Consider the following 144,179-nt stretch of genomic DNA (forward strand, 5'->3'; position numbering starts at 1 on the left):
TTGCAGTAACAGTACGTTGCTGACAGTTTAACAATAGAAGCAGGCCACTCTTAGACCTGGATTCGTGGCCTAATTTTATTAGTAAAGAAATCATACATCCTCCTGAGGTACGTGGGGCCACAACGTAAATAGACCCCGATATCCTGAAAAGTGGTAATGGGGTACTCAACGACGTCAGGCAGGAGTCCTTCCTGTGTAGTCCAGCAATGTAGCGTGTTTATGAGCGCTGTCCTGTTGTAAAATGTAAAGGGGTACTGTCGGTCATTGGAGAATAACAGGTGAGTAAGGAGCATGTCTGTAACTACTCCCGTGTAGTCAGAGTTTTATGATTGACTAACAGAGGTGTCCAGATGGTTGACCACATCATGATAAGTGCAACACCAAAATGACTCGCCAAAATATTCATAGGCTTAGTCTATTCCCTTGAGCGCCACCATACTCGCAGACGATGGCCATCCAATTTCTTGCAGAAGCGAGGTTCATCGCCGGAAATGGTGCAATGCTACTGGCGAGCAGTCCTTGCTTAACAGCTACGGCACCTCTCAGCATTCTGGATTCTGCCACTCTCCATCAAGTCGCTTGGGATGACACTGGCTGTTTACGGGATCCTATTACTTGTATCCAGGTCGCAGGTGCGTATATGTAAGGGTTGCAATCCTCCCTTGTTGTGATCAGCTTTGTTCGACCAGAACTTTGGGGACTCGTGTGGTTTCCGTCGAATATCGGGCCACTAGCGCATTCAAATGACTACCCCACATGGACGGATATAGCACAGTGCAGTTAGCCAACCACAGTCGCAGTGATGCCGCTTTCAGACTCTGCAGTGTGCTGGTGCTCACTAACGATCTGATGGAGTGCACAAGCATTGTCTGCCCTGCCAGTCGTCATAATATGTTTGTGAGGTGACTACACTTCCACAATCTGGTGGCCTTTGTATCCTATATAGCTCATTTGCAACTGTAAGCATTTCGTTAGCTGCTGAAGGTACATACGCGTACTGATTTGCGTCCACATTGGACCATTCCCTCCAGTTATTACCTTTCTTGCCATAATATGAAATTATGTTTAATGTACCAAAACGTATCCCAGTGCTAGATTACCAGATTTTAAATTTGGAAAACAAATGAGTGACAGTTCTTGTTCAAAATGTTCAAATGTGTGTGAAATCTCATGGGACTTAACTGCTAAGGTCATCAGTCCCTAAGCTTACACACTACTGAACCTAAATTATCCTAAGGACAAACACACACACACACACACACACACACACACACACACACACACACACACACACACACACACATGCCCGAGGGAGGACTCGAACCTCCGCCAGGATCAGCCGCACAGTCCATGACTGCAGCGCCTTAGACCGCTCGGCTAATCCCACGCGGCGACAGTTCTTGGTTATTCGTGAATGGCGACGAGACTGAGTGAACGGAAATTTCCAATAAAAGAAGAAGTGTCACATTACGCTCTAGTGAAGTAATGAAACGCAGCCTGAGAACAGATTTAACATCTCAATGCGGAAATCCTAGTTGTGCTGCAGGAATGCGACTGTATGGACTGCGCAGACTAACTCATACATCGACTGCTGGACTGAACATGTTCAAACAAGAATCGTTTCAGCGGTCCCTAGACGTGATTACAAATAACGCAATGCATTCTGTTCTTTACTTGTTCTATGAAACTGGTAAAATCGACAGACTACATTACAATTCAGTAAACAGTGTATAATAGCTATTTCAGCGAATTTTCAATTAATCTTCCCTGGCATATTTTGTGATGGATTTTGTCTAGCTGTTTGTGCAGGAGCATTTTATCACATTCATGAGTGTTGTTGATGTAATCCCCATCATATTGTTCACACGGTGAGTAAGATTTCAGTTTCACGAAGATACGTGTGGTACCCCGAAAAACTGTTCGTTTTTGAAGATAGGGGCAAAAAACTTCATGCTTATACAATGCGTCGTTTACTTCCAATAAAGAACGGAACTAATGACGGAATTTAGTACAATCACGGTTGTGTTATTAAAGAACAGCCTTAAAATTAATACACATACGAGAATTAATACAAACCTGTATTAATAACGTTATCGAGTGACTCCATTCACTGATTTTTTCGGGGACAATAGGCAACAGCAAAAGCTTGTCCGATCTCTAAGTCCCCTGCAAGATTTTCGGGAGGTTTTGCCCTGGGTCTAATGCCGGAAATTATAATTCTTGTCATTCATACAAAACTGTGGACCAGTCTGCACCATTACCACCGCACACACTATCTGCCTGAAAAGAGCCGAGAGTGTATAATTAGCCTCCTCTTCCCTCTTGGAGCAGAGCGAAACTTGGCAGTAAGTCACCTTCGTAAAGTTAATCAACGTTTAATCCCTTTTTTATGTATTGTTAAGGTCTTTTACGCAGATGTAAGACCTAAGCATATTGTCTGTCGGGTTTTGTCTCGAGATCTTGCGCCGACGTTTGTTTAACGATTTTTCTGATATTTTCCCATCGCCAGTGGCGGCCAGTGCCAAAGATTCACTCTGCATTGCTGATGATACCGTAAATCTTTGACAATTCCAGCCACTCGTGATGGGGAAACTTCTGAAAAATCATCAGACAGACTTCAGCCCAAGATCCCGAGACGAAGGCCAACACCAAATGCATCAACCCCAAGTGGCCAGTAAAACCTAAACAACTTTTTATTAACACCTGCTCTTCAGTTATGTATATAATACAATGCTATACGTTAAATTATACTACGTCACGACGTATAAAATCTTTTCCTTGCAGTTTCAGGTAATAAACAAACAACTACTGTCTTCCAAAGACAATATGTAACAACATATGAATCTCATTCCTATGTAAGGAGTACTTTCTACAAGTAATGTGCATGCTGCTTCTGTCTTTCTTGGTTCCAAAGTTGCAAGTGCTGGTACTTCTATATGGTCTTCACTAGCTGAATAATAATCTTCATATTCTGTTTACGGTAGATGATGACTAACGGTGGTTTGGAAAACTTATAAACAGAAGATATAGTTCGAAGTTAAAGTTTCGACAGCTTCAATTTCTGTCACCATCACAGCATATTGAACGGTAGAGTCATTTTCAATGCTTGGTTACGCCGTTTTCTAAGGCAATAATCAATTAAAAGGGTTTAGTAAAATTTAGGAATAACCTTGTCTCATAATGTCACCATAGGTCCTCTCGAATAACAGTGAGGCGACCAGCGGCCTGAATCGTCATTAACAACGTCACAGGATCACGTTCTAAAATACTGTACGAAAACGTCTGTGTATGAGCCTATGTCACTGGCACAGAGGTTGATGTAAAGTATTGTTTATTTTATTTTTGACAATATCACTTGTTTATGCTACAAGCATAACCGATTTCGTCATTTAAGGGCTATCTCCATACGCTATGGGTACCATTTGATGAACAAGTGTTCGTGCGTTGACAACTGTGTTGCCGCCCATATCATTTGAAGATGGTCTCTGACAGCCGAAACCGCTTATGATTGTACCATTAAAACGATTGTCTCAAAAATAAGTAATAATACTTTACAATAAGTCAGTCACCGACTCCGCAAACGGACTGTCATCTTTTCGAGAAACAGAGTTTGATGGTCAGCTAGTATATTCTTTGGAGTCAAATATCGGCCTCTATCACTAGATCGCAAACCTCCGATTCAAGCAGTGCTATGCTATCGTGCCGCAGGAAGCTCAGCGGGCGAAGATTCTATTTATGCGTATTGTTTAGCAGAAATAATGAAAGAATTTGTATTTAATTCTTCAAGATGAATGGTATGCCATTATTGATTTGGTTGTTAACAGATACAGAGCGTTAGGCATAATACCGAGTTACGTTTAGGACGAAAAAGCGTTTACTCGTGATGGAGCGCATTGTACTCCGCAAAAGTTACTGTGTGGTGCACAATGTCTTCATTAGGGATCATAGGGCCCCACTGTTTTGAAGATGACCTTGGTAATTACGTAACAGTGACTTCGCAGAGATACGCAGACATGTTGGGAAACTTTTTTCCTCCACAACTTGCACACTACGAAGTGAACGATGAGACGTTTCTCCAGAAGTCCAGAAGGACGGAGCAACCTCCCAAATTGCTCGAGTAAACATCAATACTATCAATCGTTTGTTTGCAAATCACGTGGTCTCCCGAACTGGGGATATTGCATGGCCCTCTCGTTCACCCGGCCTCACCACAAGTAACTTTTTCTTGTGGGATTATCTGAAAAGCAAAGTTTATCAAGATAATCCTCCTCGAACAATTGAAGCCCTGAAAGAGCGGATCCGACAGGAAGTTGTTCAAATCCCACCGGCAATGCTACGCACTGTGATGAGTCAATGCAAGGTTCGGCTGGATAAATATGTGCGTCTAAACGGACGCCTTCTTACCGGAGTTATCTTAAAAAAATAACCGATATTTTACTATTGCAGAAATTGATTTTTCAACTATTTTCAGATTATGAAATAAAAATTTTGTAACAAAATGTTTTTACTTAACAGCCTTTTAAAAATCGCTCTTAATTTTGCCTCACCCTGTAGTTGGGGAAATAGACGTTCCAGGCGGGAGCTTCCATATTTTCGAAAACCGACACACGACACCATTTCAAATTCAACTGACTATAACTTAATTAACTTAACAACATTTCCCTCCGTTACTTACATCCCAAAGCTACTTTCCACTGTAGAGGATTATTGAGATAAGCGCAGAAGTAGTATCTGGTAATTACATCATTGGAGTGTAATGTGACTTTGCTTTGCTTTGCTTTGCCTGAGCCTCAAGTATACAGAGGTAGCAGTTATGTGAAGCAATTTTTCGAGAAACGAATATGCAGTAATAAGTAATGACAAGTTAAATTGAAAATATTATAGCTCAGAAAAAAGAAAAGTCTTCTTGCACGGAAGTGCTTCGTAACTACAGAAGTGACATGACCACAGTAAACTCGAAATGGGGTCCCATTAGCGCGCTTGCTTCAGGCTCACGCAAGGATGATTAGTAGGTGTCACGGTCATTAGTGTTTAGCAATTTACATTTTCGGGCGGACCATACCTGTCGGCACTCGGCTTCTTGAAGCCTCTCAGTGAGGATTACAGAGATGGATTTGTTGTTTGATTTCCCATCCAGCGAGGTTTTACGACTGGTCTCCTCTACGTATGCGTGAGTCATCTTCTGTGTGAGAAGTGGAAAGTTTTCAGAATGCCAAAGGCTCTTTCGTGTCCTCGAGCGTACTCGCAGAAAGCTTTCAACGACTATGCGTGATGAACCTTATGAAGAACACTTATCCACTAAAATGTAACCTATATTAAAAACGCAAAAATTGTCTCATCTATAGACAAAGGTATTTTATTTTTCTATTGTGCGCTAAAACTGCGAAAATTAACTCTTTTAAAAAATGAAAATAAACGCGAACTTTATACAAAGACGTTATGATGTCAGCGTGTAATAGAAATATTTATAAATAAAGAGGTCACATTACATGCAAGGTGGCCAGAAACTGTCTGAAAAGCTTGTAAGGCTATTTCAGGGTACGTTGTGGTGAGGAATAACTTCTAAGAAAGAAACTCGGTGCCGGTCGGGGTGGCCGTGCGGTTCTAGGCGCTACAGTCTGGAGTCGAGAGACCGCTACGGTCGTAGGCTCGAATCCTGCCTCGGGCATGGATGCGTGTGATGTCCTTAGGTTAGTCAGGTTTAATTAGTTCTAGGCGACTGATGACCTCAGAAGTTAAGTCGCATGGTGCTCAGAGCCATTTGAACCATTTTGAACCAAAGAAATTCGGTACACCTTTTCCGTGTTAGCTAGAAATGAATTTGGTAATTAGGCAGTTGCGCGCCCAAATTCAAGCGACACGCCAAAGATGGTTTCGCCAAACGTGTACTTCGTTTGGTTTCATAAAACACAAAAGAGCGATACAGAAATTAGACAAGAGTAGAACCCCAGCCAAATGCTGAGCAGTCTAGTGCGCTGCTATTTATGCAACGGGTTCCCAAATCGTGTTTCGCGGAACATGCTGTTCCGCAGGAAGTGAAGGAGTGTTCTGCGAAAAACTGTTATTAAACAGGGCACTTTCCGAAGTTTTTCTTATTTGTTTAAAACTTTATTATAAGCTCTGTGCTGGCAGCTGTAATTTGAAACTGAAGTAATCTATGCATAAAACACGTTTTCTCATTAAAAAAAAACCTGTATTACTTGTATTATATATTCAAATTAAAGAAAGTGTTCCATCAAAGTACCAGTCTTCTCAAAGTGCTTTGTCGGGTGGAAAGTTTTGGAAATCCTGAACTACGCTATGAAAAGGACTGACTCTAATTGTTCTGGTGGGCCGCTTGAACCGGTGCGCGTAACGACCTGGCTGGCTAATTTCAGTGATCATTAACTGGGGAAAAAGGTCAACGTATCAAATTTTTTTCTAAACACTTATTTCTCAGCAAACAATACTATTACAAGCTTTCCAGACTTTTTCTGACCACCCTGTATGCTATAAAAGAGCTTGTTTTTGGTTGAAATTACCCTGTGAAATTTCTCTGCAAATTACTGCGAAGTACATACAGTTATCAGCAATAGAATTAGAAATAGTAGATGTGTTGGAAAGGGAGAACCTCCATTGCCATAGTGAATTGAGTAAGTTTTTGGATGTGCCACCTGACCGACATATCATTGCTCCTTCAATCAGCCTTCGGCGTGAAATTTGAACGCATTGTGGTCAGGGAATGTGATTCAGCGCATTTGATTGCAGCTATATTGTGGTGCATGGTGCATGTGATATTCCACTTCAAGGGTCAAGTAGCTACATGGTATTGGCGCACTTTATCACAACCAGACCGTGGTGCCTGATGCATGTTGCATTCCACTTCCAGTGTCGTCCAGCTGCATGGTATTGGAGCTTTGATCTGGGCCACATCGTCAGTGCATGACACGTGTGGCATTCCACTTCAACGGTCGTGCAGCCACTGCGCTTTTTATGAGGCACAATATCAGAGTTGTGCCACGAGTGTCTCGATTCTGAGACATCTTCTGAGGCCAACAACGTATTGACGACTGGAGTTATCACCACTTATGTCGGATCCTGAGTGCGGATAGGTATCCCACGGCACCTCAAGTCACATATCAAACCAGTGATGTACAGTATTAGTGAGTAGCCATTCCAACCGGACCAACTTCCTCATTACAGTGTACAGAAACCATTGCCTGCGCGTGTTGCAGTATACGTCAGCATACGCTGGTGGAATATTACGGATACCAGGATAAACACTTGACGTGATTCATCACAACATACGGGCAGGTGGTGGAACTATTCTTATTTTCGGAATGTGTAAGGGGCACTCAAAAAGTTTTGGTTCCAAGATCGTACCGCCCAGAATGAGGAAAAATCGAAGTGAGCATTGTGACAGTCATCCCACCGATGCACCAGATTGAAGACAACCGTTTAGTAAAACACCGTATTCTGCTGCGTAAAGAAGTTCGTTACTGTGCACATCCTCACCCGACAGGAATCGTCAGCCTTTCAAGGCTTTTTTTAAGGGACGAAGGCATGACAATCGTTGGGGGAAGATTATGACAATAGGACGCGTGCTCAGTTGTCTCCCACTTTCTTCTTTTTTGAGTCATCAGTCTCCTGACTAGTTTGATACGGTTCGCTACGAATTCCTCTCCTGTCCCAACTTTTTCATCCCGGTTTAAAACTTACAAACTACGTTCTCAGTTATTTACTGAATGTATTCCAGTCTCTGTCTTCCTCTACAGTTTTTGCCGTCTGCAGCTCCCTCTAGTACCATGGAAGTCATTCCCTCCTGTCTTAGCAGATGCCCAATCATCCTGTCCCTTCTCCTTATCAGTGTTTTCCACATATTCCTTTCCACTCCGATTCTGCGCAGAACCTCCTCATTCCTTACCTTATCAGTCCACCCAATTATTAAAATTTGTCTGTAGCACCACATCTCAAATGCTGCGATTCTTTTCTGTTCCTATTTTCCCACAGTCCATGTTTGACTACCATACAGTGCTGTGCTCCATACGTACATTCTCAGAAATTTCTTCCTTAAATTAAGGGCTATGTTTGAAACCAATACATTTCTCATTGACAGGAATGCCCTTCTTGCCTGTGCTAGTTTGCTTTTGATGTCCTTTTTACTCCGTCCGTCACTGGCTATTTTGCTGCCTCGGTAGTAGAATTCCTTAGCTTCAGCTACTTCGTTACTATCAAACCTGATGTTAAGATTCTGCTGTTCACATATCTGCAACTTCTCAATACTTTCTTCTATTTACTCTCAACTCATATTCTGTATTCATTAGTCTGTTCATTCCATTCAGCAGATGACGTAATTATTCATCACTTTCACTAAGGATACCACTATCATCAGCGAATCTTGTCACTGATATTCTTTCACCTCGAATTTTAATTCCACTCCTGAACCTTTTTCTATTTCCATCATTACTTCTTCGATGAACAGACTGAACAGTAGGGGCGAAAGACTGCTTCTCCGTCTTACACCTTTTTAATCCGACCACTTCGTTCTTGGTCATCCACTGTTTTTATTCCCTTTTGGCTGTTGTTCGTACTGTATCTTATCCGTCTCTTCCTACAGCTTACCTCTAGGTTGACCTGAATGTGAATATCTTGCACCATTTCATATTGTCCAACGCTTTTTCCTGGTCGACAAATCCAGTGAACTTGTCTTTATTTTTCTTTATCCTTGGTTTCATTATCAAGAGTAACGTCAGAATTGCCTCTCTGGTGACATTACCTTTCTTAAAGTCAAACTGGTCGTCATCTAGCACATCCTCAATTTTCTTTTCCATTCTTCTGTATATTATTTTTGTCAGCAACTTGGATGCATGATCGATAACGAGATGATTGTGTGCTAATTCTGGTAATTGTCAGCTTTTGCAGCGTTCGTAATTGTGTGGATGATATATTTTTCCGCAAGTCATATAGTATGTCGCCAGACTCATACATTCTACACACTATCGTCAATAGTCGTTTTGTTGCCGTATCCCCCAATAATTTTAGAAATTCTGATGGAATGTTATCTACCCCTCCTCCCTTATTTGACCTTAAATCCTCGAAACATCTCTTAAATCCTGATTCTAATACTGGGTACCTATCTATTCTAAATTGGCTCCTGTTTCTTTTTCTATCACGTCAGACAAATCTTTCCTCTCAAAGAGGCCTTCAATGTATTCTTTCCACCTATACGCTCTCTCCTCTGCATTTCACAGTGGAATTCCCGTTGGACTCTGAATGTCACCACCTTTGCTTTTGATTTCAGCGACGGTTGTTTTGACTTTTCTATATGCTGAGTCAGTCCTTTCCATTGTAGTTGGCGTAATTTCTGCGTTAGGACATTTGTGATATGGGGACGTCCGTTTTCATGAAGCAACAGCACCCCTTAGCTCACCATTCCACAGTGTTGCTTTTCAATAGACACGCTGTCCATACACATTCTTCATTCTCCGACGGATATCTGCCGGTGTTTGTCCTTCGGCAACTAAGAAAGGACTATCAGCACGTTTGTTCTGTTTGGACGCATTGTAATAGCGTCGCCATAGTTCACGTTTCCATATTTATCGCACTCACGTCGAGAAAGCACGAATGTCATACTATCTCTTGCCTACATGTCAGTACTTATATACCCGCACCGATGTTGCGTTAGGTTGCATATAAGCTGCAACATCACTCTCATATGGAAAATCTTTGATTGCTATTCAAAAAAGAAGGAACAGATTTCTAACATTTATTACTTCCAAACTACAAAATACAGAAACACAATTTCAACGTACCAAGAGAGAGAAAAGTTCAAATTTTTTGCATTGAGTGTGAGCACCGTGTGTTACACGATAAATATCGAAATGGTGGCTCATTTCCTGACACACACGAAGCAACTGGTCTCTGCCGGCCGGAGTGGCCGTGCGGTTCTAGGCGCTACAGTCTGGAAGCGCGCGACCGCTACGGACGCAGATTCGAATCCTGCCTCGGGCATGGATGTGTGTGATGCCCTTAGGTTAGTTAGGTTTAAGTAATTCTAAGATCTAGGGGACTGATGACCTCAGCAATTAAGTCCCATAGTGCTCAGAGCCATTTGAGCCAACTGGTCTCTCGTTATCGAATACAGAGCGCCAAGAGTGTGATTTCGTAGGCTTTCAAGATCGTCAGGAATAGGAGGAATAAAACGCGGTCTTTTATGTAAGAACACAGCTAAAAACCACATTCCGTGAGGTCAGGAGACCAGGGAGGCCACTGGCGATGAAGTTCATTTTCTCCTCCTCTTCTTACAATTCAAAGTCCTGGAATGGTATCATTCAGAGAAGCTGTGCGCAAATTAGTTTTGTTTCGTCCCTTTCTTTATACCGCCCTATTCTCCCTCAAATAGTAACTTGATATAAATCCTTCTGAGCACATCTGGGAGGTTATATGCACCTTGAGTCGAGCCCCAATCCGCCGATAACGGTTCAGTGCTCATGTATTTCCACTACAACCTGCATTTCGGTTTTTTAATTCCTTAATCTACATAGCCGATTAAGGGATCTTCTGAATTATCTTATCCAAGAGGGTGCAGAGGATACCCGCCAGGGTAGCCGAGGGGGCTAATGCACTGCTTCCTGGACTTGGATAGGCGCCCTGGCCCTGTATCGACGAATGCTGTTATGCCGGGCAGCCTGGATCTGGTTTTTAGGCTGTTTTCCACATTCCGCTAGGTGAATATCGGGCTGGTCCCCACGTTCCGTCTCTGTTGCACGACTTGAAGACATTTGAAAAATGTTCACACTCTTTCATGGCTTACACTAGATGCATACAGCTGGGGTACACTAATTCCATCCTGGGGGGTTTTGGGGTGGCTACAGGAAGGGCATCCGGCCACCCTCTGACACTAACATTGCCAAATCCATGGTAACAAGGTCCTGCATCGAAGCTGGACAAAGGCCCAAAGCAAATGGTGAATGAAGAGGGTACATAGGATACTATCATCTTTAAGCCATCGAGCTGTATGACCTTTGGAAATTTAACGGCTGCTGTTTGCCCCTTGATTTCACCTAGCCACAGCATCCACATAGCAAGGCCACATTGGCTAATGTTACAAAGACAGATCAGTTATCCTGACCGGTGCCCCTGCAACTACAGGAAACGTTGCTGCCTCTCTTCAGGAACCACATGTTGTTCTGGACTCCGCACAATTCATCTACGGTACCCGTCTATGTCATGGCATACAAACCATTGCGTCAAGGCCGTATGCTCGTCGGGAGAGTGGGTGAATAATTATGCCATAAATAGAACAAGGCATTCAGAGTAACAGAAAAGGGAAATGTAAAGGGATTCCTTGGGTCAGGCAGAAGATTCTTGCGAAGGAAGCTGTCTGAGTAGGGTAAATTTAAATATAAATCTACCTCACATGAAATTTTATATCAACACCATTGTAAATTTCATACGATAGGAAGAGTGGAACTTCTGAAGAAATTAAAAGCTAGTTATTAGGATGCAATTGAAGACAAGAAGACACGGAAACTTTGGTTTCATAAAAACAACTGCTACAGAAGATGCATATTCGGCTACAAGACGAATAATAATGGTGATTATGTTTTGGTTCATTAGTGTAGATCTTCGTGCTTTCATTTAGGGTGATTACATGGACGGCGCGAAATTATTCATATGAAAGAAACAATAAAATGTTTTAATAAAGTGCGGAAGGCCGTAGGCACCCTCACGTATAATGACTGATGAAATAACGTGTATGAGTGTATCTCAGGTTAGTGGCTTATCCCATCATCTAATGAATTAACAAAAAATGGTTCAAATGGCTCTGAGCACTAAGGGACTTAACGTCTGAGGTAATCAGGCCCCTAGAACTTAGGACTACTTAAACCTAACTAACCTAAGGACATCACAATGAATTAACACTCATGTAGATGCAATCAAGGGTTCCCAAAGGGCAGAGTGGTATCCCGATACCCACTTGATTTCAATCTGTAGCTTGCATATGCCGGAGCTCACTGTCTAATTAATATGTATGCTATTGGTTCGATCCACCCCATCTGTGCCGTTAGGCAAACTGAAGCTCGTAATTACGCAAACGGACACATCAGTGTGGTACAGTAAATAAATACCTCTATCCAATTTAATCATTTCTTATGACTTGTCACACTGCGCTCAGAACACGTGCATAGCTAAAAACATTCTTTAAACTAGCTGATCTCAATTTACCAACTATTTAGAAGCTTACAGTATTCCTAAACGAAATTCTAGCAAAGAATTTGATGTTAAATAATTGATTTTATTTTCAGTTCTGTCTTTTCACTTCTTCTACTTGAAGTGTTGTATACATCCCTTCTAGCACAATCGTCCTGTTTCTTTTTTTTCTTTCATCAGCTTCTTTCCGCTGTGCAGATGAGTGGAAGTACTAGAGTTTTAATGTAAGCAAATGTTACCTTGAACGAATGTGCATTCATTACTAGCGTCAAAGTACGTATTACAGTGCTGTCATTGTCATCTTTCACATCCTCTTACGCTGAATTTAATGGTTTTGAGAAAGACTGATTAAGTTTTTGACCGCTACGTAACCTTTATTTTATAGTACATGTATATCAGTTAACATACGTAAAAATGCAGTTCCAATAAGAAATCGCTTTATTAATAGTGTTGACCTACTGGACTGGTTACTACCTTATTTGCAGTTTACCTAAATTTTCCCACCTAGGCCTACCTCTAAGCACCATCTAATTCCCTTTATTGCAATGTTTCGTCACGATCCCAATTTTAATTTCTTCAATAATTACTTTGATTATTGCCACCATTAGAATCTCTTAAAGTAAGATGAAAAGAGAAGATCAGAAACAAACTATAAGACTTTTAAAAAAACTACTGAGTATGCATAGCACATAGCACTTTACCAGTATATCTTTGGATACGTTGTATCAAGTCAGATGGACAGATGTCAGATGTACGCTACTGCTTACACTAATTGTGATGGAACCAGTTTCCAGTGTGTTAAGTTTGTAAAATGCTTTTACAGTGTAGTCTGCACTAAGCAGCATAATGGAATCATATTATGCCACAAGGAAAATGGCAGATATCTTCCATTACGATCAATAAAATTTTTCTGGGTTTTTGACCACATTGTCAATATGTAGAACTCTCACTGTTGTAAGAAACCTTCTTCAGGGTGTTTTTGTAAAAAAATTAAAGAAAACATCCTGAAGGAGTTCATTTGCAACAGTGACCGAAAAGTGGATAGTTTTACATACTGACAATATGTCCAAAAACCCAGAAAAAATTTATTGACTGTGACAATGGCCGCGGAAGCCTGTGTTTATATCTTGCATTATGATCTGACAAATGAATGCAACCATCAAGCACGTGTCCTGCAAGTTGTGAAATATCCAGAACGCAGGGTACCATCTCCGCAATTGTTCAGCCGTTTTTTTTTCCAGCGACTAGAAGACTGCATTCTGTAGGTGGTTTGCGACAGTGCACAGCTTGTGTTAGACGAGATGTGTTTCACATTAGCGAAGCTGAATAAGTGCTCATAGCTCTTAAGTTGCGGAAGTTTAGAACCCAAAGTTTTTCGACTATTTTTTCTTGTTTTAGTCCATACTACCACCTCCCAAATTATGAAATGCTTTTTGTAGCTCGCTGCGCTCTATAGACTGTCTTATTTCCTATACCTGACAGTTTTCTTCTTTTTTTGGATAAAATGAAACGACGAATGGGTGAATTCATATGCTTCGAATATGTGTTTCAAGTAGGCCAGCTGGAAGTGTAACAGCTAAAGCTCTTTGACAGTTGTCGAGAGGAGTATGTCTGTTGGTAACACTATACGGAACACTTGTGGTGTGCTTTATCGCCGTGAGCGCAGTCGAAAGGAAGAGATAGCGAGATCGCAGCAGGTGGCAGCCGTCTTAACGGATGTGGGAAAAGAAATTCCTGGTCTCGATAACGAACCGGCACTGGCACAATTTCACTACATCCTCCTCTGGTTTCATATGCAGCATGACTGGAGTAAGGTGCGCGATTTTTTTTCCGCCTTGTTTTCCGTGCGGTAGCAGGCGCTCCGCAGCATCCCTGCTTAAATTGGGTGCGGTTTGTAATTAGCGCGCTGGGGAGTGTTCCTTTTGTTGTGGGCGTGCGCACAGAAACAGTGGGTCGAATGGCACAATGGAGAGCGCCCTCCCCAATATGCTAATCCGGCCGGCCGTGCCGTCCCATCCCGGCCTCCTCTGTTGCGGCGTGTCGTGTTTTATGCTCTCCTGCAATTAATGCTGCGGTCTTGCGACGAGGGATTTGCACAAACTGTGTAAGACGGTACGTACTCATTATAATGTCGGTGTTCTATGTCTTTGGTACCTTGAACCTTAGTACAGTGTAATAAGTTGTCGTGCTTGGTTCAACAAAAGATACAAGCCGACCAAACGACTGCTGGCTGTTAAAGAATTTGCATCAGTATGTGCGTTACAGAATAATGAAAAGAAATTGGTAGAAGCTGAACATGGGGATGATCAGTTAGCGTCCCAGAAAAATTTAGGAACATATAAGGCAGTACTGATCCTGCGGTATATCTTAGAAAATGCGTCAAAGAAAGGCAAACCTACGTTTGTAGCATGTGCAGATTTGGAAGTTTATAGGGTTTGTATATTTAGACTATGTTGACTGGAATAAATTCTTACATTTCTGTAGGTAGCAGGGTAAAATACAGCCAGTGAAAGGTTCCTGAATGTATACAGAAACCAGACGCCAGTCGAAGGACATGAAGAGTAACCACTACTTGAAGAGAGAGTACGACGGTGTTGTGGCTTGTCCGCAATATCATACGCTCTGAGCATTAACGAAGTAGTAAATGATTCGAAAGAAAAGTTTGGAAGAAGAATAGTTCAGAGAGAAGAAAAAAAAAAACTTTGAGGTTAGCCGATGACATTGAAATTCTGTAAGAGACAGCAGAGGACTTGGAAGAGCAGTTGAATTGAATGGACAGTGTCTTGAAAGGCGGATATAAGATGAACATAGAAAAAGCTAAACAAGGTAATGGCATGCAGCCGAATGAAATCAGGCGACGCTGAGGGAACTTGATTAGGAAATGAGAAACTGAAAGTAGTAGATGGATTTTGTTATTTGGTCAGCAGAATAGCTTATGATGGCCGTAGTAGAGAGGATATAAAATGTAGATGGGGAATGGTAAAAAAGCGTTTCTGATGAAGAGAAATTTGGTAACAGCGAATACAGACTTAAGAATTAAGAAATCTTTACTGAGTGCTTATGTGTGGAGTGTAGGCGTGTATGGAACTGAAACGTGGACAATAAACAGTTTAGACAAGAAGAGAATAGAAGCTTTTGAAATGCTGTAGGTGAATGCTGACTCTTAGATGGGCAGATTGGGTAACTAATGAGGAAGTACTAAACAGCCCTGGCGAGACAAGAAAGTTGTGGCACAACTTGACTGAAAGAAGTGATCGTATTCTGGGACATCGAGGAGTCATCAGTCTAGTCCTTGAGGAAATTGTTGCGGGGGGGGGGGGGGGTAAAAATTGTAGAGGTGGGACAAGAGGTGAATACAGAAAGCATGTTGAAACGTATGTAGGTTGGAGTAGCTATTCGTAGATTAAGAGTCTTGCAGAAACGAGAGTAGCATGAGGAGCTGGTCAGACCAGTCTTCGGAGTGAAGACCACAGCAACAAAATGAGCAACATGTACAACTTGCCTTGCACAATGGCCTTTACAAGCGTTAGGTCAAGAGAAAACTTTCTCGGCCTTGGACACAAGTGTCTAATACTGTGAAGTTGATGCATTAAGTTGTTCTGAAAGCGGTGCTGATATTCAAGACAATAAAAGTGGGTAAAGACCTGTGAACTATCTGGGGAAGTTATCCTTGCATTACTGAGCAACTTTTTCACCAGGCATCCAGTCTAGTTTACCAAATTGCCAACCAGACTAACATTAATCATAATCTTTTAATAGTCATCTTACGACAACTGGTGATATATATATAGAATTTAAATAAAAAGAAATAAATCAGTTTATATTTAGACATTTATTTTAACATTGATCATTGTTCCATTAAAATTTTCAGCATATTGAACTTGATTCATAACTGAACTGGTGCCTTATTTAGAATTGTGAATATGTGAGTTTGTAATCTTACGGAACACATCAAATATGGAGCCAAGATTGGGAGACTGCATACAACACTGCATTCAAAAAATAACACACGAAGAACATTGAAACATATGCAAGAGGAAATTAACCACAACCAACCGATTCAATTTTCACCCAAAGAAGTTACGTTCGTAGCGCAATCCTGTCTGTCATGAAATTACCACACACTGGTATACTAAATTCATACTAACTCTCTGAGAAATCTTCCCAAAAAGAATAGCTGAGGGCTACTTTGATGATTACACCACATGCTTCACGTGGTCTCGTCTTACTATCAACCTGATGGGTCAAACAATTGTATAAGCACGTGGTACTGGTCTCACAAAGTACACCCCACGTTGGTTGAACATAATAAAAAGTTGCTATATTGAAAATTATTGTAAAGACGAGACGTTATAATCTCAGGCACATTAGCATTTAAGATTGATGATCTTAGAGTTACTGATCAACACGTGGTTCCACTTTACTCAAAAGTAGTGACAAAGCAACTACCGGAAGACATTCTGAACTTCACACTCGAATTACACTGCGTTGCAATTTAAGATAACATTAGATATTTTAGATATAAACCTGAAATAAAGGTGATTAAATTTTCAGTTAGTCTGAACTTAAGAAATACATTGTCCTACGGACTTAGCAGAGATGCACTTAGCCGGAGATTTTACCACTTCAGACGCGCGCCGCGGACAGACTGCTGTGGGGTCCTACCGAGGGTGCTTCACAGATACAAACGGAAGTGACCAGAGAGGTAGCTTCCTATACCAACATGACAAGGGACAGGCAGGACCATACTAAGAATAGAAACCTCTTTGCTTTTAGAAAGCATAGCTACCTGTTCTGACGTCGGTCCTACTGTTCTCTAGCAGACAGGCTTGTCTGCTACCATCAAGCATGCAACTAAAAATACATTTGCTCATTCATCCTTTCACAGAGAAGGGAAGGGGGATGACAGTATCTTATCATATACAGTACATAAAAGAAATTCCGTATGGGACTGTGTGACATGAATTACATATAAACTGTGTTTTAAAGTCTAGTAGTGTGACAGATCGTTCTTGTTTATGTGTAAAAGTAACGTATTCCACTGCTCATTCTCCTTCCAGATGGAGTCAGAAACACCACAGTAAATTCAGAAGTGGAATTTATGCCGTAAATGACAACAGATTTAAGAAATTAACATGAAAGGAATCCAACAGAGACCTTTCAATATCAACGAAATTTTGTTTGGCTGCATTTCTAAAGTAGTCGTGTTCCGTGTCTTTTTGCAATGTGTAAAGTTGAATACTGTGGTGCCACGAGCTGATTTATTTTGGCCGGGTTACAATCTAAAGAAATAGACTCAAAGATTGTAAAGGCTTGTAAGGAGCATGCTTATTCTCCGGTTTGAACATGTAAGAAATGGTAATTTGTATTCCTACGCAAACCTACTTCCTCTGAACGTAATTCACGTGAATGACGTCCCTTTAACTGCAACCATAGAAAACATCAGGAACATATGCAGTATATCATTGGACTACGTGCCGTTAACAGTGGAGGTGTATCAAAAGAGAGAGTGCGACACATTCCGCGTGAGGAATTAACTATGAAGAACATCTGTGTCAGTGTGTTCTGCAGTTATAAATGTATTATTCATTTAGTGATAAAGTCTAAATCCAGGAAAGAGAACTTCAAATTAAAAATGTGGTAACGCGAGGATGATAATGGTTGGTTTGTGGGGCGCTCAACTGCGCGGTCATCAGAGCCCATACAAAGTCCCAATTTTTACGCAGTACAATTCTTTACACAGTTCAATTGAGTTACTATCACGAATGATGATGATGATGATGATGATGATGAAATGATGAGGACAACACTAACACCCAGTCCCGGGGCAGAGAAAATCCCCACCCTGCAGGGAATCGAACGGGGGTCCGAGGATCCGGGCGCAGAAACGCTAGCCACTAGACCACGAGCTGCGGACGTGGTAACGCGAGGTTGCGACTTGTCGCCACTGTTGTTTGACAGACACGTCGAAGAGCAAATGCGGGGAAGGGAATACAAGTAAGAGGGAAAACAAATACCAACGCTGGAGATTGCGGCGAACGTAGCACTTGAAATCGCATTCAAGTAAGACTTAGATCTGCCGGAAGGAACGCATAAAAAATTTTTCACAGAGTAAGACTAAAGATACGAAGCCCACACCTACTACAGTAGTACAAGTTTATATGCCAACTAGCTCTGCAGATGACGAAGAAATTGAAGAAATGTATGATGAAATAAAAGAAATTATTCAGATAGTGAAGGGAGACGAAAATTTAATAGTCATGGGTGACTGGAATTCGAGTGTAGGAAAAGGGAGAGAAGGAAACGTAGTAGGTGAATATGGATTGGGGCTAAGAAATGAAAGAGGAAGCCGCTTGATAGATTTTTGCACAGAGCACAACTTAATCATAGCTAACACTTGGTTTAAGAATCATGATAGAAGGTTGTATACATGGAAGAACCCTGGAGATACTAAAAGGTATCAGATCCGGTGACAGGTGGGTACTGCTGAACTTGAAAGGGTTAAGCCGACGTGTGTGAGGGTCGAGTGAATGCTTTCAAGACGCCGACATTGTCATAAGACGGAGCGGCTGGGCTAGAGATTCCGTTACTTCGCCGAAACTTAGTGAAAACACTTTCTGGCGGGCTACCAGCGAGGCGTGGGAATAACTTGCGTTCCCAGGCAGTCTTGGCGGGCAAATTACCGCGTTTTCTGCAAAGTTATAGCTGTGATTGGCTGGCTCAGGTGATAGCTCTGTGACGTAACAAAATCGGCGCAGAAATTGGCGCCAAGTATCTCCATTGGTGGAATAGTAGTGCGTCGGCAATAGAGTGGAATTATCCGCCCGTTTTCGAGTTGCTGATTGGAGCGTTTAACCACGGCCACTGTCGTGGGAGCGGGAATGTTCTGTGTTTGGCTTGTACAGGTGCTCTTGAGGGGGTCGGCTCTCGCCTTTCGGTCCGAGTAGGTTACAAAACTGAGCTCTCACTGCTCTGGACAGCCTGCCTTCCGTTGGCTGTCTAATATACTTTTATTTAATTGTAACTGTTTGACGAAGTTGCTGAAGTTTCGACTTCAACGTAACTTTCCGAGTACAGTTGGCAATTGAGCGTTCTGCGTACAAGCGGCCTATGTTGTCTGTCTTGGACAGTTTTGGCTAACGTTGACTGTATTGGAGTTACTGTGTGACTTCGCTGTACCATCAGTGATTGCGTGGCGGGCCTTATTCGACTCCCTCAGAGGCGCATTTGTATTGCTGGGAAGTCTTTAGTCTGGAACAACCAGACCAGGATAATTTGTTTCGGGCTATATTCGCGACATTATCATCACCACAACGGGACGTCGAAGCAACAAGCCATCGCCTCTGGTATGCCAGATCGTTTTCTTGCAGTTAAGAAGACAGCTTGGTACTGTATGTCCGCAGCACCGGCAGGATTTTGCTACGTGATTATCAGAGCTCAGCAGAGCGCGCCTGTTCGTCTTTTCTAACTTTGTTCTGTCTCGCATGTTCATTGTCTGAGTTCTCACTACTGTAGGAGCAATTAATGTTGGGTTGGGTGTGTGTTTCTCTTAAGATTTGAGTTGCAAGTAATTGGCTCCACATACCACTTCGTCATAAATGTCACAATCTAGTTTATGGACAACTTCACCTTCACAGCATTTATTTGAGTATCCAATTTTATGTATTGTAAATGTTTCATGTGTTTTGTTTATTATTTTGAGTTTAGTCATAATAAATCAAATTGTTATTTTGGACAGAACTTTCATTCTGTTAATCGGTAGAGCAACCCTTTCATTTCTCAATAACATTAATGAAACTTTCCTTTATTTCATTAATTTATGTCAAATTAAATTATTGCAGATGTCAGTCTCTTTTCTACTCCACTTGCAGGTTCGATTACAGTCAGTTCGCGTTTCTTCTTAATGGGTGGGGGGCTTAGAGGATCATTTACATATCAAGATTCTAGAAGAATTTAGTGTTAAATACACTGCTAGCCCGGCACCTCACACCTTTAAGGCTTATTCAATATACAAATTGAACAATGTCGAGAATAGGCTACAATCCTGTCTTATTTCTTTCCCATCTATTGCTTCCCTTTCACATCTTTCAACTCGCATAACTGCAATCTGGTTTCTAGAAAAGTTATAAATAACCTTACACTCTCTGTGTTTTACTCCTGCTATCTTCAGAATTCCAAAGAGTATATTCCAGTCAGCATTTTCAGAAGATTTTTTTTTGTAAGCCCAAAAATAATAAAAATGTGCATTTGCATTTTAGTAACGTCATCTAAGAGAAGTCTAGGGTCAGTCCTGCCTTGCGTGTTCCTGTGTTTCTACGGAAACCAAATTAAATTTCCCCGAGAAACTGCGAATAATTGTAACCAGCGTGGTAAGGAGGAAACAGTGATCTGTTATTGGCGATCAATTAACAAAACAGTCAAGATCGCAAAATCTCTCTTTTATTAAAAAGACTGGATTAGTAAATGAGATATTCTGCGATCTCGACTGGTTTTGCTAATTGATGTAATGTAAATAATTCGTGTCAGTATTTTGCGAGAATTAATTATTAAGCTTATCGCTTATGTTCAAACCGATGAACAACTACTTTTTGAAGGTTCAGGCTATTTCTCCTGTCTGACACATCTTGCACATCTGCTGGAATAGTTTTGTCATAGCTGGTTCTCCTAAGGTTCTCAATAGTTCGGAGAGGATGTTGCCTACTCCGTGCCACTGCTTCGACTTATGTCTTTCAGTGCTCTCTCGAATTCTTCTCGTCTATCATATCCCCTAACTCACCTCCACATAATTCTTCTTCTCGTTCTTCAAGTTTGTTTCTCTCAATAAGCCTTCCGCATATCCCAGCCACCTTTCCCTCCTTTGGTCAGTGATGGCTTCTTATCATCTGAGCTCTTTATATTCTTGCAACTGCATCTTTGTTCTCCAAAGGCCTCTTCAGTTTTCCAATAGAAGACCGCTCGCTTTTTCCTTGCTATGCATTCCTCTACATCCTTGCATTTTTTTTTCTAGGCATCCCTGCTTAGCCACTTTGTGCTTTTTATGAGTCTCCTTTTTATACGTCTTATACGTTTTATACGTGTTTCATTTGCTGTCTTTTCTCCCTTCACCAATTATATTTAATTTTTCATCTGTAATCCAAGGACTTCTTTGTCTTGTTATCTACTTTTCTCTGCTTCTTTGACTATTTGATTAATCAATGCTACCCATTCGTCTTTAATGTTTTCCATACTCCTTTTGCGGTCAATAATTACCTAATGCTGCATTTGAAACTCTCAGCTGCCTCCGGTTCTTTCATCTCCTTAATTTCCTACTGTTCTGTAATTTCTTCATCTTTAATTTTCGGTTCATAACCAATAAATTATACTCAAAGTCCACATCTGTCCCTGGAAATTTTTGCAGTTTAAAATCTGGTTTCACAATCCCTACCTTACCATTATGGAATCCACACGAAACCTTTGAGTGTCTCCAGGTCTCTTCCACTTCCAAAGCCGTCTTTCACGACTCTGAATCCGAATTAGCGACGGTTGTATTCTAGTATAAGCTGAAGGGTATGTGGCAGCTTCCTTTGTCATTACTTTCTGACAGTTCATGTTCTTCTATTACTTTTCCTTCTCCACCTTCTTCTACTGTCGAATTACAGTAATCGAACTCAATAAATACTCATTTCCTTTAACTGCTACATCACTTCTTCTAACTCATCACACATTGATTCAATCTCTTAATGGTCTGCGGAGCAAGCATATAAACTTTTGCTATTATGGTAGATGATGGTTTTGTGTCCATATTGTCTATGATAACGCTTTCACTATGCTGGATTACAAGGATTCTCGATTTTTTATTCATTATTAGACGAACTTCTTCATTAACGCTTTCCACTACAGTGATGCCATGTGGCATCACCATATGTAACTGTTTCTCAAGGCCAAATTATTTCTCCAAATATTATAAACAACATTGCAGGACTTTCCAAAATTAATTCTGATTAGGTTGACGATCGTGAGTTCTATAAAATGGAAGGCAGCAGGCTACAACGCATTGAAAAATTTGTTGCTCCGCGGTGTCTAAGCTACAGTACACGCAGCAGGACTTCCAAAACATTATATCGAAATAAAAAAATCAAAATAATTTGAAAATTTCACAAATAAATTTTGATTGAATCCTAAAATTAAGTAGTAAACAGATCCAATACGATGTCAGTCATGGTAACTCGTTGTATGGAAGTCACAAATAAGTGTTATTCCATTTGGCGTCATTGGGAATTTGATATGATACTGTATGTAGTATATGCAAAATCCTGGACTAACATTTACCAGAAAGTGTAACGCTAATAATTTTAAGTTTCTTTGAACCCTATGATATACTGTACTATTTGGTCATACAAGTATTTCAATATTCTGTATTGACATGCACACATCAAAACAAATTTTGTATCACCTAAGTTCCGAGAGTTCCGGAACCCGCATAGAAAATTGGAATAGAGATCAACATAAACATCATTTCAACCGAAACTTCCTGGCAGATTAAAACTGTGTGCCCGACCGAGACTCGAACTCGGGACCTTTGCCTTTCGCGGGCAAGTGCTCTACCATCTGAGCTACCGAAGCACGACTCACGCCCGGTACTCACAGCTTTACTTCTGCCAGTATCCTGTCTCCTACCTTCCAAACTTTACAGAAGCTCTTCTGCGAACCATGCAGAACTAGCACTCCTGAAAGAAAGGATATTGCGGAGACATGGCTTAGCCACAGCCTGGGGGATGTTTCCAGAATGAGATTTTCACTCTGCAGCGGAGTGTGCGCTGGCTAAGCCATGTCTCCGCAATATCCTTTCTTTCAGGAGTGCTAGTTCTGCATGGTTCGCAGAAGAGCTTCTGTAAAGTTTGGAAGGTAGGAGACAGGATACTGGCAGAAGTAAAGCTGTGAGTACCGGGCGTGAGTCGTGCTTCGGTAGCTCAGATGGTAGAGCACTTGCCCACGAAAGGCAAAGGTCCCGAGTTCGAGTCTCGGTCGGGCACACAGTTTTAATCTGCCAGGAAGTTTCATATCAGCGCACACTCCGCTGCAGAGTGAAAATCTCATTCTGGAAACATCCCCCAGGCTGTGGCTAAGCCATGTCTCCGCAATATCCTTTCTTTCAGGAGTGCTAGTTCTGCATGGTTCGCAGAAGAGCTTCTGTAAAGTTTGGAAGGTAGGAGACAGGATACTGGCAGAAGTAAAGCTGTGAGTACCGGGCGTGAGTCGTGCTTCGGTAGCTCAGATGGTAGAGCACTTGCCCGCGAAAGGCAAAGGTCCCGAGTTCGAGTCTCGGTCGGGCACACAGTTTTAATCTGCCAGGAAGTTTCATATCAGCGCACACTCCGCTGCAGAGTGAAAATCTCATTCTGGAAACATCCCCCAGGCTGTGGCTAAGCCATGTCTCCGCAATATCCTTTCTTTCAGGAGTGCTAGTTCTGCATGGTTCGCAGAAGAGCTTCTGTAAAGTTTGGAAGGTAGGAGACAGGATACTGGCAGAAGTAAAGCTGTGAGTACCGGGCGTGAGTCGTGCTTCGGTAGCTCAGATGGTAGAGCACTTGCCCGCGAAAGGCAAAGGTCCCGAGTTCGAGTCTCGGTCGGGCACACAGTTTTAATCTGCCAGGAAGTTTCATATCAGCGCACACTCCGCTGCAGAGTGAAAATCTCATTCTGGAAACATCCCCCAGGCTGTGGCTAAGCCATGTCTCCGCAATATCCTTTCTTTCAGGAGTGCTAGTTCTGCATGGTTCGCAGAAGAGCTTCTGTAAAGTTTGGAAGGTAGGAGACAGGATACTGGCAGAAGTAAAGCTGTGAGTACCGGGCGTGAGTCGTGCTTCGGTAGCTCAGATGGTAGAGCACTTGCCCGCGAAAGGCAAAGGTCCCGAGTTCGAGTCTCGGTCGGGCACACAGTTTTAATCTGCCAGGAAGTTTCATATCAGCGCACACTCCGCTGCAGAGTGAAAATCTCATTCTGGATCATTTCAACCTTTTTTATTGTTAATGAAAACCACATATTGCATGTTTTACCACCATACAGCGAGACCTTCAGTGGTGGTGGTCCAGATTGTTGTACACACCGTTACCTCTAATACCCAGCTGCACGTCCTTTTGCAGTGATGCATGTCTGTATTCATCGTAGCATACTATCCATAAGTTCATTAAGGCATTGTTGGTCCAGATTGTCCCACTCCTCAACGGCGATTCGGCGTAGATCCCTCAGAGTGGTTGGTGAGTCACGTCGTCCATAAACAGCCCTTTTCAATCTATCCCTAGCTTGTTCAATAGGGTTCATGTCTGGAGAACACGCTGGCCACTCTAGTCGAACGATGTAGTTATCCTGAAGGAAGTCATTCACAAGATGTGCACGGTGGGGGGCCGCGAATTGTCGTCCATGAAGACGAATTACTCGCCAATATGCTGCCGATATGGTTGCACTATTGGTCGGAGGATGGCATTCACGTATCGTAGAGCCGTTACGTCGCCTTCCATGAACACCAGCGGGGTACGTCGGCCGCATATAATGCTAACCTAAAACAGCAGGGAAGCTCCACCTTCCTGCACTCACAGGACAGTGTGTCTAAGGCGTTTAGCCTGACCGGGTTGTCTCCAAACACGTCTCGAACGATTGTCTGGCTGAAGGCATATCCGACACTCATCGGTGAAGAGAACGTGATACCAATCCTGAGCAGTCCATTCGGCATGTTGTTGGGCCCATCTGTACCTCTCCGCATGGTGTCGTGGTTGCAAAGATGGACCTCGCCATGGACGTCGAGAGTGAAGTTGCACCGGCCGTTGTGGCCGAGCGGCTCTAGGCGCTTCAGTTCCTTTTTGTTATCGTGAAGCATTTCCTATTTGCAAAATCGTTCAAATGGCTCTGAGCACTATGGGACTTAACTTCTGAGATCATCAGTCCCCTAGAACTTAGAACTACTTAAATATAACTAACCTAAGGGCATCAAACACATCCATGCCCGAGGCAGGATTTGAACCTGCGACCGTAGCGGTCGCGCGGTTCCAGACTGAAGCGCCTAGAACGACTCGGCCACAACGGATGGCTCCTATTTGCAGATAATTTATAAAATAACGACCCAGTGATGATGGTGCAGATGTAATAAAACATGTTCCCGCCAAAAACTGTTAAAAATGTAAGTTTTGACCAAAATGAGATAAATCCAATACTATAAATATATTCAACATTGTTGTTTGTGCGTATTTTTTTTACGTTGTACAGGATTGAATCGAGAGACGAAGATTGGAGAAATGCAGATTTGTGTGTTTAAACGCTGTCCATTAATCCCGAGTTTGATATCTTTTGCTCATGGCAAATGCCCGCAATGTAGTACTACCAGTGACCTCCATTCCTCAATTAAGATCGCAGATAGACGGCGTGCTTGTAACTTCACTTTCTACTCACTGTCACGACTATTTTAAAGGTCACTGTCGTGACTCCACCAGCCCGATTCTTCAAATTCTGGCGTCTTCTTCGGTGAATGAGGCGTCAGGAAGCAACAGCTCAAAGATTCGGCCCAACCGATGTACAGTTGCGTTTCATAAGATAGTATTTAGTCTCACGTTATTGTTTGCGTTCTCAAATTAACATTCACCATTAAATTAAAGGCATAAATAACATAACTAGCAAAGCTCGGTCACCGCAATACTGATTTCAAACTTTTTCTCAAGCTCACTGTTGCCAATAAACGTGGAGACTGTTTGTTATTCTATTTACATAAACAAACCAAACGCGTTTTTGCCTTGTTTTAGCAAACTTTATTTTCGTACGACCTATGTCTGTGTATTTAGCCCATTTTACATGACACAGGTAATACCAAAGTTACGTGCTACAAAATGATCTTACATCCTGAAATCTTACAAAAATAAAGTTTTGCGAACAGTGTTTTTACCAAGGATCCACGTTTGAATCAATTAAAGCAATAAGGAATAAATAAAATTACTTCGTTTATTGGCAGTCCGCCACGCTGTTAACTGCAAGGTATGCTACAACATACATATACAGGGTGAAAGCGAACTGAGCGTAGTTTCTCAATAATGCTAAAAAGGAAAAAATAGTCGTGACAATGAGTAGAAAGTGAAGCTGGATTTTGTGCATTCACAATGGGCCACACATTTGCCATGCAGAATGTGAAAAATAATGTTAAAACGAAAGCTACTCTATTACCGTTATTAGAAATGCAAGGTTTGCTTGCTGCTGACTTCGCATGTCGCGTAACGTTGAGTCAGTGAATACATCAGCGCTGTATGTTCGAAATGCACTTCATTGTGCACGAGCGTTTATCTTATGAAGCCTGTTTCAAGAAACGAAATTCTTAACAGTCGCAATAGTCACAGCAGTTTGTATAGGTTCAAATGGCTCTGAGCACTATGCGACTGAACTTCTGAGGTCATGAGTCGCCTAGAACTTGGAACTAATTAAACCTAACTAACCTAAGGACATCACACACATCCATGCCCGAGGCAGGATTCGAACCTGCGACCGTAACGGTCGCGTGGTTCCAGACTGTAGCGCCTAGAACCGCACGGCCACTCCGGCCGGCTTTTGTATAGGCTGTTGAGAATCCACACAGTACAGTCCAGAAGAGCCGTCAATGTATGTTATCAATGAATCTACAGCCAAACATGATGATTGCATAATTGTCGTTTCTGATTAACTATACTGTACTTTATTTCTGAGAGACGCTTTGCCATATAGTTGACAGATATTCCATTCTTACTCATGAATAGCCATGTTAGTACTGTAGTATTTCAAGGGTCCAGTTTAGTGGCCAGTCCGTTTGCCTGATCTGGTTCCGCTTCACTACTTGTTTACTTATGTTTAACTGGAGAGGACCTCATGCCAAGAAATCTCGCTGCCTACAACACTGTTCGAATAATATAGTAGTTGTTTGAACAGGTACAAAGAAAGGTTGTGAGACAGTGTCATGTCCGCGTGGATGCTGTTTTACAATTACCTTCCTGTCACTGTGACTGAAGGCCATTCGGGCTCAATTGGAACCTAATTAACCTAAAATAATAGAATTACACGCTTACAATGTTTAATAGAAGACACTGAAGGAGACACATAAAGCTGCATAAATGCGACAACAGTAGAAGATTGGTCGAAAACGCACACAAAAACATTCGAAAGAAATATTGGTGTCGTGATGCTTTAACGGATCAGGAAATAAAAAACGATGGAATGCAGAATGGGCTTGAAAGTAGCGACGAAGGTGACCCGGACGCTGACGTCATCCAGTTAGTAAGCGGCGACTCAACAGATGCGGCCACACAGTCTGATGATGTTGATGGATCCGCAATTTAAAGGGGAACCACTAGACCCGTGCGAAACTCGCACAGTGACAGTATTTAGAGTAAGTGTAGTCGTTGGGATAAGGGTAGTTTGGGAGTAAAGAAAACATCTTTAATAATGATCCGAACGTCATGAAATAATAATCATGAATTTATGATACATCCTTGTATATACATTTCCATGCACGTAATTTTAAACAAAATTTACTTACATTAAGCACGTTAGGCCGTAGTAGCAGTAGGTAAATCACAATTCAAGACAACATTGACAAGCACGTTTGCCGTTTCGGAAAGTTCATTCGTTTAGAAAAATCAACTTGTACGACGGGCGATGATAGTGGACTAACGCAGTGCTCACGTTTCTTATTCATGACAATGATGTATGTAAATGATCCAGTTAATAAGTACTATAAAACAAATAAAATGATATTTGTAATAATATAATATGAAAAGGGTCTCTTATTCGTGATTAATAAGTTAGTTTCGTAAAATGTAGGTATGAATCTGCACATTCATGATGCCCTACTGCCTGTGATAGTAAAAATCGCTTTTATGTCAAAATTTTTCACAAGTAGTAAGTTCCATAGCAAAAACAGTATGCAGCGCCACAAGCCGGTTAAAAACCTTTCCAACGATACCGCATTCATCCCTGTACGATTAATATGTGATCAGAAAAAGGGACGATGACTTGAGGAATAATATGTACTTGATGATGATTTAAGACTGTGTACAGTGTTCAACAAGAAGGACACGTAAAAGAATTACGGCTTATAAGCAGGGTAAATGGAAACTTACATTTATTCAGCATGAACAATGTTTTCAAATAGAGTGTACTGGGGTGCCAGCCGTGAGGACGACAATTAAGGAACACCAACGCCCTCGCTACACGTCGCTAAAGCTATGCAAGGAAAGCGGTACGTTCTGTCACGAGAAATTCTTAGCTGATCTGGTAGTAAAGTTTCTGAGGACACAGTAGTTGTATCACAGTCGATAAGAGACGAATACAACGTCTTTGAGGTGCGAAAACGTGCGGTTAAGCGTCTCTGTGCTCAACGGTGAGTTTTATGGTGGCCTGAATTTGAGCGTTCCAGCGTGGCAGTCGTTAATACGGAGTCTTCGGGTGTGGTCGGTAGCGAACACTCGATCGGAAGTAGTATTCGAAAGAAAGCCAAGTAGTGTATTGAAACGTATCGTTCGTGTGTCGGAAGAATACCGTACAGTAATTCACAAGTAGGGAATCTCGTCCAAGTTTAAAGCATTCATTATTCAAATCCTGTGTCATGATTTCGTTACGGTTCACTCAACCGATCATCAAATACCACTGATGATGAAACAATATATCATCGGCATAGAGAGCAGTAATTATCAGTGGACATGAGAAAACGAAGGGAACTTCACCAGTGCAGAAACTTACTTCACCTACGAGATTTAGATTCAGGTGCTTCGGCCTTCTGTGATCTCGCTTCTTGGTTATCAGATTTCTTTTAGATCTTCTGTTGTATTACACAGTTGCAATATCGAAGAATTTACTTGTTTACATTTTACTTAGAACAACTCTAACAACTTACGACTGTACTAGGCGTTGCAGCATCGTCGCACTTCAGCAAGTATCATGCATGCTCTCGACCAGTGATTTTCTGTACCTGAAACAAGAGAAAACAGGATTAGTAGAGGCATTCGTGGACAAACGGAGTATGGAAATATTATTGTGCACAGGGCAGGGTTTAAATGCAATCTAAACAAATATATATGTCTTGATGGCATTCGAGTATAAGCAGCAGTCTAACGAAAACGAGACGGATAGGAAAAAAATAAACAGTTTATTATTTCTAAAGTAACTGCCATAGCTGTTAATACCTTTATCCAAGTGTGAGACAAGACGGTCAATGCCTTCACGGTAAAATATTTGCGGTTACCTACAGAAATACTGTTGTACCCCGGCGTGCACCTCTTCGTCCTAAAGTCTTTCTTCGGGCCTCCATTTTGTGTAAATCGCTCGAGGAGTGATCGGGACTGTATTGAGAACGTGTAAGGGCTTCCCAGAGAAACTTCTGCAGCGACGCTGTAACAACCTTGGCAACGTATGGGCGGACAGAAGTTTCTCAGTGTAGTCATTTCAGTACTCCGTACAGCCAGATCTCTCCCCATGCGATTTCCATATTCTTGGAGCTCCGAAGAAAACCATTCGTGGCCGCCGATTTGCTTCGGACGAAGAGCTGCATGCCTGAGTACAATCATGGTTTTGTAGATAACTGCAAACATTTTTCCATGAAAACATTGACCACCTTATCTCACAGTGAGATAAATGTATTGATTGTTATTGTGATATCTTTTGGAATAATAAACAGTTTACTTACTTTTTTCCATCTACATCGTTTACAGTTGCCTGACCCTTGTGTTTATTGATTCTCGATTAACAAAAAATGTCATGTGGAAACGTTAACAAATGATTATGTTCACTTTAAAAGAGATAGTATACTCCACAAAACTGCCTGCATTTCCATGAGTAGGCTCTGCTGCCCTCTGCTATGCTGCGAACTCTCATTAGCGTGCATTTTTAATACAATGATTCATGACATTGTAAAGATAATGTCCTACACCGCACTCGATAATGCCGCAAGACGTCGTATTGTTTATATGGACAGCATTGCGCAGCAACGGATTTACTAGATGTTGTAGCTACACTTCGTTGCAGACGTAGGATATTGACAACAAGGTTCCAGGTGCCGCTCACGTCAGTGAAAAACGAAGGTGCAGCTGCACTACACATGAAATACACATAAGTAGAACGCGCAACTGAACTGAAGGATCACTTTTTCGAAATCCCGTAACTGTCTTCCTAAGTTTGAAATCTGGCTCATTGGTGCGTACAACCATCCTCTCTAAAGGTGCAATGAATTACAGGAATAAAACGGCAAAGAGTCCCTCTAAGACCCCCAGTTCGGTAACGCCTTGGATACCACAAACACACCTTAGCTAAATACGTTACAAATGTACTTGTCTGGAACATCGACACACATTCTACCTTGCGGCTGCTCTAGTGCCGTAAGGTAGGCGAACAACTCCTGAGAGGCGTCGAAGAGGTTGCTTAACACTCAGGCGCTAGAGCAGCCACTAGGCTTAACGTGTGCCGAAGTTTCAGGCAGGTTCATTTGTAACGTGCACAACTGACGTGCTTGGGTTGTACCCGGACTGTTGCCGAACTGGGGGTTATTTTATCCAAGCGTGCGTCAATGTCGCAACCGCCCCTGCCTCCACCCTCCCTTGCTCATGCTACAGCAGGGCATGAAATACAAGTGATAAAACTGCGGATCACGTTCATATTTTGCAGAATGGTTTTTAACGGTGCCTAGTTGTTCCAATAGGTACACGAGAACCAACATTACGCTCGCACTGCCTTCCAAAGAGTCAGGTCATGTTTAATGGGGATGCAGCCGCACAATGCCTTTGGAGATTGGTTGAAATGTCAGAGGGTGTAACCAGCGTCGAACATTGTCAAGAACTTGGGTTGTTTTGAAAATCAGCCTTATGCAAACACAATTAATTTATTTTTATATTTGCCCACACATGTTTCAACACCTATGTGTCGTCTTACGTTGGTTAAATTTTTATTTCTGTAAAGTACAATCTCTAATTATTAATAATATAACTGTTGTAGGCCTAAGAATTATAAAATGTGCCATTTGCTTTGTTTTGTTTAGACGATCACCTTAAAACTACGTCACTAAATGAACTGCATTATTATACACCAGTTTTTGTGCTTTTTTCGTCTTTTTTTGACAGCATATCATCTACAAACTAGCCATGAAGATAATTATTGCGTAATTGCTACGAACTGTTTCGCGGGTAGAGGTTATGTTCGTTTCTCGACTTACATTTTTCGCCCTGTTACGTGCCTCTGGTGTCTCGATCAACTGCTATTCCCTGCACCGCTTCCACACAGTATTTTTACAAAATTTTCCCTAACTAGTTCACCTCAAAAAATGTTTCAAATGGCTCTGAGCACTGTGGGACTTAACATCTATGGTCATCAGTCCCCTAGAACTTAAACTACTTAAACCTAACTAACCTAAGGACATCACACAACACCCAGTCATCACGAGGCAGAGAAAAATCCCTGACCCCACCGGGAATCGAATCCGGGGACTCGGGCGCGGGAAGCAAGAACGCTACCGCACGACCACGAGCTGCGGACAAGTTCACCTCACATGCACTTTCGCGAAATGTCGCTGCGCAGAGACTTCTGACTCGTTACTCAGTGAGAGGTGTTATGTTACTGTCGCTGCTCACCTCTTCATCGTTGGTCTTGTGCTTTTTCGTCAGTACCGGTGCGGTGTGGCTGCTGGGAGATGGCAGAATGTATGTTTTAACGTGTGTGTGTGTGTGTGTGTGTGTGTGTGTGTGTGTGTGTGTGTGTGTGTGTGTGTGTGCGCCCGTGGAATAAGAGATAGACAGAGAGTGAAACGTTCATAGTATTTGCAGACCTGGAAAAAGCGTTCGACAATGTAAGTGGTGCATGACGTTCGAAATTCAAGAAAAAATAGGGGTGAGCTATAGGGAGAGACGGGTAATATACAATATGTACAAGAGCCAAGAGAGAATAATAAGAGAGTACAACGACGAAAGAAGTGCTCGGATTCAAAGGGTGTAAGACAGACATGTAGTCTTTCGCCCCTACTGTCCAATTTGTACGTCGAGGAAGCGATGATGGAAATAAAAGAAAAATTTAGGTGCTGAATTAAAGTACAAAGTGAAAAGAATCAGTGATACTAATCGCTGATGACATTGACATTGAGTGTAAGTGATGAAGAATTACATGGTCTACTGAAAAGAAGTCTGAATATGGACTGAGAGTAAATCGAAGAAAGATGAAAGAAATGAGAAGTAACAGAAATGAGAACAGCGAGAAACTTACCAGAAGTGATGGTCACGAAGTAGATGAAGTTAAGGAATGTTGCTACCTAGGTAGTAAAATAACCAATGACGGACGGAACAAGGAGGACATAAAAAGCTGACTAGCAATGAGAAAAAGGGCATTCATGTCCAAGAGAAGTTTACTGGTATCGAACATAGGTTTTGATTTGAGGAAAAAATTTCTGAGATTTGTGCGTCTGGAGTACAGCATTGTTGTTGTTGTTGTGGTCTTCAGTCCTGAGACTGGTTTGATGCAGCACTCCATGCTACTCTATCCTGTGCAAGCTTCTTCATCTCCCAATACGTACTGCAGCCTACATCCTTCTGAATCTGTTTAGTGTATTCATCTCTTGGTCTCCCTCTACGACTTTTACCCTCCACGCTGCCCTCCAATACTAAATTGATGATCCCTTGATCCCTCAGAACATGTCCTACCAACCGATCCCTTCTTCTAGTCAAGTTGTGCCACAAACTCCTCTTCTCCACAATCCTATTCAATACTTCCTCATTAGTTATGTGATCTACCCATCTAATCTTCAGCATTCTTCTGTAGCACCACATTTCAAGGGCTTCTATTCTCTTCTTGTCCAAACTATTTATCGTCCATGTTTCACTTCCATACATGGCTACACTCCATACAAATACTTTCAGAAACGACTTCCTGACATTTAAAGCTATACTGGATGTTAACAAATTTCTCTTCTTCAGAAACGCTTTCCTTGCCATTGCCAGTCTACATTTTATATCCACTCTACTTCGACCATCATCAGTTACTTTGCTCCCCAAATAGCAAAACTCCTTTACTACTGTAAGTGTCTTATTTCCTAATCTAATTCCCTCAGCATCGCCCGACTTAATTCGACTACATTCCATTATCCTCGTTTTGCGTTTGTTGATGTTCATCTTATATCCTCCCTTCAAGACACTGTCCATTCTGTTCAACTGCTCTTCCAAGTCCTTTGCTGTCTCTGACAGAATTACAATGTCATCGGCGAACCTCAAAGTTTTTATTTCTTCTCCATAGGTTTTAATACCTACTCCGAAATTTTCTTTTGTTTCCTTTACTTCTTGCTCAATATACAGATTGAATAACATCGGGGAGAGGCTACAGCATTGTATGGTAGTGAAACATGGACTGCCGCAAAACCGAAAGAAAATAGAATCGAAGGACTTGAGATGTGGTGCTACAGACGAATGTTTAAAATTAGGTGGACTGATAAGGTAAGGAATGAGGAGGTTTGCGCAGAATCAGAGAGGAAAGGAATTTGTGGGAAACACTGATAAGGAGAAGGGACAGGATGTTAGGACGTCTGTTAAGACGTCAGGGAATGACTTCCAAGGTACTAGAGGGAGCTGTAGGGGGCAAAAACTATAGAAGAAGACAGAGATTAGAATTCATCTAGCAAATAATTGAGGACGTAGGTTTCAAATGCTATTCCGAGATGAAGAGCTAGGCACAGGAGAGGAACTCGTGGCGGGCCGCAGCAAACAAGTCAGAAGATTGATGACAAAAAAGAAAAAAAAAAAGAAGGAAAAAAAGAAAGCTTCCTTGCAGACTGAACTCAACGCTCTTAATGAAACAAAATCGATAATTCTGAAGGTAATTTCCGGCCTGCCTCAAGGAAGCGTGAAAGGACTGTTACTGTTTACAGAGTACATAAATGATCACGCAGAGAGCGTCGGAAGCTTTTTAAGAGTATTCGATGATGATGCGATTTTCTACAAGAAAGCAGAAGACAGTATGGATTTCTAGAATGACCTGCAGAGGATTTATAAATGGTACGCTCCGGCAGTTAGCCCTGAACGTAAATAAATGTAACGTATTGCGCATACATAGGAAAACAAGCCCATTACTGTACAACTACACTGTTATGGACAAATTGCTGGAAATAGTATCCACAGCAAAATATCCGGGAGTAAGTATCTAGCGCGACCTGAAGCGGAATGACCGTATAAAATGAATAGCAGCAAACGCAGATACCACATGCAGATTCATAGGAAGAATGTTAAGGAATTGTAACTCATCCACTAAGCGCTCACAAAGCGCTTGTTCGATCGATTCTTGACTATTGTTCATGAATATGGGATCCTTACCAGGTAGGACTGACAGAAGAGATAGAGAAGGTCCAACGAAGAGAGGCGCGTTTCTTCCCGGGATCAGTAAGCCGGCGCGAGAGTGTTACCGAGATGCTCAACAAACTCCTTTGGCTGACGTTACACGAGAGGTGTTATGCATCGCGGAGAGGTTTACTATTGAAATTTCGAGGGAGCACTTTCCGGGAAAATTCACGAAAATATTACTTTCTCCCACATACCTCTCACGAAATGATCACAGCAAGACAATTCCAGAAATTAGAGCTAGTACTGGAACACATGAAGAGAACACTTCACTAGGTTTCCTGACGGTATCCTTGCTTCTCAAGAAGACTCGCCGTCCAGTACAAAGCACTGGGTTCATTTACTTAGGAATCCTTTCGGCCAATCATATATTCCGTATGCTATCACCGAATCTATGAAAATTCTGGAATGAAGTTTCATCTATGAAAATTGTTTTAAGGACGTTGAAACCACGAGTAGGAGATAAGGTGTTGGACATCCAAACCTCACCGCAGAACGTTGAGGTCGGAGGGTTGACTGGTCTGTGAAGTACGACATGCTAAGATCTGTGGCTGATCCGGCCACAGAGTACCAGCTGCAGGTACAAGCACATCGTTCAGTGCACACTGTTGAACATGGGGCTTGTGGATCAGTTAAAATATGTCACGTGTTTCTTTCCAGAGGAAATAATTAATGGGTAAATGTTAAGAGATGCAACTGTATCCGAACGAATAGGTCAGTTCCTGATTTATCTAACGATTTGATTTATTTTCGACGCAGCTAATTCTTGTATTTTGTAAACTGTGTTCGATATAGTCCTGTATAATTTTCGAACAAAGGATTACAATTTCTGTAAGATGCATTTGAATGACAGTTTTCATATTACTCTGACAACTACTGAGAAGCAACTGCCACTTGCTAAGAGACAACAGACAGCTCCCACCGAACAGTAGATGATTGTTACGGAAGACCCGACCAATGGCGGGATATATTGGCTGCAGCGAAGCCCGTGTATGAATGCTCTGTATGCATTCGACAGATCATGCAATACGGTGTCTGACGGAGGTTGTTGTGAAACCGATTAGTACGACGTTACATGTGGCACAGCAACATGTATGCAAGACATCATCTGAGTGCTTACGATCTTGGACGAGCCGATCGAAGTGTGGCCAGAGTAATGGGTGAGTCCAAGAGTGTCATCTCGCGATTAAAGAGGCCGTTGAGGGTGGAAATGCTATATGAAAGCACGCCGTTGCTCTTAAACGGACCACCACACTGCGAGAATAATGATACGCAGCCCCAGTGGCGAAAAGGAACAGATGTCTCACTCCTAGACAAACAGTTGCAGACCTTGCAAACGCTACCGGTACTCGTGTCTCTGTCACAACCATTTCAAGGCGATGAAGTCGGGCTAGTTTGTACGCTCTCAATCCTCCTACACTGATCCCAAATCAACCAACCATCGATCGTCTTGAAAGTATTCGTTGGCATAGGGAGCTTGTTCGTTCGGGTCAATAACAGTGGTGCAGAATGATGTTAACTGTGACAAGTTATTCTGGGCACCAATTGGTATGGAGAGAGAGAAAGAGAGAGAGAGAGAGAGAGAGAGAGAGAGAGAGAGAGAGAGGGAGAGAGAGAGAGAGAGAGAGAGAGAGAGAGAGAGTGCGAGAGCGAGTGATACATATACACACCAGAGAATGTTCATAAACGTCACCTAGGTGTAATGTCCGCCCCGATGTCTGAGTGGCCAGCGTGACGGATTGCCGTCCTATAGGCCCGGGTTCGATTCCTGGCTAGGTCGGGGATTTTCTCCGCTCAGGCACTGGGTGTTGTATTGTCTTCATCATCATTTCATCCACATCCGGCGCGCAGGTCGCCCAATGTGGCGTCGAATGTAATAAGACCTGCACCAAGGCGGCCGGACCTGCCCCGTAAGGGGCCTCCCGGTCAATGACGCCAAACGCTCATTTCCATTTATCTAGGCGTTATGGTGTGGCCAGTCTTTATGCGCAATGGCCGAACACCGGTGTAGTTCTTTTCCCGTGGCACCGTTAGGAAAGAACGGTAGTTTAGGTAGATTATTTTGGATCATGTCCGTCTGTTTAGGTGTGTGGTAGGACCCGACTTCTGTTTATGGACGACAATGCCCGTCCAGCCGGGACCGCTGAGGTGTCGGACATACACTCCTGGAAATTGAAATAAGAACACCGTGAATGCATTGTCCCAGGAAGGGGAAACTTTATTGACACATTCCTGGGGTCAGATACATCACATGATCACACTGACAGAACCACAGGCACATAGACACAGGCAACAGAGCATGCACAATGTCGGCACTAGTACAGTGTATATCCACCTTTCGCAGCAATGCAGGCTGCTATTCTCCCATGGAGACGATCGTAGAGATGCTGGATGTAGTCCTGTGGAACGGCTTGCCATGCCATTTCCACCTGGCGCCTCAGTTGGACCAGCGTTCGTGCTGGACGTGCAGACCGCGTGAGACGACGCTTCATCCAGTCCCAAACATGCTCAATGGGGGACAGATCCGGAGATCTTGCTGGCCAGGGTAGTTGACTTACACCTTCTAGAGCACGTTGGGTGGCACGGGATACATGCGGACGTGCATTGTCCTGTTGGAACAGCAAGTTCCCTTGCCGGTCTAGGAATGGTAGAACGATGGGTTCGATGACGGTTTGGATGTACCGTGCACTATTCAGTGTCCCCTCGACGATCACCAGTGGTGTACGGCCAGTGTAGGAGATCGCTCCCCACACCATGATGCCGGGTGTTGGCCCTGTGTGCCTCGGTCGTATGCAGTCCTGATTGTGGCGCTCACCTGCACGGCGCCAAACACGCATACGACCATCATTGGCACCAAGGCAGAAGCGACTCTCATCGCTGAAGACGACACGTCTCCATTCGTCCCTCCATTCACGCCTGTCGCGACACCACTGGAGGCGGGCTGCACGATGTTGGGGCGTGAGCGGAAGACGGCCTAACGGTGTGCGGGACCGTAGCCCAGCTTCATGGAGACGGTTGCGAATGGTCCTCGCCGATACCCCAGGAGCAACAGTGTCCCTAATTTGCTGGGAAGTGGCGGTGCGGTCCCCTACGGCACTGCGTAGGATCCTACGGTCTTGGCGTGCATCCGTGCGTCGCTGCGGTCCGGTCCCAGGTCGACGGGCACGTGCACCTTCCGCCGACCACTGGCGACAACATCGATGTACTGTGGAGACCTCACGCCCCACGTGTTGAGCAATTCGGCGGTACGTCCACCCGGCCTCCCGCATGCCCACTATACGCCCTCGCTCAAAGTCCGTCAACTGCACATACGGTTCACGTCCACGCTGTCGCGGCATGCTACCAGTGTTAAAGACTGCGATGGAGCTCCGTATGCCATGGCAAACTGGCTGACACTGACGGCGGCGGTGCACAAATGCTGCGCAGCTAGCGCCATTCGACGGCCAACACCGCGGTTCCTGGTGTGTCCGCTGTGCCGTGCGTGTGATCATTGCTTGTACAGCCCTCTCGCAGTGTCCGGAGCAAGTATGGTGGGTCTGACACACCGGTGTCAATGTGTTCTTTTTTCCATTTCCAGGAGTGTACTTGAAAGTGAAGATATGCAACATATGGGGTGGCCGTACCTAAACCCTGTAGGTTAAGCCTGGGATGCTGTTAGCAGACGTGTTGTTCAACTGACGCCCCCTACCCAAACCGTGCAAGAACTGAGAAAGGGGTGGCACAATATCCTCCAAGAACTGCTAATAGTTTGGAGCCAGTACGTGTAACAGTTGCAAAATGAGCATTAGTGCCCGAGGAGGCCATTATCGTTACTAAGGGTCCGATATAAACCTTCATCTTTGTCAAACATGAGCGTTATTCAAGTCTCTTATCCTGTTTTCCAGTGTGGAAAAATCTGTTCCACTTTTCGTTAGACAATGTAGCTCCAAAGAAACTCGTATAGGCATACGTAATCAACTACAGAAATATGTAAACAGGCAGAATACGGCGCTGCGGTCGGCAACGCCTGTGTAAGACAACAAGAGTCTGGTGCAGATGTTAGATCGGTTACTGCTGCTACACTGCAGCTCATCAAGATTTAAGTGAATTTGAACGTGGTGTTATAGTCGGCGCACGATCGATGGGACACAGATAGCGGTGAACTGGGAATGTTCCCGTACGACTATACCACGAGTACACCGCGAATATCAGGAATCGGGTGAAACATCATTGAGCATATCTGGTATGCCTTGCAACGTGCTGTTCAGAAGAGATCTTCAACCCCTCGTACTATGTATACTGTCTATTCCCTCCAGCATTACTTCAGACAGTATTCGAGTCCTTGCCACGTCGTGTTGCGGCACTTCCGCGTGGTCGCGGGTGCCCTACACCATATTAGACAGTTTTATCAGTTTCTTTGGCGCTATTGTGTAAATACACCACTCAGCCTCTATTACGTATTTACTGTGATTCTTGTCGTCTAACGTTGCCTATTTTCACTCGTGTCCAACTATGTCTCTGTTCCTTATCAGTTGTCCAGTAGTGTACGTAAGAAGCACTTATGGTAGCATAATCCTCAGTTAGTACGTCAACTCTGCGTACATGGCGATGGTCATTCGTAAGACTACCACTTGTAGTTCTGCCACTAGTAGTTTCAATACGGAATACTGAGACACAGCTCTTTCAACGTTTTATCGTGAATAAAAGCAGCTCATTAACTGTCAGTAGATGTAATCAGCTTTTAGCCTCCAACTTACGGGCCGTAATGGAAAACGCGATTCATTGCTTCATCAAATCCGCAAACAAAGCTCGGCAGGAGCGAGAGCGCCGGCGGCAGTAAAGGAGAGATCTTCAATTACCCCCAAGGCCGGTGTGGATCAGTCGCCGAGAGCGGCCTGTTTTACGGCGCCGGGCTGCCTCACTGCCTGATCCGGCCTAGAATGGCGTCGTAAAGCCCGCCACCACCAGAGGTGCACTAGTGCTACAGTGTAATTGTGCTACTCCTCGGCGGAGGGCTTCAGTGCCCCAGAGCGCAGTTAATTGTACACTTATAGCAGGCTGTATTAACGAAGGAATTATCCGAGTGGGATGGAAATGGGTAGATGCGATGAACACTTACAAACAAACAAATGATGAAAATTTCAGAAAAATTGGATGATTTATTCAAGAGATAGAGCTTCACAAATTGAGCAAGTCAGTAATGCGTTGGTCCACCACTGGCCTCATGCAAACAGTTGTTCTGCTTGGCATTGACTGACAGAGTTGTTGGATATCCTCCTAGGGGATATCGTGCAAAGTACTGTCCAATTGGAGCGCTAGATCGTCCAGATCCCGGGCTGGTTGGACGGTCCTTCTGGTAATGCTCCAAACATTCTCAGTTGGGGAGAGATCGAGCGACCTTGGTAGCCATGGTAGGTTAAAGCAAGCATTAAGAAAAGCAGTAGAAATTCACCTGCGTGTGGGCGGGCATTATCTTGCTGAAATATAGGCCCAGTTTGGCTTGCCATGAAAGGTAACAAAACAGAGCGTAGAATATCGAGAGTGTACCGGTGTGCTGTAATCGTGCCCCAAATGACAACCAAAGGGGTCCTGCTATGAAAAGAAATGGTCCCCTAGACCATCACTCGTGGCTGTCTCTCTCAACTATGTCCCACGACTATCCAGTGCGTCTCAAGAAGCGTCTTCGATGGTCATCAGAACACAGCTCGAAGCGTAATCATTAATGAAGATTATTTTAATCCAGGCAGTGAGAGTCCAGGCCGAAGACGTGTTTCCAGGCGTCCCAGACAACTGTGGGATACCAGCATGAATGTCACAAACCATACAGACTGACAACCAGGAGTGATGGTCTGGGATGCCATTTCTTTTCATCACAAGACCCATTTCGTTATCATCCTTGTCACACTCACAGCACAGCGGTAGGTTCACGATATTCAACACTACTGTTTTATCGCTTTCTATGGCAAGCTGCACCTGCACACAGCATGACTTTCTGCTTATCTTCGTGTTTGCCCTACACCACTCTTTGCCAGCAATGTTTCCAGATTTCTCCAAATGAGAATGTCTGAAGCTTTATGGAGAGGACTTCTCAGCTCGCGAATTTGACGATTTAACGCGCCAGTTGGACAGAATTAGGCACGATATCTATCACGAGGACACTGTTACGGCACAGAATAGTAAGGGGTAGAAAATTAGAAAATGTTATTAGAACTCTTTCACCTTGCTACAAGCAAAGTAGGCAGAGATCTGTGAGTTAATGGCAAGCCGAATAACTCCTTGCGTAAGGGCCAGCGTTACTGACTTGCTTAGTTTTTAATGCTCTTTCTCTTGAATAATCATCCAATTTTTCTGAAACTGTAATCATTTGTTTATCTGTAGATGTACATCATATCTACCAATTTCCATCACTGCCGCATAATTTTTTCGTAATACGCCAGTTTTTTTTTGTCTTGGATTGTATAACTTGGCTGCCGCTTCTTCCACGGCCTTATAAGAACAATTTATAAACGTCATCAGGATCAGAGCCTAGTGAACGGCTACTTGCGCGGCTTGCCTGTAATTACGGAGTTTTGGCTGCTGAGTTGCGTATGGGATATGAATTACCATGGCGAGTGCGGAGTTAAGAATGTTTGCTCAACAAGGACATTTGTTATTACTTGACGCCTTCCGTACAGTAGCTGCCCGGGGCCTGGTTGTGTTTAGTAGTCAGTGTCATCCCCAGCGCTATTCTGTAACAGGCTGCGGCTTGTGGCGCACAGCGAAGATGCTGATGGGGACAGGCCCGAGCTCGGCAACTTTTGATGAGTGAGCCGTGGCGGCTCGATTTGCTGGCCTAACTACCTCTGGCACCAGTATCGATAGTCACCTCCCTTATCTTTGGTTTTCCCGGTTGGGGACTGGAGGCTCGACGAGGAGGCAATGAGCTGTGAACGGAACCTCACGGACGAAAGAGGGCTGGAACAGCAGTGCCTGGTGGCAAGGTTTGGTTGGGCCGATTTGGGTTGGACAACGCATGTACCCAGCCTGATCACCGAGCAACTTGTCGAATGTTGGGCAACCGCTAAACAAGGTGACGAAGGTCGTGCTCTGGAGCTCTGGTGACGGGGCCCTTCTTTTGTTATTTGCAGATTACTTGAAAGGATAATTCACGGTGTGGAGAGTGTACCGTAACATACTGCTTATGGATGTTCTAGCCCTTCATTGCAAGCCATCCTGAGCTTACATTTTAGCAACAAAATTCCCTCTTTCAACAGTGCTTTCTGCTTGCCAAACACTACCTTGGCCAGCAATTTTGCTTTATCTCTCCTCAATTGAGGCCGTTTGGAGCATTATGGGCAATAGCCTCCGACCAGCTCGGTATTTCGACGGTCTAACGCGCCAGTTAGAACAGAATTAGTCACGATATCCCTAAGAAGGACCTCCACCAGCTCCATCAATTAACGCCAAGCCGAATAACTGCTTGCACGAGGGCCAGAGGTGCAACAACGCGTAATTGACTTGCTGAATTTGTGAAACTCTTTCTCTTGAACAATTCATCCAATTTTTATGAAACTGTAATCATTTGTTTAACCATACCTTAAACAGATTCAAAGTGGCTTGCAAAAGAAAATTAAAGCTCTGTTGTCTGACGATCATTTTGCCGTTAGGGAAGGAAAAGGCACCAAGAGGTACTTCTGACGTAGCGCGTGATGATGGAGGCAAGGCTGAAGAATAATCTAGACACATTCAGAGGATTTGTTGACTTAGAAAAAGCGGTTTTATGTTCTGCTCACATCGGCGCTGTATGAAACGCACTTTACAAACTCTAAGTTGCTAGATTCACCTTTTCTCAGTAAATCTACTTTGTGATATAGGAAAGCCTATCTCTTTCCGGTTTTTGAGTCCGTTTCGGTGGTGTGGCCACTTTTGCACAGTTCATTCTTCTGTAGGTATCGGTTTGTTCATGCTTCAGAATTTTCACGAATTTGAAGGTAATTGGATGAGGAGATTCACACGAATTATTGTAAATCGAAAGAAGGCTTTCACTCGCGTTAGCCGTTCTCCATAAGGAAGCTGTCCAAACGTGAAGAGGAAAGAGCGCATGTTGTTCGTAATCAATTAAATTTCAGTTACATACTCTGTAAATTTGGTGATTTTTTAGTCTTGTGGCTGTATGCTGACCAGGTCAGCATAAACACTAGCAACATCTTGAGAATTGAAGTTACTAAGACCAAAGATGTAAGGCAGACACTGACCTTTTTTACTGTTCTGGTCTTTGCACGTCAAAGCCAAACCAATTGTTTGTATTTTTCGCCACATCAAGTATGTAGAAAAATTAATTTTTGTTGACCTTAAGCTTGGTAACATGAATAACGCAGGGTAAGGTATCCTAAAACTGATACAGGCGAAACTTACGAAAAAATTATACGCATATTCTATTCATAAGAAAACCATACCTATCAAAAATGTTACTACTGTTTGTTATGCAGCCATAGTCTGGGAATAGTCATAATTTGTCTTCCTATTAGCAGCTTCACTTACGCGAGAAGAAATAATTTCGACAAACAGCGCTTTCAGACAAAATAAATTATGAAGCACTCAGTATTACCCCTAAACGTGATACGCTCCACCCCAATGATTCACTGTCGCCTAAGTTCCAGCCACCGGTAACACAGAGGTGTACCGCTGATTGCCGCCCTTCCCATACGTCCGCAACCTAATCGCCAGAGACCAAACTTCTAGCAGTATACTCATTGCTGAAAAAGAAAAGCCTCCAACCAAAACAGGGGTAGGCAAAATGCAGGAGAGTCAGACCAAAGCTGTGACAAGTATACAAAAAAGAAAAGGAACTGAGGAGACATTCTGATTAAGATATCTCTTTGATGAGTGTCGATAGTACGGGCAATCTCTTTGGATAATCCCTTTGGAGAACGTACACTAGATCCTATCGTAATGACAGATCCAACACATGATGGTGCAGGAGATTGTCTTGGCTAGATTTCTAGGAGAAAGTAGGTATTCACATAGTTACCACGCAAAAAAAAAAAAAAAACAGTGGAAAATGGCTTAATTGCTATGTCTCTAAAGTCTGTGCACATAAACGAAATAGCTCTTCAGTTAAATGTAATAGACACTTCGCTTATTAATAAGAGCGATGTAATGCCGAAATTCCCAATTTATCAAATTGCTACTGGGGCAGGAGATATCGAACGAGGAATCTGCTTTGCGCAGTACAATTGATATTCATGAAAAAATATAAGACAGTGATTTTCTTTTGTGTGTATCTTCTGTACTAATGTCAATACATTAATTACAATTGTAAATAGTTCCTACCCATTTCTGGCTGACCTGATAGTTTTCTGTAGTTATCTCTAACGTACGTTTCCTGCCATAAATTTCCTAGGAATACCTCCACAGAAAAATCCTAGTCACACTTACAAACATCGTTTTTGTGGTCCCTATTTCATTTTTAAGACCTCAGCCTTCTGTCATAATTTCACATACTATTATCACGTTTGTATCATGTTTTGGATGAGCCATGACATACAGTAGTTAAGAATTTGAGTCAAAAATGATACACTGTTTTTACTTCTCTCTAGTCTGTATTAGTAATTGTAAAAAATTAAACATAGCGCCATCTCAGACAGCTTATATTCACTAACACTTAAAATTGTTGCCTAACAGTTACAACAGCTATTCTTTCTCTTTCAAAAATGCAGACGAATTTTGTCATTTTGTATCATATTTTGCTTACCCTACTCTATAGTTAATTTCAGGAATAATTTAGTTTTCGGTATAACTATTTTCTACCGTGTTTTAAAAAGAGTAAAAGAAAATTCTAACTAATTATGGAAATTTATCATTCAACATTAATACGGTTTTCTTAAAATAACGATTACATTTGTAGTTATCAAGCTCGAACCAGGTAAAACCGACAGCCGGTAATCTTGACTGAATTAAAGGCAACCTTAATATTCTTATGGAGGGACTATTCGGAATCAGTTACCACGGTTTTTCGATTAAAAAACAGTTGAGTCTTTCTGCTTTATCTTACACATACTGTATAATCATCAAATACTTTTCCTTATTCTTTTATGGGCTGAACGCTAATGGTCTGTAAGGACCTCCAGAGCAACTATGGATCGTCAATAACTAGAGAAAGTGTTGTGCTGCATATTGAAAAGTACCATCTATGGATATAGTTTACTGCTGTCGTAAGTATTATAGACTGAAGTCGGTTGAAAAACAACATGACCATTCCCTTTATCGTTATTGAAAACGAAGGCTTTTGTAGTTGTCACCCCATACGCAGAAAGGCAAGGTGAATTACCATCACGAATCTTGACAGTTTGGCTCAAATGATTCAAATGGCTCTTAGCACTATGGGACTTAACATCTGTGGTCATCAGTCCCCTAGAGCTTAGAACTACTTAAACCCAACTAACCTAAAGACATCACACACATCCATGCCTGAGGCAGGATTCGAACATGCGACCGTAGCGGTCACGCGGTTCCAGACTGAAGCGCCTAGAACCATACGGCCACACCGGCCGGCTTGACAGTTTCGGCATACTCTTCAGACGACCGTGACTAATACTGTATCTTTGCGACTATACTTTACATCCGTCTTCGTCAATGTGGTCACGGTTATCAGATTATCATCTACTTCTTTGCGCATGGACTTTGATGGTCTTTTCATCCAAAGCTTCGCCATTTCTTCCAGCAGAATTCGTAACATTCTCCTGTTTAACAAGCGTTCTGGAACTGTTGTGTGTTCAGGAGTGTCTGCCAAACGCGGAAATAGGTTTTCGCTGTTTGCTGTAAATAATGTAAATTTTTACCACAGCATCACCATCCACATTCTTCAGTTTCTAAACTGTGCCGTACATTTTGAATGTATATTACCACGATCACTAAAAATAGGTTGCAAAACGTGACTTCTGCCATATTCTTCGCTTGAACTACACTACAGAACATTATGCGATTCTGCACTGATGTCAGCGAGATGCTGTCGTTCACAGGACTAACGAGTTCGGTTAGGGCCAGCAACACCACCCCCGTTGACTCATACGTAGGGTCGGGCCGTCGTGCCACCCGAGCACAGAGTTGCCGAATCCGACGTGGCGGATTAACAGAAACTTTCACAGTATCCTTGTTGTGCTCACTGAAACCCAGGTAACAGGTTCAGGATAGGAAGGCATCAAACATGAACACGTGGAAGGGAGACCATCAGATAGTTCGTCGTTTTCACCAAATTATCATTTATTTAAGAAAAACATCCTGATCAATTAAATGACAGATTAATAACAACTTGAAAACAGTCAGAATTATAGTTACATATAAAGTGACAAACTTCTGAAATTTACCTATATAAGCAGAGGAAACAGTATTCAATAAACACAAAGCATCTGAGTTTATCAACAGTATAATTTACAAGAGTTCATGATTTAATTCCGCTAAACTCCACTGCCTACAACCCTGGCGGCAGTCGCTCAACCCATGTATAGCTCCAAGGAACAAGACAAATACTCAACTTTTGCTAGGTATGACAGACGACGCGGCAAAGAGCTCCCGCGGCAATAACTTACAATTCGATCGGTGGGCAGGATGCCACCAAGGCAGCGATCCAGAAGTCAGCGCTGCAAACACTAAGGTAGACTCGCATATTTCGCTACCAACTGTGATCATAAATCACACGCGAGGCAGCACCCTCAAACAATAACAGACTATACACTAACAAATGATGAGGCTTGCTTTAGCAAGATAAACACAGCTCGTAACCTTAGATAAAACAGTTAAAGCCAAACTCAAATAAATAAACTAATATATGCATACGCATTCACAAGTCTTTTAATCAGATCAGCGGAAACTCGCTAAGATTGACAGAGATAATGTTGGTATATGGTTTGTGGGTTTAAACCACCTCGGGGTATGACCATGCGGTGCATTTGACCTGCGGTCGTCGCACGGTGGCGCTGGCAGCAGTCCACATACGCAGAGGTGTGTTGGCACATGTCAGAGTACGGTGCAGCGAGTAAGTGTGCAGACGTTTTCAAACGTGCTAATGGTGACTGTGTGTTGAAAATGGCTCAAACAACACATATTGATGACGTTATGAGGGGTAGAATACTAGGGCGACTGGAGGCTAGTCAAAAACAGCAGGTCGTAGCACGTGCCCTCTGTGTTCCACAAAGTGTGATCTCAAGATTATGGCAACGATTCCAGTAGACAGGAAACGTGTCCAGGCTCTACAGTACGGGACGTCCACAGTGTACAACACCAGAAGAAGACCGATATCTCACCATCACTGCCCGCAGACGGCCACGGAGTACTGCAGGTAGCCTTGCTCGGGACCTTACCGCAGCCACTGGAACAGTTGTCTCCAGACTCACAGTCTACAGAAGACTGAACAGACATGGTTTATTCACCCGGAGACCTGCAAGGTGCATTCCACTGACCCTTGGTCACAGGAGAGCACGTAAATCCTGGTGTCAAGAACACAGTACGTCGTCATTGGAACAGTGGTCCCAGGTTATGTTCACGGACGAGTCCAGGTATAGTCTGAACAGTGATGCTCGCCTGGTTTCCATCTGTCGTGAACCAGGAACCAGATACCAACCCCTTAATGTCCTTGAAAGGGACCTGTATGGAGGTCGTGGTTTGATGGTGTGGGGTGGGATAATGATTGGTGCACGCACACCCCTGCATGTCTTCGACAGAGGAACTGTAACAGGTCAAGTGTATCGAGACGTCATTTTGCACCAGTATGTCCGCCTTTTCAGGGGTGCAGTGGGTCCCACCTTCCTCCTGATGGATGACAACGCACGGCCCCACCGAGCTACCATCGTGGAGGAGTACCTTGAAACAGAAGATATCAGGCGAATGGAGTGGCCTGCCTGTTCTCCAGACCTAAACCCCATTGAGCACGTCTTGGATGCTCTCGGTCGACGTATCGCTGCACGTCTTCAAACCCCTACGACACTTCAGCAGCTCCGACAAGCTCTGGTGCAAAAATTTTGGGCTATACCCCAGCAGATGATCGACCACCTGGTCCAGAGTATGACAACCCGTTGTGCGGCCTGTGTACGTGTACATGGTGATCATATCCCATATTGATGTCGGAAACAGTGGCGTTTTGTAGCACATGTTTTTCGGGACGGTTTTCTCAACGTATCACCAATACCGTGGACTTACAGATCTGTGTGGTGTGTGTTCCCTATGTCCTTATGCTATTAGCGCCAGCTTTGTGTAGTGTCACGTTGCAGTTACCCTGCAATTACCCTTAATTTTTGAGCATGAGTTTAGAATGGGTTTTGTCGTACACAATAAATACATATGCCTCTGATTAGGTAAAATTATAAGAGAGTACATGTAACTAACAAGGTGCAGGTACAAACAGAGTAGTTGCAGTTAAAGCCCCTGAAGCATGAATAATTATTACTATAACGCCTTAAGAAACACTAGTTAAGGTGAGCTTAAGCAAAGCAGAAAAGTTCACTCAGTAGTAGCCCTACATAATTCAATTATGACTAAGAAACATCAACGTAGGTTAGAATAAATACACCTTACTAAATCACAATTAGATTTCAAATTCATACCCAGTATCTGATACAATACCATGACATTGACACCGGATGCAGTGCCACTCACCGATGTTAATACGTCATTTCATAACATTGCACCCCAAGCAGATGCACACAAGCGGTTTACAAATTAACAGAATCACGTGGCTTCGAAGAAGACGCACTAACAACCGTTGGCCACTCTCAATCCAAGCACACTGCAGGACAAACAAATAAATGTCCTATACACACTTAACCAGGCTGTTCACCCTAGATTTATTTTGTCAAACAAATAAATATTATTCACTGAACAAGACCCAATAATACTGCGCCAATTTTCCGTTGTCGTGACGCTGCGCTGTAAGGGTGCCTCCGGTGACAACCAAAGGTGTTCTGCTGTGAAATGAAGTAATACTCTAGGCATCACTCCTGGTTTTCGAGTCGCATGGCGGACAAAAATCATTTTGGTATCCCATTGCTCTCTGGGGCATCTCCTGACACGAATTTATTGGTCATCGGGGTTCAGTTCAAAATGGGACTCATCAGTGATCACAATTCTAGTCCAGTCAATGAGATTCCAGACCGAAAGTGGCCGACACCACTGCAGAAATGCCTTTTGTGTACGGAGGTAAATGGTAGACAGCATGAGGTGCGTCATAAGCTCAGTCCCCTTTCTGCGGGCTGCCTGTTAATATTCCTTGTGGTCACTGACGCTCCAGTTGCACGTCAGAGCGATAATAATGGTACGGGGCTCTGAGTGCCTCTGTGATGATATATAGTTCGGTATTCATATTCAGTCATCTCTTTAGGTCCTCCAGTTCCTTCTTGACGCTATGTTCGACCACGGTTCACAATCTCTCCCAACATCGGCGAATAGTGGTTTCACTCCTATTCCAACGCTGAGATTCACCGATTACTCAAATCAGCTGCTTTGAGCTCATCTATACGTATTCTATCGATTGCTGAAGTCTGCTATATTATTCACGCGCCTGCCAGAGAGGCATAGTTACTGTCCAACTGAGTACCCGGAATTAAACTGGTAAAGATTTTATGCCCTGGTATCGACGTGTCCTCTGTTTACTTTCATTGCCAGCTGCGCGGTGAAAATGTTCTGTAGCGTCACACATTCATCACCCAACGGCCGCCAAAGCTTGCTGTTTAGCATTTTTCGCCGATATCTGTATGAATATCTGTTTGTGACCAATTAGCATGACGCCTTCGTGGTACGTTCTTTTTTTAAGCTTTAGAGCGTATTTACGTAACTTTTTATTGGTTGGGATTATCAAAACCTCATTTTTGAAGTTCGTATGTTTTCATTAGGCTAAGGAAGCAGCATATGTTAGCACCAGACAATCTGGATACGACGACTCGATCGATCACAAATATTTGTATGCAGATGTTTGATGAACATCGTATAAGACGATAAGACGACAGGGTGATGAAACGAGGTAGCTTTTTCTACAACATATATGTCATATTTGTCTGGTAGTTTTTGCACGAAGAAAGAGGCACAGTAACTCGTAAATATGGAAAGGTGACTATACGGAAAAAAGAGGAGCTCGTAACTTATTCAGTTTTCATTCTTAGCATTGCGCATAGGATACGCCTGTAACACTTGAAAGTAGGAACATGCCTGAAATTTGTTATGCGACGAACGGAAATCGTAATTGACCTAATAAATTTGTTATTCAAATTAATACTGACACAGTTACAGACTGTCAACATCATTTATGGCAATTAAAATTATGGAAGTATATTCAGACAATTTGACTTAAAGAGATATAAACAGGCAGATTTCAGTGACATATGGCTAACTCCGTTACCCAGTCGCTGTGTCTGGAGTACCGAGTGAGATGGTATAGTAATAAGACAATGGACTCCAGTAAGATTGTGGTTAAAATCCCCTTTGGCTACCTAGATTTAGGTTTTCCGTGATTTCCCTAAATCTCTTAGGGCAGAGGCCAGAATGGTTTCCTTGAAAGGGAAGGGCCTATTTCCTTCCCCATCACGTAGTTTAATTCCGTCTCTAATGATTTCGTCGTCGACGGGACATTAACCCTTGTCTTCCGTCCTTCCGTCCTTGTATCCCTTACAACACTTGCTAGTTGTTAACCAGGCAACCTGAGTAACAGTTGCGTTGGCTGGGTTGCCTCCCACCCAGGCGTCATTCTCATGTCTCCTATTGCTTAATTCGTTGATGTTCGAGACTGTGACTTATGTACAAACGTGCACCCTCGAATGTGACACAACATTTATTTACATAAACAGCGACGTTTTTCCTTATGTACAAGCAGATATTTACATTATTATGTTTAGACTGACCTTAGAATTATTTAGTATTTATGATCATCAATTGTGCATCATTTACGTTGTAATTCGTTAAGTACCACATCAATGAAACAGAACTGATCTGCTTGATCCATGTTTGACCCTATGTTTATATACTTTTTTCTGTCTAGTGTGATTCACGCGAAGTTCTCATTTTTCACATTCCATTTAGATCATGAAGATCACATAATTATGTAATCTTATAAGAAAAACGTGCGTGAATGTCAGTTTTCGCGAACTGTTTCCAGTTCGATAAAGGACAAGGGCGTACTACCGCCAACGAGATTATCCCTAGCGAAATACTTTGTTAATGATATCTCCTGTCGACTCTTTATTAGCCTCATTACTCTGCAATTGTACATGTGAAAATTCTGTCATTTGTGCCGTTATTGGAGCATAATTTCTCATTATCTGATACTCTGGTTATGACATTAACGTCTGATACAAAAGTAAAGCAGGTGCCTACTGAGGCATCAAAAAGAAAACAACTTGTGAATGTCAAATATCTTTAATGAAACTTTATGACCTTTCGCATAGCAAACACCGACTGAATGTGGGGTCAGACATTTGTGAAAACTGAATAACAGGCTTTGTGTTAGGTTCTGCAATAATAAATGAAAATTGCATTGTATAAATGATACACGATAATGCCGCTCGAAAACTGGGATAATACAGTTGCTCCATGACGTACCAAATTCAATGACGAGAATAAAAGCAAAGTCTAAGTTGATTCAAAGTTTCATTTTGGTCGTTCTAGGGGAGATATTCCTGTGGCAGTCCTATTCAACCGAGGCAGAAGTCATATATTGGCATATTTTAAAGTCGCATTGATCGACAGTATGTTCGTTGTATTCACATTTATGAGAAGAGCTAAAATTTCATCACTTCACCATTAGAAGATACGTAACCATCACCAAAGTACGAAATCAAATTAGAAATAAATTTTAGAAACTGGGGAATAATACAATACAGATATATACTACAAATGGAGACAATGCACAGGGAAACAATATTTGTGGGAAAGCTCGTAACGTCCTCCAGTTACTCTTTCCTATTCATCATTTATTCAATCTGTTATTTAATAAAATCAATCCATATTTATATTCAAGAACTTTGTAACTAATTCTGCATGAAGAATAATAAAATATAATCGGTATATTTCTATTTGGGTAAGTCAGTATCCTCACAAAGGACAGATACCAAGCGTACTTCTGTCCCTGGTACCTAAAATTCTTCTTCTATTTGTTAAGAATGATAGAATCCACCGATTTATCAAACTGTAGGATTTTATCGGAAGAGTTTCATTTTAAAAATGGTGGAAAGCTCATGGAAGTAGGAGAATAACAAAGATGGTAAAACAGTTAAACGGGGAATTAATGGCTTCAGATTTCACCGCAGGAGGAGTATTCAAAACGGCAAGGAATTCAGATGGAGCGACTTGGGTAATTTTAATGTCTTGTTGTTGACGCTATTCTACATCAAGAAATTAGGAGGTGAGTGTTCAAATAAAGCTTTGGGGAATGTCTCTCGGGGTGCTTCTTTCGAGACAGAGAGGTAATCAAATTGCAAATACTGTGGTTGTGTTTGGGAAATATGAAATTATCATAATTTTTCAAAAATCATTTCAGGCTGGGATAAGAGCTAGTCTACCTGTTAACAAACTTCATTGCGCAACTCATGATGATTTGATTGAATATGGACGTTTAAGCACAGAAAAGAAGACATGTGTTGATTATTGACAACGGAATAGTACTATTATAGTCTATATAGTCTATATATCATAGAAATGGAAAAGCAATGAAAATAAACTATACCCACGATAATTTATTTCTCAGATTAAATATTAGCCTTTACCAATGGTTTTTCAACTCCGTTTCACGTCCAAGTGTAAATTAACTTCTAAAAATGTCGTTATCACGATACACTGAGCTGTTTCCTCCCCTCTCCCCTTCCCCTTTGCGGTACAGCATTGCAACATACTTCCTCTGTAGCTTATTCTTATATATATTTGTTTATTCCATGCTTAATGTGGTATATAAACTCACATTCTCATATCTTCTCCTTCAGCTTTCTAAAGTTCACGTTGGATTTCCATAAAAAGGTATAATCCGTATCTGTGGCTTCAAGAAATGTCCTACTCAATTCCATCTCAACATGCAGATCAGTAGCAATATTTTAGTGAAAAATGATCCTTTGTGATAACCTGCATTGACGTCTCTGTTGCTCGATAACCATGTACATTTGTGCCTCCTAGGTAGCAAGTTCCTTCATTTCTCATTTTATCTGATAAGAAAGTTGCTTTTCTATTTGTCACCTCTCTTCGTCACTTTTCTGTTTTGTTAGGAGTGTCATGCACGCAGTCTGATTATTGCGTACAAGTACTAGCAATAGAAGCGGCAACGGAAAACACTAACATTGTCCAGTTCATTCTGCAGAAATTCAAACGGAGGGATGGATGCTATCAGAACCCAAATGCTAAATGTTTTTCCCGCTAATAGAACTACGTACGAGCCAGTTTTGAAGTTACTTTAAGTTGCCCTCATAAATGTCAGCGGCACAGCGAACGGAGCATTGGGTTTTATTCTCATATACGATAACGAACCATTATAATGTCTCATGTTTGTCTAGAGCTGACAGCCCGAAGCACTCTGAGTGACAGAAAATAGAGAACTTAAAACTCCAACTGCAGGTCATAGTTCGATGTAAGACGGCAAACCCATTTCTTCAGCTTCTGTTAGCGCTCACGAATACATTTCGGCTTATGCCACAAGAAAGCTTCAAAGGCATATATTTTCTACCATACATTAGTTTTTAATGTGCATTGGAAGAAAGGATTTTTCTTTAAAAAAATTTAACATATGCAGTGTGAATCTGAACTCCATCGACGAACTCAGAGGTGTTGATAAGGAAGACTTTCCGAGTATCTTGCGTAACGGACCCCTGGTCTCCGATGACTCGCTTTTTATCTTCGTATCTGCATCCCATTGAAAATATATATGCTCAATAGTACAAATGTGGTCATTATTCGCTTTTGTCCTATTTTGAAAAACAATTGCAGCACTGAGTCATGATGCTTGATGCTGAGAACAGTAATGCTGACTTTGCTCATCGCCGTCAAACTTCTATACAGTACTATCTCTAGAATGTCCGCCCCCGGTAGCTGAATGGTCAATGTGACGGATTGTCAACCCTCTGCGCCCGGGTTCGATTCCCGGCTGGGTCGGGGAATTTTCTCAGCCCAGGGACTGGGTGTTGCGATGTCCCCATCATCATCTTATCACCCTCATCGACTGCAGGTCGCCGAAGTGACGTCAAATTGAAAGAGCGGCACCCGGCGAACGGACTGCCCTAGCCGTACGATTAAATTACAAATCTCTAGGCTTTCTTTTTATTCAGCAGTGTTCGTTGTACGTCAATGATAGCACGCAGCAGTACGGATAGACTTACTGATGAGCTGACCGGGGCCTATCTCGTGTATGGCCTCACCTAACACAGTAGATGAACGGCATAATGGTGCTCTGGTTAGTATCTCACAGTACTTTTTTTGCATCTGAGAAATGTTGCATGTTACGGTGATGGATTATTGCAGGCTTTTTCTCTGTTTTGAAGGTATTTCCACAGAAACAAATGTGAACGAGGTAACAAACCGAGTCCATCATACTTTGAACGAGCCAGCGGTGCTAAAGAACCTATTACACCAAACTATTCTCGAAATATCCCTGAACAACCTAAGAAGTATTGTCGGTAGAGTTATGGTTCACCCTACGTATTATTGTGTCTCAATGAACCTACTGCTACGAAATGCTAGTGGAATCGTCGAAACTTCAGGCATGCCTCAGGATAGAGTGTTGGGGCCTTTGTTGCTCATATTTCGTTTTAAAGACCTGCCCGACATCGTTAATAGTAGCTTCAGAATTTTGCAGAGGATGCAGTTATCTACAATAAAGTACTGTCTGAAAAAATCTGCGCAACCATGCAGTCAGCGGCTGATAAGATTTCAATGTGGTGTAAATATTAGCAACAAGTTTGAAATGTTCACAAACGTAAAATTGTACGTTTCACAAAAAGCATAAAAGAATTCTGTATTACTACATAAAGACAAGACATTGTTTACAGTTGTTGCCAAAAACATCGAAATGCTCTTGACCGATTTACTTGTAATTACGAGGGCTATTCAATAAAGAATGATCATAATGTTTTTATGGTCATAATTTCTCGCGCTAAAATTTTATCTTATGATATTCTGTTAGCTTAATATGCAACAAAACGCCCTAGTAGTTTCATTGTTGGGACTCCTGCTTCCCGCCTGTGAGAAGCAGGCAAGGTCAGACATGTTCAGCACCGCCTACCTCTGCAATGGAGGTATTACGTGAGGAACAATATGCGGCTTTGAAATTCTGCTTTCGTCTTCATGAATCTTCAGCTGAGGCCTATACAATGTTACGGGAGGTCTATGGAGAGTCTGTTCTTCCCTGCAGCACAGATTGAAGGTGGTTTAAAATGTATAAAGAGGGGAGACAATCAATTTCAAAGGAAGGTGGACCTGGTGCTCCAGTTACTGCTCTTACGGAAGAAAACATCAACGCTGCTGATGTCATTGTGAGAGAGAATCGACGAATTACCTTAAGATCACTTTCCGAAATACTGAACATTTCATTGGGTATCACCCACACGTTGGTGACAGAAAATTTCAAATGACATGTGGTGCGCGATGGGTTCCAAGACTGTTGATTCCCGAACAAAAGGACGTAGTTAATGTTAGTGGAAGATCCGGAATTTCTTTCGAATGTAATTACTGCTAATGAAACTTGGTTGCACCATTTTGATCCTGAGAGCAAACCGAAAACCTCAGTGTGGGAATCTCCTTAATCACCAAGTCCCAAAAAAGCAAAAGTGGTTGCCTCTGCTGGGAAAGTTACGATCATCTAATTCTTTGATATTCATATAATGCTTTATCAGCATGTTGTACTTGCACGCACATCAGTAACTGGACAATGCTACAGGGATGTCCTGAAAACATTGCAAGTCCACATCAGGCGCAAAAGACCACATTTCTGTGAAGCAGGCTGGATGCTGCACCACAATAATGAGCGGCCGCATATTGCCAGCATTGTTGCTGAATATCTTGCAAAAATCGACGTGAAGTGCATCCCTCACCCGCCCTATAGTCTGGATTTAGCCCCATCTGACTTTTTTCTATTTCCTAATATGAAGAAACGCCTTCGTGGAAGGCATTATATAAGAAGCAGTGGTGAAGGCCGCGGAGGCGATTTTGAAGGACCTCTCAAAAAATGGTTTCCAGCATGCATTAGAAGACTGGCAGAAACGCTAGAACAAGTGCATCGCTTTCATAAGAGACTATTTTGAGAAGGAACATCAAAATTATGAGGAAGAGTAAAAGTATGTTGTAAAAAAAATATTATGATAATTCTTTATTGAACAGCCCTCGTATTAACGACATTGTAATAACCACTTGAACGGACATAGGCTACATATTTTATTGCAATTACATAATATTTAAATATTATATATAAACGTTATATACAAATGTAAAATGTTATTAGAACAAACCTCGAAAAGTTCTTGATCGACTTACTTCACGTTTTTGCACGGTACTCTGACAAACATGCAGACAGACGTAAGCAATGTATTTATTTGAACAACAGTATTATGATAAGGATAGCGGAGATGATGAGTTGCAGATACGCACAACAAACTGTCAGACTGTCAGAAAGTGATGTTTCGATCAACAAGGCCCTCGTCGAAATAGACAACACACACGCACACGCACACGCACACACACTAACCCAACTCTCACACACACGCGGCCTTATTCTTTGGCTGCTGAGGCCAGACCATGGTGAAAGGCTACTATCTTTTTCATAATATTGTTATAGTCCAACCTGGATTTTCCATTGTTTTATTTAGACAACAATATGAAGGGTGTTTGTTAAAAACGACTTTGAGTAAGAAAATGCTATAATGTGCCGTGAAGATGTGCGATTTAGTTTTGTTTCTGGCAGTCAGTTTTACAATTCCTACGAAACACGGAATACATGGATTACCACATCAACAGAGCAAATTACACTGCGACATTACTAAGACTATATACGGACAGATCGGTTAACAACAAAGCTTCATGACATGGGTGTCACCTCAAACAATTACATAAAGCTCGTGGGTAATTTCTCGCAAAATCAAAGATTGTTGTCAAGAACGAAGAGCAGAAATCAAGTACGAGGGTGTTCCTTAAGGGTTGGTATTGATACGGAATCTCTTCACACACTACGTTAAAGATTTGCCTACAGCTCGTTTTAGCACAATTTGTTGATGACACCACCCTACTTAGCAGCTGCAGGAGAGTAAATGCTGTAGTTCACAGAATACAAAGACAGCTCACAGTAACCGAAAAAGGGGCACGTAGACAAAAAAAAAAAAAAAGTGGTATCGTAAGAAAATGAAACGCCTACAGCAGCAGTTGTGATCATATTTATTGTGTAGCTGCCAGTTTTGGAGCTTCAATGCGCCATGTTCAGGCCGAAACTGATAGCTCCACAATAAATATGATCATAAGGACAGCCATAGGCGTTTCGATTTCTTACAGTAGTGAACGGCCGTAGTCCCAAAGACCTCCAGTCAAAAGGATGGACATAAAAAAAGCTCTTTCACCCGAAAGAGACCACATCTGAGAGACAGATTACAAATCAATAACTCGGACATATCCTGGTAAGAAGAAGCCACATACTCGGTGTGGTGATACAAAGGATACTACTTTGTAAATCCTCTATAACGGCAAAACGGGAAAAAATTGTTAAGTTACTCTATAAAACGTATCTGTTTCTAGCGAGAACGCATATTAACACGACGGCCAATCTTGTCTCTATAAGGCAACACTCCTACCAGCGACCGTCTATGGATGCTCCTCACTGAGAACTACACGGTCCAGTAACATTAATGTGATTATCTGTAAAAAGCCTTAAAAACCACCTTTTGCAGCACGGGCGTGCAGGAAGAGTGTCAGTGAGGTTGTGGAAGGTACCGACGAGGAAGTAGAGCCATGCCACCTCCATTGTCGTGACCAGCTACGCTACGTTTCTCAGATGAGGATCCACGGCGCGAACAGTCCGATCGAAGTGGTTCCACAGATTCGCCATTGGGTTTTAATCCTTGGAGTTTGGTGGCTAGGGTAGTACGTTAAACTCGTCCCGGTGCTCTTCGAAACACGCAAGTGTACTGCGAGCTGTGTGACACGTTGCACTGTCGTGCTGGTAGATGGCTTCGAGCCGAGAAAAAAACAAACTGCAGGTAGGGATGGACATGGTCCCCAGCGGTAGATGCATACTGCTGTTGAACCACTGTGCCTCCCAGAATGATGATGTTTTACGCCGTACTCGCTAGCGGCCATCTGTTCGATGGACCATAAATGTGATTCATCTGAAAAGACTACTTGTCGCCACTCAGTGGACGTGCAGTAGCGACACTGGCGTGTAAATTTCCGCTTTTGTCACCAACGAACAGCAGTCAGCATGGCTGCATGAAATAGGTGCCTGCTGCGGAGGGCCATAAGCTATAACACTCGCTGAACAGTCCTTGAGGAGACGCTGCTGGTAGCCCCTTGGATCATCTGGGCGGTCAGTTGCTCAATAGTTGCACATCTATTCGCCCGCATACATGTCCGCAGCCGTCGTTCACTCCTGTCATCTACAGCCTGCGATGCACCACTTTTATCTCGGCGCCGGTTTTGGATACCGCCGTTTTGCCGGCGTCACGCGAACAGATTACAAACTTAGCCGTTTCGGAAATACTTCCAACCTTGGCCAAAAAGCCTATGATCATATCCATTTGAACGTCAGATAAATAGCTCCCTTTCAAAAAGATTGTTCAAATGGCTCTGAGCGGTCGCGTGGTCCCAGACTGTAGCGCCTAGAACCGCTCGGCCACTCCAGCTGGCGCTCCCTTCCTATATTACGACATCGGCTGGTCTGTTTCCCACGTCGACCCCCTCCCCCTCCCCCCTCTCACCGAGACACGCTTTAGGTACACTCCACAGCTAGTGCTGCCACTTGTCGTCTGCGAGTGGTTATTACACGCTGACGTCGAACATAGTCGCCGGTCACATGAATATGACTGGACCGTGTTTATGTCCGTCACCTGTTACAATTTTGCAAGTGATCCAAAAAAAACATCTTAGAATTATACGAAAAGCCGCAAAGTGCCCAAGAGGGGATCTCCGAGAGGAAACAGCTTACTATACATCCAAGAGCAAGGTAGAGATAAAACACGGCAATTCCTAGAAAAGGTGGACAGACCCAGGACAGCAACGAGACACCTTGAACATACTGGCACAGAAGAAACGGAAGATCAACCCACAGTGAGAAAACACACAGTAAGAATATCACGTGCAACTATAGCGTGTGAGAATTAATTTTATTCAATAAATAAATTAACAAAGCAGGCTGAAAGGGCTACGAACTCTTGGTCCGGCTAATGATCAATAAAGCATAGATTAATCTGTTGAAGGTAAACTTTCACGGCCCGAATTGTCACAATTAATAAAATATTCCTGGCAATTCTGCCGTGGTCGAAGGGATTTCACTTTAAAACCCAACGTTTCGTCCCCATCTGCGGAGGATATTTTCAACGGGCATCATAGCTTTGTTGAATGTCCGATTCACACCCTGGATCGCTACTGACTACAGCAAATCTGCTACTGTTTGGAATACGCGAGCGCAACTGTCCGTTTACCGGCTGCTGTGGACGACCGGTTCAAGGCGCTTCAGTCCGGAACCGCGCCACTGCTACAGTCGAAGTTTCGAATCCTGCCTCGGGCATGGATGTGTGTGATATCCATATGTTAGGTAGGTTTAAGTAGTTATACGTCTAGGGGACTGATGACCTCAGATGTTAAGTCCCATAGTGCTTAGAGCCATTTGAACTGTCCGTTGTCGACTGCCGTCGTCCGCTGTTACTACCAACCCACTGTGGAAGACTGGTACGCATCTTCTTCAGCACCGGAATGCAAATTTCATTCAATTCCACGCCCTCCTCCTCCCTATTAAAATCCCCGGGTGTTTCACAATCTGCATGGCCTCTCTGTATAGCCTTTTGTGGTATCCGTTTGTGGCTGCCAGTACTTGAGTGCGGTCAAAATGAATGTGGTATACTCTCCTGGGTGTAAGGCATGTTGCGCAACAGCTGATCTATCAATCTCCCCTCTTCTGCAGTTGCCCTTGTGCAATTTTTAGTAGCCACGTACACCTCCCCACAACTACACGGAATCCTATAAATTCCAGCATTTTGCAGCAGTTGGCTTGCATCCTTGACCGGTTTTAGGTTATCTTGAATCTTCTGTGTGTGTAAATTACCGCGATGTTCCGCTTTCTCAATATTTTTACTATGCGGTCAGTCAGGCAGGAACACTTTCGATTTCGCTTGCGCCTGAGCATCACTATGATTTCTAAGCGGTGGTTTTAACGACCTTTTCATTTCACCGAACGATTAACCATTCATGAGCAATGCAGTGATGAGGTGTTTTAATTCTGTGACAAGCAGTTCTGGTTCACAGTTTTTCCTTGCTCTATCCGCCAACGCTTTTATGGTTCAAAATGGTTCAAATGGCTCTGAGCACTATGGGACTTAACATCTGAGGTCATCAGTCCCCTAGAACTTAGAACTACTTAAACCTAACTAACCTAACTACATCACACACATCCATGCCCGAGGCAGGAGTCGAACCTGCGACCGTAGCTGTCGCGCGGTTCCGGATTGAAGCGCCTAGAACCGCTCGGCCACAACGGCCGGCCAACGCTTTTATGACGCCTCGCTTTTGTTGTGGGTGGTGATTCGAATCCGGGTGTAGGTAATGGTCTGTGTGCGTCGGTTTTCGCTAAAGTGTGTGGCCCAAGCTACCATCTTCAGTCTTGAACACAAGTACATCAAGAAAATTTTGTCTCCCGTCTGCCCCCTCCTGCTTGATAAACGCCAGCCACTGTGGCCAAGCGGTTTGAGGCGCTTCAGTCCAGAAACGCGCTGCTGCTACGGTCGAAGGTTCGAATCCTGCTTCGGGCATGGGTGTGTGTTATGTCCTTAGGTTAGTTAGGTTTAAGTAGTTCTAAGGTATAGGGGACTGATGACCTCAGAAGTTAAGTCCCACAGTGCTTAGAGCAATTTTTTTGCTTGGTAAACTGAATCCTCTGGTTGATCCCGTTGAGATGTTTGTGGAAAGGCTCCAATTCCTCCTTGCCACAGCGTAGAAATCACAGGGATGCTCAAGCGCCGGTGAAATCGAAAGTTTTCCTGCCCGTCATTGAGGACGCGACTGACCGCATAGGAAAAATCTTGAGAAAGCGGGACATCGCGCTAATTTACACACCCACACGGAAGATAGAATATCATCTAAAATAGGTCAAGGGTGCTCACCAGCCGCTGGAAAAAGCAGGAATTTACAAGATTCCGTGTAGTTGTAGGGAGGTGCACGTGGCTACTAAAATAGCACAAGGGCAACTGCAGAAGAGGGGAGATTGGCAGATCAGCTGTTGCGGAACATGCTTTACACCCAGGAGAGTATACCACATTGATTTTGACCGCACTCAAGTACTGGCAGCCACAAACGGATACCACAAATGGCTATACAGAGAGGCCATGCAGATTGTGAAACACCCGGGGATTTTAATAAGAAGGAGGAGGGGAGAAATTAAATGAAATTTGGGTTCCGGTGCTGAAGAAGATGCGTGCCAGTCTTCCACCATGGGTTGGTAGCAACAGCGGACGACGGCAGTCGACAACGGATAGTTGTGTCCACGTATTCAAAACATGTGACGTCACGCCACCGCGCGGAAGCGGAATTTTGACGTAATCAGTAGCGAGCCAAAGTGTAAATCGGACATTCAACAAAGCTACGATCCCCCTTGAAAATGTTCTCCGCAGATGGGGATGAAAGGTCGGGTCTCAAAGTCAAATCACTTTGATCACATCATAATAGCCCGGAATATTTTATTAATTATAAAAATTAATGTGTAACATCTCAAGCAGGAATTACAGCCCTCATAGAAGGCAACACCTCTGCGGAACAACGCGAAAAAGGAAAAAAAGTAATTGTTTCTCCTCTATTCCATGGTGTTTCTCTTTATTCAGGGTGAGTCACCTAACATTACCGCTGGATATATTTCGGAAACCACATCAAATACTGACGAATCGATTCCACAGACCGAACGTGAGGAGAGGGGCTAGTGCAACTGGTTAATACAAACCATAAAAAAACGCGCGGAAGTATGTTTTTTAACACAAACCTACGTTTTTTTAAATGGAACCCCGTTAGTTTTGTTAACACATCTGAACATATAAACAAATACGTAATCAGTGCCGTTTGTTGTATTGTATAATGTTAATTACATCCGGAGATATTGTGACCTAAATTTGACGCTTGAGTACCACTCCTCCGCTGTTCGATCGTATGTATCGGAGAGCACCGAATTACGTAGGGATCCAAAGGGAACGGTGATGGACCTTAGGTACAGAAGAGACTGGAACAGCACATTACGTCCACATGCTAACACCTTTTTATTTGTCTTTTTCACTGACGCACATGTACATTACCATGAGGGGTGAGGTACACGTACACACGTGGTTTCCGTTTTCAATTACGGAGTGGAATAGTGTGTGTCCCGACATGTCAGGCCAATAGATGTTCAATGTGGTGGCCATCATTTGCTGCACACAATTGTAACCTCTGGCGTAATGAATGTCATACACGCCACAGTACATCTGGTGTAATGTGGCCGCAGGCTGCCACAATACGTTGTTTCATATCCTCTGGGGTTGTAGGCACATCACGGTGCACATTCTCCTCTAACGTACCCCACAGAAAGAAGTCCAGAGGTGTAAGATCAGGAGAACGGGCTGGCCAATTTATGCGTCCTCCACATGCTATGAAACGCCCGTCGAACATCCTGTCAAGGGTCAGCCTAGTGTTAATTGCGGAATGTGCAGGTGCATCATCATGCTGATACCACATACGTCGACGCGTTTCCAGTGGGACATTTTCGACAGCGTTGGCAGATCATTCTGTAGAAACGCGATGTATGTAGCAGCTGTTTGGGCCGCTGCAATGAAGTAAGGACCAATGAGGTGGTCGCCAATGATTCCACACCATACATTTACAGTCCACGGTCGCTGTCGCTCTACCTGTCTGAGCCAGCGAGGATTGTCCACGGACCAGTAATGTATGTTCCGTAGATTCACTGCCCCGTGGTTTGTGAAACCCGCTTCATCGGTAAACAGGTAGAACTGCAATGCATTCTCTGTTAATGCCTATTGACAGAATTGCACTCGATGATTAAAGTCATCACCATGTAGTTGCTGATGTAGCGACACATGAAACGGGTGAAAGCGGTGACGATGTAGTATGCGCATGACACTACTTTGACTCAGTCCACCGGCTCTCGCAATGTCCCGTGTACTCATGTGTGGGTTCATGGCAACAGCAGCTAACACACCAACTGCACCCGCTTCTCCTGTGACTGGTCTGTTACGGACCCGTTTGCGTGCTACGACCATACCTGTTGCATACAGTTGGCGGTAGATGTTTTGCAATGTGCGGCACGTTGGATGCTCTGTGTCCGCGTACCGTTCTGTATACACCCTGCAGGCTTCAGCTGCATTTCGTCGACACTCGCCGTAGATGAGTATCATCTCCGCCTTTTCATAGTTCGAATACACCATGGTCACAGTTCCTACAACACTACACTATCACAGACGTCTGGTAACACGGTGTACTACAGTTGATCTGCGTGCGGAGACGAATGCAGAATAACAATAGCAGCAAGCGCTACATGCGGACATTGCGACAGCTAGACCAAACCACAACAGTGCACTACAGCCATAATCGTAAACACGGTCGTCATCGTAAACATGTCCCTGCAGATGCTGCTCGCTGACCTGGCCCGTGTTTGTTACAACACGCAACTGAACGTCGGAGGTTTCAAGCGTCAACTTTAGGTTACAATATCTCCGGATGTAATTAACATTATACAATGCAACAAACGGCACTGATTACGTATTTGTTTATATGTTCAGATGTGCTAACAAAACTAACGTGGTTCCATTTAAAAAAAGTAGGTTTGTGTTAAAAAACATACTTCCGTGCATTTTTGTATGGTTTGTATTAAACAATTACACTAGCCCCTCTCCTCACGTTCGGTCTGTGGAATCGGTTAGCCAGTGTTTGATGTGGTTTACGAAATATATCCAGCGGTAACGTTAGGTGACTCACTCTGTATATAATTTCAAACAAAAATTGTATGCACAACGATGTGCTGTTTTATTTCCTTCCTCGCAGTCGCTTTTGAAAGAAAACATGGAAGTTGTGATTATGGACTATCGGCTTAAGCCCAGAATACTGCTGCGGAACTTTCTAATATTACCCGTTCTCAGATTAAAACCTAGCTACTGCCGTCACAGTTAAGCTGCTGGAGAGGTCCCTCTCATACCCTGTGTAACAATGTTCCCAACCGATTTTGCCACGCATTTTATGCACCATCGGTTCCCTGTCAAGTCACATCACAATAATAAACGAGGCGCAAGGTCAGAGAGTGTGTGTGGGGGGGGGGGGGGGGGGGGGGAGGAGACGCACACAGAGACAGGAGGGGGAGACGATAAACATAGAAAGGGAGGAGGAGGAGGGTGGGGAGAGAGTGAGTGAGTGAGTGAGTGAGTGAGAGAGAGAGAGAGAGAGAGAGAGAGAGAGAGAGAGAGAGAGAGAGATGGATGGGGGAGGGGAGAGAAGCAGACGGGCACACGGTAAAGAGAGAGTGAGTGAGAGAGAGAGAGAGAGAGAGAGAGAGAGAGAGATGGATGGGGGAGGGGAGAGAAGCAGACGGGCACACGGTAAAGAGAAGGAGATTAGGACGTATATATCCAATGCCGTTACACATTTACCAACTGTGAAGCACTTTCGGGTTTGCTAGTATCATAGAACTCCCAGATCAAAGAGCTATGATTGGAATAAGTCGATTAATACAAAAAATTGGTACAAAAACTTATAGGGATATGTAATGGCATGATGACACGGGCTTAATCGTAGGTAACGAAGCTGGTAAACTTTGTTTCATTCGCAGGATACCGGGGAAAAGTGGAGTCTACAAAGGAGACTGCTTATTAGTCACTGGTGCGTCCAATCTTAGTGTATTACTGAAGTGCGTGAGACTCACACTCGGTAGGACTGACACTAAACGCATGCAAAAAAGAGTAGTTTGACTCTGGAGAGAGTGTTACGAAGTAAGGTGCCCATATTTGCGGATATCTCCGATGACACATTACATTTCATTCAGTGACTAACTTTGTAAATGTAAACATATTAATGAACACTGAAGTCCAGTCCCAATATAGCAATTTGATTAGAATAAATCACAATTAAAAAAAAACAAACTTCGCATTCATTATCAAACCGTGTGAAGCCACAGGTAATAAATGAAAATCATCACATATGACGTAGGAATGTTACACATTGTGTCAACCGAGAAGATATAACCCCTGGAAAGCGATGCAAAGGCAGTTGGGACCAGACGGGCGCCGAGAGCAAACACTGACGAGTGAGGTGAATTATGTGAAGAAATAGTGGGACAGTTAACCGAATATTGAGGTTGGAAGATAACACTGAAAATGGAATATAAAATTACTTGAAAAGTTTTATTTTAGATGAAGTACAACATAGTGAAAACAATAGATAATAACAGTGTGTAGTGGTAGTTGGTGTCGTAGTACAACAGTGGAAATAATAAGAGGTAATACAAAAGGAATGAATGTAGTTCCTTTCTGTGTCAGTAAGTCATTTTCCTACAAATTTATACCGAGAAAAAAATCGACGCTCTCCATCATAGGTAAACTACATCTTAAGGTAACAGAGAACTGAATTTTGCTGGGTGAGTTGAAGCGTAGCTCTTTAGACAAAGAATACATCTTCAAGTAAACCATTTGAGGTTGTCAGTGTTGATTATTTGGCACTGAATCACTAAATAATTTTCCTTGCAGCCAAATTCCATTCACTCATACAGTCCCATTCAGTAATACGAACTTCTACAGAGCGTATCATAATTAATGGCTTACACGCATACTGTTGAAAATACACGATATTAGAAGCAGAAAGGTCCAGTAAAACTGGGCTTTTAAATGAATGCTTGAAGAATTATGGGCAGTGTTTTCGATATTGTGAGAAAAACCACTTCTATTGCAAGCTCTTTGAGCTCATATTTTGAGATCGGTATTGTGGAAAAAAACAAGAAAAAAATGCCCACTAAACATGGGATCTAAAGTTCATGCCTTTAGAGGTGTGAGGACTATAGCTCTGCATTTCGATGAAAACAACCGCTCGAGCATTTCCCATTTCGTGCAGCTGCTCGACGGCTGGGAAAGGCCCACGCTGCGATACGGCTGTGGCCGTCTAATGCACCATGTGGCCGGTTGTCCTCCACCTCTCGGTTATCGGTTGGACTGTCGAGCACTGCCGGGCGCTCGAGCGTACTCACAATCTCGGCCGGTGACAGTACAACCGCCGAATCGCATTATAAACCGTGTGTAAACGCAGTTGACGACCTTGGCTTTGAGCAGCGCATACAGCGTTAATGATAAACCAAGTATAGGTCGTAAACGTTCCATTCACGAAAGGAAGAGAAGTATTATGGAGAGAATTAGGAGCGGCTCATTAGTCCTGAAGAAAAAAGACATGTCGGAAGAGGAGGCGAAAAGTGAAGCTTGGAAATCGTTTACACTTGTAGTGGATCCTGTGCTTCTGCTGGTTTCGTGCAAATGTACCACATGTGTGATACTTTCGTACCAGTGAAGCACAACAGGTATGATTCGGCACTGCAAAAGTAAATGCGGAGCAGAAGTCCACCGGCCACTTGCAGTACCAAGTAGCATAAAGAAAGTTGTTGTTGATAGGTTGGTCGATATACGTGGAATAGATTTGCTACCGTTAAATAATTGTACTAACATTGGCTTCAAGAATTATTCGTAAAAGCTCATCAATGTTGGCGCCACTTACGGCAAAGTCAGTATAGAAGATGTTCTTCCGCACCCTTCCACTGTATCGCGGCATATTAAAGAAATGGCAGACAAAATACGGGTGACTATGGTGCCCAAGCTAATATGTGCCTTAAAGAACAAAATGTGCGCTTTAGACGCTTAGACGCTGATCTGTGGTCTGATAACTCCAAGAAGAGAAATTTTTTGACTGTGACGTCGCATTATGTGAATGATGAGTGGCATCTAGAAACGCTTGTTTTGATGAAAACCGAGTTTCCGGACGTACCTAAGACAGGACAGAACATACGGCGCGAAATCGAAGAGCGGATGCTTCAGTTAGGAATTAACAAGAATGATCTTACGAAATGTTACTTTGTCACGGACCAAGGAGCTAATATGAGGAAGGCACTTGAATCTTACGACCGTTTGCCTTGCTTTGATCACTGCTTGATGACTGCGCTTCGTCAAACATTTCAAGAGACGTTTTTAGAAGACGAAGCCCCTGAAATCCTGTCGTGTCTACTATCAGCAAGAGCTATAGTAGGCTATTTGAAGAGATCGAGTCACTCGGGGCGTCTGCGGCACTCTGTGAAGCAAGAAGCTGTAACTCGGTGGAACAGTATACTGTTAATGCTCAATTCCGTCGTAAGTCAAATCGACGATGTTCGAGATCTACTAGAATCCCGGGCGCAATCGACACTCTTAGAAACCTTCCAAGAAGGGTGCGTACGAGACGTTGTCGCTTTTCTAACCCCTTTAAAAAAAGCGAGTTTGGATTTGGAAACTGCAAAGATAACAACGCTCGAACGTGTACTGCCGTGGTATGTTACATCATTGTGAACCAATAGACAGAGACAACGAGGTAAGAACACTTTCTATAGGTTACGATCCTTTATACAACTGTTGAATTATCAGAGTGCAGTTATGTACATTGGGTTTCTTTTTCAGCTCATGGCGAGAATAAAAAGGAGAGCAGCATACTTCATCACAGAGAAGTGCAAAATTGAGGCTATCCATTACGATGCCACGGTTCTATGGGCATCACGGCGTCATTTGAAGAAACTCACAGCAGACGAAAAGCAAGCCGCGTATGCTGAAGTTCGACGATTGTACTCGGAACTGCCCGTAAATGGTAAGGTTCATTCACTGAAACCAATTAGTAAACGAATGTTTGTTTGTCTAATCTGCCATCTTTCGTTAGATCAACATTTATTACGTCTACAATGTGGTATTTGGGAAAGGTTTCGCAGCTTAAACATTCCACAATGCGTTTTGATGTAATTTGTGCGGTATATATAAAAGGTCACCGTAAATATAATCGTTTAGTAACCAGTAATTCTTAATTACGGTGTATACGTATTTGAAGGTGACAGGAATATCTTACGGATGTTTTCATTCATGTTTAGAGTCCATTCAAGCAAACAGTGACCAAGTTCTTCCCATGAAAAAGTCCAGGATGGATTGGAGTTTGGATGAGGACGACGAAGATGGACACACAGTTACAACCAATGAACTCGACAGGTACCTTTCGCTCTCCAAATCCGACTGTAGCTGTGCCGAAGGACAAATTTTGCAGTGGTGGAAAACGCACGCGGGGTTATTTCCAAAGCTGTCGGTAGTAGTCAGAAGAGTTCGCTGTATTCCTGCCACTAGTGCTGCCAGCAAGAGAAATTTTAGCCAGGGCGGTCACCTGCTGTCTAGCAAAAGATCGTGCCTGGAATCAGACAAGGTGGATAATCTCTTATTGATCCATCACAATTACGTACGTATTCACAATATACCAAGTAATCATAAGGAAGGAAACATTCCTCAAACTCTATAAATGTATGATTCCATTTTCATTGACTTCACAGGAAGAAGTTCAAACCGCCAGCTGTAGTAATAGCTCCAGGAACATAAATGACGCCTGTGTATCAGGGAGCACCAATGACGAAAAACAAAATGTATAGTCATGATTCACTTGTAATGTTATTTACAGGTCATAATTCGTTCAGAAATTAACGTTTGTGCAACAAAATTTCGTGAGTATTACTTTTAACTCCGTTATTCCTTCCCGATCCTGCATTCAATATTAGTGCAACGTATACGTGGCCGAGTTTGGCGATAGGCTGCACATGGTCCATGATTGGACTACTGTGTTCCCGTTTGTCTACCGAACGGAACAAAATACTAAATACATACATTACAGTTTTTAACGTTACAATTACTGGAACACATTATAACCTCAAAGGTGAAACTCCAGTAGTCTGCAACATATTAACAAACATCAAATGTAACATATACAAGTGTATTATTTAGGTCATAGAACTGGTAGTAAACAACGAAAGACATTTGTAAAAGAAATAAGTGAGTGGTTAATATGAAGCGGTGGCCTCTGATCTCAAGGAGTGTGACGAAGCGCCGCTCGCTGGCACTGAGTCCACCGGTTACTGGCAACCGGCCGAGCGTTTGGCGCACTCGGTCGAGCGCTGGCGATCGGCTGCCCACAGTCGGCGGAAGAGGACGCTCGGCAGCATACTCCCGAGAGCCAGAGGGGCGAGCGGGACTCGCCGGTAAAAATCGGAGATAATGCAGACCTCTAGTGAGGACTTGTTCACCTCTGCTACTGTGGAAACAGACCTTTTCTACTGAACGAGTGCGTATAGCTCTTCAGATGCGAATCATAGAGACCACGTCACTAGAGAAATTTTTCGTGTTATACCACCTCATCCCAAAACATGGAAAACAAAGACCAGAAGTTGATAAGATTTGCTTCACAGTACCGAAGATGAAGAAATTCTCATAGCTCTTCAGGTATGCGTTTTAGAGCACATGGTTACCAATCTTTCCATCTAGTATCACGTACTTACAGTCGTATGCGTTTACACCTTTATTTATGGTACACCCTGTACATAAGGTTCGTAGTGCATAGACTACAACCGAGCGAGGTGGCGCACTGGTTAGAACACTGAACACGCATTCGCGAGGACGACGGTTCAATCCCGCGTCCGCCCATCCTGATTTAGGTTTTCCGTGATTTCCCTAAATCGCTCCAGGCAAATGCCGGGATGGTTCCTTTGATAGGGCACGGCCGACTTTCTTCCCCATTCTTCCATGATCCGATGAGACCGATGACCTTGCTTTTTGGTCTCCTCACCCAAACAACCAAACTCAACCATAGGCTACAATAAACTTACTATATCTGTCTTACAATACCAGAACAATCATAACGAAAGGACGCATTAGAACGGAAGTATTGTAAAACCTGAATTGTCGGACACTCAAAGACAGACGGAAATCGTTCTGCGAAAGGCAATTTTTTAATAAATCATCAGTTTTCCGAGTGGCTTGATGCGGCCCGCCACGAATTCCTCTACTGCGCCAACCTTTCCATCTCAGAGTAGCCCTTGCAACTTAAGTCCTCAATTATTTGCTGCATGTCTATCGGTCTCTGTGTTCCTCTACAGTTTTTGCCCTCCCTCTGTTATCGTGAAAGTTATTACCCGACATCTTAACAGATGTCCTATCATCCTGTCGCTTCTTCTTGTCGGTGTTTTCCATAAAGTCCTAGCCTCTCCGATTCTGCGGAGAACCTCCTCATTCCTGTCCATATGAACCCATCTAATGTTCAACATTCGTCTGTAGCACCACTTCTCAAGTGTTTCAATTCTCTTCTATTCCTGTTTTCCCACAGCGCACGTTTCACTTCCATACAATGCTGTGCTCCAAACTCTAATTCTCAGAAATGTTTACCTCAAACTAATGCCCACGTTGGTACTAGTAGACTGTTCTTGTCCGGGAATGTTCTTTTCGCCAATGCTAGTCAGTATTTGGTGTCTTCTTTGTTCTGACCTCATGAGTTATTTTGCTGCCTAAGTAACATAATTCCTTCATATACTCCGTGATCGCCAATATTGATGTTAAGCTTCTCGCTGTTCTCATTTTTACTATTTCTCATTAGTTTAGTCTTTCTTCTATTTAATCTCAGTCCATATTCTGTACTCATGAGACCGTTCATCCCATTCAAAACGTCCTTTCACCATGAATTTTAAGCCCACTCCTGAACCTCAGCTATATTTCCATCATTGTTTCTTCACAGTACCGATTGAACAGTAGAGGGGAAACACTACATCCCTGTCTTGCACCCTTTTTTATCTGAGCACTTCATACTTCCATTCTTGTTATTCCCTCTTGACTCTTGTACATGTAGATTACTCGTCTCTCGCTATAGCTTACCCTATTTTGAGCAGAGTTTCTAACGCCTTGCACCATTTGACATTGTCGAATAATTTATCCAGTTTGATAAATTCTATGAATGTGTCTTGATTTTTCTTTAGACTTGTTTACATTATCAACCGCAATGCCAGGACTGCCTCTCTGGTGCCTTCACCTTTCCTAAAGCCAAACTGGTCGTCATCTAACGGATCCTCAGTTTTCTTTTCGATTCTATTCTTCTGTATACTATTCTCATCAGCAAGGGATGCATGAGCTGTTAAGCGGGTTGCTTGCTTGAAACTTCCTGACAGATTAAAACCGTGTGCCGCACCGAGACTCGAACTCGGGACCTTTGCCTTCCGCAGGCAAGTTCTCTACCAACTGAACTACGCAAGCATGACTCACGCCCCGTCCTCACAGCTTTACTTCTGCCAGTACCTCGTCTCCTGCCTTCCAAACTTTACAGAAGCTCTCCTGCGAACCTTGCAGAACTAGCACTCCAGAAAGAAAGGATATTGCGGAGACATGGCTTAGTCACAGCCTGGAGGATGTTTCCAGAATAAGATTTTCACTCTGCAGGGGAGTGTGCGCTGATATGAAATTTCTTGGCAGATTAAAACTGTGTGCCGGACCGAGACTCGAACTCGGGACCTTTGCCTTTCCCGGGCAAGCGCTCTACCAACTGAGCTACGGGTAGCTCACTTGGTAGAGCACTTGCCCACGAAAGGCATAGCTCCCGAGTTCGAGTCTCGGTCCGGCACAGAGTTTTAATCTGCCAGTAAGTTTCATATCAGTGCACACTCCGCTGCAGGGTGAAAATCTCATTCTGGGGTTACTTGGTTTTTAGAAACAGTATTAAGTGAAGACTCTAGAGAACTCTTCATACAATTATGCGTTGCCCCTGCAGAGATCGTGAGGATTAGACTAATTACATCGCGCACAAAAACTTTTCGGCAGTTAGTCTTCTCATGCTGCGTACGTGATTCTCACGGGAAGAAATCCTAACATGCTATCTACCCATTACCATGCGCTTCATAGCTGTGTGTACACTATGCATGTAGCATAGCAGCTACGGTCATATTACGAACGACATAGTGTTAACGAGAAGTAAACTTTTTTGCATAGGATTACAGTTCAGAATATAAGTGATAGGTTTTCACATTTTTCTCTCGTAGCAGTGAAACAATTACGTAATTCCATTACAACCTGCGTAAGACAGAGTTACGTTTGCGAGATTACATTTATTTCCTTGATTTTTCTCCGCGATTCATTTCGCAAAGAGCCGCGAGCACTTTTTTAAACATCTGTGCTGCGAGACCGTTAATTCTCGCCGTTTCCTGCTCTTGTTGCAGGTTTTGAATTTACGGCTTTTCTTTCCCTCTCTCATCCTTACCTCTTTATGTTCATTTTTTCCGCTACTTCCGCGCAACACCCCTCCCCACCGTTCCCGGCAGGAATACCTCGCACTTTTTAGCGCCGGCAATTAACAAGTTGTAATGAATTTGGCAGCGTGGCCGGGACCACAAAGAAGCCAGCCGGGCACTTCTTCACGTTCGCCGGCAGCTGGTCAGAAACTTGCGGCCCGCCGTTCCCGTGCTGGACCCACTCCACTGGACGCACCTCGGTCAGAAGTTGGCCCGCCGTGCGTGGGGCGGGAGGTGTGAGGTGAGGTGAGGGGCGGAAGCCGCCCTTCGCGGTCGATAGGGCCCTTTAAGGTCGCGCCGCACGGGCCGCGGAGCGGAGCCGGGCCCTGCCGGGTGGCCCTTCGCGACTAATTTCCCTGCGGTAATTGGAAGTGGCGCTCTCGGGCCGAGCTGGCACCACGCCCAGCCAACGGGCCTCTTCGGTCGTTGCCCCCTCCCTCTCCCCCCACCACTTTCCATCCAATCACTTCCTCCTTTTACAAGCACTCACTTTATGTAATCTGGAACCTAATGCGCCCACTGCAGCGTAATCAAATATCAGATTGTGAGGCCAGACACCGAGACAGGTGGGACACTGGGTATTCCTTACCCAATAAGACCGATCTATGTACACTACTGGCCATTAAAACTGCTACACGACGAAGATGACGTGCTGCAGACGCGACATTTAACCGACAGGAAGAAAATGCTGTGATATGCAAATTATTAGCTTTTAAAGAGAATTCACACAAGGTCGGCGCCGGTGGTGACACTTACAACGTGCTGACATGAGGAAAAAAAAATGGTTCAAATGGCTCTGAGCACTATGGGACTTAACTTCTGTGGTCATCAGTCCCCTAGAACTTAGGACTACTTAAACCTAACTAACCTAAGGACATCACACACATCCATGCTCGAAGTAGGATTCAAACCTGCGACCGTAGCGGTCACGCGGTTCCAGACTAAAGCGCCTTTAACCGCACGGTCACACCGGCCGTCTGCCATGAGGATAGTGTCCAACCGATTTCTCATACACAAACAGCAGTTGACTGGCGTTGCCTGGTGAAACGTCGTAGTGATGCCTCGTGTAAGGAGAAGCAATGCATACCATCACGTTTCCGACTTTGCTAAAGGTCGGATTGTAGCCTATCGCGATTGCGGTTTATCGTATCGCGACATTGCTGCTCTCGTTGGTCGAGATCCAATGACTGTTGGCAGAATATGGAACCGGTGGGTTCAGGAGGGCAATACGGAACGCCGTGCTGGATCCCAACGGCCTCGTATCACTAGCAGTCGAGATGACAGGCGTCTTATCCGCATGGCTGTAACGGATCGTGCAGCCACGCCTCGATTCCTGAGTCAACAGATGAGGACATTTCCAAGACAACAACCATCTGCACGAACAGTCCGACGACGTTTGCAGCAGCATGGACTATCAGCTCGGAGACCATGGCTGCGGTTACCCTTGACGCTGCATCACAGACAGGAGCGCTTGCGATGGTGTACTCAACGACTAACCTGGGTGCACGAATGGCAAAACGTCATTTTTCGGATGAATCCAGGTTCTGTTTACGGCATCATCATGGTCGCATCCGTGTTTGGCGACATCGCGGTGAACGCACATTGGAAGCGTGTATTCGTCATCGCCATAATGGCGTATCACCCGCGTGATGGTATGGGGTGCCATTGGTTACACGTCTCGGTCACCTCTTGTTCGCATTGATGGCACTTTGAACAGTGGACGTTACATTTCAGATGCTTTACGACCCGTGACTTTACCCTTCATTCGATCCCCGCGAAACGCTACATTTCAGCAGGATAATCCACGACCGCATGTTGCAGGTCCTGTACCGGCCTTTCTGGATACAGAAAATGTTCGACTGCTGCCCTAGCCAGCACATTCTCCAGATCTCTCTCCAATTGAAAACGTCTGGTCAATGGTGGCCGAGCTACTGGCTCGTCACAATACGCCAGTCACTACTCTTGATGAACTGTGGTATCGTGTTGAAGCTGCTTGGGCAGCTGTACCTGTACACGCCATCCAAGCTCTGTCTGACTCAATGCCCAGGCGTATCACGGCCGTTAATACTGCCAGAGGTGGTTGCTCTGGGTACTGATGCCTCAGGATCCATGCACCCAAATTGCTTGAAAATGTCATCACATGTCAGTTCTAGTATAATATATTTGTCCAATGAATACCCGTTTATCATCTGCATTTCTTGTTGGTGTAGCAATTTTAATGGCCATTAGTGTAAATGGTGGTTTTATTTTGCTTTCGCCCATGACGATGGAACTGCACCAACGTTTAACTCCAGCAACACACACACACACACACACACACACACACACACACACAGACACATACATACATAAAAACGGGCGCTACTGAGGTAAACCCTCTAGTACTAAAAATCAATTAATAACCCTCAAAGCGAACAAAGGACTGATCTCAGCTGGAATTATTATTAGATTTCACATAATACGTTGCGAAATTAGCCTCATTCCTAATTTGCGTCAACCATGAGTAGATCCCGAAACCTCTAATTAATGAAAGGTCTCACGCGGATCGTAAAATACAATGAAAAGAGCGAAGTAATTCGAATTACTGTAGCTTTTGATGGTTTCATATGGGATATGCTGTACTATGTGTTCCATGACATTGAGGTGCGAAACACGTACTATCATCACTAAAACGTCCGTATAACTATCGTACAGTAACCATGAAAATGGATGATGAATGCAGTTATTCGATGTGACAAATGGCCTCAGACATTGTTATTAATGTCATCTCAGATTTGTAAAATCTACGCAGAGTATGTCGTCACGGACGCACTGCATAGTTGGGATGGTATAATTTCAATTGCTGGCAGTAAACAACCTATGCTTTGCAAATGATACAACCCTGAGGAAGAATTTAGTGATCTTCGCTCCAGATTGAAGAGCGTTTGAGTTATTTTTGGTTTAGAGATAAACATGAAAAAACCGATCTAATGGTTACTAATCATCATGGTTTAAATCAGAATGCCGCGAGGGGTAGCCGTGCGCTCTGAGGAGCCTTGTCACGGTCCGTGCGGCTCCCCCCGTCGGAGTTTTGAGTCCTCCGTCGAGTATGTGTGTGTGTGTGTGTGTGTGTGTGTGTGTGTGTGTGTGTGTGTGTGTGTGTGTCGTTCTTAGCGTAAGTTAGTTTAAGTTATAAGTTAGATCAAGTAAATCTTTAGATCAGATTCAGAAACTCTGATAAATGACACACGAAAATGTGATAAAGGAAACGACGAATCGTCCTCGGGAGAGCCGCAGTGGCTAAAACTACTAACATCTGACAGATCCGGGCAATATCCAAAACGATGAAGTGCGCTTGATGGAATCTTTGGTGTTCCCTGGTTCTTGTACAGCTGCGAGACCTGAACCGTGAAAGCTATTGACCAGAGTCGAATTGATGGCTTCGAGATGTGGTGCTGGAGGAAGATGTAACGCGTACCATGGACAGAAAAAAGAACCCGTCCTTCCATCATAATACAACTTGGTGTCACAGGAATCTTATTTTCTCGTGTAAGCCAAAATGCTTCCAGTTCCATGGGCATTTTTTGAGAAGAGAAGAGGATGATTTAGGAGTGACCATATTTAAAGCCAAAATCGAAGGAGGAAGACGACGAGGCAGGGCAGAAAGTAAATGGTTGGCTCAAACGAAGATTACAGGCCTTCCTCTTCACATTAAATTAGGAAGAGATGAAGACAGGTGTGGATGGAGACCTCTAGTAGAAGATTCAATTAAGTAAGAAATGAATGAAGAAATGAGGTCACGACACTCATCAATGGATAAGCCAACTAATGATGATGACTCCAGCTGTTTTAAAAAGTGCATAACACAATGCTGCCTGTAATAATGTTGTTTTATTTTGCTACAGGTTTCGGTTATGAGCCATCATCACTGGCAGCTGTAGAGCAAACAAAAGAGAATAATATGACACTAACAAACGAAATAAGAAGAACAGAAAAAGTGTAAAATCGATCAGAATTCGAAACTTAATACAGACTTATCACAGGCCATACAGGCTTTAAAGATAAGTTATCACAGAAAATTATAAAAGCGAGGATAACATAAACTCGAAAACTGTAACAAGACAAAAATTTGATGGTACACTGACTCAAGGACAACGAGTGATAAACAGCAATGCAAATCAAAGAACTTCGAGTTTAAAGATGGCACTCCTGATCAAATCCAAAGCAACTGTCATTAAATAATTACACTATATGATCAAAAGTACCCGGACGCCTGGCTAAATATGACTTATATGTTCACGGTGCCCTCCATCGGTAATGCTGGAATTCAGCATTGTGTTGGCCCATCCTTAGCCTTGATGCCAACTTCCACTCTCGCAGCCATACGTTCAGTCAGGTGCTGGAAGGTTCCTTGGGGAATGGCAGCCCATTCTTCACTGAGTGCTGCACTGAGAAGAGGTATCGTTGTCGGTTGGTGAGGCGTGGCACGGCGTTCCAAAACATCCCAATGGTGTTCTGTAGGCTTCAGGTCAGGACTCTGTACAGGCCAGTCCATTACAGGGATGCAATTGTCGTGTCTCCGCCAAAGGTCGTACATTATGAACGGGTGCTCGATCGTGTTGAACGATGCAATCGCCATCCCCAAATTGCTCTTCGACAGTGGGAAGCAAGAAGGTTCTTAAAACGTCAATGTAGGCCTGTGCTATGATAGTGCTAAGCAAAACAACATGGGATGCAACGCTCTCCATGAAAAACACGACCACACCATAACATCGCCGCCTCCGAATTTTACTGTTGGCACTAGACACGCTGACAGATGACGTTCACCGGGCATCCGCTATACCCAAACCGTGCCATCGGATCGCCACAATGTGTACCGTGATTCATCACTCCACACAACGTTTTTCCATTGTTCAATCGTCCAATATTTACGCTCTTTGCACTAGGCGAGGCGTCGTTTGGCATCTATCGGCGTGATGTGTGGCTTACGATCAGCCGCTCGACCATAAAATCCAAGTTCTCTCACCTCCCGCCTATTGTTTTGTATTGAACTGGGGACCTAGAAACGACGGAGAGGCTTCGTCCCCGCCGTAGCCGGCAGTGGTGCACAACCCCACAACAGGCTACATCACCGTCGCCCCACACCGAACCCAGGGTTATTGTGCAGTTTGGCCCCCAGTGGCAGAAGCTTTTTTTTTTCACTATGGGACTTAACTGCTGTGGTCATCAGTCCCCTAGAACTTAGAACTACTTAAACCTAACTAACCTAAGGACATCACACACATCCATGCCCGAGGCAGGATTTGGCAGAAGCTAACCATCTTTCTAGCCACTTTCCAGTCACTGCAGCCATTGAGACTCTGTGTCCTTTAGTTCCCACGGAAAATTTCCAACCTCCGCTTTCTTTAAGTAGCGGAGACATTCCGCCATATAGGCATCAAGATTTTGCATGAGCGCTTTCAAGCCGCCCGGCGCGCGTTACCTCCTGTCCTGTTAGCACGGCCAGCGCCGCGTCGGGGTTAGTGCCACGCTGGAGGCTGCGTCGGACCTGAAGACCACTTAAAGCTACACGTTTATGGCTGTGGCGAAGGTCGAATACTTGCGTCCCTCCACCGTCTCTCTCTGCTAGACTGCTGTGCTGAACGAACGGGAAAATACAGCTTCTGACAAACCGAGCGCACACGGAAATGGAAGGAAAGGTTTGGCCCTAACACGTGGACTATAGTTGTGTGGCCTAATTAAACATTAATAATTACTAAGTAGTGATGAGGCCTATCAGCTACTGTAATGAAACAAGGGTTGCAAATCACGTACTTATGTTGGTTATGAATTCAACGACTGCTTAAAACACACAAGGATCAAACACTACTCACGGGAGAATGAGTTCATATACACAAATGAATTTGTGATGATTAAGGATCTTCAGAAGGGAAGGATAGTAGAAGTTCTCATAAAATTGACTGAACAAATAAAAAATGACATTAACTTACTGCTAATCGCGAAATGTTGGTGATGACTGCATCGGAAGATTAGTGAGAAAAGAGAAATAGATCGTGGCTGAAGTCACCAAAGCGCGACTGAACGTTCACGCGTATCATCCAGTGTGAACTTCATACGCCGTTGCTGCGACACGTACATAATTTACCGAAGACGAGACGCGTGGGATCGCAGGCAGGGACGAAAACTCATGGAGCTGACCGCCTACTCGTGAATCGACTGCTCCTCTCCTGATCCGTTCCTCTCTCGCGCCGACAAAGTGTCTTCCATCTACGCCTCACGGTGAAAAATTCTGTTCTCCATGCCTCTCAACGACGAAGTAACTGATACTTTGCTCTACTGCTCCTCCCGCGTGTGAGCCCGTCAAAACTGCATTTTTGGTCGGTCTGAAACAGCTTACTTGATTTCTCTAAACAGAAAACTCCTAGTAATTTTGTGTAATTCTGCAGGCTTTTGTGGCCTTTGTCACTGTAGTTAAAATTTTCTGTGTTATTAGGCCGCGTCATATTTCTACTAAAATCATCGACGTTTCGACCCCTCTGCTGGGATCTTCCTCAGGATCTTCTGGTGTCCACTACTGCTAGAACGCTGAGGAAGATCCCAGCAGAGGGGTCGACACGTCGATAATTTTAGTAGAAATATGAGGCGGCCTAACAACTCAGAAGATTTTAACTACAGTCCTAACAATTTTGTTCTGGAAGATTCAGGGCCTCTTTATGGAAGATTCCGAAAGCTGATACATCCCAACTCTTCCTTCTAAAAACTTTCGAGTGCCTCCCTATGACACATCGCCGCTCCAGAAGACTTTGCCAAAAATTTTCCATAACGTTGCGAGACTACACTGGACTTGCGGCGGTATGTTTTGAAAGGCGACAGGTGACTCTGAGTTATAGACCTGACAGCAATCACTTTGACTAGTAAACTTTCCACTTGACTACCAGCTCCATGTTTCTGCTAAATTGATTTTGCTCTTTACCTGTGCATGTTGTTAATAGGCTGCATTAGAGGTTAACACAGTTGTTTTGACGATGTCATTACTACCTTATCACCTTAAGACATTGTGTAGAAAAAGATCTGAGGATGGCATTACTGTCTGAAACCGGTCATCGTCAAAAGAACTAATATTGTGATCAAAGACCGGAATAAAAAAATATTTGACAGTTATCAGACTCTAAATCGAGTTAGGAAAATTTGGACATTTGTGCTAAGGTCTTATGGGACCAAACTGCTGAGGCCTAAGCTTACACACTACTTAATCTGAGTGAAACTAACTTACGCTAAAGACCATACACACACACACACACACACACACACACCCATGGCCCGAGAGCGGACTCGAACCTCCGACGGGGGGAGCCGCGCGGGCCGTGACAAGACGCCTAAGACCGCGCGGCTAAATGAAGTTATATGCTGAAATAGTATTAATGAAACTGTTGTGTCTAGACAAGCCTAAACACAATGAGAGGAAGCCGAAAGGCACGCGCTTAAACTCACGCAGGCTGGCGTGAGGTCTGAAACAGGATACGTAATGAATGCTATAAAGAAAAGTACGTAGCTTCTGGAATACTTAACTTTAATCCACATTTGTAGAACATCGCTCTTGATGATACATTAATAGAATCTCAATATCAATTGAATACGGCGCCTTGCTAGGTCGTAGCAAACGTAGCTGAAGGCTATGCTAACTATCGTCTCGGCAAATGAGAGCGTAGTTGTCAGTGAACCATTGCTATGAACGTCGCCTGTACAACTGGGGCGAGTGCTAGTACGTCTCTCTAGACCTGCGGTGTGGTGGCGCTCGGTCTGCTATCACTGACCGTGGCGACACGCGGGTCCGGCGTATACCAATGGACCGCGGCCGATTTAAAGGCTACCACCTAGCAAGTGTGGTGTCTGGCGGTGACACCACATAAACTATGGCCCTGTCATTATTATTGTCAGTTGTTGTTCAGTGATTAATATATCAACACGTGATTGATCTCTTATAAAGGTAAGGGTATAAATTTATTGACCAACATCAGACAAAAGTACATGTTAAGAATGATGACAAAAGTAAAGTATGATCTGATGGCACCCTGAATATGCAACAAACAGTTAACAAGGCTGTGTGGCGGCTGGTTGGCAAAGATTTAAGTTTGTCTGATTGAATTATTTACTCTGGCACAAAATATGGATAGTAAAATCTGAAATGATCTAACATTGAATAGATCTTGTGGATTTATTCTACACAGACGTTGATACAACTGAGAACAAGTGGTGAGATTGTGATCTTATTTGTCTAAGAAGCTGGAGCAGCAATACAATACCCCTGTTCTCAATGTGTGGCACTGGCTCAGGTAACGGTCGTGGTTTGAAGCGTCTGCAGAGCAGCGATGTGCAGAGGCTCTAATTTCCTATCATGGGCACGAAATGTGCAAAGTCGTGGCTGGTAATCTGTTAGATGGATGGAAATTACTCTCTAACCGAGCCCCAAACTCTAGGCAGAGTCCAGCGTGTGACACTCCTGTTCGCCAGCCATACCATGGACCAATCTGACTCACTTATACAGCAGTATGAAGGACATCAAATGTTAAAGTAGCTGACCCATCACGAATAAGGCTGCCCTCAGCACAGTGAGTTGTCCGAGATGACTGAGGAATAAACTATCAGTATAGCTAAGTACACACCACAGGCCTCCAAGTCAAGACCAATGTTAGAGCAGAGCCACACTCTGGACAAGTGTCCAAAGTACACCCCACTCATAACGAAATTCAAGACCAATATCCTCTCTAGACTGGACTCTGAATCAGAAGACCCACTCAAGATAGGGATCTGAATCAGAAGACTGACCATCTCCTCTCCACACTTTCCATCAAACCTCAGTAAACTCTCCAAAAGCACTCCCGCAACCACCTCCTCAAGGGTTTCATGCCAATCACAAGACTCCATAAGCTCCAAGTCTCCCCTCTAACTCATCTACTCCACTCACCGGCCAGTCCTAATCGAAGTTAACAATATTCTTCTCTTTTCGAGAAAAGGGTCCAATCCCTGACTCGCGAATACCCACACAGACAAAAGATGTTCTGCTCGTGACTTGTTTCTTCTTCCCACAGCCACTTTAGGTAGCACGCTATTTTGAGTTTCTGGGAAGTTCTAAAGTGAACAACACAATTATCATGGATATAATTATCGAGACCGTCTGAGTGACATGGGTTTGCGTACAAACATAGATAATTTCAGATCCGCCATAAATGTTATGTTCCTTCAAAAATTCTGTTGAAGGCCTGAGGCTTCCCAAAATCTCTGCACGCCGACGGACAACACCACCTGACGGCTACCTCGATAGCATCCTGTCCACAGTGAACATGGAAACACACAAATTTTTTATGGCCGTCATCCCTATTCACAAAGACGTCTACGAGACCGTCATAACGCGTTGGCTGGGTGACCTAGATTTCTCCCAAACCTACCGTCTCTGCTGTAACAAGAGGTACCTAACAGGTAAGTCGAGGTAGGCTGCTTTCCTGTGTCATCCACCAAACACCGTGTGCGAAATTCTTGGACCCAGCATCCTGTCTCCAGTAAGTGCTTTGAGGTGTTCCTTTCACTAATAGCTGCACGTGGCTTTCAAGCCCCAAACGTTCACTGCAAGTTTTTCTGTTAAATGACCAAACTGCCTGCTCAACTCCAGAAAAGCACTATACAATGGATAGCAACCATAAGGACCCCACGTGCATTAACAATGTACATGCTTCCATCATTGTCTTCTTAAGCTGATAACTTCCTGTCGTTTCACAAAGAGAACATCTTTGGCGTAAAATAAACATTAGATTGCTCAACTGAACATGGAGAGTAGTGAGAGAGTGACTCATCCTCTCTCAGCGTTACCTTCTCAGTGTTTACGCTCAAGACATCAGTGAATTGTCAGCTATAAACAAAAGACTCGCCTATGGAGGCGTCATATGGCTACTTCACAACAGCACTATGTTACTGTACGGTGTACGCCATTTGCATGGGTGGTCTGTCCTTCGAAGAAACCTCTGTATTCATATTCACCAACTGGCGAGTTCGCTGAAATCAGCAAGCATGTACGTTATTCCTCGTGCGATGCTAAACTTGCGAAAGACACAAGCAGCCCTCTACCGTTCACAGGACTCAGGTGTCACCCCCAGTAAGCGTCCAATCAGCCGCCTGGCCAGCTGGAGGCAAGCCGAGGCGAGGCGAGGCGAACGGGAACTGAGGGCCATGTTTTCACTACCCGTTAACTATAAGAATGAATTCAACATGCACTTTAGAATTAAGAGAAATTAAGAAAATTAAAGTCGCACCAACTCCCACGGATAATACCGCTCTTTTGAATATACACTCCTGGAAATTGAAATAAGAACACCGTGAATTCATTGTCCCAGGAAGGGGAAACTTTATTGACACATTCCTGGGGTCAGATACATCACATGATCACACTGACAGAACCACAGGCACATAGACACAGGCAACAGAGCATGCACAATGTCGGCATTAGTACAGTGTATACCCACCTTTCGCAGCAATGCAGGCTGCTATTCTCCCATGGAGACGATCGTAGAGATGCTGGATGTAGTCCTGTGGAACGGCTTGCCATGCCATTTCCACCTGGCTCCTCAGTTGGACCAGCGTTCGTGCTGGACGTGCAGACCGCGTGAGACGACGCTTCATCCAGTCCCAAACATGCTCAATGGCGGACAGATCCGGAGATCTTGCTGGCCAGGGTAGTTGACTTACACCTTCTAGAGCACGTTGGGTGGCACGGCATACATGCGGACGTGCATTGTCCTGTTGGAACAGCGAGTTCCCTTGCCGGTCTAGGAATGGTAGAACGATGGGTTCGATGACGGTTTGGATGTACCGTGCACTATTCAGTGTCCCCTCGACGATCACCAGTGGTGTACGGCCAGTGTAGGAGATCGCTCCCCACACCATGATGCCGGGTGTTGGCCCTGTGTGCCTCGGTCGTATGCAGTCCTGATTGTGGCGCTCACCTGCACGGCGCCAAACAGGCATACGACCATCATTGGCACCAAGGCAGAAGCGACTCTCATCGCTGAAGACGACACGTCTCCATTCGTCCCTCCATTCACGCCTGTCGCGACACCACTGGAGGCGGGCTGCACGATGTTGGGGCGTGAGCGGAAGACGGCCTAACGGTGTGCGGGACCGTAGCCCAGCTTCATGGAGACGGTTGCGAATGGTCCTCGCTGATACCCCAGGAGCAACAGTGTCCCTAATTTGCTGGGAAGTGGCGGTGCGGTCCCCTACGGCACTGCGTAGGATCCTACGGTCTTGGCGTGCATCCGTGCGTCGCTGCGGTCCGGTCCCAGGTCGACGGGCACGTGCACCTTCCGCCGACCACTGGCGACAACATCGATGTACTGTGGAGACCTCACGCCCCACGTGTTGAGCAATTCGGCGGTACGTCCACCCGGCCTCCCTCATGCCCACTATACGCCCTCGCTCAAAGTCCGTCAACTGCACATACGGTTCACGTCCACGCTGTCGCGGCATGCTACCAGTGTTAAAGACTGCGATGGAGCTCCGTATGCCACGGCAAACTGGCTGACACTGACGGCGGCGGTGCACAAATGCTGCGCAGCTAGCGCCATTCGACGGCCAACACCGCGGTTCCTGGTGTGTCCGCTGTGCCGTGCGTGTGATCATTGCTTGTACAGCCCTCTCGCAGTGTCCGGAGCAAGTATGGTGGGTCTGACACACCGGTGTCAATGTGTTCTTTTTTCCATTTCCAGGAGTGTACATCTGAATTTAGTGATTAATTAGAACTATCATATTGATGGATTAAGTGTTCTAAGTGAAGAAAACAATGGAATACGCGGCTACGGCCTGACACATTTCAGTCCACGCCTACATTAATCTCACACTCATTAATAAAACGCATGATGTTATTGTTAAAAAATTGTACTGCTTCCATCAAAACTCCAGCGACTGACTGACTTGAAAACTTTTGCCCCATATCGTCATCACTGCAATGTCCAACCAACGAATTCGGCATTGGTAGAAATGGTCCCCATAAACACTGCTCCTAAGTTCTCTAGCCGCTCGAGCTGACTTTTCTTTCCATGCGGATACGAAATTCATACTTCGGGACATCCGGTATGATTTGGAAATGTAGTCAATGGCTCCAATGAAACGTATGTAAAATACAGCCTTTCGAGGTTATAACCAACACTCCCCGCTGAACTTACAATGCACATATTAGACAACGATCTATTTGGCTCAACAGACAGCAAATATCCATAATTATTGTGCAAAAAATTCTCGTGCTCATAACCCCCAAATTTTTTCACAAGAGATCCAAGATGACCCACACACGATGCTTCAGGGGCCGACACATAATTACAGGCGGCACAAAACACTAACACATAGGCCGTTATTTTTGTAGTACGTGGCATGTTCAAAAAGTAAGTACACTAAATATTTATACCTTTTTAGAAAAAGAGAATCTGAAAAAAAATTACAGAATATTATTGATACACTTGTTGAGTTCCCAAATAATTGCCGCCTCGTTCAGTTCAAGTTGTGAGCCGTGGCACAAGCTACTTCATGTCCTTCTCGAAGCATTCTCTCACCAGCTCCTTCCCCCACTTCACAACCTCTTTCTGCAGCTGCTCGTTGTATTTAATTCCATTCACACTCATGTGTACCTCCATGGAGGTGAAAAGACGATAATGTGAAGGTGCCAGGAGAGGGCAATCCGGGGTTTGGTTCAAAATATTCCAACCAACCAAATCCAAGAGCGGCATCACGGTCTCCAAGGCTGTATGAGGACGCGCGTTGCCATGCGACTCTTGTCAGAATTCCTCTCCTTTTGCTTTGAATACTATTTTTGAGATATTTTGGGATCTCATTGCGTTGCATTGCATTTACGGTATCCCCCTGAGGTAGAAATTCGACCGCAATGATGCCTTTTCGGTCTCAAAACAAAGAGGCCGTGAATTTTTGCCCGAAATTTTGATTTTGAAGTTTTTGGCATTGAGGTACTGGAGTGTAATCAGCCAGTCGCAATAGACCTCAGAAACTCCTAACCTTCCAATACAAATCGTTCAAGAATCTCGCGGGCGCTATTCACCCGATTTCTCTTGTACTGGTCTGTCAGCTGTTTTGGGATCGATCCCGTGTTCAGCTTGCGGTATCCCACTGTTTCTGTAAGCGTCTCGTATAAGAGAGTTTTTGAGAGTTGTGGAAACATCGCAGAAATTTCATCCATTGCAAACGCGCGATCTTCATGAACAGTTTCCTTGTTTTATGTAAGTCTGCAGGCTTTCGTGGCCATTGTCACTGAAGTTAAAATAATCTGGGTTATTACACCGCGTCGTATTTCCTCTAAAATAATCGAGGTTTCGATCCCTCTGCTCTTTGCACCAACTCATCAGTCGAACTGGAAAGTCCTCCTCTCCTCTGTTCGTCATGAATACATCTTCTACCTTCACCAAACAGCATAAACCGCCTAACACACTCGCTGTGTTCGTAACACCATCGCTGAAACCAGTTATGAATCGTGAAAAAGTTCGGTAGGTGCTATTCCTTCTACGATAGGAAGCTGTTCACAGTACGCGACTCGCACTTGGCGGGATTTCATGCCGTCATCTTTCACGTGTGAATTTAGGTACTACCGCGTTACTGTGATGCTCTCTGGTCAGGGGATCCCCTCTACCACTCAGTGTTGCTAACCCTCAAAAAAAGAAAAAAAAATAGCCCGTTATTTCCACAGTACACATACTTTCTGAATATCTATAGCATCGTCAGAAGTCAGACGATCGCAATGCTTTGTGGATCTTCTGCCGTATTAACCCTTAACTCAAGAAGTGTTGTCTCTCAACGGCGTGAAAATTTTCCAACTCGCTCTCCAATGTTAGTTCTGGAGGAATGCTTCTGTATCCCCCCTACCCTCCTTAATTCAGCAACCCTGCGATGTTTTGTTGCCATTTGCATTCTTTGTTTACTGTTGACACGTCTCATTGACATATGTTGTGGCCTGGTGAAATATGGAATGGTTTTCTTCAGTGTAGTACGAAATATGTTCAGAGTAACGTATCAGTTTTAATGATCCTACATTTGATGACATTTTAGTCAGTGGTTGGAGGAAGATGTTAGTGATATAGACCAAGAAACGGCGGGAAAAGACGACGATTTTACAATAGGCAGCGATCACAGTTCTGTTACCTGAAGGTGGAAGAACTGCAAGACCACTGTGATGGAGTCTCTGCTCCTCCAAGTATTAATTAAAATCAAATATGGTGATAAAGAAAGTAGTGGATCCCTGCACGAAATGTCACTTTTGCAGACTTCTTTTTTGTACCTATCGAATGCAATTTTTATGTACAATTTTAAACGCTGGAATTTAATTTTATGTAAAAATGTACTTGCTACAGAGCTACTATAATTTTTCAGAATGTAAAACTCAGTTTTTAAAAGTTCGTTTATGTATACTCATTGAAAAACCGCACAAAATGTGCGATTTCTGTACGCTAAAATGTAAATTCAAAAAAATGGCTCTGAGCACTATGGGACTCAACTGCTGAGGTCATTATTCCCCTAGAACTTAGAACTAGTTAAACCTAACTAACCTAAGGACATCACAAACATCCATGCCCGAGGCAGGATTCGAACCTGCGACCGTAGCGGTCTTGCGGTTCCAGACTGCAGCGCCTTTAACCGCACGGCCACTTCGGCCGGCAATGTAAATTCCTGTAGGATTGATTTATCGCAATAAGAACAACAAGGAGAAGTTAGACTACATTTAAGTGATTATAGAAGTTAATGTTATTCAACTAAAATTAAAAATTTGAAATGATTTGCGCCTTAATAATTCGAACTCGGGACGTTTGCCTTTCGCGGGCAAGTGCTCTACCAACTGAGCTACCCAAGTACGACTCACGCCCTGTCTTCACAGCTTTACTTCTGCCAATATCTCGTCTCCTACCTTCCAAACTTTACAGAAGCTCTCCTGCGAACCCTGCAGAACTAGCACTCCTGAAAGAAAGGATATTGCGGAGACATGGCTTAGCCACAGCCTGGGGGATGTTTCCAGAATGAGATTTTTCACTCTGCAGGGGAGTGTGCGCTGATATGAAACTTCCTGGCAGATTAAAACTGTGTGCCGGACCGAGACTCGAACTCGGGACCTTTGCCTTTCGCGGGCAAGTGCTCTACGAACTGACCTACCCAAGCACCCAAGCACTTGCTCGCGAAAGGCAAAAGTCCGGAGTTCGAGTCTCGGTCCGGCACACAGTTTTAATCTGCCAGGAAATTTCACATCTGGACCTATTTGTGTGCATTAAACTTGTACTTTGCGCAAACTGTTCTCGTGCAGTATGTTCAATAAAGTGTTCAATAACGAGACGTGTATCACGGTTCTACTACTCTCGTAAGACTGAGCTGTGCTCTGGGGACAGCCGCGGAAGACACCATCACGTCCCGCCTGTGTGAGACGACCAGGGCCGCTGCAGGCCGTTTCTCAGCGCTAATTGCATTCCCAGCGCCACGGGCGGCGCATTTTTGCAGGCGGCCCCCAGCTGGGACGGGAGTGGTCGGACACAGTGGCGGCGCCGCGGTGCAAGTAATTACTCCGCAGTGCAAAAAGCTGTCGCCGCGCCGCTGTAGCGCTGCTCCGTGCAGCTTCGTTCCGCCCGAGGATTCGCCCGACTCCACCAAAATTCCTCGCCCAGTGGTGTGGCTTGCGCGAGAAATGCTCTTCTCTGTGACGAACTACTGTGAAATTTCTGAAAGTGTTTCTCCTTCCACTCATAGGGAAGCGCGTTTCGCTTCGTTTTACACAAATGTGGCCACCGCCTATGTTCGACGTCAACGAGCAATATCCACTCAGACGACAGCTGGCGTCAGTAGCAGTGGAGGGTATTGAGACGCCCTGCTAAACCCGCAGGACAGGACAGCTAGTTTGAATTGTGCAAAGGGGCCAAAATAAGCGGCCCTCAGTTACATTCGACATACAACTTTATTTATTTAACGAAACATTACAAGAGCCAAGAAAATTAAAAAAAAAAACACAGCATTAATTTTTGGAACTTAATAACCCGCTGAATACGCCATACAATCTCATGCCTTAAGGGGAAGATCATTTTAACTTGAAATCGGCTGAAAGCCAATAACTTAAGACTCAATCCAAAATCAGAAATTTAAAAGTCATAAGGCCTTATCTTAATTCAGTTCTCTAAATTACGCTGAAGGCCCAAACAATATTACGTCTTAAGGGCAAAACAACATTAATTTGAAAATAGGCTAGAATCCATACAGATACAAGCAAAAAGAACAAATAAGGAAAGGCAGTACACCCAATGGCGCTCAGAAGTTTCCGAGGGTCGCCCTGGAATTCAAACACTAACGCTCGATTAGGTGAGACAGGCAATCAATTCTCGATCTGCCGACAACCCAAACGACAGACAGTGAATGGACCCACCGACAAGATTACTTCCTCTCCACCTGACCAGCACATAACAGGGAGTTCAATAGAACAACGTAGAAGGTATAGGCGCCCACAACCAATTATACAATGAGCTGTCAAACTACACACCTTGCTGGATAGCGATGAGGAAAATACAATGCCTGAATTTACGTCAACGCCCAGGGCAGGTAACCGGAAAGTTAACGGCCACAGGGCAGAAGATTCCGCCTTTGCACTTCAATTCAAAATAATCAAGTACAGTTAAACTCCACTGGAGAGTGGCTAAAAATTGCAAACTTGAAAACACATGTTGTTATTCGCAGGAATGTCCCAACAGCCGACAACGAAATCCAAACGACATAATGTGAGCAGTCGTGACTTGTTGGTAGATTAAGTCAAAACTCAACTTTCGTGTCCAGGACTGGTGAGCCACGGACCTCATAGCAACGGGAACAGCACCACACACTCCGACAATGCGTAGACGCCGCCAGCGGCCCCGGCTGAACTATGCGCCGTGATTTCCTAGCTGCTCTACGCCAACCGACCAACTGGTCGCACACAGCACAGCCAGAGACTATAAGCTCCAGGCCAAAGGTTGTACAAGGTGCGAATATCGATGAACACTGCTGCTGCCACTCGTGGAGAGAGAGCATAATAGCATAATCGTGGTAAGTGCGGGAGACTAAACACAGAATAGCAACCAAGGTTTAATCCAACGCATAACATGAGCCATCCACGGCTCAGCTATGTAAAGCGTGACGGAGAATGCGGAAAACAGTGCAGTCTTTTACCATAATGTGAAAACGGAACGATTTATCTGACGTCCAACAGGGCTTGATCATTGGCTTTCGGGCGTATCTTAAGAACACTGTGCATCACAAAATGGCGGTATCCAAAACCGGGGCTGAGGTAACTGTGGTGCGCCACAGGCCGTAGATGACAGGAGTGAACGACGGATGTCGAGATGCTTGTGTAGATGTGCAACTGTTGAGCAACTGATCGTCCAGATGAACCAAGGAGCCACCAAGAGTCTCTCTTCAACGACCGTTCGGTGAACGTTGCTAGGTATGGACCTCCGCAGCAGGCGTCGTAACGTAAAAATATAAGAGCAGTCATATGTAAAAAATATACTGCAGTCTGCCAACGTAATCGTATTCTCAATGGCTCAATAGCAGCGGTTGAAAACACTTTTCTGAAAATGACTCACAAGAATGTTCTTAATAGTGCAATATCTTTCAAGTTAGCCCGACACAGATCAGTAATTAATAAACTAGCTCAGTTCTCAGGGTAGTTACGTAATCTTCGATAATTAATTGTCCTGTACTTCTTTACCCAACACCACATTATTCCAGGCTCGTGAGAAGTTGTGTACTTATTGCACCAAAGAATATTTCACAAGTCTGTTCGATGTAAACTACTGCAGTACGTAACTTAATATCGTAGTTTCGTCTCGATTCCCCAATACAAGATAACAAGAGTAGCATCTACAAATGAAATCCTATAATGGAACTGGAATCCTGTGACCAGACCTTTTCTGCCAAGGATGTTATCTCGTTATATAAAGAAAAGCTGTAAGTAAAAATTTGTTAAATTATTATCAGCGGCCGCCGGGCTCGTAGGATCTGCAAGAAAGTTAATTGTCCTAACCGACGGCACGTCTCGTAAATGAGCTTAAAGAAAAATGTTGAAGATTTTCTAAGATGGCCCCTAACAATGAATATTCTTTGTTAAGGCCCATTTCTACTTAGGACAATCCAGGTATCAGATTACAAATTGATTGACCGCATGCACAAATTCATTTGACAAAATAACCATTATATTTTTCTGGTTTTAAGTACAACTTACATTATTAGTTGGTACAGTAAGATGAGCTTTACACAAGAACGTACTCTTAGGTCCGAATCCAACCAGATAAGATAAGTGAAGGACAAAGAAAAGATAGTTCATGCGTAGAAGTGCAAGAATCCATGGAATAACATGTCCATTGTAGTTCTCCCTCTTCTTCCTTGGCGTAACTTGTCGGTTAGTTGTTAACTTTATAGTAATATTTAGGTTACTTTTTTTTTAAAACCCAATACCACCCAGGAGAAACAGTACAGCGTCTGGCTCATGCAGCCATGCTGAATGCGTGCAGAAGTATGACATCGGCGATGAAGTTTGCAATTAGCACGCCGTTACCGTAACTGAACGTCCACTGAGTGGTGTCACGTTGCCATTTCCGATGGCAGCGCGGCTCCGGACTGGAGCGCCTAGAACCGCACGGCCACCGCGGCCGGCAGGGGCCGGTGTCCTTAGCAGTTTTGTCCCTTAGGAACTGACACACATCTGAACATTTTGAATGTTGCCTAAAAGATGCTGCTGCGTATCAGGTTGCATTGAGATGCCGATATAGATGAGATCATGATGATTGGTTTGTGAGGCACTCAGCTTCTCGGTAATCAGCGACCTTACAAAGTCCCAGTTTTTACAAAGTCCCAAAAAGTCCCAGTTTTTACAAAGTCCCAAAAAGTCCCAGTTTTTACAAAGTCCCAAAAAGTCCCAGTTTTTACAAAGTCCCAAAAAGTCCCAGTTTTTACAAAGCCCCAAAAAGTCCCAGTTTTTACAAAGTCCCAAAAAGTCCCAGTTTTTACAAAGTCCCAAAAAGTCCCAGTTTTTACAAAGTCCCAAATAGTCCCAGTTTTTACAAAGTCCCAAAAAGTCCCAGTTTTTACAAAGTCCCAAAAAGTCCCAGTTTTTACAAAGTCCCAAAAAGTCCCAGTTTTTACAAAGTCCCAAAAAGTCCCAGGTTTTACAAAGTCCCAAAAAGTCCCAGTCCTTACAAAGTCCCAGTCCTTACAAAGTCCCAGTCCTTACAAAGTCCCAGTCCTTACAAAGTCCCAGTCCTTACAAAGTCCCAGTCCTTACAAAGTCCCAGTCCTTACAAAGTCCCAGACCTTACAAAGTCCCAGACCTTACAAAGTCCCAGACCTTACAAAGTCCCAGTCCTTACAAAGTCCCAGTCCTTACAAAGTCCCAGTCCTTACAAAGTCCCAGTCCTTACAAAGTCCCAGTCCTTACAAAGTCCCAGTCCTTACAAAGTCCCAGTCCTTACAAAGTCCCAGTCCTTACAAAGTCCCAGTCCTTGCAAAGTCCCAGTCCTTGCAAAGTCCCAGTCCTTGCAAAGTCCCAGTCCTTGCAAAGTCCCAGTCCTTGCAAAGTCCCAGTCCTTGCAAAGTCCCAGTCCTTGCAAAGTCCCAGTCCTTGCAAAGTCCCAGTCCTTGCAAAGTCCCAGTCCTTGCAAAGTCCCAGTCCTTGCAAAGTCCCAGTCCTTGCAAAGTCCCAGTCCTTGCAAAGTCCCAGTCCTTGCAAAGTCCCAGTCCTTGCAAAGTCCCAGTCCTTACAAAGTCCCAGTCCTTACAAAGTCCCAGTCCTTACAAAGTCCCAGTCCTTACAAAGTCCCAGTCCTTACAAAGTCCCAGTCCTTACAAAGTCCCAGTCCTTACAAAGTCCCAGTCCTTACAAAGTCCCAGTCCTTACAAAGTCCCAGTCCTTACAAAGTCCCAGTCCTTACAAAGTCCCAGTCCTTACAAAGTCCCAGTCCTTACAAAGTCCCAGTCCTTACAAAGTCCCAGTCCTTACAAAGTCCCAGTCCTTACAAAGTCCCAGTCCTTACAAAGTCCCAGTCCTTACAAAGTCCCAGTCCTTACAAAGTCCCAGTCCTTACAAAGTCCCAGTCCTTACAAAGTCCCAGTCCTTACAAAGTCCCAGTCCTTACAAAGTCCCAGTCCTTACAAAGTCCCAGTCCTTACAAAGTCCCAGTCCTTACAAAGTCCCAGTTCTTACAAAGTCCCAGTTCTTACAAAGTCCCAGTTTTTCACGCCATCCAATCGAGCCACTGTCACGAATGATGATGATGATGATGGTGAAATGATGAGGACAACACCCAGTCCCCGACCAGAGAATATCTCCAACCCGGCCAGGAATCGAACCTGGGACCCCGTGATCCAGAGGCAGCAACGCTAGCCACTAGACCACGAGCTGCGCACCACAGGCCGATATCATCTTCATCTCCCAGCTATTCCTCTACTGTACGCGGTACATAATACTGTAAAATGTTCTCATGTCCTTTTGCATTGAGCGTTTTATTATGCGCAGTAAGGGGACCACACATTAACAATAATATAAAAAAAATTCCCATACCGTAACACCGCTTCCATCGTCCTTTATTTTTAGCGCTACGAATGAAGACAGGTATCGTTTTCCAAGCATATACCAAACTTAATCCACTCTAAGTTACTAGTTCCCAGTCATCCAGTGTCGAATGGTGTCGCTATTAAGAGCACCTAAGGCATCGCTTAGCACTGATTACAAAAATTTTCGGCTTATGCGGACCTGCTCGATCACTAACGAACAGTCATTGTGTTGGCTGGAGTGCTGGTATCACTCTGTAACTCACGAGTGAGTCTTTCCGCTGATTTCATGCGATTTTTTTACAACCAGCCTCGGCAATGTCCGACGGTGCCTATGCAATGCATGCGGTCTGCCTGGTCTGGGTTTTGCTATGATTGTTCCTTCCTATTTATACTACATACTTACATCACCGACAGTCGACCTGGACAACTTTACAAGGGTTAAAATGTCCCTGATCGATTTGTTACTCGGTGAAACTGTGTACTCCGAACTGATCCATTAAGCTTACACTGTTTCTGTATTGACAACACAATGCACACAAACTTTTTCATTAGTGTGTGTCTGTCTCTTGTGATACCTAGTGATAAATTATGCATTACATAAGCTTGTTCAGTCACTTTTTGTGTACACCAGGATGTCTGATTTTCGGTGTTTCCAAACATACTGCGTTTAAAAACTGCACTTTCACTGTATTTATTTTTCATATATATGATTGTTTATTGTTTATACTGTTGGCAATTGCCGCTAAATGTTTTTCGGTCGTCTTTTGTTCGCATGTAGGTGTCGGTATGCAATCTGATAGTGGTTTGTTTGTTATGTAGGTGTGGTGGAGGATGCTCCTGCAAAGGCAAGCATTTGACTGGACGAAATAGCAAATATTAGTTATTGTACATCGGTGGCAGTGTCAGGGGTGAGGCGGTTGAGTAAATTAATTTTTTATCTCGTTATGTCCTACGGATCGGTTTGTTGTTGTTTTAGTGGCTAACATGATCAGCGAGTTGTTACTTATATTAATTTGATCAATCATTACTTGCTGGTTCATTGTAAGCGTTGCAAGTACGTTGAAATTTCCTGTAATGTTAAGAATTTTCTGTTGTGATCGTGCATTGTAGCACTTTCACATATAGTTCCATAGTGAATGATTCGCGCCATGCTTTATCAGGTATTAAGTGATGGTTAATAGAATCAAACTTACGGAAATTGCGCTCCAACAAAAAAAGTTTCTTACCTAACAGTAAGAACATGATGAAAAGATGTTTGTAAAAAATTACGGTCAAATGTTTTCGATCTATATCTACATCCATAGTCCGCAAGCCACCTGACGGAGTGTGGCGGAGGGTACCTTGGGTACCTCTATCGGTTCTCCCTTCAAGTCTCGTATTGTTCGTGGATAGAAAGGTTGTCGGTATGCCTCTGTGTGGGCTCTAATCTTTCCGATTTTACCCTCATGGTCTCTTCGCGAGATATACATAGGAGGGAGCAGTATACTGATTGACTCCTCGGTGAAGGTATGTTCTCGAAACTTCAACAAAAGCCCGCTGCTGAGCGTCTCTCTTTCAGAGTCTTCCACTGGCCTAAAAGAAATGAAATAGATCAGAGGAATATTTAACACGCCTTTGAATGATGCTCGGAATCATGTACAGCAAATGACGGGGAGATTGAGAATTTAAAGTTCAATGTTTAAAGTGTCTGTTGGCATATGTAGACCAGGGGTGTCCAACCCGCGGCCTCCGGGTCACATGCGGCACAAATCCAGTATCAGTGCGGCCCAGGCAGTGAGCATCCATCACGCGATCGGGAACAAAATAAATAAGCATAAGGTGAATATTTTCAATTTGATGGTTCAAATGGTTCTGAGCACTATGCGACGTAACTTCTGAGGTCATCAGTCGCCTAGAACTTACAACTAATTAAACCTAACTAACCTAAGGACATCACACACATGCATGCCCGAGGCAGGATTCGAACCTGCGACCGTAGCGGTCGCTCGTTTCCAGACTGTAGCGCCTAGAACCGCACGGCCACTCCGGCCGGCTTTTCAATTGGAAATTGCAGCCACAGTGTGCTATTTCCTCATTGATCCATGCCGTTTTTTTTATTTTTTTTTCTACCCCAGCGGTTTATAATGTCCGGAAATAAGTACTCGTCTTCTTTCAACGTGGCCCGGGTAAGCTAAAAGGTTGGATAACCCTGATGTAGACCTTGCATTCTGCTGTTGTATGGTGTTGAAATATTATTCCTATGTGAAGTTAAAAGGTAATGTGTTATTAATAGGCAGCGCCGAGAGGGATTTGCCGTTTCCCGTCAGATCAACGAGCTTAAGCACCCTTGGGCGTGGCCAGTACCTGGATGGGTGACCTTCCGGGTACGACGTCTGCCGTTGACAATGTTATCTTTGCCTTTACGACAGAGGGTACAGGAGGGGTAGTGGCGCGCGAAACTCTTGATGGTGATCCTTCTGTCGGATGGGGGGCGTTAAGTTCGTCGGCTCCCTTGCTGTTCTTCGACAGGAGAAGGCGACATACGCCGGCACCGGGTTACAACCTCTCCCTTCTTTCCTCATCTCCAACACGGACGTGACACTACACTTCACACATACCCACTACAGTCACCTACACTTAAGAGACACATTTACATTAACAGCTTTCATGCCTCCGGCAAGAAAAGCTGCCTGCGGGTGTGAGGGAGAGGGAAATCCTTTCCAATTACGCAACTTTATCTCCCCTTCGGGGTCTCCCAGTCATTCATGCCATACGACTTTTCGCTACTATACTGCTGTGAAAAGTCAAGCGGTTAAATATTTAGCCGATAAAGCTACTACTGTTTTCCAAATCATTAACCTTAGCAGTTGAGATTGCCATACGTTAGTGACGTAAGGGGGCCACTGTGCGAAATTCGGCAACAGATTCCAGCTGTTGCCTTATCCGAAGGTTCTAGTTCTGTACCATTTTTTGGATTAACACTTTCCTATTGACGAACGTTATTGAGCATGAACAGTGTTATAAACAGAAATGGGAAGATATGCACTCATTTGCTGTACTAGATTTCGAGCGTCATTCAAAGTCGCTTCTATTTTTTCTCTAATCTGTTTTATTTCCTACTTTTGGACGAATCATTTCACAAAACATCTGAAAGACTTTTTTCAAATTCTTTTATGAAATATGCTTAAAAATTGGTCGGTATTCTATTGTTATTAAGAGTCTGTTCAAATATGATGCATCATTTGTCCATTTCACACTCTTCGTTTGAGTATGGAAAGTCGGACACAAAATTTTCCTTCAAAACAATAATTAATTTTCTCTGATTTCCGCTGATTACTTTCGAACAGTTACATATCTTTCTTCAAAGCTAGACCTGGTTAATTTGATATACCATTTCTCATTTCTCAAGCTATGAAAGTTTGACGGAAATAGTCCCTTAGATTGCTAATTACGTTTTTCAAGGGACTAAATTTTTCGTACCTCTAGCTGGTCAGCTTGATACCCCATCTGTCCATTACCCACTCTTCCTTTGGCCATGAAAATTGGGTAAGAAGTCCATTGCGTAACTTCTAGGTAGTCCGCTCCACTCACACATTTGACCAAAAATATAAATACAGAAATATATATGAAAACATTACATAACACATTTATTATATGTTACAAACGCGTATTACGGGGCTACTAAGAATTCTTCATGAATAAGAGGAAGTATGGCATAAAATCAAACCGCTTTTTATTTAGTTGCGTACATGGGCTACATCTCCAAGAAAGTAATAATGTAATAATAACAATAATAATATATAAGAAATTCAAGAACGACAAAAACATAGAAGGATATGGCACTGTATGTTTTATATATAGCTATATAGCTCTACAAACCTTTTTTTGTTTTTTGTTTTGTTTTTGACGTCCTTAAATATGAGCAAGACAAGCGAATAATTCAAAACCAAGAAGAAAAAACTTGATATTAAATTTTTTAAAATGACGTTCCTCTATCATAGATTACCTTGTCTTGTGCCACAGGATGTAAGCAGATGTCAGGAGCACCGGCTATTAATATCGTTGCATCAAATCCACTGAAAATAAAATTTCGTATTCCGATCCTGAATTCGGAATCACTGATATTGATTAGCGTTGTTAAAACGTTAGGGAGCAAAATCAAGGTGGCAATTGACGACATTAACAAACTTCTTACGTCAAGGGTCTACCTGTTACAGAAATGTTCTACATTCCAGAGTTGCTAATCCGCGGATGGCACATGCGTGTAGAATGCTTGAGAACTGTGGGGATTTCTCGGCCTATTATTAGACGTGACATATCATCGTTTGGAACTCTGGTGTCTTTTCTTAGTCAGCCTGGCAAGGTCGCTGTTTGTAGCTCATCGAATGCAGGTTGTTGGATTATATGCTGCTTTATGTATTTCACACGACTTTAGGCTGTCATCGACGGGACTGCATCACTGTTAAATTACCATCACACTTAACGCTACGTATGGACTACAGTGACTTAGCTAAACAAGGTGGACTTTTGTTTTATTACATGTTAGCACCTGTTTCAAGAGGTGTAAACATTTTGTCTCCCTCAAAGGTATTGCAGGCAATAGTTCAGTGTTGCGAAATTCGTAGGACCGTGAAACCGTAGAATTTTATAACCATCTTGACTGTTGAACCGTCTTGCATTTCCAGCAGGAGCGTGCATAATTTTTTTAAAAACGTATGTAACACAAAATATTCGGTCACCCCAGCCTTATGGTGAGAAATCGGTTCGGCGCATTTCCAAATGGTTTTAAGAAAAGGATGAATTAATATCACGATTAATACCACAAAAAATCACTATCTACGCTCGAAACTGTCTATAGATTCAGATATCAAGGTTGAAATGGCGGCTGTGCTAAGTTCTTTTTGAATTTTTAAAAATTTCTTTATGAAGACAAACATTACCGAACATAATGAAGGCCATAAAAAATATTTTGTTCCTTATAACGTATTTGATCTGCAAGTAACAAATTTTACGACGTATAATCTGCTTTCAGCACAACGACTTGGTTTACTATTATCGGCTTGAAACAGCTCAGTTCCGTAATCGAACCATTTTGCTTCTACTCCATATTTTTTTAGGCTGCGGTAGTTTCCTCTATTAATCTAAAAATATTTGTAGTCCTGCTTTTTTTTAATTTCGTAGCGTTCGTTTCTGGAAACACATAAATTTACTTAACGTTCTTGTACGTGTGTGTGAAATTTTCTGTATTCCTCAGAACTATGAAGTGTCTGCGCGAAACAATTCACTGTATCACTAAATAGCATGTTACTTAAAATCCAGCATGTTGTCCAACTGAAATGTAGTGAATTTATTACTAGCAACAGTAACCGATAGTGAATGACAGTTTCTACCAAGAAAACTCAGATTAGAAACTAACAAGCTTTGAAATTTTTTTTTATTAAGACTTCTGTTAGAAGCACGTTACACAGCCCAATATTTCGTGTTTGTTTTGTTTATTTCAAAATCGATGATACACGTAGGGAAAAAGTATACGTAAATGTGCTAATAGTATACGAAACTTCCCGTAATTTGTGTTATTGGATATGTGTATTCGCACAACTGAAGAACGTAAAGAAAGACGGATCACGTGTTCTGCTTAACGGACTATGCAGATTTTTTTACCAAAACAAGGAGGCGGTGGGAGAAGGACCCGGGAAGTCTCTCTCTGTGATCTACTCTTAGGTACAAAGGCAGTTAGTGATTTTTGATTAGGGAATTAAGCTGTCATCATTACTCTAAAACTCAAGAGAAACCGTTAGTAACAAGCAGCTTTCCTGTTCTGTATCAGATTATGATGTAAAAGTCATTAGAAACAATAGATGTTTGTGCTTGATCTCCAGTACAAAGAGGATAGAATATATCTATTGGTTTGTATCTAAGTCTACTTTCCTTTTATTTCCATTTCCTCTCTGAATTTTTTGTCTTACCATATAATGATAATGTGAAATTTGAGCTCTGTATGCCTCCAACAGCTTGACATTGTGACGAACATAATACATCGAGGTACTGTTTTCTACTGCGTATGCAAATGTTCTTATCTAATGCGCTAGTTAGTACTAGTTAACACGGTCGTCTAGGTATGTTTCTCAGTATGGTATGAGATCCGTATTTCATTCATTTAAAATACATTTCAAAAAATTTACCTTGACATACGTCAAAAACTAACAAATCCATATTGACACCTAGATGGCCTATGTTGCTTGAAAAAAACCTTGCTTCACTCCCTTAATGACACCTCTTCTAGAAAGGATGATTGTTGGAGAAAGGAATTGCTGTATTTTGGAAAGGGAATTTCGCTCATTTTCATAGTGTACTCATAGACCATAATCATGAACATTTTAGTGATGCGTAGAGGCATCAGGCTTTATTTGTAAAAGAGAATCCTGTTTCTTACATTAAATGTTGCTGCCTCAGTGAACCAGTCCCGTGCTTTATTCAATTGTAGTATAGTTACAGTAAAGAGCTCATGTAAGACAACACATTACACAAGCATAGTACCCCTTAGTAAACTTTTATCCGATTTGTGAGCAACTCACAAATTTATTTCACAGTAAAGCGAATAAAGCGACAGAATGTAAATTCCATTCTGGAGTAACTTCAGTTTTAGGCTGTGCCGTAGTTCTATAGATTCTTTTAACAGTACAGCACATTTGAGCTATTCGTTGCTTTTTCTCGCGGAATGTCGTTTCGAATGGACGAGGTCGTTTCTCAGGGGAAATGTCCGGCAGCATTTGATTTACGGCGCAGCGTGGCACTAGGGCATCCATGTGTAGTGGAGCAGCCCCTTTAAACAAAAGAAGGGCCTCGGCTACAGCGTCGTTCCCCATCACACACATCCCATTACGAAGTTTGCTGGTCTTGCTGAAGAAATCTGTCCCGCCATATCTTAATGGAGTAAACGTCTTTTACTTCCAGACAAATATTTTTGTGTCCGCAAGTTATATTCATCTCTAACTCAACAAACAACTTTTTAATAGTGCTTAGGTGGATTTGGCTTTATTTGCAAAAACGAATCACATTTCGAACAACATTAAAAGTTGTTGATCATTGCACAAAACAGGGATTCTTTTCAAAATAACATTGTGTCAGTATCAGTAACGTAACACAAACGCCATTTATTTCTCTAACCGTAGTAGTTCGGTTAAGTGACATCGAACTGTTAGGAATTTCTGAACGGACTTATAAAGCATCATTCGTATAATGAAAATGAGAGATGGGCACTACTCAGTATCTCAGGAATGATATCTGAGAGGTCTTTCTATCCGAACTGTCGAGCGCCAAGGAAAATCGGTCATGGAAGCAGTGTATTATGATGAAGCGATAAGAAATTTAGCATTATAATTACTGGGATTTATAACTGACTATGGTCCGAAGCGTACACGGAAGGAAGGAAGGAAGTGAGATACTAAATTAATGAGTAATAATGAGACGCATTTGAAGTTCGCTGAGGCTGTGCATACTGCGGAAAGGAATACTTTGATAGGCAGTTCAGTCGAAGAGGAGTGGACATCTCTAAAAGGATCAATGATAAATGTTGAACAGCTAAGCATAGGTATGAGGAAGATAACTCCTAAGCAATCTTGGGAAACAGGGGAAATACTTCAGTTGATCGACGAAAGAAGGATGTTCAGGGAAAGGTATGAATAAATCACTTAATAATGAAATAAACAGAAAGTGGAGCGCAGCTATAGCGAAATGGCTGAAGGAAAAATGTGAAGAAACCGAAACAGAAATGATCGTCGGAAGGACTGATACAGAATATAGGTAAGTCGAAACGACCTCTGGTGAAGTTAAAAGCAAGGATGGTAACATTACGAGCGCGTTGTTGAACGCAGAGGAAAGAGAGAACAGGTGACAAGAGTACACTGAAGGTTTATATATGTCCGCAGCTCGTGGTCGTGCGGTAGCGTTCTCGCTTCCCGCGCCCGGGTTCCCGGGTTCGATTCCCGGCGGGGTCAGGGATTTTCTCTGCCTCGTGATGACTGGGTGTTGTGTGATGTCCTTAGGTTAGTTAGGTTTAAGTAGTTCTAAGTTCTAGGGGACTGATGACCATAGATGTTAAGTCCCGTAGTGCTCAGAGCCAAGGTTTATATGAAGGGCAGGAATTGTCTGCTGACGGGATAGTAGAAGAAATTGGGAAGTCGATAATCAAATAATGCAGAAGGGATAGATAACATTCCATCGGAATTTCTGAAGTACTTGGGGGTAACGGCACCAAACGACTATTCAAGTCCAAGTTGCTGATAAAAGTAATATGCATAGGTAATAAAAGTAATATGCATAAGAATGGAAGAAAATAAGAATCTACTAGATGGGGTTCAGTTTGGCTTTATGAAAGTTTAATAAAAGCAAGACGAAAAAAATCAAGACACATTCAAAGCCTTTGTCGAGCTAGAAAAAGCGTTTGTGCAAGATGTTCGAAGTTCTAGGAAAAATGGGAGTAAGCTTCAGGAAAATGTGAGTGATATACAGCATCTTCAAGAAGGACCAATAAGATTAAAAGACAAAGAACGAAAAGCTCGGATTAAAAAGAGTGTAAGATAGGAGTACAGAGTTTCGCCCCTACTGTTTAGTTTATACATAGAAGAAGCAATGACGGAAATAAAGGAAGTTTCAGGAGGAGAATTAATTCAGTGTTGACAGTGCAATACTCAATAGAAGTGAAGAAGAATTACAAGATCTGCCTCAGTGGAATGAACCGTCTAATGAATACAAAATATGGGTTCAGACTAAACCGAAGAGAGGCGAAAGTAAAATCAGAAAGCAGAAATCAGAAGAGCGAGAAACTTGACATCAAGATTGGGGGTCACGAAACAGACGAAGTTAAGGAATTCTGCAGCTTTGGAAGCAAAACAACTTATGACGCATGAAGCAAGGAGCACATAAAAAGCAGACTACAACAGGCAAAGAGGGCATCCCTGGCCAAGAGGAGTCTGTTAGTATTAAACATAGGCTTTAATTTGAGGAAATTTTCTGAGACTGTGCGACTGGAGCGCAACATTGTATAGTAATGAATCATGGCGAGTGAGGAAAGAGGCGCGGGAGAGAATCGAAGCTACAGAGTAATGTTGAAAATAACGTGGACAGATAAGGAACGAGTTGGTTCTCCACAGAATCGGCGAAAAAAGAAAAGTATGGAAAACGCTGACAAGAAGAAGGGCAGGATAACAGGGTACACGTAATGGCATCAGTGATTAACCAAGATGCTAAGGTAAAAACAGAAGAATAAGAAAGGGATTGGAATTGTAGTAAACAACTGAGGACTTTCCCGTCATCGTCTGAATTACTGAAGTATTCTGGGCTAAGGATGCGTCGAATGACACTGGATTCTATTTTGAAATGATAAAAACACTTACTGACACAGAGGTGCCAATGTCCACCTCACTTTGCTGTGAACTTCCGAGCAGAGATGTCTCAGTCTTTTTGATCCGAATGGAACACCGCGTGAACAATTTTTCGCGATTTATTTATCACCAGTGTCTCGTTTTGTGGTGATGGGGAGGGTCTGTGGAGGATGAGAGGAACCCCTGTTCCAGATTTCTGTTTCGTTCAGTATGTAAGCTTCGAGCCTGGCTGTAGTACTTTCCATACTCCGGCAGGCAGAAAGCCCATTTGCATGTGCTAGTCCTCAAGCAAGCAAATGAAAAATATCCTGCGTCAAACGTAGCTCGCAGTTTTCTAGAAACCCTAGTCATTTTCGAGACCCTTAGTTTAGGAACTACTTCACTATCCCACAGTTGTTTGAACCATTTGAAAATTGATGTGCATAAAAATGTAAATGAGTTTACTAATTGGCCTGGGAATTTGAGGACAGCCAATGGAGGGGGGAGTAAGGGAGGCAGTTGCATGAGAGTCGCGCATCAGCGCCTGGGCTACTAGTCAATTTGCATTACCCATCTCGGTCGTAAATTTTCCAAACGAATCTTTAAATTAACTAGCCTAGCACCTGCTACTTCGCTCGCGTAGGCTCTAAGGTTTGCACAGATTTTTTTTGTTTCTTTTTCGTTAATCGAATTTTTATGTTGTTCACAAACTGCAATACCTTTTAAATTTTTCACCCAAAATACGGTCATAGAAGGATGTTGTGTGCCGAATGTACTGCTAAGGAAAAAGCGATTCTGGTAGCTGGAGTCCACAGTTTTTGTTAATCATGCCTTTTGTGTTCTTGCATTGGTATTTCCCCTAACAAACATTTCTTTGCATCTAATCGGGAAGTGAAATACCAGTCTTCATAGATTCACCTTTAAAAACTTTTTAAAGATAACGAAATATTTTCTTAAAAATGTTCATTCCATGTTGTAAATCTCTTAGTGGCTGAACATCCAAAAATACTGAACACCTTTTTTTTTATTTCTGACTGAGAAACCAAATACCAATTTGCGTTGTTCTAGAATCAAAATTGCCTGAAAAGCGTTGCATTCAAAAACACGTTCATCCCCTATTTCACCCCCTTAGAAGTGCAATTTCGAATGATCCCTTCTTGATCTATGCATACAGTGTAAGATCCACATACTCTCCAAATTTCAATTGTCTTTCGTTAGGGGTTTGATGATAAGTCAGAGAATCCGTCTGGCCTCGTTCTTTCCCCTTAGAAGTTGAATTTCCAAAAATTCTGAAACGCGTATTTTGTTACTTCTAACCGATAAGCGAAGTAACAGCTTTCATGGATCTAGTTTTAAAAATACATTAGTAGTTCTTTAATTATCATTTATTTTCAAAACAATCCTTCACCGCCGGCCGGAGTGGCCGTGCGGTTCTAGGCACTACAGTCTGGAGCCGAACGACCGCTACGGTCGCAGGTTCAAATCCTGCCTCGGGCATGGGTGTGTGTGATGTCCTTAGGTTAGTTAGGTTTAATTAGTTCTAAGTTCTAGGCGACTGATGACCTCAGAAGTTAAGTCGCATAGTGCTCAGAGCCATTTGAACCAATCCTTCACCTACTATTTAACTCCATAGGGTTTAAATTTCAAAAAATTATGAACCAAGTATTTCTTTATTTCTGACAAAGAAACCAAACACCGATTTTCGTATGTCTAGCTTAGAAATTCCCTTGACAGCGACCCTGTTTCACCCACTTCAGAGCGGAATTTCAAAAAATCCCTTCTTAAAAGACATCTGCGGTATAAGGTCAACATTCGCTGCAAATTTGAAGTTCCTATGCTTAGTGGATTGGTCTAGGCGCTGAGTGAGTGAGTCAGTCAGTCAGTTGGGAGACTGCCTTTTATACACAGAGATTAATTTCGTGCCTTAAGCTGCTAAAATCTGTTTGTACCATGGAACTCCATTCGCTGACAGCCAGATTCGAATCATAGTGGTGGAGAGAATTTAGGACAGGTCTTACATCAGCTACAGAAGCGGCTAAAGGCACACACCTTGAGACGATAAAACAGAACCGCGGCTGTGGTAGCATTCTACGTGAATGATGATCCAATTCAACCTTGTTTGAATCCTGTCGCCGTGGCACTCGGCACAAGCATTACCAACCAAACTTTTAATTTTCAGCAGACTTTTTTATGTTATACGTGGGGAAGCTTTTGCAGTAAGTTTAATGTCGGAAGTGTTTAGACTTCGTGGTTACGTAGCCCTTTCGAAATGCAGTTTTGTAGCCAATTTATCTGATAATTGAGTTGCAGTCATCACTCAATTCTGCGTACTCAGATAGTTTCGCTGGTGGTTTTTCTTAGCGCAGCGGATATGAGCAGTAAAATTCTCCATGGAGATGCCTCTAATGAAATATTTGTTGTAAGGCGCTCCTTTTCCCCCGACGTTTTTCCTCATGGTAAAAGGTGTTTCACAAATATTCGTCCCACTTCACAAGAATGCATCGTTCAGATGAACGAAGATAGAAACTGGAGTGATCTTAACTGATACCTATAACTACAAGGACCCATCCGGATAGTCGTCTACCCTTGCACGTTAGCACGCCGCTACCTGACTCCGAGGTGACGCGCCGGCCTCGGATCGAATCCGTTCTGCATCCGGCCACCCTCTTCCAACCCATGAAGACAGGGGAAAAAAGGAGAGAGAGAGAGAGAGAGAGAGAGAGAGAGAGAGAGAAGTAACTGAACTATAACCTAAACTCCAAACAGACCTCAGAAGGCCCAAAAGCACCGACCGACCGCCGTGTCACCCCGACTCTATAGGCGTTGCTGTACGCGGATATCGAGGATCATGTGGTCAGCACATTGCCCTCCCGGCCGTTTTCAACTTTCCTGGCCGATGCTGCTACTTCTTAACTAAATGGTGTGTAGGTGGGTGCATGTTGCAATAAGGTTGAGGATCAAAATTTTCATTTACCTTTCACAAATGATCAATATGCCCTTCACCGGACTAACACTAAAAATCAAGGCGATAATCAAACTGGTCGTACAGTTTTGCGAGCATGTCGGAGGTTACTCGATTGCAGTTTGAATATGGCTCCGCGAGTTACCGGAAGGTATTGGAACGGGATGAATATAAAAGTAGTCTAACAGACCTCCAGAAAACAAAACAAAAATCGTACAACGTGAAACCAGTTGGCCTTAGAGGCCAACGGTGCAATGCGACGTGTGTACCCCACTTACGGCCGAGCCGACTTTGTTGTTAAGAAGTGCTCTTATACGTAGGTGCAAGTGTGGTCATACTACATCCAGCTGAAAAATGGTATATGTTCTCGCAGTTGTGGAGAAAGCCAGATCTCTAATATATCCAGACTGCTGCTTTTTGTAGCCGCTCTTTTCCGTAACAAAGAACGGTCCCTAAATTTTTTCTCGGGAAACGGTGCCAAACACATGAATCTCTGGAGTGAATTTCTTGTGTTCGACTGTGGTTGATGCGATCCACATTTACCATGTTGCCGCATATCACTTTTCCATTTAAATCGAACCTGATCACTAAAAGTGAAAGAAAATTGCATCTTTCATTTCCAGCCTCAGAATAAATTCACAAAAATTCTACATGTTACTGTTTACCACCACCATGAAGGCTCGTTGCATTTGAATCATCTATGGTTTGAAACACCTTCTTGGCCCCTTGTTTATACTGCTGAACCCGAATCACATGGAACTACAAGATCCGAGATCTGTTGAGTAACACAGGCAATAGCCTACAATAGAGCCACCCCTCTGTAACAACCCTTACCTCAAATTGTCCAACTGCATCCCAGAATGTGACATCAGTAGTCACCAGACAACCAAAATGAGACAGTATTTATTGGAAATCCATCACCTGAATCCAGAAGTTAGTCGCCTTGAAGAGGACAGCTGCAAGAACAGTCGTAACGCTGATATTAGTTATTTTAGTGTTTCGTAATGGCGCAGCTGAATACCCAAAGTAATTTTATTTAATTTGACAGAGGTCGTGTGAGCCTACGAACTTACAAAGTGGGAAGCTGTTGGGCAGGATAGCATTACAACTATGCGAGAACTACGACAACAACTTCGAATGACAAGGCAGAACGGAGGCACGTTATTGAACAGTTAAAATGTTTGATGGGCTACGAATTCATGAGAAGAAAAAGAAGAAGAAAACTTCGATAATATTCTCAATGGAATTTATTTATAAAAAGTACAGTTACAGCACGAATATACTGCTTCAAAATATTTAACTGCTGCGGACTAAGTCTCTTAGTTAATAATATGGTGAAAATGGGTTATAAGTCTTCTTATCTCCTGCTTTGAAGGAAATTTCTTGTCCATAAATGTAACTTATTTTAAGAGAACGGGATGGTAGTCCCCGTTTCCTCTGTCACGTAAAAAAAAGAAAAATGTGATAAAAAGCAGTTTCGGACGAGTCCATATTTTCCTGCGCAAGACTAAAAACTTCGAGATGTGAAGCACAGTAATGTCTGATGTTATCAGACCAGACTCTGGGAAGCTGGCTAATCTTTACAGTCTCCTCTCCCTTCTGAGAAGGGAAGATGATACTTTTCAAGTACTTCAACCCAGTGAACTTCTCAAACATGTACGCAAATTCTACTGCAGTGCTATCTCAGTGTGATTGTGTCTCAGTGCTCCTCACTGCTTGCTCCTGATCCAGAGCAAGGCACGAACCAGCACATCTCTTTCGCCTTTAACAGTTCAAAAATGTGTGTGAAATCTTGTGAGACTTAACTGCTAAGGTCATCAGTCCCTAAGCTTACACACTAAACCTAAATTATCCTAAGGACACACACACACACACACACACACACACACACACACACACCACACACACACACACCCATGCCCGAGGGAGGACTCGAACCTCCGCACGGTCCACGACTGCAGCGCCCTAGACCACTCCGCTAATCCCGCGCGGCCTTTAACAGTTCCATACAGTCTTATTTCGACTGAGAGGTGGCTATCAGCGTCACATTAGGGATGCCATTGGATGATTAGAAGTGAAGATTTATGTGGAGTGGTGGTTGTACGGTTGGCTATTGGCTACTCTGGCAGGTGGAGAAACGACATCATCGTCATTTGAGACAAATTACAGGCTCAAGTGCAGACATTTCTCTTTCGCCAAGTACGGACATATACGTCTGTGAACACACATGAAAATGCAGTTAAGAGTAGAACAGACTCAATAACTGTACAGATAAATGGAATTTAGAAAGGAAAGAAAGAGACGGCAGCGACCAACAAACCAGAACACACGCAACATCATAGTTGGGTGGAAACTTTACTAATTACATCAAAAGTGAAAGCAACCGTTTTACTCTTATTAACTACCTGTTGGGCAGGATAGCATGAAAACTTTGCGAAAGACATATTTAAAATGTACGTAGAAGTTGTATGAATTTCCAAAAAACATTTCTTGTGATCTACTACGGAACACGGAAGCAAATAGCTTTTATTCTTTTCGCGAACGGATGCAGTGACTGTTTTTAAGTTACGAATATTGGCAACTATAATAATTCACACAGACGAAGTAGCTAAGCGAACTGCAGCTTCATTGCTGATGTTATAACTGCTCGGGTTCCTCTTATTGACACACTAACAGTAAAAAAATTTCACTGTAAGTAACATTTTTCATGTTGGCGCAGAGCAAAAGCAAGTGATTAGAATTTAGTATGTGGAACATTGTCTCAATTGTAAAGTTACCAAGTGACCGTTTCCAGATGTCAATCATTAATTTTGAAGATTACTACGAAACTAAACCTAAGGATACTATCACTACAGACTCGTAAGAAAAAACTTAAATATTGATAAAGGACTACATTATCAACCCATAGTAAACTCTTAGTAAAGTCTCACTCCTGATTGTAAGTGATCTTCCAGATCGATTGGATACGTAAAGTTCTAGTAGAGTTAGCACATTTGTACCAGTAAAACTACGTTTTAGGAAACTTGAAAGTTCACGAAACTTCCTTTGGCGATTAAAACTGCATTCCATTTATCTGTACTGTTATTGAGTCCGTTCTACTCTTAACTGCGTTTCCATGTGTGTTCACAGACGTATATGTCCGTACTTGACGAAAGAGAAATGTCTGCACTTTCGCTGGCAATGTATTAGTTTCGAGTACCGGTAGTATCCGGCACACAAATCTTTCAGTGAGCTTCAAAATGTTTTATTTTGGGAAACATCTCTAGGCTGTGGCTTACACATGTCTCCGCAATATCCTTTCTTCCAGAAGTGCTGGCCTCTCAAATTACGCAGAAGAACTGCTGTGAAGTTTGGAATGAAGTTACTGGCAGAAATCAAGCTGTGAGGACGCATCATCAATCGTTTGTGCTTAGCTCTATCAGTAAGAGCGTCGCCCACGAAACTCAAGATTCCGGATCCGAGTCCTGATGCTTCAAGCAGTTTTAGTATGCAAAGAAGTTTCGAAACAAACGCACACTTTGCTCCAGAGTTAAATGCTCAGTCATGAAAATGGACATCCTAAACAGCTCGTTTAATTCATTTTGTTGAATAAGTGGGACTGTGTACTATGGTGTTTACTATATGTCTTTTACTGCAGGTTGCCTGCTCTATTATTGCACCAGAGACGTTACACACACACACACACACACACACTTAAATAGTTTTCATCTGAATTGAGAGAATTAATGTTCCTGATCCTAAGTTTCTGATAATTGTAAGTGTAGGGTGTATAAAAAGCCTGAAACTTTAGGGATTGATTCCAGACATCAAAAAATTACACATGAGATCATACGAAAAAGGGTTCGAAAATCCTTCTTCACGGAGGTACGAAAGGATCTATTATTCATGCTACAAAAATGATACACTTACGAAACATATTTACATTCACAAAAATTGATAGGAGTGACACCTCCTATCTCCATGCATCCCCTGATCCCGCTTTCTGTGCTTTTCCATACGTTGTGGTAAACTCATAGTGTACTCCATACTTTCTCAAACCCAGTTTGGGTGCTCTCGCACAGAACATCAACATTGTGTAGAGGGTGTTAATACAGCAATGATTTTTAATATCTCCAAGAAAAAAAATCATTGGATTTAAAGCTGGCGAGCGGGAAGACTATGAAATGGATACTCAATAACCAGTCTGTGTGTTCGGAAACTGTTATAGAGATAGTGGTGATCCATCTGTGTAATGTGAAGCAAAGCACCGTCGTGAATAAAACACATTCGCTGAATGACGCGTAGAGGTACACCATCAAGTAAATGAAGCCTATCATCTCTGGGAATCTGTAGATACGTTTGTCCAATAAGACGTTGCACAAAGAAATAAGGGCCAATAAGATGATGATGATGAATGATTCCAACCCACATGTTGAGGCTAAACCTATTTTGATGTCTGTCTTGTTTCACTACGTGAGATGTTTCATAACCTCCGACCTGATTGTTATGATAATTGTCGATACCATTACGCGAAAAACCTGCATCATCACTAAGTAAGGTAATACTAGGAAGTGCATAAACATAGCACACTGTCCTCACAAGGGTTGTGAGGAAGTTATTCATCTCACAATTCTCTTTGCACTAACTGATGGAGTTTCATCCTCAGTACGCAGAACCTGTTCTTCAAGCTTGGGCGCTCGAACATCACATAGTCTTCCGCCATTTGCAACTTTCTTCTCAAATGAGCCTGCCTCTCAATCGCGTTGCGGGAGTCATACAAACTTCCTTGCGCATGATAAATAAATGCTTGTCGGCGTAATGTTCAGCACTATATTCACGTGTTGTATCTGCGTTCTCATCTGCCAGGCCGCACATGTAGTGCATGTCCATCATTTCGGACACTGAATATATCGACGTGATATGTTGTAAAGGTAGTTACTCTAAAACAGAACAAACCACAATCCGACTAAATAAAACAAAAGCCGCGAGCAACGTTAAACAAGAAAATGAGTAAAAATTGCACATTTTAGGTAAATTACACAACCAGGAGTCAAAACAAGGAATTGATTTCAAACTTACGTTACGAAATGTTTTCGGATACATGTTCATATGCATTTTTTGTAATATTTCGATGTCAAGAATGAATTCCTGAAGTTCCAGATACATGTTTTATACACCCTGTAGAACTATGCTCTACAAGCACTCTTTCAACAATGGAATTCAAATACAATGAGAGCCTAAGGATTTTGTAAGTAATGAGTTGGGGTACGAAAACAAAATTTGTTTTTCTATTTGACTAATTCATTTACTGTACACTCCTCAAAGCCAGGTTCGTCTATAGTTCGGCTAGTTATTGTCCTAGCGTTTACTCGAGCATAGCAGCATCTACATCTTATTTTTATATGATTATTTATTTTATCAGGTAGGGAAACCTACACTTGCTGCAGTTCACCGAAACTTCTATCTAGAAACAAGCTCATATCTCTGTGTAGCGAAACTGATCCCATAATTTTAAACATAACCATCCTTGAGGATGTTGTGTCAGTGAATGTGTGCTGAAGTGTTGAAACGTGAAAGAAACTCCGTACCATTTTATACATCCGTGACACAAAAGGAACTAAACTCTTCACCATTTAGAAACGATTCAGCTCAGACGGTTTAACTTTAATCACATTAAAACGCGATCGCATTATGAAGGTTTGAGTATGAAAGCGGAAACATTAAAGTGGTCAGATTTTAATATAATTATCATGTGTCCGTAAGGCTATGGCTACACTACCAGTATTTCTGAGGAACTTTTCATTGATACGCATTAGCGAATGTATTTCGACTTTGAAATACATCCTCCCTCTGTCAGAAGTTTCAACTAAATCAGACTGCTCACTGATAGTAGACGATTAAATACCTCGGAGTTCCTGGGCTCCACCGGAATTCAAATGTGACAGAACGCCATTGCATTCTCAAGGAGAAACACAAGTACAGGTCCATAGAGCTATGGGAGGAAAAAAAAGCAGAAGTGTTTCCCAATTTCGCGTCATGCCTTGCACACGCACTTTCCGGCAGATCCCAGGAACGCGTCTGTGGTATGCACCCGAACACTACGCTGAGTTGGTCGAATATAGCTATAGTGAACCCTCCTGCAAAGCCGAGGTCGCCAACGACTGCGCAGTCTGCCGACCGCTGTGGCCGAGAGGTTCTAGGCACTTCAGTCCGGAACCGCGCTGCCGATACGGTCACAGGTTTGAATCCTGCCTCGGGTTCAAAATGGCTCTGAGCACTATGGGACTTAACATCTGAGACCATGAGTCCCCTAGAACTTAGAACTACTTAAACCTAACTAACCTAAGGATATCACACACATCTATGCCCCATGCAGGATTCGTGCCTGCCACCATAGCAGTCGCGCGGCTCCAAACTGAAGCGCCTAGAACCACTCGGCCACACCGGCCGGCCCTGCCGCGGGCATGGATGTGTTGTGATGTCCTTAGGTTAGTTAGGTTTAAGTAGTTCTAAGTCTTGGGGACTGATGATCTCAGATGTTAAATCCCATAGTGCTCAGAGCCATTTGAACCATTTTTGACTGTGCAGTGATGCTCGACTCTGAGATGTGCCGATTCTAATAAATATTCACTACCAGTATATGGCTGGCAAGAGGAAGAGAGAAGACGGTGTAGAGTTTCGGATCACCAGTCTTCGCGCCAATGTCCTGGATTAAATTCCAAACCTTTCCACACTGTCTCATGAAGTGGATTGTGCTACTACTGATGGTAATCCATCCGGATGGGGACGTTAAGCTCGGCTATTCCAGAGCAGTAGGGTACGTACCATCACCGGTTTTCACCCTCTTCCGGCCGTTCATCCATAAGAACACAAGCTCAACACTGCACAGCACAAGCATTCATCAGATACACACTGGACACTTCATTACAGGTCCGAGGAAGGCAACGGAAAACTACTTCCACTAGGGTCTTGCCCTGAGCGGCGGTGCTGTATTACTGTATCTGCTCTCCTACACTCACTCCTTGAGTATGGGACTACTCTGACGTGATAAACAGTGAAGGGGCACAGTGCAATGTTAAAAGCGGTACACTAGTAAGTTACGACAAATATATGGTGTTTCAAAGAGATTTATATGATTTCACAACGGAGTCTTCTACATGAATGAAGGTAGGAACTTGCGATGGATCTTAACTTGCGCATCGAGTTTAAGAAAAAGTAAGTTGCCGCTTATGTAGTTGCCGGTATTGGCCTCTCTCTGGCGCAGCTAGCTCGTTCGCTCGTTCATTACCCGATGTGCATCAAGTCTAGGGGGTGACAGTAAAGCAAGACGTTTTGCGTTCTCCGTTACAACGGTTGTGGATGTGGTTTTCGTCGACAGTACCACGCTGCACCACCTCATTGCCTTAACGCTTAACTGCGTGCGGATCTCGTACTGCGTGCACCAGTGGCCTCGAAGGTCGGTTGATCTCACAGTATGTGATTTTTTTGTGTAGGGTTTAGTGAAAGACTGCATCTATGCGCCTCCCCCTCCGCAAGCTTTGGGAAACTGAGACACCACACAGTAACAGTAGCGAATGCTATAACTCCACACGTCCACGCAAAGATTTGGAACGAATTTGACTACAGTCTAGATGTTTGTCGTGCTTCCTCCAGACGACACATGGAACACTTATGAAAATGTGAACATTGTTCTTAAAAGTAACCGTAAAATATTCCAAGCTTGTACGTGCATGCACGCGAAAGGAATGATCTTGTAAAGCTGAATGATTTAAGAAAAAACCACGTAGTGCCTTAGCAACACGAGAAATCTCAGTTCTTACGTATGTCTGTAGTAAAGTAAATCACAATGCATCCCATGGACTCTACTAAATCTACAGAACGAAACCATGATTTTAAGTTTATTACTATAAGCCCCTCTATCAAAGCACCTTTAGAAGTTCTGCAGCTCTCTCCCATTTAGGTTTTGAACTATTCCAGGTAGCTTTAAAAACTCCAAAAGCTTCGGCGGGTCAGTGTAAAGTAAAAACGCGTAAGTTCAGACAAAGATCTGGCCAGATACATACATACCAAATATTGGTAAAGTATACATAGTTTTAATGAAACAAAAAAGCACACAAAATGACTAACAGACTGCGCTTCATATGATACAAAAGCAGTGATTCGCATAAAAGTTGATTTTTACTGAAGACGACGTTCTTTATAACAACAGCTCAACATGTCGCTTGCCATTCATCAGCAATAACTGTAGTCGAGTGACAATGTTGTACAAGCACTGTATAGTATGTATCGGTAGATACGGTGAGGAACTACCATCGGGTATTTGTCTTTTAGGTTCCCTAATTGTGTCAGACCATCGCGGTAGGCTGGCGACTTCAGGTAACTCCACAATCAATAAGCACACGGATTGACATCTGGGGACCTGGGAGGTAACACACGACGTAAGTGGCGGTTCAGCAGACGATGACTAAACGATGTACGCATGAGATCTTTCATACATGCTACAGGATCGTGTGGAGCGCCATGCTGCATAAAAGTCGTACCTTTCAGCAGGTGCGTATCAGCCAGGCTAGGGATGATGCGATTCTGTAACGTATCGACGTATCTCGCACCAGTAACTATTATAGCTTGAAAAGCAGCACTCCGCATTTCTTCGAAGAAAAGGGGTCCGATTACGATTGATTTGATCCACAACACACTGTGACTCTTGTCATGTAATGGAGCTTCCATGATTGTTCTATGATTTTGAGTATCCCAAATTCTGCAGTCGTGGATGTTTGCAGACCCTCGGAGTGTGAAACAGGCTTCATCGGTCCACAGTATTTTGGACATCCAATCATCATCTCCCCCAATTTTTTGTAAGTGGCCACGCTGCAAACGCTCTCCGCGTCACAAAATCGGTGGCTAACAATTGATGACGACGCTGGATTTTGTACTGTCAGTAATAGAGAGTATGCCTACTAGCTCTCCCAATAGTAGTGCGTGGAATGCTGCTACGAGCGACTTGACGAGCTCTGAGTTCACAGTGCAGGTACGAAACCAGTAAAGTCTCCACTTATTTTTGAACTGTCCGGGTAGCAATAGCACTTGTATCTGGTCGCCTTCTACGGGATGTATCTTCTAAACAATCAGTGGCATTCAAATTCGTGATCGCTTGTCTTCACAGTGACGTTTGTCGCAGGTCTTTTACCCGTTAGAATGCCCTTCTTAGTGCTATAGTATCGCATAGATGCAGCAGCGGATTCTCCATTCTGGTAGTAAAGCTTTAGTAGCAATTCCGGTAACGTCAACATGCCGCGACAGGTGGAATATCTGGCGTCCTCTCTGAGTGCAGCTCATTTTATACACGATTAAAAGTAAAATTTAAAACAGTCTTGATCGCAATTTTTGTATTGGAGCGAGTGACCGGTTTCGACTCTTTCATAGAGTCATCTTCAGACTCCAGAGCTGTGGATGGGCACTGCCAGACGAGTTTTGTCGACTCTAGAGAGTGGAGCAGTGGTTAGCATACTGGACTCGCATTCGGGAGGACGATGGTTCAATCCCGCGTCCGGCCCTCCTGATTTAGGTTTTCCGTGATTTCCCTATATCGCTCCAGGCAATTGCCGGGATGGTTGCTTTGAAAGGGCACGGCCGAATTCCTTCCCCATCCTTCCATAATCCGATGAGACCGATGATCTCGCTGTCTGGTCTCCTTCCCCAAATTTTAATTTTAACAAATTTTAAGATCGCTGACTATGTTTTCAAATATTTCAAAAATCTTATACATGATTCTCATACGGCGTGACGGACGTGTTGCTATCCAGCGCCATTTGTTGTCCAGTATTTGCACTAGTTTTTGGTTTTAATAAAACCCTATGTCATTTCAGGCATATGTGACAATTTTTACCTCTCTACCTAAATTATTCGGTGAATTAATGCATTTTCAAATGCTAACGGACTTCTGGGTCACCATGTATATTACAAAAAGGCTGCACTGGGTTACATGAGAAAACCGCCATCTTGATTTATAATTTCATGTTGAAAACAATCCAGATTATCTTTTTTAAGACTGAATTGGTTCGTCTTCAGGTCTAAAATACTGGACATTACAAGTACTGTATTTTAGATCTGAAGATGGTCAAATTCTGCCGGAAAAAGTGCAATAAGAACAGTTAAATGAAAAAAATCGTGATTCAGATAGCTTTCTTTAATAAAATTATTATTATTATTATTAAGATTATTAAGAGTATTGTTGTTTCTTTTTTCTTAGATGTACTTCTTAGCTGCTGCACTGATAGTGAAGTAATCAGAATTCTGTCTTAGATGTTATGAGGTAACGAGCGAGTTTAGGCGGAGCAAGAGGGGTAGCCCCAGCGCGTAGTCCAGGCCGACCACGTGGCTGGGAATTCCATATTAACGCTGTGTCGCGGAGTCGGCTTTGTGTCGATGAAGGAGATTTGTATGCCACGGAGTGCCAAAGATGGCGGACTTCGTGAAACCATAACGGCAGACATTACACAGCTCATGTAGGATTAATAATAGCCAGAGGAATCATGATACCTTAAAAATAAACATGTACATTACCATTATTTGCACGACGATTCTGATGGTGTAATCAAATTTTCAATATCATTATTATTTTAAAGTTTAGTATCTGACAATAAATTATACAAGTAACACCCAGCAACGAATTTCCAAACTATAAACTGTTCATCCGATTTTGTCGAACGACGTGTCTTTAGAAAGCTATTAATGTAAACCTAAATTGGTATGAATTACAGGCATGTAGCTTGAATAGTACATGAGTTATTGGAGGTCAAAGTGGCCGATTACTATTAATTGCGTCAGAGAATAAGTGCTCCACAGTTACACGAAAAATGGTAGCAGCATGCTTATCAATATATTTATTCGTCTATGTCTTTGTTTATATCCGATATATACTATTCATGAAGAAATTGCTTAAATATTTACTGTGTTTTAGAAAGCACAGAGACATTAGCCTGCTGACCTACTATTGCTTTTATTACTTTGATACATGCTTATTTAATTTGTGTAGGTATTAGCAATGTGTGTTACAACGTGTTTATGGTCCAGTCATAGAAATATTTATTTAATTTCAAGTTATTTAAATGTATGTCCAGTATTTCGTATATGTTTCAATATGTTCGTATGTCTTATTCAATAAAATTCTTCAGAGTATCAGACCGCATCGTCATAATTTAAAATGCGCCGACGTTTCGGCCAGCGTTGCAGCTAGCCTTCATCAGGGCCTTACGTTAACTGCTAAATGAACACACTTGATTCCCTAAATAGCTGCACGAGAAAACCGTGTCGTTACTTGATTGGCTGCAAAAGGAGGAGGAGGAGGGGTGAAAGGTATACTTTATTGGTGTTTGCTTTATTATCTGTCATTGGCTGAAATAGCTGTTTTCTATTGGTCTTTATATTAATCCACCCCATTGGAGGAGACGGACGAATAGCGAACAGGTGATGGCTGTGACGTCACACTGTTTCCATGCTGTCCAGAAGCCGGCTGCGGCGTGCCATTGCTCTGTGTGCTCGCGACCACTACTGCGGCTCTCCGCGTGTCTGCATGGGCCGCCACGGCTCTGTCGCCGCTCCGTAGCCCTGCTATTGTAGGCAGCCAAGACCTCGGAAGCTTGTACCCGTCCTCTCTATTCATGTTGGCGGGTCTTTTGGCTATTTCTATCGCCTCTCTAATCTTTCTTTTGAAAGTGAGAGGCTGTTTCGCCAGGATGCGGGCTTCTTGAAAAAATATTGGTTTCCTGCACTCGTCTCGGTGTTCCGCCACTGCTGACTTAGTGTGTTGTTTCATGCGGATATATCTTTCATGTTCCGAGAGCCTTGTGCTAATCGCACGTCCCGTCTCACCTATGTAGACTAATCCACACGCACAACCAATTTCATACACGCCAGCTGTGTGTAGTATGTCAACTGCATCCTTGGTAGATCCGAGCACGTCTGATATTTTGTTTCTGCTTCGGAAAATTGGTTTGATGTCGGCTTTTCGTAGAATTTTGCCAATACGCTCGGTGACCCCTTGTACATATGGTAACACAGCAAAGCTCTGTGCCTCCTTCTCCTCTTCCCTATTAGTCTTCTCCCTTGTCGACATGGTGCTGTCTATCATCTGCTTCCCATGGCCATTAGTTCCGAAGATGGACCTGAGGCGTTCAAGTTCTGTCTTCAGATGTTCTTCGTCGCTTATCCTGTACGCTCTCTTCGTTAGCGTGTGCAGGGCGGACTTCTTCTGCGTGGGGTGATGGTGGGAGGAGGCGTGAAGGTACCTGTCCGTATTGGTTGGTTTCCTGTACACTTTGTGGCCAAGTTTACCATCAGGTTTTCGATAAACTTCCACGTCGAGAAAAGGCAGCACCCCATTCTTCTCTGTTTCCATTGTAAACTGAATTTTCCTATGCTGTTGGTTAAGGTGCTTGTGGAAGTTCTGTAACTCCTCTTCTCCGTGGGGCCAGATGACGAAAGTATCATCGACATAGCGAAGCCAACAATTTGGGCGTAATGGTGCGGACTGGAGGGCTGTTTCCTCAAATGCCTCCATGAAAATTTCTGCTGCGATAGGCGATAGGGGTGAGCCCATAGCTACACCGTCAGTTTGTTCATAAAATTGACCTCTCCACTTGAAATAGGTGGTCGTCAGACAGTGGCGCACAAGCTCACATATATCAGGTGCCACGCGTTCTTCTAGGATGTTCACAGTATCTGACACTGGGACATTCGTGAATAGGGAAGTCGGTTTTGTGTACCTTCGGTACACCATATATCCTTGGTGCTTGTGTCACTTGCGGGACGAATCTTCTGGCCTTGTCGAAGTTGATTCTAGAGTGCTTGAGCAGTGCCTGCGTCGTTTTGATTACCTTGGCCGTCGGATCTGCCTGAAGTTTCTTGTAGATAGTTTCTGCGAGAATATCTTCCATTCGTTTGTTGTAATCAGTTGTGTCCAAGACTACAGTGGCGTTGCCCTTATCTGCCTGTACCACTACTAAGTGGGGGTTGTCCCTGAGTTCCTTGATGGCATGGTATTCCTCAGCGTTGATGTTTTGCTTCGGTGGCTTTGCTTTATTCAGAACTCTGACCGTTTCCTGCCGGATCTTCTCCGCCTCGGCCTGTGGCAGATGACGTACCGAAGCCTCTACGGATTCTATGATATCTTCTTTTGGAACTCGCTTAGGTGCGACTGCGAAATTCATCCCCTTGGCTCCTCCCACCATCACCCAACGCAGAAGAAGTCCGCCCTGCACACGCTAACGAAGAGAGCGTACAGGATAAGCGACGAAGAACATCTGAAGACAGAACTTGAACGCCTCAGGTCCATCTTCGGAACTAATGGCCATGGGAAGCAGATGATAGACAGCACCATGTCGACAAGGGAGAAGACTAATAGGGAAGAGGAGAAGGAGACACAGAGCTTTGCTGTGTTACCATATGTAAAAGGGGTCACCGAACGTATTGGCAAAATTCTACGAAAAGCCGACATCAAACCAATTTTCCGAAGCAGAAACAAAATATCAGATGTGCTCGGTTCTACCAAGGATGCAGTTGACAAACTACACACAGCTGGCGTGTATGAAATTGGTTGTGCGTGTGGATTAGTCTACATAGGTGAGACGGAACGTGCGATTAGCACAAGGCTCTCGGAACATGAAAGATATATCCGCATGAAACAACACACTAAGTCAGCAGTGGCGGAACACCGAGACGAGTGCGGGGAACCAATATTTTTTCAAGAAGCCCACATCCTGGCGAAACAGCCTCTCACTTTCAAAAGAAAGATTAGAGAGGCGATAGAAATAGCCAAAAGACCCGCCAACATGAATAGAGAGGACGGGTACAAGCTTCCGAGGTCTTGGCTGCCTGCAATAGCACGGCTACGGAGCGGCGGCAGAGCCGTGGCGGCCCATGCAGACACGCGGAGAGCCGCAGTAGTGGTCGCGAGCACACAGAGCAATGGCACGCCGCAGCCGGCTTCTGGACAGCATGGAAACAGTGTGACGTCACAGCCATCACCTGTTCGCTATTCGTCCGTCTCCTCCAATGGGGTGGATTAATATAAAGACCAATAGAAAACAGCTATTTCAGCCAATGACAGATAATAAAGCAAACACCAATAAAGTATACCTTTCACCCCTCCTCCTCCTCCTTTTACAGCCAATCAAATAACGACACGGTTTCCTCGTGCAGCTATTTAGGGAATCAAGTGTGTTCATTTAGCAGTTAACGTAAGGCCATGATGAAGGCTAGCTGCAACGCTGGCCGAAACGTCGGCGCATTTTAAATTATGACGATGCGGTCTGATACTCTGAAGAATTTTATTGAAGAAGACAACGGCCGCGGAAGCCTACGCTTACATTTAACCAACCTGTATGGGCAGGAAATCCACGGAAACATCAAGAAGTTAGAAGCACTGCGGTTAAAAAGATGTAAACTGCTGAATGACCTTGCTTTTTTGAAGAGGTGCAGAGACACGAGTGTTGTGCCGTATTCTTTGAGGTTGACGTCTCACATAAAAACGAACAAGGCGAGGAATATCTGTGTTAAAGCCAGTAAAGCATTGCTACGGGAAAGGATCCGCCACATCCGCATAAGTCTCGATGCTCACGACAGGAATTTGTGTGATCTGCACCTATTTCTGGCCGGAAAACTTCAGATGGAAGACTGGGATAAAGTCGACAGGTTAACCTTTCAGCAAGCATCAAGGACCAGCAATAGTATTACTAACCGCCAGATGAGAAAGTACGACAAACTACAACAGAAAGCCACGGACGAAACATTGACGCTGGACAGGCGACGGACAGTGGTCAACCTCTCCAGCCACACCTTGAGCGAAGCAACCACAGCAATTCTGGCCAAGGGGATGAATTTCGCAGTCGCACCTAAGCGAGTTCCAAAAGAAGATATCATAGAATCCGTAGAGGCTTCGGTACGTCATCTGCCACAGGCCGAGGCGGAGAAGATCCGGCAGGAAACGGTCAGAGTTCTGAATAAAGCAAAGCCACCGAAGCAAAACATCAACGCTGAGGAATACCATGCCATCAAGGAACTCAGGGACAACCCCCACTTAGTAGTGGTACAGGCAGATAAGGGCAACGCCACTGTAGTCTTGGACACAACTGATTACAACAAACGAATGGAAGATATTCTCGCAGAAACTATCTACAAGAAACTTCAGGCAGATCCGACGGCCAAGGTAATCAAAACGACGCAGGCACTGCTCAAGCACTCTAGAATCAACTTCGACAAGGCCAGAAGATTCATCCCGCAAGTGACACAGGCACCAAGGATATATGGTGTACCGAAGGTACACAAAACCGACTTCCCCTTAAGGCCCATAGTAAACAGTATAAATTCGCCGACCTACTACCTAGCGAAAGAACTGGCACCTAGGCTCCGACACCTAGTGCACCAAACCGAGTCCTACGTTAAGGATTCCACTCACTTCGTGTCCCTCCTAAAGGAAATGCGTGTTACGGACCAAGATCTGATGGTTAGTTTCGACGTCAAATCCCTATTCACGAATGTCCCAGTGTCAGATACTGTGAACATCCTAGAAGAACGCGTGGCACCTGATATATGTGAGCTTGTGCGCCACTGTCTGACGACCACCTATTTCAAGTGGAGAGGTCAATTTTATGAACAAACTGACGGTGTAGCTATGGGCTCACCCCTATCGCCTATCGCAGCAGAAATTTTCATGGAGGCATTTGAGGAAACAGCCCTCCAGTCCGCACCATTACGCCCAAATTGTTGGCTTCGCTATGTCGATGATACTTTCGTCATCTGGCCCCACGGAGAAGAGGAGTTACAGAACTTCCACAAGCACCTTAACCAACAGCATAGGAAAATTCAGTTTACAATGGAAACAGAGAAGAATGGGGTGCTGCCTTTTCTCGACGTGGAAGTTTATCGAAAACCTGATGGTAAACTTGGCCACAAAGTGTACAGGAAACCAACCAATACGGACAGGTACCTTCACGCCTCCTCCCACCATCACCCCACGCAGAAGAAGTCCGCCCTGCACACGCTAACGAAGAGAGCGTACAGGATAAGCGACGAAGAACATCTGAAGACAGAACTTGAACGCCTCAGGTCCATCTTCGGAACTAATGGCCATGGGAAGCAGATGATAGACAGCACCATGTCGACAAGGGAGAAGACTAATAGGGAAGAGGAGAAGGAGGCACAGAGCTTTGCTGTGTTACCATATGTACAAGGGGTCACCGAGCGTATTGGCAAAATTCTACGAAAAGCCGACATCAAACCAATTTTCCGAAGCAGAAACAAAATATCAGACGTGCTCGGATCTACCAAGGATGCAGTTGACATACTACACACAGCTGGCGTGTATGAAATTGGTTGTGCGTGTGGATTAGTCTACATAGGTGAGACGGGACGTGCGATTAGCACAAGGCTCTCGGAACATGAAAGATATATCCGCATGAAACAACACACTAAGTCAGCAGTGGCGGAACACCGAGACGAGTGCAGGAAACCAATATTTTTTCAAGAAGCCCGCATCCTGGCGAAACAGCCTCTCACTTTCAAAAGAAAGATTAGAGAGGCGATAGAAATAGCCAAAAGACCCGCCAACATGAATAGAGAGGACGGGTACAAGCTTCCGAGGTCTTGGCTGCCTACAATAGCAGGGCTACGGAGCGGCGACAGAGCCGTGGCGGCCCATGCAGACACGCGGAGAGCCGCAGTAGTGGTCGCGAGCACACAGAGCAATGGCACGCCGCAGCCGGCTTCTGGACAGCATGGAAACAGTGTGACGTCACAGCCATCACCTGTTCGCTATTCGTCCGTCTCCTCCAATGGGGTGGATTAATATAAAGACCAATAGAAAACAGCTATTTCAGCCAATGACAGATAATAAAGCAAACACCAATAAAGTATACCTTTCACCCCTCCTCCTCCTCCTTTTACAGCCAATCAAGTAACGACACGGTTTTCTCGTGCAGCTATTTAGGGAATCAAGTGTGTTCATTTAGCAGTTAACGTAAGGCCCTGATGAAGGCTAGCTGCAACGCTGGCCGAAACGTTGGCGCATTTTAAATTATGACGATGCGGTCTGATACCCTGAAGAATTTTATTGAAGAAGACAACGGCCGCGGAAGCCTACGCTTACATGTTCGTATGTGTTTCAATATGTTTGTAAGTGTGCATTAACTTGAAGATATGGCGGGAGCGCTCAAGCCAATCACAGCGCTCGTTAATGGGGAGACTGTGTGGAAGTGGGACAGTATGGGAGAGGACACAGAGTCCTGGACAGTACGGCGTGACGGACGCAGAATCGCGGGAAAGACTGGGAGAGTGGAGCAGTTTGGACCTGGTCGCGGGAGATAGAAGTATTTCGTAGTGCCAACTTGTGCACTTGTGAAATTTCCGTGGCTTTTGCAGCGAAGACACAGTATGCGTTTAGAAGTGAATATCTTGCGAGCTATGTTGTTCTTCATAGCTAATTACGTGAAGTAGGAATCTATTGTTTCCCTGATATTCAACTTATATTTTATTTAACTACCTGACCATCGACACCGATAATTGTTTTACAGTAACAGAGGGAATTCTTAAAGGTACGTCTGCTATCGTACTCATCGTTTCAAGTCGTTAAAATAGTACCTGCAGAATTTATTTAATTGCAATCTTTCATTTATAAACGTCTATATTACGTTCAAAATTCGCAATTGCCGATTGATAGGAACCTTCGACCATTCGATTCATGTGTATATTCATATTGTAAACTGTAGACTCAGCAATATTTGGCTTGTAATGCGGCAACTACTTATCCCAGCCCCTAGACAACGAAGCCAGCCAAAACTTTTAGTATTTCATCTCTGAGTCTGTGGGTACGTAGTTGAGGGCTACATCCCATTTCATTTATGTTTTTGAAAGTCCGCAATATACACCATTTCAAACTGAAAATATGTTTTGTGCCTTTACTATTGTTGTCATGATATTGTAGTAGTTATCAGGAAAGCTCATTTCAAAAAAATTGTTTAAAAAATTTGTATCAAGTCTTAATTTGGTTATAAATGAATAAATGATGTTTGAACGTAGGTAGGAACCTACTGTTCGAAATACCCCACCTTCATCGTCGGTCGAACTGCCGATGTTTACGTTACTGAGACTGGATGCATTATCCAGCTGATAAATTTTTCGTAATTTGATGGTGCATTAGCTGTATAGACAACGTAGAGAACAGCACTATAATCCTGTGCTCTAGTCATCAGTAGATCATTGGACTGTATATCGATGACAATAATAAATAACCAACTTAGACGTCGCTCTAGTATCACACTGGAATAGTGAGAGCTACGTCTTGTCACTATCAGTCCTAAACAACCGGCGCCGTGACTAATGTGTCAAACTCGTAAGTCCCTTTGCAATGTGCCACTTCGTAACGCATGATAAGCGTCGTGATGGAGCCAGTGCTCCTTTACCCGTAACATGTTGTTGTAACCACCAACGAAATGACTAACATATATTTGATTCAGTAGCAAATTGGTGTGCTTGGAGAGTTCGACCGAGTATTTCTGTCGGATATCAACGTCGAGGAACACCACATGTCCTAACTGTCTTTTTCCGCAGCAGACGACATTGTCTACTACATAGTGTTCCCGATACATGAGTGAAATCGTTGGTGCAAGAAAGGTAAAGCAAGAGAGAGAGGTCTCGTCGACATCTCCATTAGAGATAGAGATCTAGATCAACTGGACTGTAAGCGAACTTTGGAAACGATGCAAAATCTAAATCAATGTGACAGACAGCTAGTCAAATTTTGTTCCTACGTACGAGCGAAGCGTTCCAATATCTGCGCAGTCTGCTGATTGCGCACACAAATTTGAAAACGCAACCTGCGTAGTTAGCAAAATGAAGCTTTCCTGGAAAATATTTCCTGCACCTTAAGACAGGCTACCCATCTTACATAATATGTATCCGGGTGTAAGTTGGGTTGCCTATCTTACGGTTCAAATGTTCAAATGTGTGTGAATTCCTAAGGGATCAAACTACTGAGGTCATCGTCGGTCCCTAAACTTACACTTAAACTAACTTTTGCTAAGAAAAACACACACACACACACACACACACACACACACACACACACACACCCATGCTCGAGGGAGGACTCGAACCTCCGGCGGGAGGGGCCGCGCAATCCGTCACATGGCGCCTCCAGCCGCGCGGCAATATCTTATGGTGCATGAAATATTTTCCGGGACAGTTTCATTTTGTCCTTCCGGTACACTCTAACAGTAACTGCCATTTTCCTTCCAGACGTTGTCGTCTTGCCATTCGCTATTAGTTTGTGTGTTAAGCATCTGAGAAAATACAATACAACGCAGTTCATTGAATTACCTGGGTCCGCAGTTCGTGGTCGTGCGGTAGCGTTCTCGCTTCCCACGCCCGGATTCCCGGGTTCGATTCCCGGCGGGGTCAACGATTTTCTCTGCCTCGTGATGACTGGGTGTTGTGTGATGTCCTTAGGTTAGTTAGGTTTAAGTAGTTCTAAGTTCTAGGGGACTGATGACCATAGATGTTAAGTCCCATAGTGCTCAGAACCATTTTTTTTAATTACCTGGATTTTTAACTTGATTTTCGAGCTGTCTATGATCTACAACGATGAGGAACAAGAAAGACGTAAAAACTGAAGTTAGTACGACAATTAAATGTTCCGATTTCAGTGTTATTCCAAGCAATAACTACAGAAAACCTTCAAAAACGAGGTCATCAGTCCCGAACGTAGAACTACTTAAACCTAACTAACCTAAGGACATCACACACATCCATGACCGAGGTAGGATTCGAACCTGCGACCGTAGCGGTCGCGCGGAGAAAACCTTCCACTGTCACTGCTTTAGTAATGTGTAAAATATGTCGGGATACTAGTATAAAGTCTATGCTCTGCGTGCAGCTGGTCATTTGATTTAGTGGTTGACACTAGCAAATGAAGCTCATTGTGCCGTGTCTGGTGAAATAAACGATGAGGTCAGCGTAAATAAATCTCTGCATCAAAGATAGAAGCAAAACGTTTTTCTGCGCATTATCGAAGACTGAATCCGAATTAATGAGCTTACCTCCCTACGCAACACGGAGAAAATGTGTTGTTAAAGTCACCATCGCTTCCGTAATAGCCACTCGCAGTCAAGTGCGTTTGAGATTTACGATGTGCATGATCGTTAATTGCGACAGGCAGACGTGTGGAATCGCACAGGTTTCTTTATTGCTTCCGTGTTCGCATGAAATACGACGTGAGCTATGTCTTATACCTAAATGTGTCATTACTGCAGTGGAGGTTTATTCTCTTCATTCTGTACGAAGGGGCGTTCCATGTCATTACTAACTGGGTATTGTTACATTATCCAACGGAATGAAGTCAGAACACGAAAAACCAAATATTGTGAGAACTGTAAAGAGTCCGCGAATGTGACGACTGAACCTAGCTTAGCTAATTCAGTTCAGTGGATGTAACACTGCTTTATACAACGTCTCTCAAACTTTTGTACGTCGCAGCAGACATCGAGGTCATCATTTCTGGTAGCCAAGCAAATATATAGGGTTAACATTAATAAAACCGACGAACTGCAGGGACGGATTACTGACTGGAAATGGAGGTAAAAAGGTCTTATGAACACGTGTCGGCAAGTGCATCGTTGCCACGGAAGATGGCGCTGACAAATGACAGTTCCCCTGGCCAAGTGCGAGTGTTCCTTGCGGGCTGCAGGCTGTGTGTGTGACGCAGCGTACTGTGAGCAGTAGTATGGTCCAGCAGTCATGTTGTGAACAGGCCGAGATGGTGTTTGTGTTCGGCCAAGCAGATATAAAAGGTTGAGAGGCAGCACAGCTTTACCAAAACAAGTATCCTCATACATGCGAACCACATCACAAGGCATTTCAAGCGCTTGTTTGGCGTTTGTGTGATTGTAAGTCCTTTCAGAGCGATGAATTTGCAGGGAGGTGGCACTAGATTTGGAGTATCTGATGCTACAGGATATTGAGACGAACCCTAGTACAGGCAAGTGGCCCGCCAACAAGGTGGCAGCAAAAGTCCGATGGTGTGTCTCATCCATAACAACTACTACTATCCCTATCACCTGCAATCCCATGGAGGCTACGTTGCACATCTGTTGTGGCGTGGGTGAGACGAAGCTCTGTACTGTGTTCCGGGACGTTTTGTCGTCGTTGCACGCACATCGTTCATTTCCGGGAATATGTTCAAAGGACTTATTTTCCTCCATTTCCAGTCACGAATGCATCCCTACAGTTTGTCGGTTTTTTTAGTGTTCACCATGTAAGGTAATATACAGTTGATGTACAAAATGTGAGTTCAGACTTGTTTTTTATTATTCTAGTATATGCTGTGTGGGTACCCTTAAAAACGCGACACTCAAGAGACCAAGAAGGAAGTTGTACTTTTCGTAATAGGGCCGTAGCTCACAGACATTACATATGATACTTGTTTTGATTTGCTATGTTGCTGCTGAAACATAGCTAGTAAAATAAGTACTATTGCTGGCCGCTGTGGCCGAGCGGTTCTAGGCACTTCAGTCCGGAACTGCGCTACTGCTACGGTCGCAGGTTCGAATCCTGCCTCGGGCATGGATGTGTGCGATGTCCTTAGGTCAGTTAGGTTTAAGTAATTCTAAGTTTAGGGGACTGATGAACTCTGAGGTTAAGTTCCATAGAGCTTGGAGCCATTTGAACCAATAAGTACTACACTACTGGTCATTAAAATTGCTACACCGCGAGGAGGACGTGCTACAGACGCGTAATTTAACCGTCAGGAAGAAGATGCTGTGATATGCAAATGATTAGCTTTTCAGAGCAAAAACACAAGGTTGGCGCCGGTGGCGACACCTACAACGTGCTGACATGAGGAAAGTTTCCAGCCGATTTCTCATACACAAACAGCAGTTGACCTGCGTTGCCTGGTGAAACGTTGTTGGGATGCCTCGTGTAAGGAGGGGAAATGCGTACCATCACGTTTCCGACTTCGATAAAGGTCGGATTGTAGACTATAGCGATTGTAGTTTATCGTATCGCGTCAATGACTGTTAGCAGAATATGGAATCGGTGGGTTCAGGAGGGTAATACCGAACGCCGTGCTGGATCTCAACGGCCTCGTATCACTAGCAGTCGAGATGACAGGCATGTTATCCGTATGGCTGTAACAGATCGTGCAGCCACGTCTCGATCCCTGAGTCAACAGATGGGGACGTTTTCAAGACAAAAGTCATCTGCACGAACAGTTCGACGACGTTTGCATCATCATGGACTATCAGCTCGGAAACCATGACTGAAGTTACCCTTGACGCTGCGTCACAGACAGGAGCGCCTGCGATGGTGTACTCAACGACTAACTTGGGTGCACGAATGGCAAAACATCATTTTTTCGGATGAATCCAGGTTCTGTTTACAGCATCATGATGGTCGCATCCGTGTTTGGCGACATCGCGGTGAACGCACATTGGAAGCGTGTATTCGTCATCGCCATACTGGCGTATCACCCTGCGTTATGGTATGGGGTGCCATTGGTCACACGTCTCGGTCACCTCTCGTTCCCATTGACGACTCTTTGAACAGTGGACGTTACATTTCTGATGTGTTGCGACCCGTGGCTCTACCCTTCATTCGATCCCTCCGAAAACCTACATTTCAGCAGGATAGCGGCGACCGCATGTTGCAGGTCCTGTACGGGCCTTTCTGGATACAGAAAATGTTCGACTGCTGCCCTGGCCAGCACATTCTCCAGATCTCTCACCAACTGAAAACGTCTGGTCAGTGGTGGCCGAGCAACTGGCTCATCACAATACGCCAGTCACTACTCTTGATGAACTGTGGTATCGTGTTAAAGCTGCATGGGCAGCTGTACGTGTACACGCCAGCCAAGATCTGTTCGACTCAATGCCCAGGCATATCAAGGCCGTTATTACGGCCTGAGGTGGTTGTTCTGGGTACTGATTTCTCAGCATCTATGCACCCAAATTGCTTGAAAATGTAATCACATGTCAGTTCTAGTATAACTTATATGTCCAATGAATACCCGTTTATCATCTGCATCTCTTCTTGGTGCAGCAATTTTAATGGCCAGTAGTGTATTAATTAAACAGTAATAAGGAGTGGGTTTGATTGTCCGTGTCTTGTGCAGATGTTTAAAGTAAAATTGAAATACACTGATCGAAATGAAGAGTGTTACACCATGAAACAATAGTGAGATATTTACTAAACTTTGTGGACATTTCCATCACATAATGCGTCTTATGTATTAAACTTTCATTCTTTTCGGGAACAATATCAATGTCACCAAGGTGCGTGAATATATGCCTCCATTAGTTGTGGCCTGGTACCAGTCTGCGGATGCTGTCTTGAAGAATTTTGTTGCCTTGTCTCATATAGTGGCAGTTCACAAATATTTCTGGTTGGAGACGTCCTAGACAAGTTCTGTGGGTGACAAATCAGAAAGCGGGAAAGCCAGCCTACAGACAAACATTCCTCAAAGCTTTTGTAGTATGCAGTGCTGTGTGTGGTCTTGCATTATCGTGTTATGTTTGGTCCATGGTCATGACAGGTCTACCATTCTTGCCACATACTGGCGAGCATTCTGCTTCCCTTCAATTACCAAATTTTCCTGTCTCCGTATCTAACAACTTGCCATGCATGAGTCCAGGGATTACAGAATTATGGATCTCGAGAATCTCTGCCTGCTGTGACCTTTGACCCGACTGCGTACACATACGTTGGCGTGAACCTGACCGCTACAAAGAAGCGAAACGCTTCGCTGTGTGCCACAGAATGCCACATACCGCCATAGTTGACCTACATCACGTGTCTTTGTGGTCCGTGGTGTAGTATCTAAATCTGCACTACATCACAATCCGTAAGCCACCTAATGGTGCGTGGCGGAGAGTACTTCCGAGCCACTAACTGAGCCCTCCTTTCGTGTTTCAATCGCGAACGGCCGGCCGATGTGGCCAAGTGGTTCTAGGGACATCAGTCCGGAACCGCGCTGTTGCTACGGTCGCAGGTTCGAATTCTGCCTTGGGCTTGGATGTGTGTGATGTCCTTAGGTTAGTTAGGTTTAAGTACAGGGTTATTACAAATGATTGAAGCGATTTCACAGCTCTACAATAACTTTATTATTTGAGATATTTTCACAATGCTTTTCACACACATACAAAAACTCAAAAAGTTTTTTTAGGCATTCACAAATGTTCGATATGTGCCCCTTTAGTGATTCGGCAGACATCAAGACGATAATCAAGTTCCTCCCACACTCGGCGCAGCATGTCCCCATCAATGAGTTCGAAAGCATCGTTGATGCGAGCTCGCAGTTCTGGCACGTTTCTTGGTAGAGGAGGTTTAACCACGGAATCTTTCACATAACCCCACAGAAAGAAATTGCATGGGGTTAAGTCGGGAGAGCGTGGAGGCCCTGACATGAATTGCTGATCATGATCTCCACCACGACCGATCCATCGGTTTTCCAATCTCCTGTTTAAGAAATGCCGAACATCATGATGGAAGTGCGGTGGAGCACCATCCTGTTGAAAGATGAAGTCGGCGCTGTCGGCCTCCAGTTGTGGCATGAGCCAATTTTCCAGCATGTCCAGATACACGTGTCCTGTAACGTTTTTTTCGCAGAAGAAAAAGGGGCCGTAAACTTTAAACCGTGAGATTGCACAAAACACGTTAACTTTTGGTGAATTGCGAATTTTCTGCACGAATGCGTGAGGATTCTCTACTGCCCAGATTCGCACATTGTGTCTGTTCACTTCACCATAAAGAAAAAAATGTTGCTTCATCACTGAAAACAAGTTTCGCACTGAACGCATCCTCTTCCATGAGCTGTTGCAACCGCGCCGAAAATTCAAAGCGTTTGACTTTGTCATCGAGTGTCAGGGCTTGTAGCAATTGTAAACGGTAAGGCTTCTGCTTTAGCCTTTTCCGTAAGATTTTCCAAACCGTCCGCTGTGGTACGTTTAGCTCCCTGCTTGCTTTATTCGTCGACTTCCACGGGCTACGCGTGAAACTTGCCCGCACGCGTTCAACCGTTTCTTCGCTCACTGCAGGCCGACCCGTTGATTTCCCCTTACAGAGGCATCCAGAAGCTTTAAACTGCGCATACCATCGCCGAATGGAGTTAGCAGTTGGTGGATCTCTGTTGAACTTCGTCCTGAAGTGTCGGTGCACTGTTATGACTGACTGATGTGAGTGCATTTCAAGCACGACATACGCTTTCTCGGCTCCTGTCGCCAGTTTGTCTCACTGCGCTCTCGAGCGCTCTGGCGGCAAAAACCTGAAGAAACTTTATGAGTTTTTCTACGTATCTGTAGTGTGTCGTGACCATATGTCAATGAATGGAGCTACAGTGAATTTATGAAATCGCTTCAATCATTTGTAATAGCCCTGTAGTTCTATGTCTAGGGGACTTATGACCTCAGATGTTAAGTCCCATAGTGCTCAGAGCCATTTAAATCATATCACTCGCGAATGATGCGTAGAAAGAATGACTGTCGGTAAAGGTGGTCGAGCAGCATTGGCTGTTGCGTGTTCCCGTTCGCAAGTCTGCCTGTGAGCAAGGAAGGATACACACTGTCCGTTGCACTGCCTTGGGTAGCGGCTCTCCCGTGTACTGAAGTTGTCGCGACAGCTGCACGCGGAGGGCAGTTCTGAGCAATGCGCACTTAGTGCAGCGTTTGTCTGCCACTTCTCGGTGTCTTGCACTGAGGGCCGGGACCGCATGGATGCGGGAGGGTAACAGGCATCGGGAACAAGCTGTCGGCTCGTTGTTACCTCGATGCCGTGTGCCAGATACCGCGCACAGATGGTCGGTGTAGATTCACCAGTAACAGGTATAAGCTGTCGACTTGCCTGTTTCTCGGTGCTGTGAATGTCTGGAGTACGGCTGCAGGGCAGGATTTGCGGAAACCGACTGATTAAAACGGATACCGATATTTTATTTCTCAATATACGGTACTTCTCGGTATTTATTTCCTCTCAATTATAACAGGGTTCTTTACTAATAACCGGGTAAAAAACCTAAACATAAATTAGCAACAGCATCAGTGCTAAAATTGTCCGTTTAGAGAAAAACTTTAAGGAACGAGCAATTTTTATTCGTTGAATGAGCATTGGTTTGAAATGTAGCGTTGTTACAGAAAAATGAGGAAAAGCGATCAGAGCTGTTTTAGTCACGATGCTGACCGAAACGAGCAACAAACACATTGAGACAATAATCTACATCTTATAGTGTCTCGCGGCCGATTAAATAGTACGCGTTTGGATGGAGCGTGTAAGACTTGCCCCATCTGATGTATACCGTGTTTCTCACAATCGTCATCGTGTTACAGCGTGGCGGCATCCCTAGTCTGGAAGTATTTTACGAAGAGTGGTATCAGTAAAGTACAATGCTCCATTTGCTTTAAAACAAGAAACGGGAGTAGCCAAACAAACATGCGACATAATAGAAGAAGAAAACATGAAACTTAACAGTTCATTCATAGTTTACAATAAAAGTAGGGAGCAGGTGATACGCTGCCTATGTCGACACATCATGCCTTTATCTACTTTTAGCCCTTGAAACGGACAAATTAACACGACAAATGGAATTATTCAGCCTCAGTGTTAACCCTTTAGCGCTTTCTATTCGTAATATCCAAATAGTGGTATGGTTCGCGATTACAGCATGATTTTTGAGTAGAGTACCAAAAAATTAGAATAAAAAACACTGGTGACTTTTTGTAGTGGTCAACCAATTTTCGAGAAAAGCAGCGAAGGGGGGACTGACTAAATTTTCTTTTATTTGCCTCTTTAATGTAATATTTTGATTCTATGTACCTTGAAACTGAGGGAGTAAGAATATTTCAATGTTTGTTCAATTTCTACTTTATTACAAGGAATGAGACGAATGAAAAACCGGTTATTTTGAGCCGTGTTAACAGTCCGCTTGCCGGCCGCGGGGGTCGCGCGGTTCTAGGCGCTCAGTCCGGAACCGCGCGACTGCTACGGTCGCAGGTTCGAATCCTGCCTCGAGCATGGAAGTGTGTGATGTCCTTAGGTTAGTTAGGTTTAAGTAGTTCTAAGTTCTAGGGGACTGATGACCGTAGCTTGTAAGTCCCATAGTGCTCAGAGCCATTTGAACCATTTTTTTTTAACAGTCCGCTTAAACTGGCGTTGATAAACCTGATATAACTGAAAGTCGGTTGTTTCAGCGAAAACCGCCATCCCTGTCTCAGGGTACGTTAGCACAGCCATCAAATGAGGCTGCTACAGGTCGATCATGTGTGTGAGCGGCGTTGTTCTATGTGTCATTACGGTTTCTACAGCGTTGTGTTTCTCGGAGTTTTGGGTATCTTATGGGACATGTTCGTGTGTTCACTGCGTTGGTGTCGCCTACCGTACGTCACTCAATGTCTTGTTAAACTGTGTATGTCCGGTCGATTGTCTCTCCTATAAGTTACGGGGCCTTCTATGCCATGTTCCGTTCTCGTTTGCTACATTTTTGTCAAAATTAGTGGTAAGTGTGGGCTATCGTTTGTTCATGTCTGTAACCATGTATTTAAGTGTTACAAAGGAGTATCATGCTTTGATAAGATGTGAAGTTTTCCCATGTGTGTCTGTTTAATTGATGAACATCCCATGTGTGCTCTCGTGTAGAGCTTTCTATGAATATGTAGAGCGTGGAGCGCCATTTGCGCCAAGTATGCAAGCATTTCCTTGTGCCTCAAACGAAATAATTTACACGCAATGTATATTCTTGTGTAAAGCTCTGCAAGAATAATGACTTTAAGGAATTTACTGAAATTGTTGTCTTAATATTTGGAATTTCAATACTGGCCATTAACTTGTCGTCTTTTCCGTGCCACTGTGCATTGATTACACGTGTACGCCTGAGTTTTTCATCTGCTCTTTTAATAAAACGTATGTGAGAGAATACAGACATACGTTTTTAATAAGTTATAAGATTAAATATGTGTTGCTTTACAGCCAAATGTAATACATATATTTCGAGATCTAACTGTTGTGACCAACCAGCGTGAATTCGCTCTAGCAATGATGTGTAAAGTTTAGTTTTGCTTTCTTTTAATAGATAATGAAGTTAAATTTGTCCAGTAAAACCACCACCACCTTCCACTCCCACATTTCCACCCTTCCAGCTGTGTCATGAATATTGCAGATACATGAACAAAGTCTATTCTTTCCAATTACAACGTATTCAGTACCTTCGCTAAGGAGATGAAGATAGCCGATTCGATTTTTGTCCTCGCTCGTGGTGGTATCAATAAAACTCGTACCTGACTTCGGCGATCCGATGAAAACTGACTTGCCTTTTTGGAGATGCATTTTAACGAATGCTTCTCTACAGATATATGGTGTGTTATGACATTCAGTTGATGAGCCTTGTATTGTTACCAAATCGTCTTAAATTGTCCCATTATTTAGACTTTCTTGGAAACAAACTTCTAGCGTAATTGGAGGAGGTTCCTCTGGCTACAAGAATAAATCCATCAAGTTCCTCTAACCTTACTCCCTTAGATATTTGCCTTGGGAAGGTTGAAAGACGAGGTATACAACAAAACAAAATATTCAACGGAAGGGACGAATTGATCGGGTTATGAATACAGCTTCCCGCCATAAAGGAAAGCCAAGACGATCCCAGAAAATCAGAGCGTGATGTTGTCAAGAAAACTCGAAGGTGTATTTAAACTGAAATTATGAGAATCAACACTGAACTCAGATAAAGTGGAAAGCCCACATGAAACAAATAGTATGGAAAGGAATAGTGGGAAGGAAAAATTTTTTGGAAATTCGTGGTAAGTTCCCATGGGACCAAACCGCTGAGGTCGTTGGTCCCTAGGCTTACACACACACACACACACACACACACACACACACACACACACACCCGCCCGAGGGAGGACTCGAACCTCTGACGGGGGGAGCCGCGCGAACCGTGGTAAGGCGCCCTAGACAGCACGGCTACCCAGCGCGGCAGTGGGTAGGAAGAGTGCCGTATTTTACAGACTATAAGATGCACTTTTTTCTTCGAAAAACTGCCTCCAAAAATCAGATGCGTCTTATGATCGAAATTAATGTAACAATGTTCAGTGTTCGTTTTAAAATTCCTCACCAGTCTTAAAACTGGCCATATATTCGATGGCCCAAGAAGCCTATCTCTGTTAACGATAGATTCAACTGATAGTAGCAGAGCACCGAGGCGAAGAACATGAGTTGCGGGAATACAAGCTTGCTAACACTGTCACCCTTCCACCCCGGCATCACAAACCCAGAACTGTCTAGCGTATGACGCGTCATTGCAGTCACGGTGACAGAGAACTTGAATTGAAAGTGATTTGCGTTATCGGTAACACCACAATACTTTTGTTAGCAGCTAGTTTCGTACTGGTAAATAATAAAAGATATTTACATGATGTGGGCTATAAATTTAAATAATAGCACATGCAGAAGAATATGGAATGAGAGCAGCTGAGCGCCATTTTGACCCTCCACCACTTGAAAAAGCCATTCGCGATTGTAGGGCTAGTAAAGAAGAACTGGAAAAAAATGACGAAAACTAAATGCGCCAATAGAGGACTGAATGCAAAACAGCCAAAACTGGAAGATGACATACGGGAATGGATTCAAGGACACCATAAAAATGGCACTGGAATTAATACAAAACTGACTCAAATACAGGCTCGTAAGCTAGCGCTACAGTGGGTTGGTTGGTGCTACTGGTTTACAAAGCCTGGACTTAACATGTGAACCAAAACCAAAATATCTCACATAATGCCTTAAGAGTATGCAGGGAACATACTACCTTTCCATCGCTTTATCATTCAACGTCGAAGAAAACCAGTGTAGAACTAAGCCAACCAGCGAATGTGAGCGAAACTTCTCTGCCATTTGAAGTCCAGAGTAGCAGGACTGTTGCCACAAAAGTTGCTAAAGCTGTAACCATAAAAAGAAGTGGACATGCAAAAGTGCTCTACATTGTTGTCCTTTCACGTTGCGCTGACGGTACTAAACGTAATCCAATGATCATTTTCAAGCGCAAAACACTGCCAAAACCTTCTGAAATATTAACAGGTATTGATGTTCACATACATGAGAAAAGTTGGATGGACGAGGCTGATATGAAATTATGGATTAACAGTTTGTGGGAGAGAAGGAAAGGTTCTTCAATGAAGAAGGGCTCATTTCTTTTGCTAGATCAGTTTAGCAGTCGTTTGCAAAATTATGTGACATAGGGAAATACCGAGCTTGCTGTTATTCCGGGAACACTTACTTCACGATTTCAACCTCTTGATGTCACAATAAATAAACCATTTGAAGTATGTGTGGGAGACGAATGGAATAAATGGATGATTGATGAAACGCAATATGAATTCGCACCGAAGGGAGCTTTAAAGCGGCCTGCAATGAAACAAGTGTGTCAGTCATGGTCTAGAGTGAGAGAAGACGTTATTGTCAAAACTTTCAAGACGTGCAGCATAAGTAACGCTCTTGAACGCAGTGAAGAACATCCTTTATATGAAGACTTTATATGAAGACGACAACGATGATAAAGAAGAGGAAGAGGAGGAGGAGGAGCAAGGAGGAGGAGCAAGGAGAAGAAGAAGACTTTGCAATACAATAATAAAAATAGTAGAAATGTTAGTTTTAAAAAATGTTTAAAAATTAATGTGCGTCTTACAGTCCGTAACATATTTTAGCCCATAAAATGCACTAGTGTACCCAAGAACATGGTCGCTTAAAAGACCCTCGTTCCATCGATACTCTGTGACCCGCACCTGGTATGATTGATAGATGGCTCTAAGCACTATGGGACTCAACATCTAAGGTCATCAGTCCAAATGGCTCTGAGCACTATGCGACTCAATTGCTGAGGTCATCAGTCGCCTAGAACTTAGAACTAATTAAACCTAACTAACCTAAGGACATCACACACATCCATGCCCGAGGCAGTATTCTAACCTGCGACCGTAATAGCAGCGCGGTTCCGGACTGAAGAGCCTAGAACAGCTCGGCCACGGTGGCCGGCTTATGATTGATAGAGGGAAGCCTAAGAAGAGCGGCGCCTTTGGTTACCGCTTCATTCAGTAAGTGAGGAAGCGAGACGGAGATGTTCATCGAATTCCAGTGGCAAACGCTAAAAGAGGAGCGTTGTGCATCACGGTACAAAATTAAGCTTTACTGTTAAAATGCCGAGAACGTGTGTTCCGTCTCAAGCAATATACTGATACCTTCTACGTATGTTTCGCGAAACGTCCAAGATGGTAAAATTAAGAAGATTCCAACTCGCGCGGAGGATTATTAACAATTGGTTGCCCTCACATCATCCGAAGGAACCAGAAAAGTGAAATGTTACACTGACACACGATAAGGTAGCTTGCTTGCTATAGATATAGGTTATACAGGGTGTTTCAGTGAAGGGTATGCCTCTATAACTTACAAAGTAACAGGTGACAGGAATATTTACTGAAATAGGTTCACATAAGAAACGTTACGCTATGTACGGGCCTATAAACATAGTTTATTGAGTTGCTATCGAGAGAGTTACAGCAACGATGTTTTCTACCATGTAACTGGTGTATCTTTTTTGGTGGTAAGTTATCGGGAGGACTCGAACCTCCGACGGAGGGGGAGAGGGAGGGGGGAGGCGAACTATGGTTGGGTGTCTTAGCCCGCTCGGCTACACCGCGCGGCTGGTGTATCTAAACCAGGTCTGTACAAATAAATTTATATCGAATTTCTATCATGTTTAGTTTGGGAGCTACAAACCAGCTAAGTGTTAGGGGTGGATGCGACGTGTTGTACATAGTACTTGGCTGTGTACAGATGGATGTTCTGGTGCGGAATCTTAATTTAAGTGAGGTGTATAAATGTGTGCCAATATTCCTGAACGCACAACACAATGTCCCTCATAAACAACACGCAGACGCGATGTGACGTCTCCGGTGTCACGGATCCGGAAACTTCCTCGATGCGCTATTATAGGTCACGTTCAGTTGGACTGCTGACCATCGCGTTGTACCGCCATATACGCAGACAAACGGGGTTCAATGTACCGCGGATACTGACGAGGAACAAACGTGGCCTGCACAACCAACAAGTAAGTTGACATATTGCTTATGTTGGCGAATGCAGACTCGATTAAAGTGAAGCAGCCATGGTGTATGCTGTGAGGTATCCTGGGCAAAGAGCTCTGATAGCCATTAAGTTCTTACATGTTGAACAACAACTTCGGGGAACAAATAGTTTGAGAAGGCACGGCAGAAAAATGAAAACGAGCAAGAAATGAGAATATGGAGGTGTTTGTTTTAGCTGCAATACACCACAATTTTCATGTCAGGTTACGACACGTGACTGTAGTCACTGCTATCAGCCTCACACCTGTGTGACGTAGGGTACAGAACTATAGGTTTCACCCCTACCACCTGTCACTGACACAGGAGCTGGATGGGGACGATGGCAATTGTAGAATTACTTTTTGCGAATGGGCCTTGTGTAAATGCGCTTTGGCCGCCTTACAAAGTGCTGTGCCCTCCAATGAAGCCACGTCTGCAAATTACTGTCAGAAAACTGTCATACTCATTATTGGGCTACGCAAAATCGTAAGTGGCTATGTGCTGTCGATCGTCAGTGGCTGTTGTCCATTAATGCGTGGTGTGCAATTATTGAGGATGAAATCATTGGCCCACTGTCAGGTGTGGTATATCGAGCATTTATCATAGACAGTGTAAGTGCTCTCCTTGAAAATGTCTGTATAGACTTTAGAGGTCGTATTTGGATGCAAAACGATGGTCACGCAGACCATTCTGCACGTGATGTTATGCTGAACTGAACAAGAGATTCCTTGATAGGTGGTTGGGGCGCTGTAGTCCTCTGGAGTTGTCTACTCGGTCACTCAATATAAAACCAGTAGATTTCTTTTTGTGTGAATATCTAAGAAACCGTGTTTGTCACTGAACCCACAGATCCAGATAACTTCAAATGGCGCGTTGAGGAAGTTTGTCGCTCCACGACACATGTAATGTTACATCTCGTCCGCAGGTCATTCAGCATGGGCACTGCGCTGAGCAGTCAGGAACATGGACACACATTTGACAACCTCGTTTAACTCAATCTTCCGCCATCAGAACATCTGTATGCACACAGGCAAGTAGTGTGTACAGCTTGCTGCATCCATACCTAATAGTTTGAAGGTTTCTAGTTCCCCAAGCTGTAAGTGATAGAAAAGTGATTTAAACTGATTTGCACACAGCTGGTTTTCATACATCAGCTACATGATAGAAACACTAATGTTCTATTTAAAAAATTGTATCTCGCTGCTTCAACTCAATAAAATATGTTCATAACACCACACAATGTGTAACGTTTTTTATGTGGACATATGGTATCTCAATAAATGTTCCTGTCACCTGTTATTTTGTGAGTTACAGAGGCCTACACTATCTGAAACACCTTGTATGTAATGTGGCAATTCTACTATAGAACACACCTGCCGTTTTTCATTGCTAAATGAGAAATTGTTCTATCTAGAAATGACGAACGAATCCATTAACGTAACGAAATATTTTGTGAGGAACATCCGTTATTAATCTTCTTTTGACATTAATAAATTCAGTTATTACCAATTCTACTTTCTTATTGTTGAGACTGCACGTCGACTTTTTGCATGGAGGCGGCCCCTTCATATCCTCACTATCAACGTTCGGTAATGGACGTGTGACACGACGTGAAGTTGACGTTCCGTCTGGCGTCAATATACTGCTAATTGACGCGACGTTGCCGTGACACGACGTGACGAGACTTGACAGCAACGCCCCGTGTGGAAAGACTTCTACTCGTCAGTGAACTCCATCCACGGATCAGTCCTAGCCAGATAGTTTCTGAGCAATCACCAAGCCCATCGCCACACGTCGAACGCCCAGTTTCGCAGACAGTTAAACAGCGTCAGCAGGGCCGCTGACATAGAAGGCTACAAAGTAACTGCAGAAAATTTTCACCGATAAATGCGCAGCTGTAGGATTCGTTCTACGAATGGCTTGGACATAACTCCGTCAGAATTAAGGCAGGTATAGTGCTTCAGTGTCACCACGGAGAGAGAATTCTCGTGGTTCCTTGGAAGCAGCTGTGTAATGTACGTGGGCAAGACTGAACGTTCTGAGTCTGACGTAATACAGAAGATGCACTCTTTTTCAGGCCAACGAGGGTCATCAGTGTTTTCCCAAAGGTTAGCTTCAAGACTTAAGGGTGAGACTGAAAGATCTGTAAAATACTATGTATTAGACTCTACATGTCTCGCAGCTTCGAAGATCGTTAGATGAGGAAATTTTTGAAAGTCAGTGGATACCAAGTCTGATATATAAGAATCTTGCATCAATTTAGACTTTCAATCTCCCATTTCTTCTCTTCGCTGAAGTAAGTACATTGTTTTTCTTTTGCTATCAAGTTCTGTTCTCACAGATGTCTTTTGTCTACTTTCCTTAGAAGATTTTAGTAGTATATGACCATTTTTATCAAGTTGAATATATCCACCAAGAAATATTCATTTTTCACGCCCCTAAAACTCTGGCCATAGCCTGTGCTGCACATATTCTTATAGCACACGTTGAAACGCCTACTAATGACGTAATTGGCGATTTGTAAGGTACAACTGAGTTTCAGGTTTTGACGGAATTTAGCTTACACTGTTCCGGCGAAATAGTTTTAACAAGTTCATTGGGAATGCAAGGACTAAAGTACAGAAAACGGCTAGTGAAATCAACTATATCTGTTTCAGCAAAATGTCATCCATTTTCATGCACTACTCTGCTTCTTGGTTTCTAGCGTCATATGATAAACCTACTTACAGTCACAGCATCATATCAACGCACAAAAATGGCTAGATTCGTTTCAGTATAGAATATTCGGAATATATTCGTTATCACAAATACTTTTAACAAACATCCAACAACCTTACACATTCCCAGAGACAGTTTTCATTTGAAACGTACCGTACTCTTTCTTCCAATGTGTTCGTGGTTCAGCTATTTCATACACGTTTAATCACCTGATATCCAACAACATATTGTCTAATTTTTCGATACCTACCTCTGTGGTAACAGGTACAGGAGCTGTTTCGCGTAAGACTATGTTACAATTCCCTCTCCTGCTTCCTGGTGAACTTTCTGCAACTTCATATTTTCTTGTATTACACAGCAAAAATAACAACAAAGGTTGTTCCTGTGAACGACACAAAGACAACACTTACACTTCTGAAAACTGCTCTGGAGATCAGGTTAACACAGGATTTGTTATTGTGTAACATGAATCAACCTAATAAAAACTTTCAAAGTTATTCCGAGATCTTCCCTTCTTGCAGTCATTGATCTGGGACCGCCACACCTTTTAAGGTAAGATATTCGACACAGAACTTGGGAGTTGTGTGGAAATTCCTGGAATTGCCCTTGTCAGATGTACTCTGCTGTATTCCTGTGAAAGAAGTTTCAGGTGCTCAGTTATTCATTTTCACAATACGTTTTAGCTGCTCCTGTAGAAGTGCTTAGGTTACGCTAAGGAAATGTTTGTTCCCGGTCACCATATTCCTTTTATCTCATTTTGAGAAAGCTTTTGTAGATCCACTTAAAGTTAAACGTCACTGGCATCCGTACCTACAGCATAATAATTACAAATAACATTAACTGAGTGGTTAACATACGTGGTGAATGTATTAGTGGTATTTGCAACAACTTATAAAACAAATTGAAGAGTCTAATTAAATACATTCTGTACAAATATCATTAATGAGAGAAAATCAGAGAAATTGTTAGTAGATTCCAGATTTGGCATAAATAAAATTTAGGGATATGACCTGAAATGATCACATAAACTCAGTCGTATCTAAAACAGATGACACACTTCGGTCTATTGACAGAATACTAGAAGAAATGTAGGGTTATTCATAAGTACTTCAGGGGTTTCAGAAGACGACTGTTCGAAAACTGAAAGACATACAGAAAGAACCTGTGTGTGTGAAATCATACGGGACTTAACTGCTATGGTCATCAGTCCCTAAGCTTACACACCACTTAACCCAAATTATCGTAAGGACAAACACACACACACCAATGCCCGAGGGAGGACTCGAACCTCAGCCGGGATCAGCCGCACAGTCTATGACTGCAGCGCCCTAGACCGCTTGGCTAATCCCGCGCAGCATACAGAAAGAGACACGTATTGATGGACAGAGCAGCTCTCCAACTTTCGATTCGTAATGCTCGCAGGTTTAGTTGAAGACCGCACCACCAGGGGCAAGCGTGTCGGAACATGTAGACAAATAAGCCGTACTCTCCTCATCGAATGATTTCACGCCTGCTGATAGGCAACCAAATGAACAGATCTCCAAAGCGGGCTGCTATCCGTTCGAAGGTCGTACGCACGAATCACCTTTTGCCGATTCATAAACGGTGTTGATACTGAGCACATGTAGTACGAATTAAAAACTTTGGGAGTTGTTCAATCAGCAATATGTGTATACTTTCCATATGGCTGTCAGTTCTTACACAGTTGTCTACTGAAACATTGGTCGTACTTATGGGTAAACCTGTACAGTTATTCCACGAAGGAGATAGCTTACAAAATACTCGTGTTACAGATCCGAGATTATTGCTTAATCAGTGGGGTTAATACCAAAGTTGACTAACAGACGCCAACTGGCGAAAGCGTAATTAGTATCTTTCAAGGAACACCACTGAGGAATCTGGCAATAAAGTACAACCCCTTACGTGTCGCTTCTGAGTGCGAAGAGGAGATTAGACTATCCGAAGAGTAGAAGTGGAAAGCCTTCTAAGTGACAAATGTCTCGTTTTCCATAACGCAGAAGCAGCGTCTCTCTGTACATTACTGATTTTTATCAAAGAAATTGAGATGGTATTCCGATACCATAGTATTATGCTGCTCGCCGCATCACCGCAAAAAGTAAGTGCAAAAATTAGGAGAAATTTATTTTGGTAAGAACATTGTAAGTGCTGATAAGGAACTTTTCGCAGCTTGATTCCTTGCAACAAGGAAGCAAACAGCAACCGGCCACTGTTAATAGTACTAGTTACTTACAAAAATGGCGCCTTTACGGAACTCAAAGAGACCGGTTCATCTACCGACGACTGCTCACGTTTGTATTTTGTTTATTATTTTTTATGTTACTTGTTGGCAGTTTTTTTTTTGTCCAACAACCGACGCAAATAACAAAAAAATGTAATAAAGGCGTGAACAGCAGTCTGAAGATGAACCTGTCGTTTCGAGTACGGTAACGATGCTATAAATGGCTTTATGGACAATGGCTGGTTGCTGGTTTCTTGTCTGGAAGAATCAGTGTATGCTTTGTACACAGCTAGAGTTCAAAATGGTTCAAATGGCTCTGAGCACTATGGGACTCAACATCTGAGGCCATCAGTCCCCTAGAACTTAGAACTACTTAAATCTAACTAACCTAAGGACATCACACACATCCATTCCCGACGCAGGATTCCAACCTGCGACCGTAGCGGTCCAGCGGTTCCAGACTGAAGCACCTGGAACCGCTCTGCCACACCGGCCGGCACAGCTAGAGTCTCAAAAATGTCAGTTTCCAACAAAGTAGCAAGAAGAAAATATTTGCTCCAAGTGGCGTTAATACAGAGGCACTAAGTTTTATCTGTGATAAAACAAGTACCGGTACAGAAATACAGAACATTCTCGCATAAGCTGCCGCCACCACATCGGTCGGCAAAGAAGTAGCGCTAAGATCTATAGTAGGTGTTCGATCAGGCGGACCTACCACGAGAGGGACCAGAGACAGACTCGCAAGCAACACACCACCAACGTACTCTCGACCGCTAGTTTTTAGATCGCCGCCACTGACCAGAGTCGCTCAGTCACTAACTCACATTCTAGTTTGGCGTCTGGCTAGCGGCGACACTAAAGTTGGTAACAGCAAGGTGATTGATAGAGTCTGCAAGGGGATATTATGGAAGAGCTCGTATTACAACATAAGAAATATGTTAAAGTTAAGTAACAGCTGTATGTTCATGTAAATAAAGAACTGTGTTAATCCACGTGTGCATTTGTGATGTAGAAAGTGGATATTGGCCACACGTAATAACATCCTCTGCCTTGCTTCCTACAATAGAAGACTCTACAATAGCGACACTACACAGCATCATGTTTTCAAATAACAGAACTGTTTCAACAAAAACCACATCTCCCATCTTTGAAATTTTGGATCTCCAGAGAAAAGCTCAGCTTGTCACAAAGACCAAGGGCCATCTAGTCACACATATCTGAAACACTTCCTCCGTGGTTTGGCAGCTGGATCAAGTATAGGTACATAAAACAGAGCTGAGAAAACTACACTGAAAACACGTTTTGTGAAAAAACGTCGCTGGGGACGTTTTCATTTCAACTCTTCAATTTAACGTTGAAGCATGAAACCATTCTTTCCGCTCTCCATTTGTGAATGGAATTTGAAAACACACTGATAGTTGGTTAAAGTACCCACCACCGCGGAATTCACTGATGTTTGCAGAGTACGGATGTAGGTGTAAGGGGTCAGACGGCAGTACCTGTATGCTGAGAGGACGCGGTGCAGCAGCGGCGGGTGGTGCGAGTCGGCAGGCGGCGCATCTGGCGGCTCCCACGTGGTCTGTCCCGCCTCGCAGACGCGTCTGGGACGGCGCGCCGCGGCGGGCTGCAGCGGTGGGCGTGGCCAGCGAGCTGTAACTGGGCGCTGACTCAGCGCTCGTCCTGCCGGCGTCCTCCGCGCTAACTCTTCCTCCCAGCTCGTGCCGTTTTCTTCTGTTTGTCAATGGGAAATCTTCTGCCGTCACCAAGCCCCACATGGCAACAGAAAGCGATCTTCTTCATACAGGGTGTCCAAATTATCTTGACCACCGCGAATAACTTTTTCCTTGTTAGTTAGTCAGTTAGGGCAACGGCCTTGCCGCAGTGCATATACCGGTTCTCGTGAATCACCGAAGTCAAGCGCTGTCGGGCGTGGTCGGCACTTGGATGGGTGACCATCCAGGCCGCCATGCGCTGTTGCCATTTTTCGGGGTGCACGCAGCCTCGGGACGCCAATTGAGGAGCTACTCGACCGAATAGTAGCGGCTTCTGTCAAGAATACCGTCATAACGACCGGGAGAGCGATGTGCTGACCACACGCCTCTTCTATCCGCATCCTCCTCAGAGCATGACACGGCGGTGGGATGGTCCCGGTAGGCCATTCGTGTCCTGAAGACGGAGTGTTTTTTTTGTTTTT

Source organism: Schistocerca piceifrons, chromosome 2 (assembly GCF_021461385.2).
Source record: "Schistocerca piceifrons isolate TAMUIC-IGC-003096 chromosome 2, iqSchPice1.1, whole genome shotgun sequence".
NCBI classification, from domain to species: Eukaryota; Metazoa; Arthropoda; class Insecta; order Orthoptera; family Acrididae; genus Schistocerca; species Schistocerca piceifrons.